The sequence below is a fragment of the Ranitomeya imitator genome, chromosome 2, assembly GCF_032444005.1.
Source record: "Ranitomeya imitator isolate aRanImi1 chromosome 2, aRanImi1.pri, whole genome shotgun sequence".
Taxonomy (NCBI): domain Eukaryota; kingdom Metazoa; phylum Chordata; class Amphibia; order Anura; family Dendrobatidae; genus Ranitomeya; species Ranitomeya imitator.
This window is the reverse complement of record NC_091283.1, coordinates 75,883,681-76,027,859: the sequence shown is the minus strand read 5'-3', so window position 1 is coordinate 76,027,859 and position 144,179 is coordinate 75,883,681. Positions and strand designations below refer to the sequence as shown.

The window sequence follows — 144,179 nt, the reverse complement described above, 5'->3', positions numbered from 1 at the left end:
TAAGCTTGAAGTCTGAGTCTTCACAGGTCTTCCTCTTCTATTTATCCAAAATTTTTATTGATCCCAAACCATTTTGGAGTAGGTACGATGTTTTGATTACCTCTTATTGCATTTTATTGCAATGTTGCAGCGGCCCTAAAAACGTAATTCTGACGTTTTGATTTTTTTCTCATTACACCGTTTATATTTTGACTAGATGGTGGCCCGATTCTAACGCATCGAGTATTCTAGAATATGTATGTATGTATATAGCAGCCACATAGTATATAGCACAGGCCATGTAGTATATAGGAGTACTACATGGCCTGTGGTATATACCATGTGGCTGCTATATACATACATACATATTGTAGAATACCCGATGCGTTAATATAGGCCACACAGTAAATAACACAGCCCACGGATTATATAACACAGCCCACACAGCATATAGCAGCCACGCAGTATATAGCAACCACGCAGTATATAACACAGCCCACGTAGTATGTAACACTGGCCACGTAATATATAACACAGCCCATGTAATATATAGCAGAGCCCACATAGTATCTAACAGTGGCCACGTAGTATATAGCACACAGTATAGAACACAGCCACGCAGTATATAACACTGGCCGTGTAATATATAGCACAGCCCACACAGTATAGAAAACAGCCCACATAGTATCTAACACTGGCCAGTTAGTATATAGCAGCCACGCGGTATCTAACACAGCCCACGTAGTATTTAGCAGTGTGGGCACCATATCCTTGTTAAAAAAAATAATTAAAACAAAAAATAGTTATATACTCACCCGGCGGGATCCAGCGAACCTCTGGCGATGAGCGCGGTTGCCGCCATCTTGTGTTCCCAGGATGCATTGCGAAATTACCTAGATCACTTAGCGGTCTCGCGAGACCGCAAAGTCTTCTGGGTAATTTCGCAATGCATCTCTGGGACCAGAAGCTGGCAGGAGCGCATTGTCGGACTACGGAAGGTGAGAATAGCAGGTTTTTTGGTTTTTTTATTATTTTTAACATTAGATCTTTTTAATATTGATGCTACATAGGCAACATCAATAGTAAAAACTTGGTCACACAGGGTTAATAGCGGCGGTAACGGAGTAAGTTACCCGCGGCATAACGTGGTCCGTTACCGCTGGCATTAACCCTGTGTGAGCGGTGACTGGAGGGGAGTATGGAGTGGGGCTGACTGCGGGGAGTATGGAGCGGGCACTGACTGCGGGGAGTATGGAGCGGGCACTGACTGCGGGGAGTATGGAGCGGGCACTGACTGCGGGGAGTATGGAGCGGGCACTGACTGCGGGGAGTATGGAGCAGGCGCCTGGCACTGACTGTGGGGAGTATGGAGCGGGCACTGACTGCGGGGGAGTAGGGAGGGACTAATCGGACTGTGTCCGTTGCTGATTGGTCGCTGCAGCCATGACAGGCAGCTGGCGAGACCAATCAGCGGGCACTGACTGAGGGGAGTATGGAGCGGGCACTGACTGCGGGGGGTATTGTTGTGAATTCCGCTCTTGGGCTCCCTCCGGTGGTTGTAAGTGGCACTTTTGTGAGTTCTGCTCTTGGGCTCCCTCTTGTGGTTTCATGTGGTATGGCTGCTCCTTGGATTTAGCTGTCAGCAGCTGCTTCTACTGATTGTCTTTTCTGCTCGGCTATTTATGCCTGGCTCTTTCCTTCAGCCAGTGCCACTTGTAAATGGTTCCTGGTTGGATTCACATTTCTTTGGATTTCCCTGTTATCCTGACCAGTTCAGCAAAGCTAAGTTCTTGCTTGCTCTTTTCTGTCCACAGATTGTGGACTTATCCGTTCTGTGCTTTCTATGTTTGTCCAGCTTATCAGTATGAATTATCTCTGTGTTGCTGGAAGCTCTGGGAAGCAGATTTACCCTCCACACCTTTAGTCAGGTGTGGAGATTTTTGTAATCTCTGCGTGGATTTTTGTAGTGTTTTATACTGACCGCACAGTATTCCATCCTGTCCTATCTATCTAGCTAGACTGGCCTCCTGTGCTCATCCTGGTTTCATTCTGTGTATGTCTTTTCCCTCTCCACTCACAGTCATTATTTGTGGGGGGCTAATCTATCCTTTGGGGATTTTCTCTGAGGCAAGATAGTTTTCCTGCTTCTATCTTTAGGGGTAGTTAGCTCTTAGGCTGTGACGAGATGCCTAGGGAGAGTTAGGAGCATTCCACGGCTACTTCTAGTGTTGTGTTGAGCTTAGGGACTGCGGTCAGTACAGATACCACTTCCTTCAGAGCTCGTTCCATGTTGCTCCTAAACCACCAGATCATAACAGTACAAGTGGCCTGAATGAATTAAATGCATCTCAAAAAGAAGGAAAAAATTCTGAGCCATTTTTTTTTCTGTGCTCTCTTTTTGTCTTTTTTTTTTCCTCTTGACCTTTGGGTGGTGCAGGATTTGTGCTCTGGCATGGATGTTCAGGGTTTGTTTTCTCGTGTGGATCAACTTGCTGCAAGAGTACAGAGTATCCAAGATTATGTTGTCCAGACTGCGGCTTTGGAGCCTAAAATTCCTACTCCTGATTTGTTTTTTGGAGACAGATCCAAGTTTTTGAACTTTAAAAATAACTGCAAATTGTTTTTTGCTTTGAAACCCCGTTCTTCTGGCGATCCCATTCAGCAAGTAAAAATCATCATATCCTTGCTGCGTGGTGACCCTCAGGACTGGGCATTCTCCCTTGAATCAGGGGATCCGGCATTGCTGAATGTAGACGCATTTTTTCAAGCGCTCGGATTATTGTATGATGAACCTAACTCTGTGGATCATGCAGAAAAAACCCTGTTGGCCTTGTGTCAAGGTCAGGAAGCGGCAGAATTATACTGCCAGAAATTTAGGAAATGGTCTGTGCTTACTAAATGGTATGAGGATGCTCTGGCTGCTATTTTCAGAAAGGGTCTTTCTGAAGCCATTAAAGATGTTATGGTGGGCTTGCCTACGCGTACTGGTTTGACGAAGTCTATGTCTCTAGCCATTCAGATTGACCGGCGTTTGCGCGAGCGCAAAGCTGTGCACCATATGGCAGTGTCCTCTGAGCAGAGTCCTGAATCTATGCAATGTGATAGGATTTTGACTAAAACAGGACGGCAGGAATTCAGATGTCAGAATAGGCTGTGTTTTTACTGTGGTGATTCTGCTCATGTTATTTCTGATTGCCCTAAACGTACTAGGAGGGTCGCTAGGTCTGTTACCATTAGTACTGTACAGCCTAAATTTCTTTTATCTGTGACCCTGATTTGCTCACTGTCGTCCTTTTCTGTCATGGCATTTGTGGATTCAAGCGCTGCCCTGAACCTAATGGACTTAGAATTCGCCAAGCGCTGTGGTTTTTCCTTGCAGCCTTTACAGAGCCCTATTCCTTTGAGGGGCATTGATGCTACTCCATTGGCCAAGGATAAACCTCAGTACTGGACGCAGATGACCATGTCCATGGCTCCTGCACATCAGGAAAATTGCCGTTTTCTGGTGTTGCATAACCTGCATGATGTTGTTGTACTGGGTTTTCCATGGTTACAGGAACATAATCCGGTGCTGGATTGGAAAACTATGTCTGTGACTAGTTGGGGTTGTCAAGGGGTACATAGTGACGTTCCTTTGATGTCAATTTCCTCTTCCCCCTCTTCTGAGGTTCCTGAGTTTTTGTCGGATTTCCAGGATGTATTTGATGAGCCCAAGTCCAGTTCCGTTCCTCCACATAGGGACTGTGATTGTGCTATTAACTTGATTCCAGGTTGTAAGTTCCCTAAAGGCCGACTTTTCAATCTGTCTGTGCCAGAGCATGCCGCCATGCGGAGCTATGTTAAGGAATCTTTGGAGAAAGGGCATATTCGGCCGTCTTCGTCACCATTGGGAGCGGGTTTCTTTTTTGTTGCTAAGAAGGATGGCTCCTTGAGACCCTGTATAGATTATCGTCTTCTTAATAAGATCACGGTCAAATTCCAATACCCCTTGCCTTTGCTTACTGATTTGTTTGCTCAGATTAAGGGGGCTAGTTGGTTTACTAAGATTGACCTCCGAGGGGCATATAATCTTGTTCGTATTAAACAGGGTGACGAATGGAAAACTGCATTTAATACGCCCGAAGGCCATTTTGAATACCTTGTGATGCCATTTGGGCTCTCTAATGCTCCATCTGTGTTCCAGTCCTTCATGCATGATATTTTCCGCAATTATCTTGATAAATTCATGGTTGTATATTTGGATGATATTTTGATTTTTTCCAATGATTGGGAGTCTCATGTGAAGCAGGTCAGGATGGTGTTCCAGATCCTTCGTTATAATGCTTTGTTTGTGAAGGGGTCTAAGTGCCTATTCGCAGTTCAGAAGGTCTCTTTTTTGGATTTTATTTTTTCTCCCTCGTCTATAGAAATGGATCCTGTTAAGGTCCAAGCTATTCATGACTGGATTCAACCCACATCTGTGAAGAGCCTTCAAAAATTTTTGTGCTTTGCTAATTTCTATCGCCGTTTCATTGCCAACTTTTCCAGTGTGGTTAAGCCCCTTACTGATTTGACGAAGAAAGGCGCTGATGTGACGAATTGGTCCTCTGCGGCTGTTGAGGCCTTTCAGGAGCTTAAACGCCGATTTACTTCTGCCCCTGTGTTGCGTCAGCCGGATGTTTCTCTTCCTTTTCAGGTGGAGGTCGACGCTTCTGAGATTGGGGCAGGGGCCGTTTTGTCTCAGAGGGAATCTGATGGTTCTTTGATGAAACCATGTGCTTTTTTTTCCAGAAAGTTTTCGCCTGTGGAACGCAATTATGATGTCGGCAATCGGGAGTTGTTGGCTATGAAGTGGGCGTTTGAGGAGTGGCGACATTGGCTTGAGGGAGCTAAGCACCGCGTTGTGGTCCTGACTGATCATAAGAATCTGATTTACCTCGAGTCGGCCAAGCGGCTGAATCCTAGACAGGCTCGATGGTCCCTGTTTTTCTTCCGTTTTGATTTTGTGGTCTCGTATCTTCCGGGATCTAAGAATGTTAAGGCTGATGCCCTCTCTAGGAGTTTTTAGCCTGATTCTCCTGGAGTCCTTGAGCCGGTTGGCATTCTTAAGGAAGGGGTGATTCTTTCTGCCATCTCCCCTGATTTGCGGCGGGTGCTTCAGGAATTTCAGGCTGATAGGCCTGACCGCTGTCCTGTGGGGAAGCTGTTTGTTCCTGATGGATGGACAAGTAAGGTGATTTCTGAGGTTCATTGTTCAGTGTTGGCTGGTCATCCTGGGATTTTTGGTACCAGAGATTTGGTTGCTCGGTCCTTTTGGTGGCCTTCCTTGTCGCGCGATGTCCGTGCTTTTGTGCAGTCCTGTAGGAGTTGCGCCCGAGCCAAGCCTTGCTGTTCCCGCGCTAGTGGGTTGCTTTTGCCTTTGCCGGTCCCTGAGAGGCCCTGGACGCATATTTCCATGGATTTTATTTCGGATCTTCCTGTTTCCCAGAAGATGTCTGTTATCTGGGTTGTTTGTGACCGGTTCTCTAAAATGGTCCATCTGGTACCTTTGCCTAAGTTGCCTTCCTCCTCAGATCTGGTTCCATTGTTTTTTCAGCATGTGGTTCGTTTGCATGGCATTCCGGAGAATATTGTGTCTGACAGAGGTTCTCAGTTTGTCTCTAGGTTTTGGCGGGCCTTTTGTGCTAGGATGGGCATTGATTTGTCTTTTTCTTCGGCGTTTCATCCTCAGACTAATGGCCAAACTGAGCGAACTAATCAGACCTTGGAGACCTATTTGAGATGCTTTGTGTCTGCTGATCAGGATGATTGGGTGTCTTTCTTGCCGTTGGCCGAGTTTGCCCTTAATGATCGGGCTAGTTCGGCTAATTTGGTTTCACCTTTTTTTTGTAATTTTGGTTTTCATCCTCGTTTTTCTTCTGGGCAGGTTGAGCCTTCTGATTGTCCTGGTGTTGATTCTGTGGTGGACAGGCTGCAGCAGATTTGGACTCATGTGGTGGACAATTTGACGTTGTCTCAGGAAAGAGCTCAACGTTTTGCTAACCGCCGTCGGTGTGTTGGCCCCTGGCTTCATGTGGGGGATTTGGTTTGGTTGTCTTCTCGTCATGTTCCTATGAAGGTTTCTTCCCCTAAGTTTAAGCCTCGGTTTATTGGTCCTTATAAAATTTCTGAAATTATTAATCCGGTGTCTTTTCGTTTGGCTCTTCCAGCCTCTTTTGCCATTCATAATGTTTTCCATAGATCTTTGTTGCGGAGATATGTGGTGCCCGTTGTTCCCTCGGTTGACCCTCCCGCCCCGGTGTTGGTTGAGGGAGAGTTGGAATATGAGGTTGAGAAGATTTTGGATTCTCGTTTTTCAAGGCGGAGGCTTCAGTATCTTGTCAAGTGGAAGGGTTATGGCCAGGAGAATAATTCTTGGGTTGTTGCCTCCGATGTCCATGCCACCGATTTGGTTCGTGCTTTTCACTTGGCTCGTCCTGATTGGCCTGGGGGCTCTGGTGAGGGTTCAGTGACCCCTCCTCAAGGGGGGGGGGGGGGTACTGTTGTGAATTCCGCTCTTGGGCTCCCTCCGGTGGTTGTAATTGGCACTTTTGTGAGTTCTGCTGTGGTTTCAAGTGGTATGGCTGCTCCTTGGATTTAGCTGTCAGCAGCTGCTTCTACTGATTGTCTTTTCTGCTCGGCTATTTATGCCTGGCTCTTTCCTTCAGCCAGTGCCACTTGTAAATGGTTCCTGGTTGGATTCACATCTCTTTGGATTTCCCTGTTATCCTGACCAGTTCAGCAAAGCTAAGTTCTTGCTTGCTCTTTTCTGTCCACAGATTGTGGACTTATCCGTTCTGTGCTTTCTATGTTTGTCCAGCTTATCAGTATGAATTATCTCTGTGTTGCTGGAAGCTCTGGGAAGCAGATTTACCCTCCACACCTTTAGTCAGGTGTGGAGATTTTTGTAATCTCTGCGTGAGTTTTTGTAGTGTTTTATACTGACCGCACAGTATTCCATCCTGTCCTATCTATCTAGCTAGACTGGCCTCCTGTGCTCATCCTGGTTTCATTCTGTGTATGTCTTTTTCCTCTCCACTCACAGTCATTATTTGTGGGGGGCTAATCTATCCTTTGGGGATTTTCTCTAAGGCAAGATAGTTTTCCTGCTTCTATCTTTAGGGGTAGTTAGCTCTTAGGCTGTGACAAGATGCCTAGGGAGAGTTAGGAGCATTCCACGGCTACTTCTAGTGTTGTGTTGAGCTTAGGGACTGCGGTCAGTACAGATACCACTTCCTTCAGAGCTCGTTCCATGTTGCTCCTAAACCACCAGATCATAACAGGATATGGAGCGGGCACTGACTGCGGGGAGTATGGAGCGGGCACTGACTGTGGGGAGTATGGGGCGGGCACTGACTGCAGGGAGTATGGAGCGGGCGCCTGGCACTGACTACAGGGAGTATGGAGCGGGCACTGACTGCGGGGGAGTAGGGAGGGACTAATCGGACTGTGGCCGTCGCTGATTGGTCGCGGCAGCCATGACAGGCAGCTGGCGAGACCAATCAGCGACTTGGATTCCATGACAGACATGGGCCGTGACCAATGAATATCTGTGACAGAAGGACAGACAGACAGAAAGACGGAAGTGACCCTTAGACAATTATATAGTAGATAGATCGGACATTTCTGAACTTGGCGATACCAAATATGTAGATTTTTTTATTGATTTTTTTAATGAGGCAAAGGGGGATGATTTGAACTTTTGCGTTTTGTTTTGTTTTTTTCCCTCTCCACATTCCATACACGGTTGGTCTTTCTATCATAATACATGTTCTATTGACCACATGGTCTTTATATCTATTTAGACTCTGGTATAATTTTTTACTGGTACTGAGTAGCTTAGTGTGTATTGTTTTGATCTCTACAAAATGGAGGATATGCATGATGGGTATATGGGCACAGGACTATGGTACGGAAGATATGTGTAGTGGGTATATGGGCACGGGACTATGGGATGGAGAATATGCATGATGGGTATATGGGCATGGGACTATGGATTGGAGGATATGTATGATGGGTATATGGGCTCGGGACTATGGGATGGAGGATGTGTTATGGGTATGGGCACTGGACTGTGGGATGGAGGATGTGTGATGGGTATGTGGTCACTGGACTATGGGATTGAGGATAATCATTATAATTTGTTATAACTAACCACAGTTAGTTCCTATGCCCAGGCAACGCCGGGATCTTCAGCTAGTAGAATATAATACAGCCCCCCCGTAGAATATAATGTAGGCCCCCATAGAATATAATACATCCCCCATAGAATATAATACAGCCCCCCATAGAATATAATGTAGACCCCATAGAATATAATGCAGCTCCCCGTAGAATATAATACAGCCCTCCATAGAATATAATACAGCCCCCACATAGAATATAATGTAGGCCCCATAGAATTTAATACAGCCCCCCATAGAAAATAATACAGCCTCCATAGAATATAATGTAGGTCCCCATAGAATCTAATACAGCCCCCATAGAATATAATGTAGACCCCTATAGAATCTAATACAGCCCCCCATAGAATATAATGTAGGCCCCCATAGAATGTAATACAGCCTTCACATAGAATATAATACAGCACCCCCATAGAATATAATACAGCACCCCCATAGAACATAATGTAGCCGACACCCTCCCCACCTCCCCTCACTCATTCATATATTTAACAAAAAAACCACACACACACACAATACTCACCTCCTCTCCTCTTGCCCCTGCGCTGCTCCAGGCTCGTCTCCAGTCTCAGCAGCTGCAGTCTGCCCGGCACACAGCAGGTACTCGATGAAGTGACATCATCACGCACCCGCAGTGTCAGAGGCAGAGGGGAATGATGGGACAGGGAGCGTCAGCTAACGCTCTCTCCTCCATCATTGCATTGAAATGTAGCGGCATCATAGACGTCAGTGTGGTTGAATGCATCGGTGCTGGAGTGGGGGAAGTCGGCAATGGCGGGGGGAGTCGGCGCTGGTGGCAGGCGACTGGCTGGGACCCCTGGGGGAGCGGGGGCGATAAGCAGCAGCCTGATCTCCCTTCCAGTAACGCCGGCCCTGTGCACATATGAACAGAGCCCAACTGGTATAATAATATAAAGGAGTCAGCAGGTGGCAGTTTCTCTTACTATATATATATGCTATATAATTGTCTAAGGGTCACTTCCGTCTGTCTGTCTGTCCCGGAAATCCCGCGTCGCTGATTGACCAATCAGCGAGGGGCACAGTCTGGCAGTAAAATGGCTGCTCTTTCCTCCCCGCAGTCAGTGCCCGATCCATACTCCCCTCCAGTCAGCGCTCACACAGGGTTAATGGCAGCATTAACGGACCGCGTTATGCCGCGGTGTTACGCACTCCGTTAACGCTGCTATTAACCCTGTGTGACCAACTTTTTACTATTGATGCGGCATAGGCAGCATCAATAGTAAAAAGTTGGTCACACAGGGTTAATAGCAGCGTTAACGGAGTGCGTAACACCGCGGCATAACGCGGTCCGTTAATGCTGCCATTAACCCTGTGTGAGCGCTGACTGGAGGGGAGTATGGATCGGGCACTGACTGCGGGGAGGAAGGAGCAGCCATTTTGCCTAGGGAGCGTCAGGAGCGCTCCACGGCTATTTCTAGTGTGTGTGATAGGATTAGGGATTGCGGTCAGCAGAGCTTCCACATCCCAGAGCTTGTCCTGTGTGAGATTTAACTATCAGGTCATTCCGGGTGCTCCTAACCACCAGGTCATAACAGTACAGCTGGCCTCAAGAATTAATGCATCTCAATAGAGGGATAAGAGAAGTTCTGAGACAATTTTTTTTTCTTTGCACTGTGTTTTCTCTTTCTTTTCCCCTAAACCTTTGGGTGGTTCAGGACACAGGTGTAGATATGGACATTCAAGGTCTGTCCTCTTGTGTGGATCATCTCACTGCAAGGGTACAAAACATTCAAGATTTTGTGGTTCAGAATCCGACGTTAGAGCCTAGAATTCCTACACCTGATTTATTTTCTGGGAATAGATCTAAGTTTCTGAATTTCAAAAATAATTGTAAACTGTTTCTAGCTTTGAAACCCCGCTCCTCTGGTGACCCCGCTCAACAAGTAAAAATCATTATTTCTTTGTTGCGGGGTGACCCTCAAGACTGGGCATTTTCCCTTGCGCCAGGAGATCCTGCATTGCGTGATGTTGATGCGTTTTTTCTGGCGCTTGGATTGCTTTATGATGAACCAAATTCAGTGGATCAGGCAGAGAAAATCTTGCTGGCATTGTGTCAGGGTCAGGATGAAGCGGAGGTGTACTGTCAGAAGTTTAGAAAGTGGTCTGTGCTTACTCAGTGGAATGAATGTGCCCTGGCGGCAATTTTCAGAAAGGGTCTTTCTGAAGCCCTTAAGGATGTCATGGTGGGACCGCGTTATGCCGCGGTGTTACGCACTCCGTTAACGCTGCTATTAACCCTGTGTGACCAACTTTTTACTATTGATGCTGCCTATGGGTTTATGTTTTGGGTCATTGTCCATCTGTAGTATGAAACGACGACCAATCAGTTTGGCTGCATTTGGCTGGACCTGAGCACACAATATGTCTCTGAATACTTCAGAATTCACTCGGCTGCTTCTGTCCTGTGTCACATCATCAATAAACACTAGTGACCCAGTGCCACTGGCAGCCATGCATGCCCAAGCCATCACACTATCTCCGACGTGTTTTACAGATGATGTGTTGTGCTTTGGATCATGAGCTGTACCACGCCTTCTCCATACTTTTCTCTTTCCATCATTCTTGTAGAGGTTGATCTTGGTTTCATCTGTCCAAAGAATGTTCTTCCAGAACTGTGCTGGCTTTTTTAGATGTTTTTTTTTGCAAAGTCCAGTCTAGCCTTTTTATTCTTGATTCTTATGAGTGGCTTGCACCGTGCAGTGAACCCTCTGTATTTACCTTCATGCAGTCTTTTCTTTATGGTAGATTTGGATATTGATACGCCTACCTCCTGGAGAGTGTTGTTCACTTGGTTATCTGTTGTGAAGGGGTTTCTCTTCACCTTGGAGATTATTCTGCGATCATCCATCACTGCTGTCTTCCGTGGGCGCCCAGGTCTTTTTGCATAGATGAGTTCACCAGTGCTTTCTTTCTTTCTCAGGATGTACCAAACTGTAGATTTTGCCACTCCTAATATTGTAGCAATTTCTCAGATGGGTTTTTTCTGTTTTCGCAGCTTAAGGATGGCTTGTCTCACCTGCATGGAGAGCTCCTTTGACCGCATGTTTACTTCACAGCAAAACCTTCCAAATGCAAGCACCACACCTCAAATCAACTCCAGGCCTTTTGTCTGCTTAATTGAGAATGACATAGCGAAGGGATTACCCACACCTGTCCATGAAATAGCCTTGGAGTCAATTGTCCAATTACTTTTGGTCCCTTTAAAAACAGGGTGGCACATGTTAAGAAACCGAAACTCCTAAATCCTTCATCCAATTGTAATGTGGATACCCTCAAATGAAAGCTGAAAGTCTGAACTTCAACTGCATCTGAATTGTTTTGTTTAAAATTCATTGTGGTAATGTCTATAACCAAAATTAGAAAAATGTTGTCCCTGTCCAAATATATATGGACCTAACTGTACTACGTGGACTGTGCAATATACTACGTGGCTGTGCAATATACTACGTGGCTGTGCAATATACTACGTGGGCTGTACTATATACTACGTGGGCTGTGCTATGTACTACGTGGCTGTGCTATTTACTACGTGGGCTGTTATATACTACGTGGCTGGCCGCGAACAATCAGCGACAGGCGCAGTCACTGTGGGCGCTAGCACTACGAATAGCTGCTCTGGCCTTTAATGGTCTCATCTTCTATTGTAAGACATTTAGGACAACATTTCACTGTATGAGAGCATCTCCAGGCATGTGGCATCCAGCACATGGAAAAATGGCATCCGGAGCCTCGTCTGCTCGCAAATCAAGAGCTTTAGTAGCGTGTAGCACACACACTGAATCATATTAAATATTAAAGTGGAACAAAAGGAGACAAAATACTGTGCGTCAGTGATATAAAGATGATACATCACTTTTAGACTCAGAAGTCACATTAAGTATAAATGGTTTCTTATAAGACTAGGGTCACACCAGGGTACAGTCTCTCCTCCAAGAGAATCGGGCTGATTATGCAAATGACGCTCTGATCAGAGAGTGAGTGATTTGATTTTTTCGGATGAGGATAAGATGTAAAACAAAATCACCATCGTCTCCCTTCTGTCAGTCTGTAGAAATGGTGGTGATGTGAAATGTGCAGTGCAGGAAGCAGTGGTGCTGATGCAGAAGGTGCAGTGCAGGAAGCAGGTGTGTGTTGTAGACGGTGCAGTGCAGGAAGCAGGTGTGTGATGTAGATGGTGCAGTGCAGGAACCAGGTGTGTGATGTATACAGTGCAGTTCAGGAAGCAGTTGTGTGATGTAGAAGGGGGTACAGTGGTGTGATGTAGATGGTAGTGATGGCCAGTCCGTCTCTTTTTGGCTCAAAAAACGTCTCTTCTTGCACATAGTGCCACTTTTCTCACTTTTATCACTCCAGTTCCTTAACTATAAAGCTTGGGCCTCATTATACAGCTTGTAGGGGTTTCACTCACTCAGGTGCGATGGCTGACACTTAGGAGGCAGGTTCCAACAAAAGTTCAAAGGTTTATTGCTCCAAAAACCAGTTAGCATAAACAGAAAACAAATAGCCTTTAGCTCAGGCAAAGGAAAAAACAAGTGTCCATTCCTTCAGGCTCAGTCCTGGAGCCTTAACACACTCTGGAGGCTGGCACCTCCTCACATATCCACTGTGTAAAGCATTAGGCTTTCTTTTATATGTCTAACCACACCCAGAACCCATCACATGACCAGACATGTGGTTGTGACATCACCACAGGTCCTGAAACACATATAGGTAGCTATGGTTACATCACAGCGGCAAGCCATCTATGTGACACATATCTCCCGTCGATTAGACACCCTTTAGCCATGCTACATACCTCCCCCCTCTGCCTAAAGCCGTGGGGCTTGGCACTTTCCCCCACTAGACAAGGGATTCTTGACAGGGCATCAGCATTACCGTGCAGCTTTCCGGCCCTATGTTCCACATGGAAACAGAAGTCCTGCAGGGCTAAGAACCAACGGGTGACCCTAGCATTTCTACTCTTCGTTTCCCTCATCCACCTAAGTGGGGCATGGTCGGATATCAGTCTAAATTTACGTCCCAGCAGATAGTACTGTAATGTGTCCACCGCTGTTGTGAATTCTGTTTTCGAACTCCCTCCTGTGGTCATGAATGGTACTTCGGCGAGTTCTGTCCATGGACTCCCTCTGGTGGCTGTGAGTGGAGCTGCTGCTTCTGAGGTTCCTTCCACAGGTACATAGTTTATTCTTTGGCTGGCTGTTCTATTTAACTCCACTCAGATCGTTACTCCATGCCAGCTGTCAATGTTCTTGTACTGGTTCAGTTCGCTCCTGGATCTTTCTGGTGACCTGTCTACTCCAGCAGAAGCTAAGTCCCTGCTAGTTAATTATTTGTTCATTGTTTCCTTGTCCAGTTGGCTATCATGATTTTGTCTTGCTAGCTGGAAGCTCTGGGATGCAAAGTGGCACCTCCGCACCGTGAGTCGGTGCGGAGGTCTTTTTGCACACTCTGCGTGGTCTTTTGTAGTTTTTTGTGCTGACCGCAAAGATACCTTTCCTATCCTCAGTCTGTTTAGTAAGTCTGGCCTCCCTTTGCTGAAACCTGTTTCATCTCTGTGTTTGTGACTTTCATCTTAACTCACAGTCAATATATGTGGGGGGCTGCCTTTTCCTTTGGGGAATTTCTCTGAGGCAAGATAGGCTTTATTTTCTATCTTTAGGGCTAGTTAGCTCTTAGGCTGTGAAGAGGCGTCTAGGTCGTGTTAGGTACGCTCCACGGCTATTTCTAGTTGTGTGATAAGATTAGGGGTTGCGGTCAGCAGAGCTCCCACTTCCCAGAGCTTGTCCTGTGTGAGTTTAACCATCAGGTCGTTCCGGGTGCTCCTAACCACCAGGTCCATAACAGTACAGCTGGCCCACAGTGTTAATGCATCTCAATAGAGGGATAAGAGAAGTTCTGAGACCATTTTTTTTTCTCTGCAGTGTTTTTTGTCTTTCTTTTCCCCTTAACCTCTGGGTGGTTCAGGACACAGGTGTAGATATGGACATTCAGGGTCTGTCCTCTTGTGTGGATCATCTCACGGCAAGGGTACAAAACATTCAAGATTTTGTGGTTCAGAATCCGATGTTAGAGCCTAGAATTCCAATTCCTGATTTGTTTTCTGGGGATAGATCTAAATTCCTGAATTTCAAAAATAATTGTAAACTGTTTCTAGCTTTGAAACCCCGCTCCTCTGGTGACCCCGTTCAACAAGTAAAAATCATTATTTCTTTGTTGCATGGTGACCCTCAAGACTGGGCATTTTCCCTTGCGCCAGGAGATCCTGCATTGCGTGATGTTAATGCGTTTTTTCTGGCGCTTGGATTGCTTTATGATGAACTAAATTCAGTGGATCAGGCAGAGAAAATCTTGCTGGCTTTGTGTCAGGGTCAGGATGAAGCAGAGGTGTACTGTCAGAAGTTTAGAAAGTGGTCTGTGCTTACTCAGTGGAATGAGTGTGCCCTGGCGGCAATTTTCAGAAAGGGTGTTTCTGAAGCCCTTAAGGATGTCATGGTGAGATTTCCCACGCCTGCTGGTCTGAATGAGTCTATGTCCTTGGCCATTCAGATCGATCGGCGCTTGCGTGAGCGCAAAGCTGTGCACCATTTGGCGTTATTCTCTGAGTATAGGCCTGAGCCTATGCAATGTGATAGGACTTTGACCAGAGCGGAACGACAAGAACACAGACGTCGGAATGGGCTGTGTTTTTACTGTGGTGATTCCACTCATGCTATCTCCGATTGTCCTAAGCGCACTAAGCGGTTCGCTAGGTCTGCCACCATTGGTACGGTACAGTCTAAATTTCTTTTGTCCATTACTCTTATTTGCTCTCTGTCGTCCTATTCTGTTATGGCATTTGTGGATTCAGGTGCTGCCCTGAATTTGATGGACTTGGAGTTTGCCAGGCGCTGTGGTTTTTTCTTGGAGCCCTTGCAGTATCCTATTCCATTGAGAGGAATTGATGCTATGCCTTTGGCCAAGAATAAGCCTCAATACTGGACTCAATTGACCATGTGCATGGCTCCTGCACATCAGGAGGATATTCGCTTTTTGGTGTTGCATAATCTGCATGATGTGGTCGTTTTGGGGTTGCCATGGCTACAGGTCCATAATCCAGTATTGGATTGGAAATCTATGTCTGTGTCCGGCTGGGGTTGTCAGGGGGTACATGGTGATGTTCCATTGCTGTCAATTTCGCCTTCCACTCCTTCTGAAGTCCCTGAGTTTTTGTCAGATTACCGGGATGTATTTGAAGAGCCCAAATCCGGTGCCTTACCTCCTCATAGGGATTGTGATTGTGCTATTAATTTGATTCCTGGTAGTAAGTTTCCTAAGGGCTGACTGTTTAATTTATCTGTGCCAGAGCACGCCGCTATGCGGAGTTATATAAAGGAATCCTTGGAGAAAGGTCATATTTGCCCGTCGTCATCACCGTTGGGAGCAGGGTTCTTGTATTGATTACCACCTTCTTAATAAGATCACAGTCACATTTCAGTACCCTTTGCCGCTGCTGTCTGATTTGTTTGCTCGGATTAAGGGGGCTAGTTGGTTCACCAAGATAGATCTTCGAGGGGCGTATAATCTTGTGCGAATTAAACAGGGCGATGAATGGAAAACAGCATTTAATACGCCCGAGGGCCATTTTGAGTACCTGGTTATGCCATTCGGGCTTTCTAATGCTCCATCTGTGTTTCAGTCCTTTATGCATGACATCTTCCGAGAGTACCTGGATAGATTCATGATTGTATATTTGGATGATATTTCGGTCTTTTCGGATGATTGGGAGTCTCATGTGAAGCAGGTCAGAATGGTGTTCCAGGTCCTTCGTGCGAATTCCTTGTTTGTGAAGGGGTCGAAATGTCTCTTCGGGGTTCAGAAGGTTTCATTTTTGGGTTTCATTTTTTCCCCTTCTACTATCGAGATGGACCCTGTTAAAGTTCAGGCCATTTATGATTGGACTCAGCCGACATCTGTGAAGAGCCTGCAGAAGTTCCTGGGCTTTGCTAATTTTTACCATCGCTTCATCGCTAATTTTTTTAGTGTTGCTAAACCATTGAGTGATTTGACCAAGAAAGGTGCTGATGTGGTCAATTGGTCCTCGGCGGCTGTAGAGGCTTTTCAGGAGTTGAAGCATCATTTTTCTTCTGCCCCTGTGTTGTGCCAGCCAGATGTTTCGCTCCCGTTTCAGGTCGAGGTTGATGCTTCTGAGATTGGAGCAGGGGCTGTTTTGTCGCAAAGAAGTTCTGATGGCTCGGTGATGAAACCATGTGCCTTCTTTTCTAGAAAATTCTCGCCTGCTGAGCGCAATTATGATGTTGGCAATCGAGAGTTGTTGGCCATGAAGTGGGCATTCGAGGAGTGGCGACATTGGCTTGAAGGAGCCAAACATCGCGTGGTGGTCTTGACGGATCACAAGAATTTGACTTATCTCGAGTCTGCCAAACGGTTGAATCCTAGACAGGCTCGATGGTCGCGGTTTTTCTCCCGTTTTGATTTTGTGGTTTCGTACCTTCCGGGCTCTAAGAATGAGAAGGCTGATGCCCTGTCAAGGAGTTTTGTGCCTGACTCTCCGGGTGTTCCTGAGCCGGTGGGTATTCTCAAAGAGGGGGTAATTTTGTCTGCCATCTCCCCTGATTTGCGGCGCGTGCTGGAGGAGTTTCAGGCTGATAGGCCTGACCGTTGTCCAGCGGAGAAACTGTTTGTCCCTGATAGATGGACTAGTAGAGTTATCTCTGAGGTTCATTGTTCAGTGTTGGCGGGTCATCCTGGAATCTTTGGTACCAGAGATTTGGTGGCTAGATCCTTTTGGTGGCCTTCTTTGTCACGGGATGTGCGTTCTTTTTTGCAGTCCTGTGGGACTTGTGCTCGGGCTAAGCCCTGCTGTTCTCGTGCCAGTGGGTTGCTTTTGCCCTTGCCGGTCCCGAAGAGGCCCTGGACGCATATTTCCATGGATTTTATTTCAGATCTCCCTGTCTCTCAAAGCATGTCGGTCATTTGGGTGGTTTGTGATCGCTTCTCTAAGATGGTCCATTTGGTACCCTTGTCTAAATTGCCTTCATCCTCTGATTTGGTGCCATTGTTTTCCCAGCATGTGGTTCGTTTGCATGGCATTCCGGAGAACATCGTCTCGGACAGAGGTTCTCAGTTTGTTTTGAGGTTTTGGCGGTCCTTTTGTGCTAAGATGGGCATTGATTTGTCTTTTTCTACGGCTTTCCATCCTCAGACAAATGGCCAAACCGAACAAACTAATCAGACTTTGGAGACATATCTGAGATGCTTTGTTTCTGCTGATCAGGATGATTGGGTGTCCTTCTTGCCTTTGGCTGAGTTCGCCCTTAATAATCGGGCCAGCTCGGCTACTTTGGTTTCGCCTTTTTTCTGTAATTCTGGTTTCCATCCTCGTTTCTCTTCAGGGCAGGTTGAGCCTTCGGACTGTCCTGGTGTGGATACGGTGGTGGACAGGTTGCAGTAGATTTGGACTCATGTGGTGGACAATTTGACATTGTCCCAGGAGAAGGCTCAACGTTTCGCTAACCGCCGGCGCTGTGTTGGTCCCCGACTTCGTGTTGGGGATTTGGTTTGGTTGTCATCTCGTCATGTTCCTATGAAGGTTTCCTCTCCTAAGTTTAAGCCTTGTTTCATTGGTCCATATAAGATTTCTGAAGCTCTTAATCCTGTGTCATTTCGTTTGGACCTTCCAGCTTCTTTTGCCATCCATAATGTGTTCCATAGGTCGTTATTGCGGAGATACGTGGCGCCTATGGTTCCCTCCGTTGATCCTCCTGCCCCGGTGTTGGTCGAGGGGGAGTTGGAGTATGTGGTGGAGAAGATTTTGGATTCTCGTATTTCGAGACGGAAACTCCAGTACCTGGTCAAGTGGAAGGGTTATGGTCAGGAAGATAATTCCTGGGTTTTTGCCTCTGATGTTCATGCTGCCGATCTAGTTCGTGCCTTTCATTTGGCTCGTCCTGATCGGTCTGGGGGCTCTGGTGAGGGTTCGGTGACCCCTCCTCAAGGGGGGGGGGTACTGTTGTGAATTCTGTTTTCGAACTCCCTCCTGTGGTCATGAATGGTACTTCGGCGAGTTCTGTCCATGGACTCCCTCTGGTGGCTGTGAGTGGAGCTGCTGCTTCTGAGGTTCCTTCCACAGGTGACGTAGTTTTTTCTTTGGCTGGCTGTTCTATTTAACTCCTCAGATCGTTACTCCATGCCAGCTGTCAATGTTCTTGTACTGGTTCAGTTCGCTCCTGGATCTTTCTGGTGACCTGTCTACTCCAGCAGAAGCTAAGTCCCTGCTAGTTAATTATTTGTTCATTGTTTCCTTGTCCAGTTGGCTATCATGATTTTGTCTTGCTAGCTGGAAGCTCTGGGATGCAGAGTGGCACCTCCACACCGTGAGTCGGTGCGGAGGTCTTTTTGCACACTCTGCGTGGTCTTTTGTAGTTTTTTGTGCTGACCGCAAAGATACCTTTCCTATCCTCAGTCTGTTTAGTAAGTCTGGCCTCCCTTTGCTGAAACCTGTTTCATCTCTGTGTTTGTGACTTTCATCTTAACTCACAGTCAATATATGTGGGGGGCTGCCTTTTCCTTTGGGGAATTTCTCTGAGGCAAGGTAGGCTTTATTTTCTATCTTTAGGGCTAGTTAGCTTTTAGGCTGTGAAGAGGCGTCTAGGTCGTGTTAGGTACGCTCCACGGCTATTTCTAGTTGTGTGATAGGATTAGGGGTTGCTGTTATGAACTGGTGATTTAGAACCACAATGGACCTGGTGGTTAAGAGCACTGAAAATGACCTGATAGTTACTAATAACATAGGACAAGCTCTGAGACGTGGGAACTCTGCTGACCGCAATCCCTAATCCTATCACACCACACTAGAGGTAGCCGTGGAGCGCTCCTGACCAGACCTAGGCGCCTCGGGCGCAGCCTGAGAAACTAGCTAGCCTTGAAGATAGAAAAATAAGCCTACCTTGCCTCAGAGAAATTCCCCAAAGGAAAAGGCAGCCCCCCACATATAATGACTGTGAGTAAAGATGAAAATACAAACACAGAGATGAAATAGATTTTAGCAAAGTGAGGCACGACTTACTGAATAGACCGAGGATAGGAAAGATAGCTTTGCGGTCAGCACAAAAACCTACAAACAACCACGCACAGGGCGCAAAAAGACCCTCCGCACCGACTAACGGTACGGAGGTGCTCCCTCTGCGTCCCAGAGCTTCCAGCAAGCAAGAAAACCAATATAGCAAGCTGGACAGAAAAAATAGCAAAACAACAGTAACACAGCTTATGCAGAGAAGACAGGCCACAAGAACGATCCAGGAGAGAGCAAGACCAATACTGGAACATTGACTGGAGGCCAGGAACAAAGAACTAGGTGGAGTTAAATAGAGCAGCACCTAACGACTTAACCTCGTCACCTGAGGAAGGAAACTCAGAAGCCGCAGCCCCACTCACATCCACCAAAGGAAGCTCATGGACAGAACCAGCCGAAGTTCCACTCATGACCACAGGAGGGAGCTTGACCACAGAATTCACAACAGGTTGCGGTCAGCAGAGCTCCCACTTCCCAGAGCTTGTCCTGTGTGAGTTTAACCATCAGGTCGTTCCGGGTGCTCCTAACCACCAGGTCCATAACACACCGCCCACTTTATGGCCAAGCACTCCTTCTCTACGACTGAGTAGTTCTTTTCAGATGAGGACAGCTTTCTACTCAGATAGAGAACAGGATGCTCCTCCCCGTGTAGTTCTTGGGAAAGGACTGCTCCTACCCCAACATCTGAGGCATCTGTCTGAAGAATAAACTCTTTCTTGAAGTTTGGGACCATCAGAATGGGTTGCTTACATAGAGCCTCTTTCATCTCTTGGAAGGCTAACTGTTTCTTCGGACCATTTAATCATTACTGATTTTGTCCCTTTTAGCAGATCAGTCAGAGGCGCAGCCATCGTGGCGAAGTTTGGGATGAACCTCCTGTAATATCCCACGATTCCCAGGAAGGCTTTAACTTGCTTTTTGGAAACTGGTTTTGGCCATGTTTGAATTGCCTCGACTTTACTGATTTGGGGTATTATTTCTCCATGACCCACTATATATCCAAGGTACTTAGCTTCGTTACCCAAGGCACACTTCTTCAGGTTTATTGTAAACCTCGCCTCTCTTATAGCATCAAACACCGCTTGGACCTTTTCCAGATGACTCTCCCAGTCCGGGCTAAAGATGACGATATCATCCAGGTACGCAGCAGCGTATGCCTTGTGGGGTGCAAGGATTCTATCCATAGCCCTTTGGAAGGTGGCCGGAGCTCCCTGTAGGCCAATGTTGTGAATTCTGTGGCCAAGCTCCCTCCTGTGGTCGTGAGTGGTACTTCGGCTGGTTCTGTCTATGAGCTTTCCTTGGTGGATGAGAGTGGTACTGCGGCTTCTGAGTTTCCTTCCTCAGGTGATGAGGTTAAGTCGTTAGGTGCTGCTCTATTTAACTCCACCTGGTGCTTTGATCCTGGCCTCCAGTCAATGTTCTAGTATTGGTCTTGCTTCCTCCTGGATCGTTCCTGTGGCCTGTCTATCCTACATAAGCTAAGTTCTGCTTGTGTTACTTTTGTTTGCTATATTTTCTGTCCAGCTTGCTATATTGGTTTTTCTTGCTTGCTGGAAGCTCTGAGACGCAGAGGGAGCACCTCCGTACCGTTTGTCGGTGCGGAGGGTCTTTTTGCCCCTCTGCGTGGTTGTTTGTAGGTTTTTGTGTTGACCGCAAAGCTATCTTTCCTATCCTCGGTCTATTCAGTAAGTCGGGCCTCACTTTGCTAAATCTATTTCATCTCTGTGTTTGTATTTTCATCTTTGCTCACAGTCATTATATGTGGGGGGCTGCATTTTCCTTTGGGGAATTTCTCTGAGGCAAGGTAGGCTTATTTTTCTATCTTCAGGGCTAGTTAGTTTCTCAGGCTGTGCCGAGTTGCATAGGGAGCGTTAGGCGCAATCCACGGCTACCTCTAGTGTGGTGTGATAGGATTAGGGATTGCGGTCAGCAGAGTTCCCACGTCTCAGAGCTCGTCCTATGTTTTTGGTAATTGTCAGGTCACTTTGTGTGCTCTGAACTTCAAGGTCCATTGTGGTTCTGAATTACCTGTTCATAACAGTACTGGAGGCCCAAAGTACTAATGCTTCTCAATAGAGGGAAAAGAGAAGTTCTGAGACCATTTTTTTTTTTCTTTGCACTGTGTTCTGTCTTTCTTTTCCCCTTTACATCAGGGTGGTTCAGAACACAGGTGTGGACATGGACATTCAGGGTCTGTCCTCTTTGATGGATAATCTCACTATAAGTGTACAGAACATTCAAGATTTAGTGGTTCAGAATCCTATGTTAGAACCTAAAATTCCTATTCCTGAGTTATTTTCTGGAGATAGAGCTAAGTTTTTGAATTTTAAAAATAATTGTAAACTATTTCTGGCTTTGAAACCCCGCTCCTCTGGTGACCCAGTTCAACAAGTTAAGATCATTATTTCTTTATTACGTGGCGACCCTCAAGACTGGGCATTTTCACTTGCGCCAGGAGATCCTGCATTATGTAATATTGATGCGTTTTTTCTGGCGCTCGGATTGCTGTATGACGAACCTAATTCAGTGGATCAGGCAGAGAAAAATTTGCTGGTTCTGTGTCAGGGTCAGGATGAGATAGAGATTTATTGTCAGAAGTTTAGAAAGTGGTCCGTGCTCACTCAATGGAATGAATGTGCGCTCGCAGCTATTTTCAGAAAGGGTCTCTCTGAAGCCCTTAAGGATGTCATGGTGGGATTTCCTATGCCTGCTGGTCTGAATGAGTCTATGTCTTTGGCCATTCAGATCGGTCGACGCTTGCGTGAGCGTAAATCTGTGCACCATTTGGCGGTATTATCTGAGCATAAACCTGAGCCTATGCAGTGCGATAGGACTTTGACCAGAGCTGAAAGGCAAGAACACAGACGTCAGAATGGGCTGTGTTTCTACTGTGGTGATTCCACTCATGCTATCTCCGATTGTCCTAAGCGCACTAAGCGGTTCGCTAGGTCTGCCACCATTGGTTCGGTACAGTCGAAATTTCTTTTGTCCGTTACTTTGATCTGCTCTTTGTCTTCCTATTCTGTCATGGCATTTCTGGATTCAGGCGCTGCCCTGAATTTGATGGACTTGGAGTATGCTAGGCGCTGTGGCTTTGTCTTGGAGCCCTTGCAGTGTCCTATTCCATTGAGAGGAATTGATGCTACGCCTTTGGCCAGGAATAAGCCTCAGTATTGGACCCAGCTGACCATGTGCATGGCTCCTGCGCACCAGGAGGATATTCGCTTTCTGGTGTTGCATAATCTGCATGATGTGGTCGTGTTGGGGTTGCCATGGCTACAAGTCCATAACCCAGTATTAGATTGGAAATCAATGTCTGTGTCCAGCTGGGGTTGTCAGGGGGTACATGGTGATGTTCCATTTCTGTCTATCTCATCATCCACCCCTTCTGAGGTCCCAGAGTTCTTGTCTTATTACCGGGATGTATTCGATGAGCCCAAGTCCAATGCCCTACCTCCGCATAGGAATTGTGATTGTGCTATCGATTTGATTCCTGGTAGTAAGTTTCCTAAGGGTCGACTGTTTAATTTATCTGTACCTGAGCACGCTGCTATGCGGAGTTACGTGAAGGAGTCTTTGGAGAAGGGTCATATTCGCCCGTCATCGTCGCCATTGGGAGCGGGGTTCTTTTTTGTGGCCAAGAAGGATGGTTCGCTGAGACCTTGTATTGACTACCGCCTTCTAAATAAAATTACGGTCAAATTTCAGTACCCCTTGCCGCTGCTGTCTGATTTGTTTGCTCGGATTAAGGGGGCTAGTTGGTTCACCAAGATAGATCTTCGTGGTGCGTATAATCTTGTGCGTATTAAACGGGGCGATAAATGGAAAACAGCATTTAATACGCCCGAAGGCCATTTTGAGTACCTGATTATGCCATTTGGGCTTTCTAATGCTCCATCAGTGTTTCAGTCCTTTATGCATGACATCTTCCGAGAGTACCTGGATAAATTCCTGATTGTATACTTGGATGATATTTTGGTCTTCTCAGATGATTGGGAGTCTCATGTGAAGCAGGTCAGAATGGTGTTCCAGGTCCTGCGTGCTAATTCTTTGTTTGTGAAGGGGTCAAAGTGTCTCTTTGGTGTTCAGAAGGTTTCATTTTTGGGGTTCATTTTTTCTCCTTCTACTATCGAGATGGACCCTGTTAAAGTTCAGGCCATTTATGATTGGACTCAGCCAACATCTCTGAAGAGTCTGCAGAAGTTCCTGGGCTTTGCTAATTTTTATCGTCGCTTCATCAATAATTTTTCTAGTATTGCTAAACCTTTGACTGATTTAACAAAGAAGGGTGCTGATGTGGTCAATTGGTCTTCTGCTGCTGTGGAAGCTTTTCAGGAGTTGAAGCGTCGTTTTTCTTCTGCCCCTGTGTTGTGCCAACCAGATGTTTCGCTTCCGTTCCAGGTCGAGGTTGATGCTTCTGAAATTGGAGCAGGGGCTGTTTTGTCGCAGAGAAGTTCTGATTGCTCGGTGATGAAACCATGCGCCTTCTTTTCCAGGAAATTTTCGCCTGCTGAGCGAAATTATGATGTTGGCAATCGAGAGTTGCTAGCCATGAAGTGGGCATTCGAGGAGTGGCGTCATTGGCTTGAAGGAGCTAAGCATCGCGTGGTGGTCTTGACTGATCACAAGAACTTGACTTATCTCGAGTCTGCCAAACGGTTGAATCCTAGACAGGCTCGTTGGTCGCTGTTTTTCTCCCGTTTTGACTTTGTGGTTTCGTACCTTCCGGGCTCTAAAAATGTGAAGGCGGATGCCCTGTCTAGGAGTTTTGTGCCCGATTCTCCGGGTTTGCCTGAGCCGGCGGGTATTCTCAAAGAGGGAGTAATTTTGTCTGCCATCTCCCCTGATTTGCGGCGGGTGCTGCAAAAATTTCAGGCTAATAGACCTGACCGTTGCCCAGCGGAGAAACTGTTTGTCCCTGATAGGTGGACGAATAAAGTTATCTCTGAGGTTCATTGTTCGGTGTTGGCTGGTCATCCTGGAATCTTTGGTACCAGAGATTTGGTGGCTAGATCCTTTTGGTGGCCGTCTCTGTCGCGGGATGTGCGTTCTTTTGTGCAGTCCTGTGGCTAAGCCCTGCTGTTCTCGTGCCAGTGGGTTGCTTTTGCCCTTGCAGGTCCCGAAGAGGCCTTGGACACATATCTCTATGGATTTTATTTCGGATCTCCCCGTCTCTCAAAGAATGTCGGTCATTTGGGTGGTTTGTGATCGCTTCTCTAAGATGGTCCATTTGGTGCTCTTGTCTAAATTGCCTTCCTCCTCTGATTTGGTGCCATTGTTTTTCCAGCATGTGGTTCGTTTACATGGCATTCCAGAGAACATCGTTTCTGACAGAGGTTCCCAGTTTGTTTCGAGGTTTTGGCGAGCCTTTTGTGCTAGGATGGGCATTGATTTGTCTTTTTCCTCGGCTTTCCATCCTCAGACAAATGGCCAAACCGAACGAACCAATCAGACCTTGGAAACATATCCGAGATGTTTTGTTTCTGCTGATCAGGATGATTGGGTGTCCTTTTTGCCTTTGGCTGAGTTCGCCCTTAATAATCGGGCCAGCTCGGCTACTTTGGTTTCGCCGTTTTTCTGCAATTCTGGGTTCCACCCTCGTTTCTCTTCAGGGCAGGTTGAGTCTTCGGACTGTCCTGGTGTGGATACTGTGGTGGATAGGTTGCAGCAGATTTGGACTCATGTAGTGGACAATTTGACTTTGTCCCAGGAGAAGGCTCAACGTTTCGCTAACCGCAGGCGCTGTTTGGGTCCCCGACTTCGTGTTGGGGATTTGGTTTGGTTGTCATCTCGTTATATTCCTATGAAGGTTTCCTCTCCTAAATTTAAGCCTCGTTTCATTCGTCCATATAGGATTTCTGAGGTTCTTAATCCTGTGTCTTTTCGTTTGACTCTTCCAGCTTCTTTTTCCATCCATAACGTGTTCCATAGGTCATTGTTGCGGAGATACGTGGCACCTGTGGTTCCATCTATTGATCCTCCTGCTCCGGTTTTGGTTGAAGGGGAATTGGAGTATATAGTGGAGAAGATTTTGGATTCTCATGTTTCGAGACGGAAACTCCAGTATCTGGTTAAGTGGAAAGGTTATGGTCAGGAAGATAATTCCTGGGTCTTTGCCTCTGATGTCCATGCTGCCGATCTGGTTTGTGCCTTTCATGTGGCTCATCCTGGTCGGCCTGGGGGCTCTGGTGAGGGTTCGGGGACCCCTCCTCAAGGGGGGGGGGTACTGTTGTGAATTATGTGGCCAAGCTCCCTCCTGTGGTCGTGAGTGGTACTTCGGCTGGTTCTGTCTATGAGCTTTCCTTGGTGGATGAGAGTGGTACTGCGGCTTCTGAGTTTCCTTCCTCAGGTGATGAGGTTAAGTCGTTAGGTGCTGCTCTATTTAACTCCACCTGGTGCTTTGATCCTGGCCTCTAGTCAATGTTCTAGTATTGGTCTTGCTTCCTCCTGGATCGTTCCTGTGGCCTGTCTATCCTACATAAGCTAAGTTCTGCTTGTGTTACTTTTGTTTGCTATATTTTCTGTCCAGCTTGCTATATTGGTTTTTCTTGCTTGCTGGAAGCTCTGAGACGCAGAGGGAGCACCTCCGTACCGTTTGTCGGTGCGGAGGGTCTTTTTGCCCCTCTGCGTGGTTGTTTGTAGGTTTTTGTGTTGACCGCAAAGCTATCTTTCCTATCGTCGGTCTATTCAGTAAGTCGGGCCTCACTTTGCTAAATCTATTTCATCTCTGTGTTTGTATTTTCATCTTTGCTCACAGTCATTATATGTGGGGGGCTGCCTTTTCCTTTGGGGAATTTCTCTGAGGCAAGGTAAGCTTATTTTTCTATCTTCAGGGCTAGTTAGTTTCTCAGGCTGTGTCGAGTTGCATAGGGAGCGTTAGGCGCAATCCACGGCTACCTCTAGTGTGGTGTGATAGGATTAGGGATTGCGGTCAGCAGAGTTCCCACGTCTCAGAGCTCGTCCTATGTTTTTGGTAATTGTCAGGTCACTTTGTGTGCTCTGAACTTCAAGGTCCATTGTGGTTCTGAATTACCTGTTCATAACAGGCCAAATGGCATCCGGACATACTGGAAGCATCCATCTGGTGTAGAAAACGCCGTCTTCTCCTTGGCTTCCTGTGCCATGGGGATCTGCCAATACCCCTTCGTCAAATCCAAAGTGGTTATGTACCTGGCGGGCCCAAGCCTTTCGATGAGCTCATCAACGCGGGGCATGGGATTTGCGTCGAACTTGGAGACCTCATTCAACTTCCTATAGTCGTTGCAAAATCTCCACTCCCCATCAGGTTTTGGGACCAGGACAATTGGGCTCGACCAACCGCTCTTGGATTCCTCAGTGACTCCAAGCTTCAACATACGCTCCACTTCCTTGGAGACTACTTCTCGACGGGCCTCAGGAATTCTATAGGGCTTCACGTTCACGCGCACATGTGGCTCTGTCAGGACCTCATGCTCTATGACCTTCGTGTACCCAGGCAACTCAGAAAACAGGTCCCTGTTTTTCAGGAGTAACTCCCGGCATTGCTGTTTCTGGGTCTTCGATAGCGTCTCCGCTATAGTAACCACTCCAACCTCACCTTCTGGGTTGCTTAACAACGATGGAGTTACTGTCGGCTCTCTATCTTGCCACGGCTTGATGAGGTTGACATGGTATACTTGGAATGGTTTCAGTCTTCCTGGTTGGTGAATTTTATAATTTACTTCACCAAGTTTCTCGACAACCTCATACGGCCCTTGCCATTTGGCCAAGAACTTGCTTTCCACTGTCGGAACTAACACAAGAACTCGGTCTCCCGGATTGAACTGCCTCACTCTTGCAGACCGGTTGTAGATTCTGGCCTGAGCTTCTTGTGCCTGGAGGAGGTGTTCTTTCACGATAGGCATCACCTTTGCAATCCTCTGCTGCATCAGGGCCACATGCTCAATGACGCTTCTATGGGGCGTGACTTCGGCTTCCCAGGTTTCCTTGGCTATATCCAGGAGTCATCGTGGATGTCGGCCATATAGAAGCTCAAATGGTGAGAACCCTGTGGAGGCCTGTGGAACTTCACGAATGGAAAACATCAGATAGGGTAAGAGACAATCCAAGTCTCTACCGTCTTTCTCTATGGCTTTTCTCAGCATGCTCTTCAGTGTCTTGTTAAATCTCTCAACAAGGCCATCTGACTGGGGATGGTACACCGAGGTCCTCAACTGGGAGATTTTCAGGGCTTTGCATAATTCCCTCATCACCTTGCTCATGAAAGGTGTCCCCTGGTCAGTCAGGATCTCCTTCGGCAGACCTGTCCGGGAAAAGACATGGACCAACTCGCAAGCTATACTCTTTGAGGAAGAATTTCTCAAGGGAATTGCCTCAGGATAGCGTGTGGCATAGTCCAGGATGACTAATATATACTGATGGCCCCGGGCTGATTTATCTAAAGGACCGACCAAGTCCATGGCAATTCTCTCGAATGGCACCTCAATAATGGGCAGTGGCACAAGGGGGTTCCGGAAATGAGGAGTGGGAGCAGTTAGCAGACATGTAGGGCAGGACCTGCAATAGTTCACTATTTCCCGGTGACACCCAGGCCAATAGAACCTCTGCACAACCCATTCCTGCGTTTTTTCCACCCCTAGGTGTCCATCCAAGATGTGTGAATGGGCCATGTCCAACACCTTCCGTCTATATGGACCCGGCACTACCAACTGCTCTACCAACTCCTCCCTTATTTTCGTGACCCGGTACAACAACTCCCCACTCATTAGAAAATGGGGAAATCTTGTGTCCGCCCCCGGCTCCTGTACCACCCCGTCAATAACTGTGACATTATTAAAGGCTTCCCTCAGAGTGGGGTACCTATGTTGGGCAGTCCCAAAATTTTCACTGGTCACCTCTAACTCCAGAATGTCAGATGCAGGGGACACTTCCTCCTCATCCCCAACCAGAACACAAAAAGGAAACCTGTCTGACTCTGGGTGTGGCGACACCCTTCCAGGGTTCATTGGTTCCCTACTCTTGCTAGGGAGCTCAGAACCTTTTTCCCACAAATCCCAAAACAAACAGAAATCCCGGCCCATAATTATAGGGTGCAACAAGTCCTGCACGACGCCGACTATGTGGGACTCAGTGCCACATGCCGTTTCAATGTCCACCCTGGCCATAGGGTAGTCCTTTGCATCACCATGTATGCACCGCACTCCGACCTTCTTTCCCAGGAGCAGGTGGAGAGGAAAAGTGGCCCTCACCAGGGTCACTAGGCTCCCCGAGTCTAACAGTGCCGTTACTGCTCGACCGTTCACCTTTACGGGACACGCTTGAGGTCCCTCGTTGGGCGGAGAGTTCACACCGCAGGCTGGATATGCATAGTATGAACAACGGCGTCCCATGCTGCAGTCCATCTGCTCAGCGGTCTGGGAACAACGGGCAGCTATATGTCCTGGCCCGTGGCACCTCCAACAAATAACATCACCCGTAGGGACCTTGGGCACCACCTCCCCCACCCTTTGTGACATTGGACGCGCCACCCCTTTTTGGGACTCAGCTCCCTTCTGGGACCCCCAGTACGGCATGGGTTGCCTCCCGGAGGAGCCTTCCAACCCTTGGTATCTCTCAACCAGTCCGATCAGCTCGTCGGCATTCTGGGGATCACCCTGGGCAACCCAAGTCTGTATGGACCTCGGGAGGGAATGCACAAACCAATCCATCATCACCCGTTCCACCATCTGTGCAGGTGTACATGACTCTGGCTGCAGCCATTTCTGGACCAGGTGCAACAGATCAAACATTTGAGAGCGAGGCGGTTTGTCCCGGTGATAGGCCCAGCAGTGAACTCGCTGTGCCCTGACAGTCAGTGTCACCCCCAAACGTGCGAGAATCTCGACTTTCAATTTGTGATACTCTTTGCCATCCTGCAAGGTCAAATCATAGTACGCCTTCTGGGGTTCTCCCGTCAGGTATGGCGCCAGTACCTCTGCCCACTGCTCTGGCGGGAGTTTTTCCCTCTGAGCGACCCTCTCAAACACCGTCAGGAAGGCCTCAACATCATCCCCGGGGGTCATTTTCTGCAATGCGCGTCTTACCGTCTTCCGGACGTGGGTGTCATCAGCCAGACCTGGAGTTGGGGCGCTCGTCTTGCCCTGGATGGCGGTTGCCAGAAGCTGCATCTGCTGCCGTTGCTCCTGCTGGTTCTGTTGCACCTGCTGCATCAACAGCTTGTTGGTCTCTTGCTGGTTCTGTTGCAACTGCTGCATAAACAGCCTGTTGGTCTCTTGCTGCTGTGACTGCGACTGGATCAAGTGTTTCAGTAGATCCTCCATTTTCCCCGGCAATGCTTGCTGGCTTACAACAGACTTGACCTAGGACATTCAATAAAAGACTTATGTCTCCGCTTGGAACGCTGCCCGCACGTCTACCACCAATTGTAGGGGTTTCACTCACTCAGGTGCGATGGCTGACACTTAGGAGGCAGGTTCCAACAAAAGTTCAAAGGTTTATTGCTCCAAAAACCAGTTAGCATAAACAGAAAACAAATAGCCTTTAGCTCAGGCAAAGGAAAAAACAAGTGTCCATTCCTTCAGGCTCAGTCCTGGAGCCTTAACACACTCTGGAGGCTGGCACCTCCTCACATATCCACTGTGTTAAGCATTAGGCTTTCTTTTATATGTCTAACCACACCCAGAACCCATCACATGACCAGACATGTGGTTGTGACATCTCCACAGGTCCTGAAACACATATAGGTAGCTATGGTTACATCACAGCGGCAAGCCATCTATGTGACACATATCTCCCGTCGATTAGACACCCTTTAGCCACGCTACAAGCTGTACAGGTGTCTAGTGAATGCTTTTTAGCCATTTTCTCAGATTGTAAGCTATTGGGAACCTCTGCACAACCTCAATAGAACCTCAATAGAACCTCTGCACAACCCGTTCCTGCGTTTTTTCCACCCCTAGGTGTCCATCTAAGATGTGTGAATGGGCCATGTCCAACACCTTCCGTCTATATGGACCCGGCACTACCAACTGCTCTACCAACTCCTCCCTTATTTTCGTGACCCGGTACAACAACTCCCCACTCATTAGAAAATGGGGAAATCTTGTGTCCGCCCCCGGCTCCTGTACCACCCCGTCAATAACTGTGACATTATTAAAGGCTTCCCTCAGAGTGGGGTACCTATGTTGGGCAGTCCCAAAATTTTCACTGGTCACCTCTAACTCCAGAATGTCAGATGCAGGGGACACTTCCTCCTCATCCCCAACCAGAACACAAAAAGGAAACCTGTCTGACTCGGGTGTGGCGACACCCTTCCAGGGTTCATTGGTTCCCTACTCTTGCTAGGGAGCTCAGAACCTTTTCCCCACAAATCCCAAAACAAACAGAAATCCCGGCCCATAATTATAGGGTGCAACAAGTCCTGCACGACGCCGACTATGTGGGACTCAGTGCCACATGCCGTTTCAATGTCCACCTTGGCCATAGGGTAGTCCTTTGCATCACCATGTATGCACCGCACTCCGACCTTCTTTCCCAGGAGCAGGTGGAGAGGAAAAGTGGCCCTCACCAGGGTCACTAGGCTCCCCGAGTCTAACAGTGCCGTTACTGCTCGACCGTTCACCTTTACGGGACACGCTTGAGGTCCCTCGTTGGGCGGGGAGTTCACACCGCAGGCTGGATATGCATAGTATGAACAACGGCGTCCCATGCTGCAGTCCATCTGCTCAGCGGTCTGGGAACAACGGGCAGCTAGGCCCTTGTGGCACCCCAGGAGTTCGGGTACCACAGTAGTGCTGCCTTCCTCTCGGGGAGGGTAGTGCTATGCCTGGAAACAAGAGGGATCTCTTTGGCAGGTAAATCACACCCACACACAACACCTTCTGAATCCAGGCCAATAGGGGGAGCTCAAAACCCTGTTTTAGGGCTGCTTTCCTGAATAAAGATCCTGGTTTGGAGGAGGAGTCAGACAGTTGGTCCTGAGAGAGCAGTGAGTGCAGTGTATTCTGGACCAGACATTGACAGGAAAGGAGTGCGGGGAAGAGATTTCAGGGCTCAAGGAGGCTGAAAGTGGGCCTCCGAGGAGCCAAAGCGCAGAGACCAGCCACCAGGAGCCCGAGGCTAGAGTGGAACTGTAGGACACCTAGCAGAACCGGAGGGCACTGAACTACACGTATACAGCCCAAATTAAGCCTGTGGTACAGCAGCAGCCTGGAGTCACCATGCAGAGACCCCAGAAGGAACGGCTCAAGCTGCCTACAATACAGGTACCTGTCCCAGGACAGGGGAAAGAACCAGGACCTTGTTAGGACATTATAAACAGCAAGAGACTATAGCAAGCGCACAGTGGAAGGTTCCCAACCTGCCGGTACCCTGGACTGTGGCCTGCCAACTACAGTAAACCAGGTAAAGACTTTACAACTTGTGTCCATTACTAATTGACCGGCAAACACCATCATTACCATACACTCTAGGACCCCGCTTCACCTGTTGGAAGTGTCACCGTCATTGCTGCAAAAACATCCACCAGAGGACCTCTTTAAAGCAGTCCCCCTATTGACCAAACACCACAGGTGGCGTCACGACAGACATATTCACAATTCTCCTTTAAAGACCGTTCCCTTTTACAGTGAGTCCCAGGGCCACGGACCAGGTCGCAGCCACCGTGACATCCCCTTTAATAGCGAGCGGACCTGGTGCCGAGTACCCCACACTCGTGGGCAACTCACCCTCACTCCTAGTCTCTATTGCTGACTGTGCTGTGCACATGCTGCGGAAAAAAGGGTGGGGAATCGCAGCGATTTATTTTCCGCAACATGTCAATTCTTTTTGCGGATCTGCAGCGCTTCTGCACCCATTGACTTCCATTGTGTCAGGCCAATCTGTATCAAAACCGCAGATGTAAAAAAGATCTGCAGATTTACTGCGGATGAAACGCTGCATATCGGGAGGAGGAAGAGTGTGTGGGCGGAGACTGTGTGTGATTGGAGATGTGCGTGTCTGTGTACGGGTGTTTGTGTGTCTGCGGGGCTGTGCGGGGTTCTGTGGTACTGTGCGGGGCTGTGCCGGGGTCTGTGGGATTGTGCGGGGGTCTGTGCCGGGGTCTGCGGGGCTGTGTGTGTTTGCGTGCGGGTCTGGGTTTAGGCAGGCATCATCCGATGGGACTACTAGTCCCACCCAGCTATGCCTGCTACATTGACAGCTAGCTGGGTGATGGGACAGTATAGTCCCATCATCCGGCTGCTCTGTTCAAGGGTAAAAAAACAAAAACAAAACACATACACACATATAGACATACACTACAAACAACATACAATACAAACTCACCACACAGCTTATCCCCGAAGCCCTCGATCACCTGGAAAAAATATAAAAATAATAAACCAACAATATACTCCCTGATCCGCAGTAATCCATGAAATGAACGAGTGTCCTGCGACGATCTCCTGTGGAGAGCTGTCACATCGGCAAATGTGACCGCTCTCCAGAGGCTCTGGTGATACAATGACGGAAGGTATCCTGCCGCACTGTATCCCTCCGCTGCTGTGAGTACCATATAGTTCATACTGTCACATGCGGCACAGCTGCATGGGAAAATTCTCACGCAGCAGTGCCATAAAGTGAGAGCAATGAATTAATTGAACCCTCAGTGATAACACTGCAGGAGCCATTGTCTCCTATCAGTGTGTTACTGGAGGCCTTTAGAGCAGTGACATCACCCGATGTCACTGTTCTATAGAGGAGATTGTTGTGGGACACTCGTTATTAATTGGACTGCGTCGGAGAAGGAGTATACGGTTGGTTTATTTTTTATAGGTGATCGATGGTGGTTGTAAGTATGGTGAAATATTAAAATACTTTTTTTCTGGCTGTCTATTTTTAACTCTTTCACTACTATAGGATCAGTAATGGATAGGTGTCTTATTGATGCCTCTCCATTACTAACCAGGCTTAATATCACCTTAAAATAGCAAGGTGACATTAAACCCTTATTATCCCATATGCCACCGCTACAGGGCAGTGGGAAGAGAGAGGCTAAGTGTGGAATTGGCGCATCCTACAGATGCACCATTTCTGGGGCGGCTGCGGACTGGTATTTGTAGCTGGGGGGGAGCAATATCCATGGTCTCTCTCTAGGTTATGAATATCAGCCCGCAGCTGTCTGCATAGCCTTCCTGGCTATACATTATAGGGGGACCCTACGTCATTTTTTTTGAGGGGGTCCCCCTATTTTAATAGCCAGTAAAGGCTAAATATACAGCTGCGGGCTGATATTAATAGCCTGGGAAGCTTCATGGGTATTAACCCGTTCCCAGGCTATAAACATCGACCCCCAGTTGCTGGCTTTCCCACTCTGGACTTGAATCAAACTGACCCTAAGAGATAGGGAGAGAAAAAAGGGGAACAAACGCCGCGCACGGTCTAAATGTACTAAAAACTGTTGCTAAATTGCACGCTATAATAGTTGCACTCACCAGAAACCGGCGAATTGAGGCATAAACAGGATCCCACAGGAATCTCGAGGAGGCGGACTGCAGCTCGACCAGCTGGGCTCACAGGACGCTTCAGACAACCGTGGTGAAAGCAATCGATAGACAGAAAAATACCCAGATAGTTGTCGGCGCTTCCGTCACAAGATTCTCGTGGTAACACTCTGGACTTGAAAATTGCGCGGAAACCCATGCCATTTTTTTTCAAATTAAACAAATATTGTGTTTAAGGCCGGGGTCACACTTGCGAGAAACTTGCACGAGTCTGGCACCTCAATACCCGCACTGCCGCCGGCATTTGGGACCGGGGTGTGCAGCTGCATGTATTTCTATACCTACCTATATCTATTTCTATTCCCGACCTAACGCAGAGAGAGTGTGTGTATATATGTGTCTTTATTTAACTCTTTATGTACCATTTTATTAGGTTTATTACTAAACATCGGGCTTGGTATTATCTATCTATCTATCTATCTATAGATCTAGCTATCTATCTTTCCGTGTGTGTAAACATTATTTTTTTTTTTCATTAATCTTTATTTAGCTTTCAAAACGCACGGATTTTTAGCTACGTTTTCTGGCAAGAGATGCAGATTCTGTTCGGAAAAATTCGCATGCAAAACCCCAACGTGTGCACATACCCTGACTTAAGGGGTTAAAAGCTTGGCCTTGTCAGTTAGAGGCCGTGTGTAAGTCAGGGCTGCTGGCTTCTCATACTATTTTACATACTAGATGGTAGCCTGATTCCAACGCATCGGGTATTCTAGAATATGTATGTACAGTTATATGAAAAAGTTTGGGCACCCCTATTAATCTTAAGCTTAATGTTTTATAAAAATTGTTTTTTTTGCAACAGCTATTTCAGTTTCATATATCTAATAACTGTTGGACACAGTAATGTTTCTGCCTTGAAATGAGGTTTATTGTACTAACAGAAAATGTGCAATCTGCATTCAAACAAAATTTGACAGGTGCATAAGTATGGGCACCCTTATTTTCTTGTTTTAAATACTCCTACCTACTTTCTACTGACTTACTAAAGCACTTTTTTTGGTTTTCTAACCTCATTGAGCTTTGAACTTCATAGCCAGGTGTATGCAATCATAAGAAAAGCTACTTAACCCCTTTCTGCCATTGGACGTACTATTCCGTCCATGTGGGGTGGGCCCTACTTCCCAAGGACGGAATAGTACGTCCAGCGCGATCGGCCGCGCTCACGGGGGGAGCGCGGCCGATCGCGGCCGGGTGTCAGCTGCTTATCGCAGCTGACATCCGGCACTATGTGCCAGGAGCGGTCACGGACCGTCCCCGGCACATTAACCCCCGACACACCGCGATCAAACATGATCACGATGTGCCAGCGGTGCAGGGAAGCATCGCGCAGGGAGGGGGCTCCCTGCGGGCTTCCCTGAGACCCTCGCAGCAACGCGATGTGATCACGTTGCTGCGAGGGTCTCCTACCTTCCTCCCTGCAGCAAGGCCTGGATCCAATATGGCCGCGGCATCCGGGTCCTGCAGGGAGGGAGGTGACTTACCAAGTGCCTGCTCAGTGCAGTACTTGGTAACGCTGCAGTGCTCTTTGACAAATCGGTGATCTGACAGAGTGCTGTGCAAACTGTCAGATCACCTATCTGTATTGTCCCCCCCTGGGACAAAGTAAAAAAGTAAAAAAAAAAAATTTCCAAGTGTGTAAAAAAAAAAAAAAAAAAATCCTAAATAATGAAAAAAATATATATATATTATTCCCATAAATACATTTCTTTATCTAAATAAAAAAAAAAAAAAACAATAAAAGTACACATATTTAGTATCACCGCGTCCGTAACGACCCGACCTATAAAGCTGTCCCACTAGTTAACCCCTTCAGTAAACACCGTAAGAAAAAAAAAAAAACGAGGCAAAAAACAACGCTTTATTATCATACCGCCGAAGAAAAAGTGGAATAACACGCGATCATAAAGACGGATATAAATAACCATGGTACCGCTGAAAGCGTCATCTTGTCCCGCAAAAAACGAGCTGCCATACAGCAACATCAGCAAAAAAATAAAAAAGTTATAGTCCTCAGAATAAAGCGATGCAAAAATAATTATTTTTTCTATAAAATAGTTTTTATCGTATAAAAGCGCCAAAACATAAAAAAATGATATAAATGAGGTGTCACTGTAATCGTACTGACCCGAAGAATAAAACTGCTTTATCAATTTTACCAAACGCGGAACGGTATAAACGCCTCCCCCAAAAGAAATTCATGAATAGCTGGTTTTTGGCATTCTGCCTCACAAAAATCGGAATAAAAAGCGATCAAAAAATGTCACGTGCCCGAAAATGTTACCAATAAAAACGTCAACTCGTCCCGCAATAAACAAGACCTCACATGACTCTGTGGACTCAAATATGGAAAAATTATAGCTCTCAAAATGTGGTAACGCAAAAAATATTTTTTGCAATAAAAAGCGTCTTTCAGTGTGTGACGGCTGCCAATCATAAAAATCCGCTAAAAAACCCGCTATAAAAGTAAATCAAACCCCCCTTCATCACCCCCTTAGTTAGGGAAAAATAAAAAAAATTTATTTATTTCCATTTTCCCATTAGGGTTAGGGCTAGGGTTAGGGCTAGGGTTAGGGTTGGGGCTAGGGTTAGGGTTAAGGCTACAGTTAGGGTTAAGGCTACAGTTAGGGTTTGGATTACATTTGCGGTTGGGAATAGGGTTTGGATTAGGATTAGGGGTGTGTCTGGGTTAGAGGTGTGGTTAGGGTTACCGTTGGGATTAGGGTTAGGGGTGTGGTTAGGGCTATGGTTGGGATTAGGGTTAGGGGTGTGTTTGGATTAGGGTTTCAGTTAGAATTGGAGGTTTCCACTGTTTAGGCACATGAGGGGCTCTCCAAACGCGACATGGCGTCCGATCTCAATTCCAGCCAATTCTGCGTTGAAAAAGTAAAACAGTGCTCCTTCCCTTCCGAGCTCTCCTGTGTGCCCAAACAGGAGTTTACCCCAACATATGGGGTATCAGCGTACTCCGGACAAATTGGACAACAACTTTTGGGGTCCAATTTCTCCTGTTACCCTTGGGAAAATACAAAACTGGGGGCTAAAAAATAATTTTTGTGGGAAAAAAAGATTTTTTATTTTCACGGCTCTGCATTATAAACTGTAGTGAAACACTTGGGGGCTCAAAGTTCTCACAACACATCTAGATAAGTTCGTGGGGGGTCTAGTTTCCAATATGGGGTCACTTGTGGGGGGTTTCTACTGTTTCGCTATATTAGGGGCTCTGCAAACGCAATGTGACACCTGCAGACCATTCCATCTAAGTCTGCATTCCAAATGGCGCTCCTACCCTTCCGAGCCCTCCCATGCGCCCAAACGGTGGTTCCCCCCCACATATGGGGTATCAACGCACTCAGGACAAATTGGACAACAACTTTTGGGGTCCAATTTCTCCTTTTACCTTCGAAAAAATACAAAACTGGGGGCTAAAAAATAATTTTTAGGGGAAAATTTTTTTTTTATTTTCACGGCTCTGCGTTATAAACTGTAGTGAAATACTTGGGGGCTCAAAGTTCTCACAACACATCTAGATAAGTTCCTTAGGGGGTCTACTTTCCAAAATGGTGTCACTTGTGGGGGGTTTCAATGTTTAGGCACATCAGTGGCTCTCCAAACGCAACATGGCGTCCCATCTCAATTCCAGTCAATTTTGCATTGAAAGGTCAAACGGCGCTCCTTCCCTTCCGAGCTCTCCCATGCGCCCAAACAGTGGTTTACCCCCACATATGGGGTATCAGAGTACTCAGGACAAACTGTGCAACAACTTTTGTGGTCCAATTTCTTCTCTTACCATTGGGAAAATAAAAAATTGGGGGCGAAAAGATCATTTTTTTTTCACAAAAATTATTTTTTATTTTTACGGTTCTGCATTATAAACTTCTGTGAAGCACTTGGTGGGTTAAAGTGCTCACCACACCTCTAGATAAGTTCCTTAGGGGGTCTACTTTCCAAAATGTTGTCACATGTGGGGGGTTTCAATGTTTAGGCACATCAGTGGCTCTCCAAACGCAACATGGCGTCCCATCTCAATTCCAGTCAATTTTGCATTGAAAAGTCAAATGGCGCTCCTTCCCTTCCGAGCTCTGCAATGCGCCCAAACTGTGGTTAAGCCCCACATATGGGGTATCGGCGTACTCAGGACAAATTGTACAACAACGTTTGGGGTCCATTTTCTCCTCTAACCCTTGGTAAAATAAAACAAATTGGAGCTGAAGTAAATTTTTTGTGAAAAAAAGTTAAATGTTCATTTTTATTTAAACATTCCAAAAATTCCTGTGAAACACCTGAAGGGTTAATAAACTTCTTGAATGTGGTTTTGAGAACCTTGAGGGGTGCAGTTTTTAGAATGGTGTCACACTTGCGTATTTTCTATCATATAGACCCCTCAAAATGACTTCAAATGAGATGTGGTCCCTAAAATAAAATGGTGTTGTAAAAATGAGAAATTGCTGGTCAACTTTTAACCCTTATAACTCCCTAACAAAAAAAAATTTAGGTTCCAAAATTGTGCTGATGTAAAGTAGACATGTGGGAAATGTTACTTATTAAGTATTTTGTGTGACAAGTCTCTGTGATTTAATTGCATAAAAAATTCAAAGTTGGAAAATTGCGAAATTTTCAAAATTTTCGCCAAATTTCCGTTTTCACAAATAAACGCAGATAATATCAAAGAAATTTTACCACTATCATGAAGTACAATATGTCATGAGAAAACAATGTCAGAATCACCGGGATCCGTTGAAGCGTTCCAGAGTTATAACCTCATAAAGGGACAGTGGTCAGAATTGTAAAAATTGGCCCGGTCCATAACGTGCAAACCACCCTTGGGGGTAAAGGGGTTAAAGTGGCCACTTGCAAGTTGTTCTCCTGTTTGAATCTCCTCTGAAGAGTGGCATCATGGGCTCCTCAAAACAACTGTCTAATGATCTGAAAACAAAGATTATTCAACATTGTTGTTCAGGGGAAGGATACAAAAAGCTGTCTCAGAGATTGAGAGACTGAAATAGCTGTTGCAAAAAAAAACAATTTTTATAAAACATTAAGCTTAAGATTAATAGGGGTGCCCAAACTTTTTCATATAACTGTAGTTTATTTATGAAGATTTTAGAATAATACATTGAATACACAGGATTCGGCCAACCGCGACCAATTAGCGAAGCATGGTTCAAATCCCATGCGAATTCGCGGCCGGACTGCGCCTGTCGCTGATTGTTCGCGGCCGGCCACGTAGTATATAACAGCCCACGTAGTAAATAGCACAGCCACGTAGTACATAGCACAGCCACGTTGTATATAGCACAGCCACGGAGTATATAGCACAGCCCATGGAGTATATAGCACAGCCACGTAGTATATAACACAGCCCACGGAGTATATAGCACAGCCCACGGAGTGTATAACAGCCCATGTAGTGTATAACACAGCCACGTAGTATATAGCACAGCCCACGTAGTATATAGCACAGCCACGTAGTTTATAACAGCCCACGTAGCACATACCACAGCTCATGTAGTATATAACAGCCCACGCACGCAGTATATGCAGTGTATAACACAGCCCACACAGTGTATACCACAGCCCACGTAGTGTATAACACAGCCCACGTAGTATATAACAGCCCACAAAGTGTATAACACAGCCCACGTAGTATATAGCACAGCCCACGTAGGATATAGCACAGCCCACGTAGTATATAGCACACAAAGAATTAAAATAAAAAATAGTGATATATTCACCTTCCGTCGGCCCATCGGATCCAGAACAGGCCTTTCCCACTCCTTGTAACGCCCCGGTGTCTGCTCCATGCAATGAGATCTCGCGAGATGATGACGTAGCGATCTAATGTTATTTTTAACATTAGATCTTTTTACTATTGATGCTGCATAGGCAGCATCAATAGTAAAAAGTTGGTCACACAGGGTTAATAGCAGCGTTAATGGAGTGCGTTACACCGCGGCATGACGCGGTCCGTTAACGCTGCCATTAACCCTGTGTGAGCGCTGACTGGAGGGGAGTATGGAGCGGGCACTGACTGCGGGGAGGAAGGAGCGGCCATTTTGCCGCCAGACTGTGCCCGTCGCTGATTGGTCACGGTCTGGCGGGATTTCCGGGACAGACGGACAGACAGACAGACGGACGGATCTGTGCACAGTAGTGTTGAGCATTCCGATACCGCAAGTATCGGGTATCGGCCGATACTAGCGGTATCGGAATTCCGATACCGAGATCCGATACTTTTGTGATATCGGGTATCGGTATCGGATCAATAGGGATGTGTAAAATAAAGAATTAAAATAAAAAATATTGATATGCTCACCTCTCCGGCGGCCCCTGGACATCATGCTGCTAACCGGGAGGCTTCTTTGTTTAAAATGCGCGCCTTTAGGACCTGGGAATGACGTCCCGGGTTCTGATTGGTCACCCATTTCACAACTAATCACACCCATATCCAAGTCCCAACCACACCCATTCAGCACTGCTGATCACACTGTTTCATATACAATAATTAAAACCAAAAAAAATATGGTCACGCAGTGCTCCACATACTGTATAATGGCACTACATGATGCTCCATACTGTATAATGGCCCTACATGATGCTCAATACTGTATAACGGCCACACATGATGCTCCATACTGTATAACGGCCACACATGATGCTCCATACTGTATAATGACCTCACATGATGCTCAATACTGTATAATGACCACACATGATGCTCCATACTGTATAATGGCTACGCAGTGCTCCACATACTGTATAATGGCCCTACATGATGCTCCATACTGTATAATGACCTCACATGATGCTCAATACTGTATAATGACCACACATGATGCTCAATACTGTATAATGACCGCACATGATGCTCCATACTGTATAATGACCACACATGATGCTCAATACTGTATAATGACCACACATGATGCTCAATACTGTATAATGACCGCACATGATGCTCCATACTGTATAATGGCCATACATGATGCTCCATCTAATATATAATTGCCTAGAATACTACTTCCTGCAATTTGTGCCAACTTCCGTGGCTTTGTCCGGAGCTAATGTCCGGAGCTAATGTCCGGAGCTAATGTCCGGAGATAAGTGACGTTAACAGTGTCCAGTGTCTGATTGGTTGCCGCCTGCTGCGAGCGACCAATCAGAAACGTGCCGTACTGTGACACACTCCGCCCGCCATTTTGGTGTGATTTTTGAATTTTTACCTCACAGCAAGTTTCTACTGCGTGGAGGCGGGCCCAGTGACGTTGCTCTTCAAGCTCCTGCCGAATTTCGTCAAAAAAATGATAATACCATTTACCAAAACTATATATATTTAGTTGTGAAGTGGTTCAGTGACATTTTCACACCAATTTTGAACTTTTGTTTGGTGTTTTCTCCATATACTGCCTATTATTTTTGTTCTTTCTTATTATTTATTAATTGTATTATTCTTACATTTGAATAAATAAAGTATATATGGATTCTAGACTCCCGATTCTTTAGAATCGGGCTGCCATCTAGTACTTTATAATGGCCCCACATGATGCTCAATACTGTATAATGGCCGCACATGATGCTCCATACTGTATAATGACCGCACATGATGCTCAATACTGTATAATAACCACACATGATGCTCCCTACTGTATAATGGCCGCACATGATGCTCAATACTGTATAAGACCGCACATGATGCTCCATACTTTATAATGACCGCACATGATGCTCAATACTGTATAATGACCCCACATGATGCTCCATACTGTATAATGACCCCACATGATGCTCCATACTGTATAATGACCCCACATGATGCTCCATACTGTATAATGACCCCACATGATGCTCCATACTGTATAATGACCCCACATGATGCTCCATACTGTATAATGGCCATGGCTCATATCCCCCTCCCCTCCTCCTGTATGCATGGCTCATAATTCCCCCCCCCCTCCCTATGCATGGCTGATGGCTCATAATTCCCCCCCCCCTCCCCCCCTATGCATGGCTGATGGCTCATAATTCCCCCCCCCCTCCCTCCCTATGCATGGCTGATGGCTCATAATTCCCCCCCCCCCTCCCTCCCTATGCATGGCTGATGGCGCTCATAATTCCCCCCCCTCCCTATGCATGGCTGATGGCGCTCATAATTCCCCCCCCTCCCTATGCATGGCTGATGGCGCTCATAATTCCCCCCCCTCCCTATGCATGGCTGATGGCGCTCATAATTCCCCCCCCCTCCCTATGCATGGCTGATGGCGCTCATAATTCCCCCCCCCTCCCTATGCATGGCTGATGGCGCTCCCCCCCCCCCCTATGCATGGCTGATGGCGCTCATAATTCCCCCCCCATGCATGGCTGATGGCTCATAATTCCCCCTCCCCTACCTATGCATGGCTGATGGCGCTCATAATTCCCCCCCCATGCATGGCTGATGGCTCATAATTCCCCCTCCCCTACCTATGCATGGCTCATCTCTCCACCCCCTCCCCGCTCCTTCTCCCGGGCCATCTTGCATGGCGCGGGTGGCTTACCATCCTCCCCCCATCCCTCGTCCCTCATACTCACCTGTCAGCTGCCTGTCTGTCCCACACGCCGCGCTGACATCCCTCCGGCTCCGGCTCTGTCCCGCGGCGCCGCAGCGCCTTCTTCCTGAGTGAGCGGTCATGTGGTACCGCTAATTAAGGTCATGAATATGCGCATATTCATGACCTTAATTAGCGGTGCCACGTGACCGCTCACTCAGGACGCGCTACAGACGCTGAGACCAGGCATCGCTGGAGCAGGTGAGTATCGTCTTCAGGGAGGGTGGGGGGACTCTGAGGCGGGGCCGTCGGGCGCGGTTTTGACCCAGGCCGGGACTTATTAAAAAAAAAAAAAAAAACACACCTTGCTCAGGTGCCGCCCCCCGCAATGTCGCCGCCCTAGGCACGTGCCCTCGCATGCCTAGTGGCAAATACGGCCCTGGGTGTGATGTAGACTGTGCAGGAAGCAGGTGTGTGATGTAGAGAAGGTGCAGTGGTGTGATGTAGACGGTGCAGTGCAGGAAGCAGGTGTGTGATGTAGAGAAGGTGCAGTGGTGTGATGTAGACTGTGCAGGGAGCAGGTGTGTGGTGTAGAGAAGGTGCAGTGGTGTGATGTAGGCAGTGCAGGAAGCAGGTGTGTGATGTAGAGAAGGTGCAGTGGTGTGATGTAGACGGTGCAGTGCAGGAAGCAGGTGTGTGATGTAGAGAAGGTGCAGTGGTGTGATGTAGATGGTGCAGTGCAGGAGTGTGGTGTAGAGAAGGTGCAGTGGTGTGATGTAGACTGTGCAGGAAGCAGGTGTGTGATGTAGAGAAGGTGCAGTGGTGTGATGTAGATGGTGCAGGAAGCAGGTGTGTGATGTAGAGAAGGTGCAGTGGTGTGATGTAGACTGTGCAGGAAGCAGGTGTGTGATGTAGAGAAGGTGCAGTGGTGTGATGTAGATGGTGCAGGAAGCAGGTGTGTGGTGTAGAGAAGGTGCAGTGGTGTGATGTAGATGGTGCAGTGCAGGTGTGTGGTGTAGAGAAGGTGCAGTGGTGTGATGTAGATGGTGCAGTGCAGGAGTGTGGTGTAGAGAAGGTGCAGTGGTGTGATATAAACTGTGCAGGGAGCAGGTGTGTGATGTAGAGAAGGTGCAGTGGTGTGATGTAGATGGTGCAGGAAGCAGGTGTGTGGTGTAGAGAAGGTGCAGTGGTGTGATATAAACTGTGCAGGGAGCAGGTGTGTGATGTAGAGAAGGTGCAGTGGTGTGATGTAGATGGTGCAGGAAGCAGGTGTGTGATGTAGAGAAGGTGCAGTGGTGTGATGTAGATGGTGCAGTGCAGGAGTGTGGTGTAGAGAAGGTGCAGTGGTGTGATGTAGACTGTGCAGGAAGCAGGTGTGTGATGTAGAGAAGGTGCAGTGGTGTGATGTAGATGGTGCAGGAAGCAGGTGTGGTGTAGAGAAGGTGCAGTGGTGTGATGTAGACTGTGCAGGAAGCAGGTGTGTGATGTAGAGAAGGTGCAGTGGTGTGATGTAGATGGTGCAGGAAGCAGGTGTGGTGTAGAGAAGGTGCAGTGGTGTGATATAAACTGTGCAGGGAGCAGGTGTGTGGTGTAGAGAAGGTGCAGTGGTGTGATGTAGACAGTGCAGGAAGCAGGTGTGTGGTGTGTTGTGAATTCCGTTCTGGAGCTCCCTCCTGTGGTTGCTAATGGTATTTTTGTGAGTTCTGCCCTTGGGCTCCCTCTGGTGGTTTCGAGTGGAACTGCTGCTCCTTTAGGTAGCTGTAGCAGCTGCCTTCACTAATCGCCTTGCCTGGGTTATTTAAACCTGCTCTGGGCTTTAGTCCATGCCTGCTGTCAATGTTCTTGGTTGGATTTAGTTCTCTCCTTGGAATTTTCATATGGCCAGTCCTTGTCTGCAATAGATAAGTTTTTGCTAGTTTTTGTTTGTCCATTTATTTTGACTCTATTGCTTTGCAAATATGTCTCTTTTTGTCCAGCTTGTCACTATGTCTTATTCAGGCTAGCTGGAAGCTCTGGGAAAGCAGATTTGCCCCTCCACACCGTGAGTCGGTGTGGAGTTCATTTTTGTAAACTCTGCGTGGATTTTGTAGTTTTTTATACTGACCGCACAGTATCCTTTTCTCTCTGTCTATCTAGTTTAGTATTGGCCTCCTTTGCTGAATTCTGATTTCATTTCTGAGTCCGTCATTTCCCTCTCCATTCACAGTCAATATTTGTGGGGGGCTGTCTTTCCTTTTGGGGGTTTTCTCTGAGGCAAGATAGCTTTCTATTTCCTTCTTTAGGGGTAGTTATTTCTTAGGCTGTGAAGAGGTGTCTAGGGAGAGTCAGGAACATCCCACGGCTATTTCTAGTGTTGTTGTTAGGCTTAGGGACTGCGGTCAGTAGAGATACCACCTTCTCAGAGCTCGCTCCATGTTGCATTTTAGCCACCAGGTCATATCAGTGTGGCCTCTTAACCACCAGGTCATAACAGTACAGCAGGCCAGAAATGAATTAAATGCATCTCAAAAGAAGGAAAAGAAAGTTCTGAACCATTTTTTTTTCTGTGCTCTGTTCTGTCTTTTTTTTCCTCTTGATATCTGGGTGGTGCTGGATTTATGCTCTGGCATGGAGGTTCAGAGTTTGTTTTCTCGTGTGGATCAACTTGCTGCAAGAGTCCAGAGTATCCAAGATTATATTATCCAGACTCCGGCTCTAGAGCCTAGAATTCCTACTCCTGATTTGTTTTTTTGGGGACAGATCCAAGTTTTTGAACTTTAAAAATAGCTGCAAATTGTTTTTTGCTTTGAAACCCCATTCTTCTGGTGATCCCGTTCAGCAAGTTAAAATCATCATATCCTTACTGCGTGGTGATCCTCAAGACTGGGCTTTTGCTCTTGAAACAGGGGATCCGGCATTGTTGAGTGTGGATGCATTTTTTCAAGCGCTCGGATTGTTGTATGACGAACCTAACTCAGTAGAGCATGCTGAGAAAACACTGTTGGCCCTGTGTCAGGGTCACGAAGCGGCAGAGTTATACTGCCAGAAATTTAGAAAATGGTCTGTGCTCACTAAGTGGAATGAAAAGGCTCTGGCTGCTATTTTCAGAAAGGGTCTTTCTGAAACCCTTAAAGATGTTATGGTGGGCTTTCCTACGCCTACCGGTTTGAGCGAATCTATGTCTCTAGCCATTCAGATTGATCGGCACTTGCGTGAGCGCAAGGTGGTGCACCATATGGCAGTGTCCTCTGAGCAAAGTCCTGACTCTATGCAATGTGATAGGATTTTGACTAGAGCAGAAAGACAGAATTTCAGACGTCAGAATGGCCTGTGTTTTTACTGTGGTGATTCTGCTCATGCTATTTCTGATTGCCCTAAGCGTACTAGGAGGGTTCCTGGGTCTGTTACCATTAGTACTGTACAGCCTAAATTTCTCTTGTCTGTTACCCTGATTTGCTCATTGTCGTCCTTCTCTGTTATGGCATTTGTGGATTCTGGCGCTGCCCTGAACTTAATGGACTTAGAATTTGCCAAGCGCTGTGGTTTTTCCTTGGAGCCTTTGCAGAGTCCTATTCCATTAAGGGGGATTGATGCTACGCCATTGGCCAAGAATAAACCTCAGTACTGGACACAGTTAACCATGTGCATGGCTCCAGCACATCAGGAAAATATTCGTTTTTTGGTGTTGCATAATTTGCATGATGTTGTTGTGCTGGGTTTTCCATGGTTACAGGTACATAACCCAGTGCTGGATTGGAGATCTATGTCTGTAACTGGTTGGGGTTGTCAGGGGATACATAGTGATATTCCTTTGATGTCCATTTCCTCGTCCCCTTCTTCTGAAGTTCCTGAGTTTTTGTCGGATTTCCAGGATGTATTTGATGAGCCCAAGTCCAGTTCTCTGCCTCCTCATAGGGACTGCGATTGTGCATTAATTTGATTCCTGGCTCTAAGTTCCCTAAGGGCCGACTTTTCAATCTGTCTGTGCCAGAGCATGCCGCTATGCGGAGTTATGTAAAGGAGTCCTTGGAGAAGGGGCATATTCGCCCGTCTTCGTCACCGTTGGGAGCGGGATTTTTGTTTTGTTGCCAAGAAGGATGGCTCCTTGAGACCCTGTATAGATTATCGCCTTCTCAATAAGATCACTGTCAAATTCCAGTACCCTTTACCTTTACTTTCTGATTTGTTTGCTCGGATTAAGGGTGCCAGTTGGTTTACTAAAATCGACCTTCGAGGGGCGTATAATCTCGTGCGTATTAAACAAGGTGATGAATGGAAAACAGCATTTAATACGCCCGAAGGCCATTTTGAATATCTTGTGATGCCATTCGGGCTCTCTAATGCTCAATCGGTATTTCATTCCTTTATGCATGATATCTTCCGGAATTATCTGGATAAATTCATGATTGTGTATTTGGATGATATTTTGGTTTTCTTCGATGATTGGGAGTCTCATGTAAAGCAGGTTAGGATGGTATTTCAGGTCCTTCGTGCTAATGCGTTGTTTGTGAAGTGGTCTAAGTGCCTCTTTGGAGTTCAGAAGGTTTCTTTTTTGGGTTTCATTTTTTCCCCCTCGGCTATTGAAATGGACCCTGTTAAAGTCCAGGCCATTCATGATTGGACTCAACCTACATCTGTAAAGAGCCTTCAGAAATTTTTGGGCTTTGCCAATTTTTATCGCCGCTTTATTGCTAATTTTTCTAGTGTGGTGAAGCCTCTGACTGATTTGACGAGGAAGGGCGCTGATGTGGTGAATTGGTCCTCTGCGGCTGTTGAGGCCTTTTAGGAGCTTAAACGTCGTTTTACTTCTGCACCTGTGTTGCGTCAGCCAGATGTTTCTCTCCCTTTTCAGGTTGAGGTTGATGCTTCTGAGATTGGGGCAGGGGCCGTTTTGTCTCAGAGAAATTCTGATGGCTCTTTGATGAAACCATGTGCTTTCTTCTCCAGAAAGTTTTCGCCTGCTGAGCGTAATTATGATGTCGGCAATCGGGAGTTGTTGGCTATGAAGTGGGCATTTGAGGAGTGGCGACATTGGCTTGAGGGAGCCAAGCATCGCGTGGTGGTCTTGACTGATCACAAGAATCTGATTTACCTCGAGTCTGCTAAACGGTTGAATCCTAGACAGGCTCGGTGGTCTCTGTTTTTCTCACGTTTTGATTTTGTGGTCTCGTATATTCCGGGTTCTAAGAATGTGAAGGCTGATGCCCTTTCTAGGAGTTTTTTGCCTGATTCTCCGGGAGTTCTTGAGCCGCCTGGGATCCTCAAGGAGGGGGTGATTCTTTCTGCCATCTCCCCTGATTTGCGGCGGGTACTTCAGGAGTTTCAGGCTGATAAACCTGACCGCTATCCTGTGGAGAAATTGTTTGTTCCTGATAGATGGACTAGTAGGGTAATTTCTGAGGTTCATTGTTCGGTGTTGGCTGGTCACCCTGGGATTTTCGTTACCAGAGATTTGGTTCCTAGGTCCTTTTGGTGGCCTTCCTTGTCGCGGGATGTGCGTTCGTTTGTGCAGTCCTGTGGGATCTGTGCTCGGGCTAAGCCTTGCTGTTCCCGTGCCAGCGGGTTGCTTTTGCCTTTGCCTATTCCTGAGAGGCCCTGGACGCATATTTCCATGGATTTTATTTCTGATCTTCCTGTCTCTCAGAAGATGTCTGTTATCTGGGTGGTTTGTGACCGGTTTTCTAAGATGGTCCATTTGGTGCCGTTGCCTAAGTTGCCTTCCTCCTCTGATTTGGTTCCATTATTTTTTCAGCATGTGGTTCGTTTGCATGGTATTCCGGAGAATATTGTGTCTGATAGAGGTTCCCAGTTCGTTTCTAGGTTTTGGCGGTCCTTTTGTGCTAGAATGGGCATTGATTTGTCTTTTTCTTCAGCATACCATCCTCAGACAAATGGCCAAACGGAGCGAACTAATCAGACCTTGGAGACCTATTTGAGATGCTTCGTGTCTGCTGATCAGGATGATTGGGTGACCTTTTTGCCGTTGGCCGAGTTTGCCCTTAATAATCGGGCTAGTTCTGCTACCTTGGTTTCGCCTTTCTTTTGTAACTTTGGTTTTCATCCTCGTTTTTCTTCAGGGCAGCTTGAGCCTTCTGACTGTCCTGGTGTGGATTCCGTGGTGGACAGGTTGCAGCAAATTTGGACTCATGTGGTGGACAATTTGACATTGTCTCAGGAAAAGGCTCAGCGTTTTGCTAACCGTCGTCGGTGTGTTGGTCCCCGGCTTCGTGTTGGTGATTTGGTCTGGTTGTCTTCTCGTCATGTTCCTATGAAGGTTTCTTCCCCTAAGTTCAAGCCTCGCTTTATTGGGCCTTATAAGATTTCTGAAATTATCAATCCAGTGTCTTTTCGTTTGGCCCTTACAGCTTCCTTTTCCATTCATAATGTGTTCCATAGATCCTTGTTGCGGAGATATGTGGTACCTATGGTTCCCTCCGTTGATCCTCCTGCTCCGGTGTTGGTTGAGGGGGAATTGGAATATGTGGTGGAGAAGATTTTGGATTCTCGTTTTTCGAGGCGGAAGCTTCAGTATCTGGTCAAGTGGAAGGGTTATGGCCAGGAGGATAATTCTTGGGTTGTTGCCTCCAATATTCATGCTGCCGATTTGGTTCGTGCTTTCCATTTGGCTCGTCCTGATCGGCCTGGGAGCTCTGGTGAGGGTTCGGTGACCCCTCCTCAAGGGGGGAAGGGGGGAAGGGGGGGGGTACTGTTGTGAATTCCGTTCTGGAGCTCCCTCCTGTGGTTGCTAATGGTATTTTTGTGAGTTCTGCCCTTGGGCTCCCTCTGGTGGTTTCGAGTGGAACTACTGCTCCTTTAGGTAGCTGTAGCAGCTGCCTTCACTAATCACCTTGCCTGGGTTTGTTATTTAAACCTGCTCTGGGCTTTAGTCCATGCCTGCTGTCAATGTTCTTGGTTGGATCTCTCCTTGGAATTTTCATATGGCCAGTCCTTGTCTGCAATAGATAAGTTTTTGCTAGTTTTTGTTTGTCCATTTATTTTGACTCTATTGCTTTGCAAATATGTCTCTTTTTGTCCAGCTTGTCACTATGTCTTATTCAGGCTAGCTGGAAGCTCTGGGAAAGCAGATTTGCCCCTCCACACCGTGAGTCGGTGTGGAGTTCATTTTTGTAAACTCTGCGTGGATTTTGTAGTTTTTAATACTGACCGCACAGTATCCTTTGCTCTCTGTCTATCTAGTTTAGTATTGGCCTCCTTTGCTGAATTCTGATTTCATTTCTGAGTCCGTCATTTCCCTCTCCATTCACAGTCAATATTTGTGGGGGGCTGTCTTTCCTTTTGGGGGTTTTCTCTGAGGCAAGATAGCTTTCTATTTCCTTCTTTAGGGGTAGTTATTTCTTAGGCTGTGAAGAGGTGTCTAGGGAGAGTCAGGAACATCCCACGGCTATTTCTAGTGTTGTTGTTAGGCTTAGGGACTGCGGTCAGTAGAGATACCACCTTCTCAGAGCTCGCTCCATGTTACGTTTTAGCCACCAGGTCATATCAGTGTGGCCTCTTAACCACCAGGTCATAACAGTGGTGTAGAGAAGGTGCAGTGGTGTGATGTAGACTGCGCAGGAAGCTGGTGTGTGGTGTAGAGAAGGTGCAGTGGTGTGATGTAGACAGTGCAGGAAGCAGGTGTGTGGTGTAGAGAAGGTGCAGTGGTGTGATGTAGACAGTGCAGGAAGCAGGTGTGTGGTGTAGAGAAGGTGCAGTGGTGTGATGTAGACGGTGCAGTGCAGGAAGCAGGTGTGTGATGTAGAGAAGATGCAGTGGTGTGATGTAGACAGTGCAGGAAGCAGGTGTGTGGTGTAGAGAAGGTGCAGTGGTGTGATGTAGACAGTGCAGGAAGCAGGTGTGTGGTGTAGAGAAGGTGCAATGGTGTGATGTAGATGGTGCAGGAAGCAGGTGTGTGGTGTAGAGAAGGTGCAGTGGTGTGATGTAGATGGTGCAGTGCAGGAAGCAGGTGTGTGATGTAGAGAAGGTGCAGTGGTGTTATGGAGCCAGTGCAGGAAGCAGGTGTGTGGTGTAGAGAAGGTGCAGTGGTGTGATGGAGACAGTGCAGTGCAGGAAGCAGGTGTGTGATGTAGAGAAGGTGCAGTGGTGTGATGGAGACAGTGTAGGAAGCAGGTGTGTGATGTAGAGAAGGTGTAGTGGTGTGATGGAGACAGTGTAGGAAGCAGGTGTGTGGTGTAGAGAAGGAGCAGTGTTGTGATGGAGACAGTGCAGGAAGCAGGTGTGTGGTGTAGAGAAGGTGCAGTGGTGTGATATAGACTGTGCAGGAAGCAGGTGTGATGTAGAGAAGGTGCAGTGGTGTGATGTAGACTGTGCAGGAAGCAGGTGTGTGGTGTAGAGAAGGTGCAGTGATATGATGTAGACAGTGCAGTGCAGGAAGCAGGTGTGTGGTGTAGAGAAGGTGCAATGGTGTGATGTAGATGGTGCAGGAAGCAGGTGTGTGGTGTAGAGAAGGTGCAGTGGTGTGATGTAGATGGTGCAGTGCAGGAAGCAGGTGTGCGGTGTAGAGAAGGTGCAGTGATGTGATGTAGACAATGCAGGAAGCAGGTGTGCGGTGTAGAGAAGGTGCAGTGATGTGATGTAGACGGTGCAGGAAGCAGGTGTGATGTAGAGAAGGTGCAGTGCAGGAAGTAGGTGTGTGGTGTAGAGAAGGTGCAGTGGTGTGATGGAGACAGTGCAGGAAGCAGGTGTGTGATGTAGAGAAGGTGCAGTGGTGTGATATAGACTGTGCAGGAAGCAGGTGTGATGTAGAGAAGGTGCAGTGGTGTGATGTAGACTGTGCAGGAAGCAGGTGTGTGGTGTAGAGAAGGTGCAGTGATATGATGTAGACAGTGCAGTGCAGGAAGCAGGTGTGTGGTGTAGAGAAGGTGCAATGGTGTGATGTAGATGGTGCAGGAAGCAGGTGTGTGGTGTAGAGAAGGTGCAGTGGTGTGATGTAGATGGTGCAGTGCAGGAAGCAGGTGTGCGGTGTAGAGAAGGTGCAGTGATGTGATGTAGACAATGCAGGAAGCAGGTGTGCGGTGTAGAGAAGGTGCAGTGATGTGATGTAGACGGTGCAGGAAGCAGGTGTGATGTAGAGAAGGTGCAGTGCAGGAAGTAGGTGTGTGGTGTAGAGAAGGTGCAGTGGTGTGATGGAGACAGTGCAGGAAGCAGGTGTGTGATGTAGAGAAGGTGCAGTGGTGTGATATAGACTGTGCAGGAAGCAGGTGTGATGTAGAGAAGGTGCAGTGGTGTGATGTAGACTGTGCAGGAAGCAGGTGTGTGGTGTAGAGAAGGTGCAGTGATATGATGTAGACAGTGCAGTGCAGGAAGCAGGTGTGTGGTGTAGAGAAAGTGCAGTGGTGTGATGTAGACGGTGCAGGAAGCAGGTGTGCGGTGTAGAGAAGGTGCAGTGATGTGATATAGACAGTGCAGTGCAGGAAGCAGGTGTGCGGTGTAGAGAAGGTGCAGTGATGTGATGTAGACAATGCAGGAAGCAGGTGTGCGGTGTAGAGAAGGTGCAGTGATGTGATGTAGACGGTGCAGGAAGCAGGTGTGATGTAGAGAAGGTGCAGTGCAGGAAGTAGGTGTGTGGTGTAGAGAAGGTGCAGTGGTGTGATGGAGACAGTGCAGGAAGCAGGTGTGTGGTGTAGAGAAGGTGCAGTGGTGTGATGTAGATGTTGCACTGGTGTGATGGAGACAGTGCAGGAAGCAGTGGTGAGGATGATAGCTGGTGATGACGTAGAAGGTGCAGTGAGCACTGGTGAGCTGTGTGACGTCACGCCATGCGGCGGCTGCTCCCAGCCCCGGGGTGCGCTGCTGAGCCGAGAGCCGCACGCTCAGTGGCAGAGGCGGCAGCAGCCTCTCAGTATCCGCAGCAGGAGCGCTGACGTCACGGCTGTGCTCCGGGGCGGCACTGCCACTGCGGCCAGAGGCTGCTGACAAAGGGACGGAGAACAGCGGGACCCGGAGAGGAGGTAAAGAGAGAGGGGAACCGGGAGGAGGAGGGGGCGGGAAGTCACCAGGGGAGGGCGGAGGAAATACGTGACATCCGCACACACTGCCTCATCTGACCCCAATACACCGACCGTGTAAACAGTGTGAGACGGAGCCGGAGCGCGGTGTCCTCCGCCCGCTGTGTGTGTATGTGCCGTCCGCTGCACAGTGCGGTAATGGCAGCCGCAGCATTGTGTGCAGCATTGTGTGAGCAGGGGAAACGTGAGAACCGGGGTATTCACATAAACAGCGGTGCCGAACATAGCAGCGAGACGGGGGCGACACCGTGTACAGAGAGCAGCCACCGTGTACAGAGAGCAGCCACCGTGTACAGAGAGCAGCCACCGTGTACAGACAGCAGCCACCGTGTACAGACAGCAGCCACCGTGTACAGAGAGCAGCCACCGTGTATAGAGAGTAGCCACCGTGTACAGACAGCAGCCACCGTGTATAGAGCAGCCACCGTGTATAGAGAGCAGCCACCCTGTACAGACAGAAGACACCGTGTACAGACAGAAGACACCGCATACAGACAGCAGCCACCGTGTACAGAGAGCAGCCACCGTGTACAGACAGCAGCCACCGTGTATAGAGCAGCCACCGTGTATAGAGAGCAGCCACCCTGTACAGACAGAAGACACCGTGTACAGACAGAAGACACCGCATACAGACAGCGGTCACCGTGTACAGAGAGCAGCCACCGTGTACAGACAGTGTCATTCTATATAGACAGTAACCGTGTGCAGACTGCAGCCACCGTGTGCAGACAGCAGGGATAATACCGGGGAGTGATGGTGGACATAGTGTCACAATAGTATAATATAATTATAATATGAATAATAACAATACTGTATAGTGATAATAATGTAATCATAGTAATAATACCATATTGGGATAGTGATAATGGAAAAATATATAGTGACACTAGATGGTGGCCCGATTCTAACGCATCGGGTATTCTAGAATATGCATGTCCACGTAGTATACTGCCCAGTCACGTAATATATTGCCTATATTGCACAGCGACGGAGTATACAGCACAGAGCCACGTAGTATAGAGACTTAAAAAAAAAAAAAACAACATATACTCACCTTCCGAAGGGCTGTTGAAGTCCTGCTATACTCACCATCCGCCGCCTTTCCCGGTACTCGCCACGCTCCCCGGACTGCTCCATTGCAAGCGGCAGCTTCCGGTGCCAGGGCTGGTGTGAGCAGGACCTATGATGACGTCGCGGTCACATGACCGTGACGTCATGGCAGGTCCTTGTCGCACACCAGCCCTGGGACCGGAAGCTGCCGCTTGCAATGGAGCGGTCCGAGGAGCGGGAAAGGCGACGGATGGTGAGTATAGCAGGTTTTTTTTTTTTTTTTTATTTATTGGCAGCATCAATAGTAAATAGTTGGGGACACACAGGGTTAATAGCAGCGGTAACGGAGTGCGTTACACCGCGGGCCGTTACCGCTGCCATTAACCCTGTGTGAGCGATGAGTGGAGGGGATCATGGAGCGGCGCCGGGCAGTGAGTGCAGGGGAGTAGGGGAGGGACTAATCGGACTGGGGCCGTCGCTGATTGGTCGCGGCAGCCATGACAGGCAGCTGCTGAGACCAATCAGCGAATGAATAACCGTGACAGGACAGGCAGACAGACGGAAGTGACCCTTAGACAATTATGTATATAGATAATAATAGTATTATAATACCATATAGTAATAGTGATGTAATGTAATCATAATAATACCATATGATAGTAATAATAGTAATAATTCCATAATATTAATACCATATAGTAATAGTGATAACCATGCAATAATAGTTACAGTAATATAATAGTTAATAATAATAAAATAATAATACAATTTAGGTGTAATAGTAATACTGAAATAATGATATAATAATATAAATGTAATAGTAATGATTCTAATATTAATGTAATAATAAATAACAATAATCCATATTATAGTGATAATACAGTAATAATAAGAGTGTAATATTAGCAATAAAAATAATGCCATAATGTTAATAGTGGTAATATACAATTAATAATATTAATCAAATATAATACTAAAAAAAATCATTACCGTATATAATATTATACTATATAATATATACTATATAATATAATAATATTAAAAATCTCATAGTAATATTATTATAATTACCACACAAACAGTAATTGTAGTAATAATGGTAACAATAATGGTAATATAGTAAGAGTGATAAAATGTGTCAGCAGGACGGGCTCTAGTCACCAGTGTTACACCCAGTCTAACCAGTAAGAAGCTGAGCACTTGTGGAAAATAAAGGATAGGGCTTTACTAGAGAAAAAAATTCTGCAGGGTGAAGGCAGCAAGAAGAATTTTCCATGGGAATGTCCCGACATTACTGCTAATACTGGGCTATGGGTTGGCCATGGTGTGGCTTGTCTGCTCTGGTTCCTCCATGTCGGTGTCACATGCTGGAGAGCCGATAGGGGTAGAAATGATCACAAGACACTTCCATTTCCCCCGCGATGAATGATTCCGCACTGGCGAGGGCTGAGCCCAGGAGCCTCCTGTACACAGAGCACAGCCTCAGATTTGCACAGGACACACTGTTACCCAAATAGCTTCTTAGTTATTGTGTTACATAAGTTCCCGCAGGGGTGTAACTATAGTGGGTGCTGGGGTTGTAATTGCACCCAAGTCCTGGACCCTAGCGGGGCCCAAAAGGCTAAGGGGCTCATGTGAGAAAGACCAATACTATCAAAGACCTGTGATAGTTGGGGGCCCTGTTGGAGATTTAGCATTCTGGTCTACAAGCTTTAGGTTACATCTCATGCTGCTCAAGTGCCCCTGGCTAAGTATCCAGAATATAATGGGACAGGTTAATGCAATTGCCCTCAGAATTTAGTAAAGAATGTACAAATGACATAGCTAGGTCGACCAAAATGGAAGCAGCTCTCTGCTCTAAGGTGGCCGTTCTCCTTCAATAGTTGTCAGCCATACGCTCATTTGGCCAACAGATAGTCATCCCAACCTCCCCACGCACATGTACGCTCCGCGCTGCCAAGTGTGCATGTGTTCCCAATGTAGAGAGGGCGGTAAGCCACTGACCTCTGGCTGCTGCTTCTATCCCTTGAGAACACATGAACCTTTTTTTTCTCGGACATCTCTGGAACAAACATCAGCTGAACATCTAATACATGTCAGATGGCTGCCAGTCCCACCTACATAAGCGTTCGGCCAACATTAATTACAATGTGTCATGCCCGATCTGAGATTCACTGCATGGAAATATGCGCAATTGTACGAGGATTCACTCCATTGTAACCTTTTGCAAGTGCTGTCTACAGGATTAGGTGGGCCCTTAGTGAAGACTCCTCTTCACTATTGTCTTTTCCTCCTCGCCTTCCAAGACCTAAAGTTTTTTCATTTTTGGTTGATAGACCCATATCTGTTCTTGTTTTTTTAATTTACTTTTATGTGGTAGAAGCTGTAGCTTTTTAGTTTTTCTTATTTTATGTTCCATGAGATCTCTTTTTAATCATTTTTTTAGGTTCAGCAACAGTAATTTTGCCATTTAAATTTTTATTTAATCTTGGAGTTCAAAATGTGGGATAAATATTATATTTTATCAGTTTATACAGTAACATATGTAGTGATACATAATATGTTATTTTTTAATTTTATTTACCTTTTGGTAAATGATGGGAAAGTTTGTATTTTCTATAAAATAAATAAATAAATAAACATGGAGCTTATGGAGAACAACATTGGAAGTCAACTCAAGACAATTGCACAAGTGACCATCAAATGCGGCATATACCAAGGTGATGCACTGTCCCCATTGCTGTTCTGCGTAGGCTTGAACCTCCTCACTCAGATGATTACAGAGTCTGGCCATGGATATAAGTTCAAGAGTGGAAGCACCATCAGCCACCTCCTCTACATGGATGACATCAAGCTGTATGCGAAAAACAAACGAGACATCAACTCACTGATGCACCTGACATGGATCTACAGTGAAGACATCGGGATGTCTGTCCTTCGGACTGGAGAAGTGCGGCCTGTTGGTAATAAAGATAGGCAAGGTAGTCAAGACTGATGGAGTGGAATTACTAGCAGGGCACATAATAATAATAATAATAATAATAATAATTTTATTTATATAGCGCCAACATATTCCGCAGCGCTTTACAAATTATAGAGGGGACTTGTACAGACAATAGACATTACAGCATAACAGAAATCACAGTTCAAAACAGATACCAGGAGGAGTGAGGGCCCTGCTCGCAAGCTTACAAACTATGGGGAAAAGGGGAGACACGAGAGGTGGATGGTAACAATTGCTTTAGTTATTCGGACCAGCTATAGTGTAAGGCTCAGGTGTTCATGTAAAGCTGCATGAACCAGTTAACTGCCTAAGTATGTAGCAGTACAGACACAGAGGGCTAATACTGCATAAAGTGTATGAGAACATGATGCGAGGAACCTTTTTTTTTTTTTTTTTTATTATAAATAGGCCACACAGGGATCGTTAGGTTAATGCATTGAGGCGGTAGGCCAGTCTGAACAAATGAGTTTTTAGGGCACGCTTAAAACTGTGGGGATTGGGGATTAATCGTATTAACCTAGGTAGTGCATTCCAAAGAATCGGCGCAGCACGTGTAAAGTCTTGGAGACGGGAGTGGGAGGTTCTGATTATTGAGGATGCTAACCTGAGGTCATTAGCGGAGCGGAGGGCACGGGTAGGGTGGTAGACTGATACCAGGGAGGAGATGTAGGGTGGTGCTGAGCCATGGAGTGCTTTGTGGATGAGGGTAGTAGTTTTGTACTGGATTCTGGAGTGGATGGGTAGCCAGTGTAATGACTGGCACAGGGTAGAGGCATCGGTGTAACGGTTGGTGAGGAATATGACATAGCAGATGTACAGACATGCTACAAGTACATCTGCATCTCACAGGGATACGGTAACCATGATGAGGAGGCAAGGAAAGCAGCCACATCCAAATACCATCAAAGGGTAAGACCGGTCCAGAAGAGCCAGCTCAATGGGAAGAATAAAACCTATGCCCACAATACATATGCCCTGCCAGTTATCAGATACCGTGCTGGCCAAAAGAAGAGATGGAAGCTGCAGATGTGAAGACACGAAAGCTCCTCACAATGCATGGAGGTCTCCACCCCAAGTCTAGCACCCAAAGGTTGTATGCCAATAGAAAGGAGGATGGTCGACGCTTGATAAGCATCTAAGCCACCATCACGGATGAAACAAGGATTATCCAGGAATACATCAGGAAAATGGCACCAAAAGATGAGCTGCTGAGAGAAAGCCTAAGGCAGCAACAACAACAGATCTGGTAGGAAGAACAGGAATATGAAGCATCATGGCAAGACAAGCCGCTGCATAGGATGTACCATCGGCAGGTAATGCAAGTGGCTGACATGCAGAAATCCTACCAATGGCTGGAGAAAGCAGGACTCCCGAGACAGCACAGATGCACTAATCATAGCTGCACAAGAGCAAGCACCAAGTACCAGATCCATAGAAGCAGGAATCTACCACACAAGACAAGACCCATGGTGCAGACTATGCAAAGAAACCTCAGAAACCGTCCAACACATAGTGGCAGGATGCATAATGCAAGCAGGAACAGTGTATAACGAATGCCACAACCAAGTAGAAAGGACAACAAAGACCACCCCCAATGAGGGTGAGAAGGAAGTTTATATATGTTAGGTGTCGAGTTCCCGCCGCTGCACAAGGGGAATCTCGAACCATGTCCTCTGCGGTCTCCCATTCCTCCCCGGCCGTAGAGGAGCCTGTTCAGCAGAGACATCGGTCCCAGCGTATTGCTCAAGCTGATGCTGTGCCTCTGGTTACTGCTGCTGTTCCAGGTCCGGCTATTATAACCAGCATTAGTCAGCGGCGAGCAGACGTTCCAGGGACTAAGTCCTGCTTTTTCCCTACTGAGCATGCCCGTGGGACGACCTCTCATTGGAGGTCGGAGGTCACACGCTCAGGTCCTGAAGCGGCCCTGATTGGACCACTGGGAGGGTCTTGGAAGGCCACAACTATAAAAGGTTCACATGACCGCTCGGCCATGCGCTATAAACTGAATTCGTGCGTGTGTGGATGTGATTTTGATATCTGGTGAAAGCTCCTAATCTTTCCCCTCCCTAGGGTTCTTGTATGTGGTTTGGGTGTTGGAGCGGACTAGCGTCAGTTTGTGCCATCCTGCACAAGGCATGATCATACTGCATCAATTCAGCAGTGTGCGCCAGTGCGGCGCTATGCGCATCTAGAGCGCTTTCCGGTCCCTAGCTAGGGCGGTTAGTGGCGTCCGTCAGAGCGGCGCTGTGTGCACTCAGTGTGCTAAATCTTTATTAATTAGTTTCTCCCTGGCACCGCAGTTGCAGCGCCAATCGATAGTGGGTCTAGAAGGACTCTAACCCCGTGTCCTTGGGGCAGAGTCCTGTGACCAAACACTAGCATAAACTCTGCGGTATTGCGGCCCTGTGAAGCAACAGGGTTTGTCTCCGTATATACTGGGTGAAGTTAACCCATGAGTGTTCTCTTTATACCGCCATATACTGTCCACCATTACCGAGCAGCAGGTGTCATCTCTGCACGGTGGACCCCGGGCGGCGAATGCACCTTATATCTTCCATTATATTGGCGCGTTCCGCCAGCCCTAACAATATATAAATATTACCAGATGTCTGTATATATATTTTAATACTTTTTCCTGGGCCTTCTGGAGAGCTTGAACTAGAGATCTCTTGACCATTTGTGCGATGCACTGCGATACTGTAATATTGCAGTATATTCTACAACTATCTCCTGTGGAGCCCATTCACAGAATGGTCTTCCTAGATGTACAAACATGGCGGACAGGGGGGAATTCAGTGGACCATTGGCTACAAGGACAATGCACCACCCAATTGGGGGAAGCAGATCAGGATCAGAAGGGACATTTTCCCCCTAATGCCAACCTGAAAGGGTATGTGCACATGTAGTTTTGAGCTCTGCGGATTTTTCCGCAGCGAATTTGAGAAAGGCACTGCGTTTTACCTACAGTTTTACTGCGGATTTACCGCTGATTTTGTGTGGATTCCACCTGCAGTTCTACACCTGCAGATTCCTATTATAGAGCAGGTGTAAACCGCTGCGGAATCCACACAAAGAATTGACATGCTGCAGAATGTAACCCGCAGCGTTTTCCATATGTTTACATTGTACTGTAAACGCATGGAAAGCTGCTGCGGACCCGCAGCTGCAGATCTGCTGTGGATCCGCAGCAAAATCCGCAACGTGTGCACACAGCCTTAAATGATAGCAGCATCTAAGAGGTTAAACTGCTGCCATCTAAGATAGCTCCAGTCGCAGCAGTTAGACTTGGGTGCCAGCTGTATAATACAGCCGGCACCTGCACACTGTGAAGCAGGCCCAGCTCCTGAGCCCGTCCCATACATACAGTGCATAATGTGAATGTTGTAAATTGAAGCCCAGGCAGAGTGGGCCACATATTGCATTACATCTCATGGGCTATGTCCGTGATTTTGAGCGTGCAGCATTCACCTTTAATAGCCTGGAAGCCAGTATGAAGAGACTCACAAGCCTTTTCCCCATAGATACTGTACATAGTCTCCGACATTGTTATTATAGACAGGAAGCATCCTCTCAGTGATAAATGTAAGGCAGGGTGAGTGCAGGAAATGTCTAATGTTATCATTTTATCTAGATAGGTTTTCTCTAGGGCTGTATGCTGCCTACGTGCAGATTAAACATTTCACATTTGTCTGGGGAAGAAGCAATTTTTTATGCAACATCGGAAATCAAGCTACATGATTTTTCCCAACAAAACCCATCATCAGAATACAGGCTGCTCTTTTATGGCAGTCTGTATTCTGCTGATGGTGCATAAGCTATAAAAACCATGCCATTGCACCTTTCGTTTTTACTCCTCCTGGTCTAATTTGGTCCCAGTGGGACACTGTACTGTCCTGACTTTCTGGGGATAACCTAAGCCAGGACCCCTTTTTCCACGCTACCTCATCCTGCGACTACTTTATGGCGATATTTGGAGCCCACGGTATGATTTGTTTCCGTTTTTATTGGCTCGTCTCTATAGTCCATAATCTCCTTCCATTCTTCAGATCAGGTCTCTGGATCAGATTTCTGGCCCGATGCCCAATTTTTGTATTAATAATGTTCTTTCCGTATATTACTTCTTGGTTATCTTTAATTAAATACATAATTTTCATAGACGAGGTGAATATGATATAGGACACTCATTTGGAAAGGAACAGTTAATACATAATAATTAGTCTGCAATTTTTTTTTCATGAAGTTTCATGAACAAACGCATTAAGTGTTCATATACTTTGTATTAGTGGTCCTATGCTAATATTGTGTCTGGCATCTCGGGACATCCAGTGCATCCACCATGAAGAGACAGTACATACTTGTCCTAGGTGGGCTGATGGTGGAGGCAGTGACAGACTGTAGGGGCAAGATTAGTGTAGGACATACAGTGGGGAAAATAAGTATTTGATACACTGACGATTTTGCATGTTTTCCCAGCTACAAAGAACAGAATAGAGAGGTCTGTCATTTTTTATCATAGGTACACTTCACTTGTGAGAGACAGAATCTTACCAACAATCCAGAAAATCGCATTGTATGATTTTTACATAATTAATTTGCATTATATTGCATAAAATAAGTATTTGATACAATATAAAAAATAGAACTTAATATTTGGTACAGAAACCTTTGTATTAATTACAGAGGTGATAAGTTTCCTGTACTTCTTGAGCATGTTTGCTAGGCTACTCCAGGGCCTTGAAATGCTTCTTACGGAGCCATTCCTTAGTTGCCCTGGCTGTGTGTTTCGGGTCATTATCATGCTCAGCCACGACCCATCTTCAATACTCTTACTGCAGAAAAGAGGTTCTTGGCCAAAATTTTGCAATATGTTACTCTTTCCTCCCTTCAGTGCAGTAATCCTGTCCCCTTTGTAGAAAAGCACCCACAAAGTATGATGATTCTCCCACCATGCTTCACAGTTGGGACAGTGTTCTTGGGTTTGTACTCATCCTTCTTCCACCAAACACGGTGAGTGGAGTTCTATTTTGGTCTCATCTGACCACACGACCTTCTCCCAAGCCTCCTCTGGATCATTCAGATGGTCATTGGAGAAATTCAAATGGGCCTGGACATGTGCTGGACTGAGCAAGGGACCTTGCGTGCCCTGCAGGATTTTAATCCACGATGGCATAGTGTGTTACTAACCGTTATGTTTGCGGCTGTGGTCCCAGCAATCTTCAGGTCATTGACCAGATCATCCCATTTAGTTCTGGGCTGATTCCTGATCTTTCTCAGAATCATCCTTACCCCACAAGGCTGTTTAACAAAAATTAAAGCTGCACTGTGATTTGTTGCTATGGGCAATAATGAACTTTATAACAGGTTCCCATGGTTTTGGAAAACACCATTCTGCTTAAAAAAATAAAAATTTTGGTACGTTTCCGCTGCTTCTCCCAGTGTCTTTGCTCTGATCTTATGTTGGCAGCTCTGCAGTCAGTGCGCTAAGCAGCATTGCCTGAGAAGATGGGGCGAGCCGCGGAGCTCACTGATCGGCTGCAGCGCTTTCAACACTGCAGACAATATCAGGTGCCACTGTAAGACAGATATCTATACAGATACTAGATATCAAAATATGGGTATATATCAATTTGTATTCTGTAGCTAAGGCTATGCTCACATGTCCAGTGATCATCCATTAGGCAGCAATCTGCAGCATCAATCCTTTGACAAAAAAAGTTGTGCAGACGCAATTTTTTTGTCTGGTCATAAAAAAAGCGGAGTTCAGCTGGATCCGTTTTTTTCAAATTGAAGTTTATGGAAAAAATCCTTTAACTCCTTTCTGACATCAGACGTACTATCCCGTCGAGGTGACCTGGGCCCGTATGACCATTGACAGGGTAGTACATCATATGCCGTCATATGCGGTCAGCTGACATACAGCACTATGTACCAGGAGCTGTCACGGACTGCTCCTGGCACTTTAACCCCCGGAACACTGAGATTAAACAAGATCGCAGCGTTCCGGTGGCATAGGGACCCATGGCACAGGGAGGGAGCTCCCTGCGGGCTTCCCCGAGACACTCAGGACAACGCGATGTGATCGCGTTGTTCCGAGGGTCTCCTTCGGTCTTCTCCCTGCAGGCTCTGCAAAGTGTCAGATTAGCGATCTGACACTATATAGTGATGTCCCACCCTGGGACAATGTAATAAAAATATATATTACACTCTGAAAATATTTTTTTTTTAATCCTAAATAAAGAAAAAAAAAAAAAAAGTGTTCCAATAAATACATTTCTTTATGTAAATTAAAAAAGTAAAAGTACACATATTTAGTATCACCGCGTCCGTAATGACCCGACCTATAAAACTGTCCCACTAGTTAACCCCTTCAGTGAACACCATAAAAAAAGGGCAAAAACAATGCTTTATCATCATACCACTGAACAAAAAGTGGAATAACACGCAATCAAAAAGACAGATATAAATAAACATGGCACCGCTGAAAACGACATCTTGTCCCACAGGAAAGAAGGCGCCATACAGTGCCATCAGCAAAAGAATAAAAAAGTTATAGCCCTCAGAATAAAGCGATGCAAAAACAATATAATATATACATATATATATATATATAATATATATGTAGAAAATCGCCAAAACATAAAAAATTATATAAATGAGGTGTCGCTGTAATCGTACTGACCCGAAGAATAAAACTGCCTTATCAATTTTACCAAACGCCCACCGGTATAAACGCCCCCCCATCAAAAAAAAAAAAAATTCATGAAATGCTGCCTAACAAAAATCAGAATAAAAAGCGATCAAAAAAGGTCATGTGCCTGAAAATGGTACCAATAAAAAAGTCAACTCGTCCTGCAAAAAAACAAGACCTCACATGACTCTGTGGACCAAAATATTGAAAAATTATAGCTCTCAAAATGTGGAGACGCAAAAACTTTTTTGCAATAAAAAGTGTCTTTTAGTGTGTGACAGCTGCCAAACATAAAAACCCGCTATAAATAGTAAATCAAACCCCCCTTTATCACCGCCTTAGTTAGGGAAAAATAATAAAAAAAAATAAAAAAAAATGTATTTATTTATTTATTTAAAAAAAATATATTTATTAGGGTTGGAGTTATAATTGGGGGGTTTCCACTGTTTAGGCACATCAGGGGCTCTGCAAACGCAACATGACTTCTGATCTCAATTCCATCCAATTCTGCGTTGAAAAAGTAAAACAGTGCTCCTTCCCTTCTGAGCTCTGCCGTGCGCCCAAACGGTGGTTTCTCCCCCACATATGGGGTATCGGCGTACTCAGGACAAATTGCACGACAACTTTGGGATCCAATTTCCCCTGGTACCCTTGGGAAAATACAAAACTGGAGGCAAAAAAATAATTTTTGTGGAGAAAAAAAAGATTTTTTTATTTTCACGGCTCTGCGTTATAAACTTTAGTGAAACACTTGGGAGTTCAAAGTGCCCACCACACATCTAGATAAGTTCCTTAGGGGGTCTACTTTCCAAAATGGTGTCACTTGTGGGGGGTTTCCACTGTTTAGGCACATTCGGGGCTCTCCAAACGTGACATGGCGTCCTCTCTCAATTCCAGCCAATTGTGCATTGAAAAGTCAAATGGCGCTCATTCCCTTGTGAAATTTTCTAAATTTTTGCCAAATTTCCGTTTTTTTTTTTTCACTAATAAACGCAAGTAATAGCAAAGAAATTTTTCCACTATCATGAAGTACAATATGTCCCCAGAAAACAATGTCAGAATCACTGGGATCCGTTGAAGCGTTCCAGAGTTATAACCTCAAAGGAACAGTGGTCAGAATTGTAAAAATTGGCCCGGTCATTAAGGTGCAAACCACCCTTGGGGGTAAAGGGGTTAAGCCGATTTCTAAAAGGGACTTTAGAAGTTGTAATTAGGATGCTCCATATTAATGTTTCCAATGTCTTACAGTGCAAAGGTGCTGGAGACAACAAGAAATGTCCCATTGTATCACAACCATTAGGGGGTGAAGAAACTCCAAGTCTCTGGGTACTTTAAATGCAGGGTGGGAACATAGAATAATTAGCATGTCGTTATCCTTTGTAATCACATTGTAGGGAAAGATCAGGTAGGTGAATACAGTTCTTTGTTCACAAGTTGAGACATAGTGTTTCCAAATTGATGGGGGTAGTGGATAACTTGCCTCCCACATGGGGTATAAAGGATTGAGAGAGCCTGAAGGAAGGTTGGCATTAGGTCTCAGAGGAACGTCCAGGAGGCACCACGTCAAAGTTTCCTCTCTGGTAATTATGAAATGATGTCTGTAATACTGTAATCCTTTACTTTTTGGGATTTGGTTATCTGTTTTCCCAATTTTATACTTTACCTTTGGTTGGGATATACGGTATATAGTTTCTTTTATACTTTTTTATTGGTGTGCTTTCTTTGCTGACCGCCCCCTAGAATCTACTTAGGGATATTGTTGTTGTGTGGCGTTCTTATCTTTTATTTAATAATAATATTTCTTCATGTATTTATTGTTCGCTATCCTTGTCATTTGATATGGAGATTGTTTGCCATAATGGTATTTCTTTACACCAGGAGCAGCGGAGGGGACTCAGTGCTTGACACAGCGAGGATGATTAAAGTACAGTTTGTAATTTTTTTTTTTAAGACAAACTGCGGCTGGGGACGGGTTTTCTGGAACTGGAAAATTGCTTTAAAGGGTTTTTCGCTTTTAAAAATTGGTATACAAATGATAGAATGCTTGTAAAATAACAAAATCATTTAGATCTCGCTCTCCCTGAGTCCAGCGCCGCTGCTTCTGTCTTGTGTTTTTTGCTGCAGAGACGACATCACGTCAACAGTGTACATCACCGCTGCAGCCAGTCGCCGATCTCAACGGCTTTCCTTATCAGAGTTCAGCGATTGGCTGCAGCGGTGACTGTGGTGCTGCCAATTTCTTTTACAGGAATCTTTGAGTTGTGGAAATTGGTACAAATTTATATAGCATACATTTTTGCTAGAATAGGCCATCATTGAGTGATTGCTGGGGGTCTGACCTCTCAGTCCTCCTATGGTCCTGGAAATGGAGTGCCAGAATACTGCTCCAATATCAATATGCCATCACTTATTATTTTTGCATTTTATGCTAGTTACCCACATGCACACTTGGCTGAACTGAGAGAGCAATTGTATGAGGGATAGTGAGGGGGGGGGGGAAAATCGAGAGAAATAGCATCTGCTCCAATTAATTTTAATTTATTTTATTAATATTATGTATTTATTATTATTTTATAATGATATGTCATATTTGCGTGTAGCTGTGGGCCCCCAGAGTCAGTGTTATTAGTGGACCCCTGACGTCCCAGTCTGACACTGACCACATAGGTGAGTCTACATTGTAACGATTAAAACTGCGGTAGCGTTTATTGTCTTATGAACTATTATGGCCATCTTCATTCACAGCCACAACCCAGGGCTCATCCACTTCTGCGGTAATGTATCCCGTACACGCTCATGTTTATGTGATAAGTCATTTGCAATGATGCTTCAGACATTACACATCTCCAGGCAGCGGCTGACTCTGGAGGATAAGAATGTCACGTGTGAAGCATCCGCGCATACCTTGTGATAATGAATGTCATCATGGACAGTCACATTCCCTTGTATAGCATCTGTGTTATGGTTCACTCGCATAGTGTGATATCACCAAATGTAACAACAACCGATTCATAGGGGAACCAGAACCCAAAATGGGGGACGGTTCATCCATACAGATTGGATTAAACATTACTGTATAGAAGATTAACAGTCTGCTGGCATTACACATTAGATCAAAGTCGGTCAAGCCTGCCATGCTTGTGATTGGGCAACTTTCTATAGTGTATGGGACTAAAGAAGGATCCGGGAATGTTGGATCTGTTCCCACTGGAGTCATCCTACTGGTGGGATGGTCTGGCCAAGCTTATTTTTTTCTCCTCTCCTTACTATAGCAAAGCTCCAGTTTCATGGAGAGTTGTTAGTCAATCCAAACAACATATAGCTAATGTGAGTTAGGGTACCGTCACACAGTGGCACTTTGATCGCTAGGACGGCACGATCCGTGACGTTCCAGCGATATCCTTACGATCTCGCTGTGTCTGACACGCTACTGCGATCAGGGACCCCGCTGAGAATCGTACGTCGTAGCAGATCATTTGAAACTTTATTTTGTCGCTGGATCTCCCGCTGACATCGCTGAATCGGCGTGTGTGACGCCGATTCAGCGATGTCTTCACTGGTAACCATGGTAAACATCGGGTTACTAAGCGCAGGGCCGCGCTTAGTAACCCGATATTTACCCTGGTTACCAGTGTAAATGTAAAAAAAAAAAAAAACACTACATACTTACCTTCCCGGTGTCTGGTCATGTCCCTCGCCTTCAGCTTCCCGCACTGACTGGTGAGCGCCGGCCAGCCGTAAAGTACAGCGGTGACGTCACCGCTCTGCTTTCCGGCTGTCCGGCGCTCACTGTCAGTGCAGAGAAGCACAGCGACCAATGGGACGCAACAGGAATGTAAGTATGTAGTGTTTGTTTTTTTTTACGTTTACGCTGGTAACCAGGGTAAACATCGGGTTACTAAGCGCGGCCCTGCGCTTAGTAACCCGATGTTTACCCTGGTTACCAGGGGACTTCGGGATCGTTGGTCGCTGGAGAGCTGTCTGTGTGACAGCTCTCCAGCGACCACACAGCGACGCTGCAGCGATCGACATCGTTGTCGTATCGCTGCAGCGTCGTTTTAGTGTGACGGTACCCTTACATGCGGGGTTTCCAGGCTCCTGAGAAACTTCTGCAGTCACTCAGATTTCCAAATCATGACAGTGTGCGTGCGGTCAGGATTCCCCTCTATTTCCAGCGCGAGTGAGTGGTCTACAAGTGTACTAATTATATCCTTGCAATCATGGCAACTCCATTCTCATCCGCTTGTCTCAGTACTCTATTGAGAGGAGTGGATGAGAATCTAGTCAGGCATTGTTGACCACAAATATGCAAAACGCATGTAAATGCCCACTCACGCTGTAAATAGAGTGGAATCCTGACAGCCTGCACATTGCACACTGTCAGGGTGAGTGCAGAAATCTATCTTGAGCCCAGAAAACCCTTTTAATGTATTTTATTGCACTTAATATTTATAGAATTCTAATAATTGGTGTATATACAGTAAATATGAGAGATGTTGCTGGGCAGTTCTGGCAGCTTTCATGTTGCTTAAGGCAGGGCGACCTGTTTGGAAACCATGCAGAGTGCTGCTGACCTAACAGGCCATTCAGGTAAGGTCGCTGGCAACGTCTGTTATCTGGCTGCCGGCCTGCAGGGTAAATGTCATGGAATGTGAGATCTCTCACTCTTTACAAACTGCTTTTTGATCCCATTTACACCTTATTAATAAGAAGCTCGGCGGTGAGCGCCACACATTGAATGGGGCTGTGCAGTGCAGCACCGAACAGTGTCTGACCAGCACTGGAGCTAATGTCAGCTCATTGATGGTGGTACCGACTGTCGGACCCCAATTGACATGATACTGATGAAGATCTAATCCCAAGGGTAGGTCAAAAATATCTTGTGGCCGGACCAGCCTATCAGGAGGAAACCTGTCATGAGATTGATGCTGCGTGAACTATGGACAGCACGATTCATACAATGACTGCGTTATCGCAGCCATGTATATTCTACGCTGAAATGATACAGTATTTAACAAAAACCTATAGTCTGAAGATAACTAGTCCAAGACTCAGGTTGGCGGGTTCTGTCCTCCTCTGTCCTAGACTGACTGATGTCTGTATAGTCTGAGACCTGTTGGTCTTGGGGTGGGTCACAAGGAGAAGCCACCCAGGTCCAGTCATCGTACATACATCATTCCCTACTGGCTTTTTGAAGTATGTTCACTCCGGGTTTGTGCGGCCCAAATTTGCCAACATATTTCATTTATTATAAGATTTATCGGTGGTGATTGTTCATCTGTCAGCATTCGACGCTTGTCTGAGGCCAGATTCACACATAATATGGGCACAACCCTTGTCTAATGACACAAACTAGCCGCATCATACATGTGATTAGACCCGCGGTCAGGCCAGAACTTGTGGCTGTAATACAAAAGCAAAAGTGTACTTTTATTACATTGTGTAAAACTGGTGTTAGGCCTCATTCAGACTTCTGGCTTTCATGTACAGGTTTTAGCCATGTGTCATCACAAACAGAACACGTCTCATTTAGATCCAAATTGCAGATCAAAATCACCCATTCAAACCAATGGGTCGTATGAAGAAAAGACAATGCTCGGTTGCCATCTTTGTGACATTCCAGCGCTGTCCTTATTGACTGTTTAATGGGTCGGAGAACTTTGGAAAAAATTTTTTCTCTCTTTGATCACAAGAAAAATGGATGTCATACTGATGGTAAAAATGAACAAACGTGCCAAAAACAGATGAAAATCTGATGAAAAAATAGTCTGTTTATTAAAAAAAAGAAAGTCTGAATGAGGCCTAAGGGCTCTTTTACATGAAGAACAGTCCATGTATTTTCAGTATAAAGGATCCATTTTTGGTCAAGTTTTAGAATCCTTATTACATCTGTTTATCTCAAAATAAAAAAAATTTTCATCCTACCCATTAAACGGTAAAGTATGGACAACACACAGATGACATCCGTGTGCTCTTTGTCTTTTCTCAAAGGGCCATTGACTTGCATTGACAAATTTGACCTGCAGATCAAAGTAGGATGTTTTTTTTCTTTTTTTTGTTTGCACAAAATTGGTCCACAAAAAAAGTACATGTTAAAAGGCCCCATCATTGTAATGGAACCATAATCTATCCATATACACTGCTCAAAAAAATAAATGGAACACTTAAACAACAGAATATAACTCCAAGTAAATTAAACTTCTGTGAAATCAAACTGTCCACTTAGAACAGATAGAATTTTTTGGCAATTATCAAGACATACTCAATAATGGAGTGGTTCTGCAGGTGGGGACCACAGACCACATCTCAGTACCAATGCTTTCTGGCTGATAGTTTGATCACTTTTGAATGTTGGTTGTGCTTTCACACTCGTGGTAGCATGAGATAGACTCTACAACCCACACAAGTGGCTCAGGTAGTGCAGCTCATCTAGGATGGCACATCAATGTGAGCTGTGGCAAGAAGGTTTGCTGTGTCTGTCAGCGTAGTGTCCAGAGGCTGGAGGTGCTACCAGTAGACAGGCCAGTACCCAGGAGACATGGAGGGGGCCATAGAAGGGCAACAACCCAGCAGCAGGACTGCTATCTCAGCCTTTGTGCAAGGAGTAACAGGAGGAGCACTGCCAGAGCCCTGCAAAATAACCTCCAGCAGGCCACAAATGTGCATGTGTTTGCACAAACGGTTAGAAACTGACTCCATGAGGATGGTCTGAGTGCCCGACGTCCACAGATGGGGGTTGTGCTCACAGCCCAACACCGTGCAGGAAGATTGGCATTTGCCACAGATCACTAGGATTGGCAAATTCGCCACTGGCGCCCTGTGCTCTTCACAGATGAAAGCAGGTTCACACTGAGCACATGTGACAGACGTGACAGAGTCTGGAGACGCCGTGGAGAACGATCTGCTACCTGCAAAATCCTTCAGCATGACCGGTTTGGCAGTGGGTCAGTAATGGTGTGGGGTGGAATTTCTTTGGAGGGCCGCACAGCTCTCCATGTGCTTGCCAGAGGTAGCCTGACTGCCATTAGTGTTGTGAATTCTGTTGTCGGGCTCCCTCCTGTGGTCATGAATGGTACTTCGGCTGGTTCTGTCCATGGACTTCCTCTGGTGGGTGTTTCTGAGTTTCACAGGTGACGAGGTTAATTCGTTAGCTGCTGCTCTATTTAACTCCACTTAGATCTTTGCTCCATGCCACCTGTCAATGTTCCAGTATTGGTCTGTTCTCTCCTGGATCGTTCTGGTGACCTGTCTTCCCATCAGAAGCTAAGTTCCAGCTTGTATTTCTTTGGTTTGCTATTTTTCTGTCCAGCTTGCTTTTTAATTTGTTGTCTTGCTTGCTGGAAGCTCTGGGACGCAGAGGGAGCGCCTCCGCACCGTGAGTCGGTGCGGAGGGTCTTTTTGCGCCCTCTGTGTGGTCTTTTTGTAGGTTTTTGTGCTGACCGCAAAGTAACCTTTCCTATCCTCGGTCTGTTCAGTAAGTCGGGCCTCACTTTGCTAAATCTATTTCATCTCTGTGTTTGTATTTTCATCTTTACTCACAGTCATTATATGTGGGGGGCTGCCTTTTCCTTTGGGGAATTTCTCTGAGGCAAGGTAGGCTTTATTTTTCTATCTTCAGGGCTAGCTAGTTCCTTAGGCTGTGCCGAGTTGCATAGGGAGCGTTAGGCGCAATCCACGGCTATTTCTAGTGTGTTTGATAGGATTAGGGATTGCGGTCAGCAGAGTTCCCACGTCCCAGAGCTCGTCCTTATTATCAGTAACTATCAGGTCATTCCGTGTGCTCTTAACCACCAGGTCCATTATTGTCCTGACCACCAGGTCATAACACATTAGGTACCGAGATGAGATCCTCAGACCCCATGTGAGACCATATGCTGGTGTGTTTGGCCCTGGGTTGCTCCTAATGAATGACAATGACAGACCTTATGTGGCTGAAGTGTGTCAGCAGTTCCTGCAAGATGAAGGCATTGAAGCTATGGACTGGCTCGCCCGTTCCCCAGACCTGAATCCAATTGAACACATCTGGGACATCATGTCTCGCACCATCCACCAACGTCACGTTGCACCACAGACTGTCTAGGAGATGGCGGATGCTCTAGTCCAGGTCTGGGAGGAGATCCCTCAGGAGACCCTCCGCTGCCTCATCAGGAGCATGCCCAGGCGTTGTAGGGAGATCATACAGGCACATGGAGGCCACACACACTACTGAGCATCATTTCCTTGTTTTGAGGCATTTCCACTGAAGTTGGATCAGCCTGTAACTTCATTTTCCACTTTGATTTTGAGCATCATTCCAACTCTAGACCTCAGTGGGCTATTAGTTGTGATTTACGTTGATAACTTTTAGGTTTTGTTGTTCTCAACATATTCCACTATGTAATGAATAAAGATTTACAACTGGAATATTTGATTCAGTGATATCTAGGATGTGGGATTTTAGTGTTCCCTTTATTTTTTTGAGAAGTGTAGATATCAGATCACAAACCAATAACCTCAGCACTCAGGCTGCTTTCACACTGTGTCCTTTGGAGGTACATGTCGGCGAATTTGATGATGTTTATTGACAGCAGGTGCCACTGTATAGCCATACAATGACATCTATTGGCCAAAAGCACTCTTGTGCATAAAACGCTTTCCACGCACTATTCAGATTTTTCTTGGATGGTTCAGCGTGTAATATGATGGTTGAGTCCATGCAACTGAAAAACAGGGACCTGATGTATACCAGCCTGACAGAGGTGTGCTGTATGGCTTCTGTATGGTAAACCATTGATTTACAGGTGATTCTCACAAAATTGGAATATCATCGAAAAGTTACTTTACCGTATTTTTCGAATTATAAAATAATCCGGATTATAAGACGCACCCCAAATTTTGAGGAGAAAAATAGGATTTTTTTTTAATAAAATGGTGGTGCTTCTTATAATTCATGCGTCTTATTGCTTATCGGGGGTGGTGGCTGCGATGAAGCGGGGTCCCAGGGTCGATGCTGGAAGAGGCAAGAGTGGAGCGTTGCTGCAGGCTGGGATGAGGGAGTGTTCGGATGTGCGACGCACCACTGCGGGTGTCCAGTGCTGCGGGTGGTTTCTGGTGCTGCATTGGGTGTCTCCAGTGCTGCTGCAGGTGGTGTCCGATGGTGCGGCTGTGGCTCTGCCGACATTTTGTGAAAGCCCAGAGCCCCCGCATTTCCATGGTTTCCTATGCTTTGGACTCCGGGAAAATGGCTGCCGGGGGCAGCGCATGTGCAGATGGAGATCTTGGCACCAAGATCTCGGGAGATGAGATCTCAGTGGTATTTCAGTTCTTAAATACAAAAAGTGAAACTCGTATATTATATATAGTCATTACAAACAGAGTGATCTATTTCAAGTGTTTATTTCTGTTAATGTTGATGATTATGGCTTACAGCCAATGAAAACCCAAAGGTCATTATCTCAGTAAATTACAAAAATTAACAAAAAACACCTGCAAAGGCTCCCTATGAGTTTAAAAAGTCCCCTTAGTCTGTTTCAGTAGGCTCCACAATCATGGGGAAGACTGCTGACTTGACAGATGTCCAGAAGGCAGTCATTGACACACTCCACAAGGAGGCTAAGCCACACAAGGTCATTGCTAAAGAAGCTGGCTGTTCACAGAGTGCTGTATCCAAGCATATTAATGGAAAGTTGAGTTGAAGGAAAAAGTGTGGTAGAAAAAGGTGCACAAGCAACCAGGATAACCGCAGCCTTGAAAGGATTGTTAAGAAAATGCCATTCAAAAATTTGGGGGAGATTCACTAGGAGTGGACTGCTGCTGGAGTCATTGCTTCAAGAGCCACCACACACAGACATATTTAGACAATGGGCTACAAGTGTCGCATTCCTTGTGCCAAGCCACTCATGACCAATAGATAAAGGCCCCTTCACATTAAGCGACGCTGCAGCGATACCGACAACGATCCGGATCGCTGTAGCGTCGCTGTTTGGTCGCTGGAGAGCTGTCACACAGACAGCTCTCCAGCGACCAACGATGCCGTAACCAGGGTAAACATCGGGTAACTAAGCGCAGGGCCGCGCTTAGTAACCCGATGTTTACCCTGGTTAACATCTTAAAAGTAAAAAAAACAAACAGTACATACTTACCTAACGCTGTCTGTCCCCGGCGCTCTACTTCTCTGCACTCCTCCTGTACTGTCTGTGTGAGCACAGCGGCCGGAAAGCAGAGCGGTGACGTCACCGCTCTGCTTTCCGGCTGACCGACGCTCACAGCCAGTGCAGGAGGAGTGCAGAGCACAGCGCCGGGGACAGACAGCGGTAGGTAAGTATGTAGTGTTTGTTTTTTTACTTTTAGGATGGTAACCAGGGTAAACATCGGGTTACTAAGCGCGGCCCTGCGCTTAGTAACCCAATGTTTACCCTGGTTACCAGTGAAGACATCGCTGGATCGGTGTCACACACGCCGATCCAGTGACGAAATAAAGTTCTGGACTTTCTTCAGCGACCAACGATCTCCCAGCAGGGGTCTGATCGTTGGTCGCTGTCACACATAACGATTTCATTAACGATATCGTTGCTACGTCACAAAATGCAACGATATCGTTAACAATATCGTTATGTGTGAAGGTACCTTAAGGCCAGAAGTGTCTTACCTGGGCCAGGGAGAAAAAGAACTGTACTGTTTCTCAGTGGTCCAAGGTGCTGTTTTCAGAAGAAAGTAAACTTTGCATTTCATTTGGAAATCAAGGTCCTACAGTCTGGAGGAAGAGTGGAGAGGCCACAATCCAAGCTGCTGGAGGTCTAATGTGAAGTTTCCACAATCAGTGATGGTTTGGGGAGCCATGTCATCTGCTAGTGTAGGTCCACTGTGTTTTATCAAGACCAAAGTCAGCGCAGCAGTCTACCAGGAAATTTCAGAGCACTTCATGCTTCCCTCTGCCGACAAGCTTTTTGGAGATGGAAATTTCATTTTCCAGCAGGACTTGGCACCTGTCCATGCAGCCAAAATACTTATGATTTAGTTACTAACACAGTCAATGTATGTACAATATTTGTAATGTCACATGTATATAGCACAGATTTATCAGATCACATCAACAAGCTGCAACAATCTGCTCTGAAATTGACCTGCAGTGCGGATTATAAAACCGCCATATGTCAATTTATGCTTGTTTGTAAAACAGACGGCACATGGCTCAATTTGATGGAGCTATTCACACATCTGTTCTTTTAACAGATCCGTGCATCTGCTCCGTTAGCCTGCATTCACACATGGGAGTGTTACCAGCCGAGAAAAACTGTCCAATTTTTTTTCTAATGTATCACCTTAGTGACATCACAATTACATCATAGCTGCAGCCATTTTTTCTTTTCCATTTTTCACAGAAACAAGTAGAGTGCTGGACTTTTTTAATCCATTAAGTCTTAACAATGTACCAGTGAAAACGGATGGAGCTCTGAAATACAAAGTCGGTCTTCAGCGTGTCATCTGTCTTACATGAATTCCCATAGACTTTATTGGCATAAATTGCAAATCGGATGAGAATAGGACGTGTTCCGAGTCTCCCGGACTGAAGACATAGATTAATTTTTAAAACTGGTGTGTGTATTGCTCAACGAATCTCTATGGGTCAGTGTGCTCGCTAAGAAAAAACGGACAGCACTAGGACGTGTCACCTGTATGTGTGAGGTTTTTTTTTTACATCTATGGGCATGAAATAGAAAAATTTGACCTTATTATGCAAAATCGTGAAAAATGTTTCCCGGGTCTCCTACCGCCAAGGATGTAGGTAAACCACTGTAACATCCCTGCCGGCATCACTACATGGCTTCCCATCTCTCATCTTACTCACCACTCTGGGCCATGCTGTGAGTTCTGTCTTTTGCCGGCACCATGCTGTAGCCTCATGACCTTGCTTGCTGCATACTTCCTGGCTGTATGTTTAGGGCGGCGGACCCGACACTTCCTGATTCTTATAGAGACTGTGCACACTCCTAATATGTCCCCAGCCTATTGCTAAGAAGCATCAGGTACTTAAGGCATTTCCACCCACTGGGAGATGCCTGTGCAACAATCTTTCTCAGTCTGTATTCTGATACGGAGTTGCCAGGTCCTGTGCTGTTTTCCACCTCCCTGGGGGCTGCATACCCAGGCCCGTTTCCGTGCTCTTTGTGTCCTGTTTCTGTCACCCTGGGGGCTGTATACCCAGGCCTGAACCCTTTGTCCTGAACTTGTTCCCGTGTCTGTTCTTGTCTGCACTTTGTCCTATATCTGTTCCTGTTTGTATCCTTGTCTGTTGCCTTCCCTACTCAGTTGTGTGTATCCCTGTGTCCACTCTTTCTGCTCTGCTCCCATCTCGCCTCCTGCAGCTCTGCTCTGGTCCCGTCCCGCCTCCTGCGGCTCTGCTCTGGTCCCGTCCCGCCTCCTGCGGCTCTGCTCCCGTCCCGCCTTCTGCGGCTCTGCCCTGCTCTCCGTATCCTGCGGCTTTGCCCTACTCCGCACCTTGTGTGTCTTTGTTCCTCCAGTCTGAACTGGTTCCTAACAGTTCCTGTCCCTCCAGTGTGAACTGGTTCCTACCTGCTCCCTTATCCTACTCGTACCTGCCTGTGTTACTGCCCTAACCGTTACCATCCCGATTCCTCCAGTGTGTTCAGTGCCAGCCGTGCCCGCCAGAGTACCAGTCGTGCTCGTCCGTACATGCTCGCACCTGTCACTAGTGTTTTGTCCCTCAGTGGGATCAGCTGCTACATCCAGACAGTGCCCTGGTGTGGTACCTGGCAGCTACCTGCCGCTCAAACCCAGGGTCGGACTGGGGTGTCTGGGGCCCACCAGAGGAATGGACTCTAGGGGCCCACCCTACAGCTATATGCAAATATCTGTCATTATAGTGGAGCATCGGCTGTAAAACATCGGCGGCTGCTGCACATCTACTGTGTGCCCCAATAACTGGGATGTACAATTACGGTAGTTTACATTAATGGGGTTCTTGGTTAAAACAAGTTATCACTGATCCATGGGCTCCACAGGATAGGTGATCGCTTAGATCCGACCATTAGAAACTGCACCGATCGGAAGAATGGGGAAGTTTTATCCCTGACAGGACACTTATCACTATTTTAAAATGCAGCGGCAGGTGGGATGTCTGACCGCAGCTCCATTCATTCTCTTTCGGGCTTCCAGAAAAAAACAAGTGCAGCCACTGAGGGAATGAATGGATCAGTGATCTAGTCGGATATGCCACTCCAGTCTAATGGGGATAAAAAGTTCCACATTTTGCTGAATGGGTCCAAGCAGTCAGACCCCCACCAATCAATACGTTATCACTTGTCCTGTGGAGAGGTGATTACTTTTTTCCACAGGAAACCCCCTGTAAGTGTATCTCCGCCGCTGTGTACAAAGCATTAAAACTGTAATGGAAATAAAGAATCTTCTCCTAATTAATATCAGAGAGAACAAATTACCGCCATACACAACACAACCCACTATACCAAGACCAATATCATCACATACAGGAAGAAATACCACCACACCATGACCAGACCACATAGTGACCGAATAATACTACATACAAGGGACAAATACCGTCACACGATGACCAGATCACATATTACCACCACTTGGTGACCAAATAGCACATACAAGGGACAAATACCACAACACCATTTCCAGACCACATATTACCACCACATAGTGACTGAATACAATACTGATCAGTAATAAAAAAAAAAAAACTAAAACACAATACTGTCACCATAAGTGCCAGTATTCACATGAGATTTGTACTTAATATGCAGTGTCTGTGTAGAGGTAATACAGAGATCACTGGTGGTATTATACACAGGAGCTCTATATAATGTATAGGTAATACAGTGATCACTGGTGACATTGTACACAGGACCGCTGTAAATAGTATACCGTGTATAGTGTCAGTGTTTAGGTAACACTGACTCACCAGTGACGTCTCTAGGTGAAGTCTTTCATCCAGCACAGACCGCCATCATTTCTTCCAGCCAGGACTCGATTCTGCAGGAAATAACACAGTTATCTCGAGCTCCGCTTGCAGAACACATTACTTAATTTTTCACAACTTCTACATTACACCACATGAAGAAAAAAAGACGATATAGTGTCACTCTGCACAGTAACAGGACCGCCCCCCCATTTAAAACAGTATACTCAAAAAATAAAATAAATACATCACTGCAGTAATAATATCCCTTAATTAGCCCCTATGGTAATAATATTCCCCACCCTGGCCCCGTTTATCTCATTCCTGGCTCCAGCCATATGTTCTCGCATCCTGCCCTCATGAGTATCCATTCTACCCCATATGATCTCCCCATCCTGACCCATCAGTCTCCATCGTATCCATCCTGCTCCATGATCCAATCCTGCCCCATGTCTTTCATTCTGCCCCGTGTCTCCAATCATGCCCCGTATATACATTCTGCCCATGCCTCCAGTCCTGCCCCCAGTGTGTCCAGCAATCTGCCCCAGTGTGTCCAGCATATTACACCTAGTGTGTCCAGCATATTACCCCCAGTGTGTCTAGCATTGCCCCAGTATGTCCAGCATATTGCCCCAGTGTGTCCAGCTTTGCCCCCAGACAGTGTGTCCAGCAATCTGCCCCAGTATGTCCGGCAATCTGCCCCATTGTGTCCAGCAATCTGCCCCAGTGTGTCCAGCATATTACCCCCAGTGTGTCCAGCAATCTGCCCCAGTATGTCCAGCATTGCCCCCAGACAGTCTATCCAGCAATCTTCCCCAGTATGTCAAGCATATTGCCCCAGTGTGTCCAGCATTTCCCCAGTGTGTCCAGCAATCTGCCCCAGTATGTCCTGCATATTGCCCCAGTATGTCCAGCATATTGCCCCAGTATGTCCAGCATATTGCCCCAGTGTGTCCAGATTTGCCCCCAGACAGTGTGTTCAACAATCTTCCCCAGTATGTCCAGCATATTGCCCCAGTGTCCAGCAATCTGCCCCAGTATGTCCAGCATTGCCCCCAGACAGTGTGTCCAGCAATCTTCCCCAGTATGTCAAGCATATTGCCCCAGTGTGTCCAGCATTTCCCCCAGACAGTGTGTTCAACAATCTGCCCCAGTATGTCCAGCATATTGCCCCAGTGTCCAGCAATCTGCCCCAGTGTGTCCAGCATTTCCCCCAGACAGTGTGTCCAGCAATCTGCCCCAGTGTGTCCAGCAATCTGCCCCAGTACGTCCAGCACTGCCCCCAGCGTGTCCTGCAATCTGCCCCAGTGTCCAGCATTGCCCCAGTGTGTCCAGCAATCTGCCCCAGGGTCTGCAGCATTGCCCCAGTGTGTCCAGCAATCTGCCCCAGGGTCTCCAGCATTGCCCCCAGTGTGTCCAGCATTGCCCCCAGTGTGTCCAGCAATCTGCCCCAGTGTCCAGCATTGCCCCAGTGTGTCCAGCAATCTGCCCAAGGGTCTCCAGCATTGCCCCAGTGTGTCCAGCATTGCCCCCAGACAGACAGAATCAGACAAAGAAAAAAAAAAAGTAAAATCCTCACCTCTCCCATTCCCAGCGCAGGTCCGGTGCACTCAGCGTCTCTCCGGCTCTGCAACGCTCAGGAAAGAGAGGCTGAGTGCGCAGTGATGACGTCATCGCACCCTCTGCCCTGAGACGTTACAGAGTCAGAGGGCGCTGAAGACGCTGCAGCTGCCGCAGGAACCAGGAGAGGTGAGTATTAGAAGGGGGGTCCAATGCCAGCGCTGGCACCGGATGGGGGGCCCTGGTCGTGGCGGCGGTTGGCACCGCCCGAAAATTTAAAGGGCCCGTGTCTCTCTTTTTTTTTTCTTCCTCCTCCTCCTCTCTGGGTCGGGGCCCACCAGGCATTTCACCGGTATCCCGGTGGGCCAGTCCGACCCTGCTCAAACCTGACCTGCCGCACAAGCCTGACCTGCAGCACAAGCCTGACCTCACCACTAGAGGCTCCATTGAACACCAAGGTAGCTGCTTAGTCACGCCCCTCCAGGGTAGTCTGGTTTGTGGCACAGTGGGGGCGCGAGCGGTACAACCACCATGTCTTTCCGGTGGTCCTACCCAGGGGCTGACTGGCAAATTTTAGCCTGGGGGGCAAGCACACAGCAGTGGCCCATGAGTAGCGGCTCATCCTTAAAGGGGTTGTCGGATCTTATGCTACATGTCTACAGACACTATGTGTGAATCCTCATATCATGCGCTATGAAGATTCTCTGGTGCCGGCAACAGGTGGTCTTGTGACTGCAAGCATGCGATATATATATTCCCAGCCACATTTCGACTAGACTGTTTTGGGCCTTGTTCAATACAGTTGCATTAGGCCATGCAAGTCTGGTCGGCATGTGACCGCATGTATGCAAATCACAAACTTACAGCCACACACCCGTCAAATGACCACAGCACTGCCAGCAATGTGAGAAGCACAAGTCTGCAGTCCAAAGAATGACAGAGTGAATGCACCAATGGCACACACACACACACACACACGCACGCACAGCCCCACTGTATAATGACACACACACACACAGCCACACTGTATAATGACACACAGCCCCACTGTATAATGACACACACACAGCCACACTGTATAATGACACACACACACAGCCACACTGTATAATGACACACAGCCCCACTGTATAATGACACACACACACAGCTACACTGTATAATGACACACACACACAGCCACACTGTATAATGACACACAGCCCCACTGTATAATGACACACACACACAGCTACACTGTATAATGACACACAGCCCCACTGTATAATGACACACACACACAGCTACACTGTATAATGACACACAGCCCCACTGTATAATGACACACACAGCCCCACTGTATAATGACACACACATAGCCCCACTGTATGACACACACAGCCCCACTGTATAATGACACCCACAGCCCCACTGTATAATGACACCCACACAGCCCCACTGTATGACACACACAGCCCCACTGTATAATGACACCCACACACGCACAGCCCCACTGTATAATGTCACACACAGCCACACTGTATAATGACACACACATAGCCCCACTGTATGACACACACAGCCCCACTGTATAATGACACACACACACAGCTACACTGTATAATGACACACAGCCCCACTGTATAATGACACACACACACAGCTACACTGTATAATGACACACAGCCCCACTGTATAATGACACACACACAGCCACACTGTATAATGACACACACACACAGCCACACTGTATAATGACACACAGCCCCACTGTATAATGACACACACACACAGCTACACTGTATAATGACACACACACACAGCCACACTGTATAATGACACACAGCCCCACTGTATAATGACACACACACACAGCTACACTGTATAATGACACACAGCCCCACTGTATAATGACACACACACACAGCTACACTGTATAATGACACACAGCCCCACTGTATAATGACACACACAGCCCCACTGTATAATGACACACACATAGCCCCACTGTATAATGACACACACATAGCCCCACTGTATGACACACACAGCCCCACTGTATAATGACACCCACAGCCCCACTGTATAATGACACCCACACAGCCCCACTGTATGACACACACAGCCCCACTGTATAATGACACCCACACACGCACAGCCCCACTGTATAATGTCACACACAGCCACACTGTATAATGACACACACATAGCCCCACTGTATGACACACACAGCCCCACTGTATAATGACACACACACACAGCTACACTGTATAATGACACACAGCCCCACTGTATAATGACACACACACACAGCTACACTGTATAATGACACACAGCCCCACTGTATAATGACACACACACACAGCTACACTGTATAATGACACACAGCCCCACTGTATAATGACACACACACACAGCTACACTGTATAATGACACACAGCCCCACTGTATAATGACACACACACACAGCTACACTGTATAATGACACACAGCCCCACTGTATAATGACACACACAGCCCCACTGTATAATGACACACACATAGCCCCACTGTATGACACACACAGCCCCACTGTATAATGACACCCACAGCCCCACTGTATAATGACACCCACACAGCCCCACTGTATGACACACACAGCCCCACTGTATAATGACACCCACACACGCACAGCCCCACTGTATAATGTCACACACACAGCCCCACTGTATGACAGGCACATGCACAGCCTCACTGTATAATGACAGGCACACGCACAGCCCCACTGTATAATGACAGGCACACGCACAGCCCCACTGTATAATGACAGGCACACGCACAGCCCCACTGTATAATGACACACACACAGCCCCACTGTATGACACACACACGCACAGCCCCACTGTATTATGACACACACACGCACAGCCCCACTGTATAATGACACACACACGCACAGCCCCACTGTATAATGACACACACACACAACCACACTGTATAATGGCATACACACACAGCCCCACTGTATAATGGCATACACACACGCACAGCCCCACTGTATAATGACACACACGCACAACCCCACTGTATAATGACACACACACGCAGAGCCCCACTGTATAATGACACATGCACAGCCCCACTGTATGACAGGCACACGCACAGCCCCACTGTATAATGACAAACACACACCCACAGCCCCACTGTATAATGACACACACGCACAACCCCACTATATAATGACAGGCACACGCACAGCCCTACTGTATGACAAGCACAGCCCCACTCTATAATGACACACACACGCACAGCCCCACTGTATAATGACACACGCACAGCCCCACTGTATAATGACACACACACAGCCCCACTATATAATGACATACACACACACACATGTACAGCCCCACTGTATAATGACACACACACGCACAGCCCGACTGTATAATGACACACACACACACACACACACACACGCAACAGCACCACTCTATAATGACAGGCACACGCACGGCCCCACTGTATGACAGGCACACGCACGGCCCCACTGTATAATGACAGGCAAACGCACGGCCCCACTGTATAATGACACACATGCACAGCCCCACTGTATAATGACAAACACACACAGCCCCACTGTATAATGACAGGCACACGCACGGCCCCAATGTATAATGACAGGCACACGCACGGCCCCACTGTATAATGACACACACACACACAGCCCCCCTCTGTATAATGACAGGCACACGCACAGCCCCACTATATAATGACAGGCACACGCACGGCCCCACTGTATAATGACAGGCACATGCACGGCCCCACTGTATAATGACACACACACACCCATTGTATAATGACAGGCACACGCACGGCCCCACTATATAATGACAGGCACACGCACGGCCCCACTGTATAATGACACGCACACGCACGGCCCCACTGTATAATGACACACATGCAGCTCACAGATGCACGCAGCACACACACGCACGCAGCTCACACACACGCACGCAGCTCACACACACGCACGCAGCTCACACACACGCACGCACGCAGCTCACACACACGCACGCAGCTCACACACACACGCACGCAGCTCACACACACACATGCACGCAGCTCACACGCACACATGCACGCAGCTCACACACACACACACGCACGCAGCTCACACACACACGCATGCACGCAGCTCACACACACACGCACGCAGCTCACACACGCACGCACGCAGCTCACACACACACGCACGCACGCAGCTCACACACACACACACACACACACACTCTCCTCATACACACACACACACTCTCTCCTCATACACACACAGACACTCTCCTCTGTGGTGCAGGGGCGGCTGATGTCCATGTGCAGCTCTTCAGTTTCTCCTGCTCACAGCTCTGCACTGTCCCGGCACCTCCCCCATCTCTCCTTCTCTGCCGGGATAGCAGATAAGAGCAGGAGAAGCCGGAGCTCCGTGCACACACAGGCCGGTATGCCGGTATGCTGACCTTTCATCTTGGCTGCTGGCTCTCTCCCTCAGAGTGGCAGTGGCGCATAGGAGCTTGCTCATCACATACCCCTGCAGCTTGCATGTTAGGGCTGCTGGCGGGATGACACCATCGCGCACTACAGGTGCGCTATGTATTAGTCACTGCCAGTCCTCCAGCGGCCCTGTGCAGCTGCTTAGACACCGGCCCGGGGGGCATATGCATTTCTGCCACCTGGGCCAGCCCGCGCCTGGTCCTACCACAGGATTCTTACAGCGCCATAACCATTGGAGGATCTGGTGACGAGATCTTCACATTTCCATTAGCAAATGGTGCCCGCACTATCTGTATATTGTGAGGGGTTGACTCACTCCGCTGCTTCACAAGGTAGTCACAGGAACAGTTCTGGAAGCAGTCTACCTGCTGGTTTATTATAGACAGCATAAACCTTAGCAGGCTTTAGAAAAATGAACAGAGCCTTTCTGGCATAACGATAAAACAAAGATAGTCTATCAGAGTCATTGTCCTGCAGGCTTCACTGCAGGTAACACACAGCGACCTTAGCTCCTATGGGAGCCATGTGGGAGTTCCACCTCTCTCCCTAAACACCACCCAGACGGAACCACCCGGAATATATCACATGTACTGGTCACATGATCATGACCTCACTGCAGGTCCTCAAACAGCTGCAGGTCCTGCAGGGAAAAGGGGTTCGGTGAGCACGCTCCCTCTCGCACTGCGGGTGCTCGCATGAAACCGGTCCATTAAACTCTGTACATGGCCTCTCAGCACCTAGTGTGCTGGAAACACACAAACAAACTCTGGTTTCACATCACTGAATGCGGCATGCGCAGTGACACGTACCTCCCTTCCTCTACAAAGCCAGTGACTGTCACAATATACAGTATATAGGAAAAGATTTACATTGATCTTTAGTGTCCTACAACACGGCACTATCATTTATCGGTTGTCAACCAATTTTATTCGATGATAATACTTTAACATTTGAACAGCCATTTCAGGGGGATTATGGAGAAAGGAACATGGCACCATCTGCCGTCTTGTTGTTCTTTCTTCTGAGACAGGACCCTTTTGTTTTCGTGACTCAGGGCGGGCCCCATCTTGCAAGGTCTGCTCGTGAGCCTAAGATTTCACAGATGTCAGCAATGTCTGCGGCCAAGTCAGCTCAATGATTGGCTGGTCAGCCCGGAGTCAGGGTGACACTGCTGAGGCAGTGACATTGTAACCCCAGACCTGACAGACGGACCTGACAGACGGACCTGACAGACGGCCGCAGCGCCCTGTAAACATGGTCACATGACTAGCCACGTGGAGCGACACTGAGTCCGGAGGGGGAGGGCAGGGAACTGTTGTGCAAGTTATACAGGCTGGGAAAATACACCAGCAAATAGGAGGAAAAAAAAGAGAGCGCATGAGGCGAAAAACAAAGAGCGAAGGTTCAGTGAGCTCCAGACGGGACGCTGAAAACAGACCGTAATATCGGCTTCTCCTCATCCGTAATAAGTGGGAAATGTTCTGCCGTATCCGCCCGTGCGACGTACAGCTCACGGCGTTCACGTAACATGGCGGCGCCCGTAAGGTAACGTATGACACTTCCCTGTAGCTTATGTTAGCTTTTATGTGTTCGGGGTGGCATTGTTCTGGGTGATTGGGGTCTGTTTTTCTTGGGATTTCTGGTATTTTTCATGTATTCCGCAGCGATATTATTGCCATTTAACCCCTTAATGACTACCAATACGTCTTTTTACGGACCTGAGATATAAGAGAATAGCCTCCCCATACAGGCGACAGTCCAGCAGCTGTCGGCTGTACACTATGGCTGACAACTTGCTGCATCAGCCACGATCAGTGTTGGCACCGTCCATATCTGTTTAACCCATTAGATGCTGCTGTCAATAGTGACTACATATAAATGGTTAACAGAGGGTGGGGGCTTCCTCTTTAACCCCATCGGCACCTTGAGATCATGATTGCGTGGTCCTTATGGTTGCCATGGCAATTCACAGCCAAATAGCGGCCTTAGAGTCTGTCAGCTACAGTGGCCTGGTCAGAAGTTAGCGACACTTAGGTGGTAAAAATACACTTTTTCATTCCTGTCATGTCACTTTGCATTAATTCCTTAACATCACCTGAAGGGTTCATAAACTACATGACAACCATTTTCAATATGTCAGAGGGTGCTGTTTTTAAAATGGTATAACTTTTGGAGGTTTTCCAATTTCTAGGACCCCCAAAGTCACTTCAAACCTGGATAGGTCCCTAAAAAAATAAGTTTTGTAAATTTCCTTGAAAAAAAAAAAAGAAAGGAATAATTGCTGCTACATTTTTAAACCTCCTAAACCGCTAACAAAATAAAATAACATTTTACAAATGGTGCTGATGTAAAGCAGACATGAGGGAAATGTTATTTATTAATGTTCTGCTATGGTATGACTATCTGGAGTAAAGGGATAATCATTCAAAGTTTAAAAATAGCTCATTTTTCACATTTTTGTCAAATTTCTAATATATGTTTTATAAATAAGCACAAATAATATCGACCTAAATTTACCATTAACATAAAGTACAACATGTCACGAAAAAATCATTGGAATCTGTTGAAGCATTCCAAAGTTATTACCACAAAGGGACACTGGTCAGATTTTAAAAATGTGGCCCGGTCATTATGGGGTACCCCAGAAACCGGACAGATCCTATTTTAGGTCAGAGGGACCCACCAGAATTTACATGAATATACTAAGGGTTTAAGGACACAAGTCATCATAGTATGGTGCTATTAAAGGGGTTTTCATCTATCTATAGGCTAGGTCAGGGTGGGCCATTAATTTTACAGGGGGGCCACGTGAGAGACAGTGAATGTTGTGGAGAGCCGAACCAATAGGCTGAAGTTAATTCTGCTCAATATTAATATATTATTATTTTAGCTTCATTTATTAAAAGGTATATTGAGCAGAATCAAGTATGCCGACACCCCTATATACAGTATGAGCCCTCACACAACCCCCTATATACAGTATGAGCCCACACACAGCCCCCACATACACACTATGAACCCCCACACTGCACCTATATAAACTAGAAGTGCCCACACAACCCCCTATACACAGTATGAGCCCACACACAGCCCCTATATACAGTGTAAGCCCACACACAGCCCCCTATATATAGTATGGGCCACCACAAACAGGCCACTATATAGTGTATGAACCCACACACTGCACCTATATACACCAGAAGCACCCGCATAACCTCATATACAGTATGAGCCCTCACACAGCCCCCATATACAGTATGAACCCCACAAAGCCATTTTTATACAGTATGAGCCCCCATGTATCCCTTCCAAATACAGATTATATATATATATATATATATATATACACATACATACATACATACATACATATACTGTATATATACATACACATACCTCGCTCCCGTTCCCTCGGCGCCTGCTTCAGTTTTTGCGGTGTGCATTGATGCTCCAGAGCTGACACAATGTAGTGATGTAATTAAGTCTGCAGTCTGAGACACACGCTGAATGATGGTAGAAGGAGCCAGCAGGTCCCTTGTCCACCATTATATATACCACGATTTGCTGCGGCCCATGAGCCGGTATTGTCAGCCCTCTGGCTGTCTCGGTCTGTGGGCCGGACTGGAACAGCTAGAGGGCCAGGTGTGGACTAGGTTACAACTAAGGCTACTTTCACACTAGCGTCGGTACGGGGCCCGACGTACCGACGCATACTGTGCAAGCGCCGCACAACGGGGGCAGCGGATGCATTTTTCCAGCGCATCCGCTGCCCCATTGTGAGTTGCGGGGAGGAGGGGGCGGAGTTCCGGCCGCGCATGTGCGGTCGGAAATGGCGGACACAACGCAGCAAAAACGTTACATGTAACTTTTTTGCTGCCGACGGTCCGCCACAACACGACGCAACCGTCAATGCGTCGCTAATGTTAGTCTATGGGGAAAAAACGCATCCTGCAGACAACTTTGCAGGATGCATTTTTTCCCCTAAATGATGCATTGCGACGTATTCAAAACGACGCTAGTGTGAAAGTAGCCTTACTGATTGTGGGCAGTCTTACTGCTGGGATATACACCGGTCGGCATAATGGGGAATTTTTATCTCTGACGGGGATCTTGTACTCCCGTTACAAAATAGAATGGCAGGTCGGACACTCAGCCAGTACTCGCTCATAGACCCATAGGGAATGAATGGCGCGGTGGTCACACATGCCCACTACTTCTCCATTATAACTGGGATGAAAGATCCCTGATCTGCTGATTGGTGCATGTCCCAGTAGTCGGACCCCCAGCGATCAGCGAATGATAATTTTTTTTTCCACCGGACAACCCCGATAGTGGCCACACATAAAAATAACTGACAGTTGCATAATCACTTAGCAGATAGCGCCCTCTTTAACGCCCCATGAAGTTATAGGGACATTTAGGGTACTGTCACACATAACGATATCGTTAACGATATCGTTGCTTTTTGTGACGTAGCAACGATATCGTTAACTAAATCGTTATGTGTGACAGCGACCAACGATCAGGCCCCTGCTGGGAGATCGTTGGTCGCTGGGGAAAGTCCAGAACTTTATTTTGTCGCTGGATCTCCCGCTGACATCGCTGAATCGGCGTGTGTGACGCCGATTCAGCGATGTCGTCACTGGTAACCAGGGTAAACATCGGGTTACTAAGCGCAGGGCCGCGCTTAGTAACCCGATGTTTACCCTGGTTACCGTTGTAAATGTAAAAAAACAAACACTACATACTTACATTCCCGGTGTTTGGTCATGTCCCCCGCCGTCAGCTTCCCGCACTGACTGGTGAGCGCCGGCCAGCTGTAAAGCAGAGCACAGCGGTGACGTCACCACTGTACTTTACGGCCGGCGCTCAGTCAGTGCTGGAAGCTGAAGGCGAGGGACCTGACCAGACACCGGGAATGTAAGTACGGTATGTAGTGTTTGTTTTTTTACATTTACAACGGTAACCAGGGTAAACATCGGGTTACTAAGCGCGGCCCTGCGCTTAGTAACCCGATGTTTACCCTGGTTACCCGGGGACTTCAGGATCGTTGGTCGCTGGAGAGCTGTCTGTGTGACAGCTCTCCAGCGACCAAACAGCGACGCTGCAGCGATCGGTGTCGCTTAGTGTGACGGTACCTTAAGACTAAAGGGGTTCTTCAGGAAAAATAAATATATGTGAAATAACGGAACACTGCAGTAGACGTATCCTGATTTCCAAATACAAAGAGAACTATAGAGGGAGGCTTCATTTGCAACCAACTGGTTTCTGACCAGATAATGACATAAATAACAAAGATAACAAAGATAAAGGTCTACTGCCTGGTGGTCTCTGTTCTTGAGTAGGAATTGGTCAGTCTTTTATTCTCTATCTCTTCTATCGGCCCTGTGACCTTATTATCAGCCCGGCACTTGAAGCAACATCGGGCCACGACCTCCTCTACATCTCTGAATGGAGAATGCAGGTTTCCAACATAAATAAGAGCCCATTTAGACAAGCCGTACTTGGTCATAAAATAACCTCCAATCGACCACATGGAAGCCGTTTAATAGGCTGTTTAAACCGGTTGACCATACTTTCATGCATACAGAAAGATCATTAATATGATTAAAATGATTATTCTTTGCACACAGAACACTTATTGTATCGACAGCACAATGTGCTGGCCAGAGTAAATATTTTGAGGCCAGCTTCAAAATAATTTCACCTGCAGAACAAGCGTTTTATTAGTTTACAAGCCGATCATCATAAAATGAGCATTCCTAGGAAAGCTTGTTCTGAGTTATTTTCATATCTAAGTGTCCCCTATATATTCATAAACCTCTAAAATACCAGGGTAAAAGTGTTCAGCTTCTTCCTGACATGCATTTTCACGATAAACTATACCATAATGCACAGATCTCACCGGTTGTCTCATGAGTCATGACCAACTTTCATTTCGTTAGTCTTTCAACCATTATAAAGTGCATGACGGAGCGAGGAGTCTGCGTGATACTGTTGAATGAAGAGATGAGATTTTAGCGAAAAATGGTATTCAAGACGGCTTACAAAGTAATAGTCCTGCGTACAAATATGTTGGTTTTTTTAGGACACATTTAGGCTATGTGCACACGTAGAATGGTCCTCTGCGGATTTTTACGCAGCGGATTTGATAAATCCGCAGGGCAAAAACACTGTTTTTCCTGCGGATTTACCGCGGTTTTTGTGCAGATTCCACTGCGGTTTTACACCTGCGGTTTTCTATTATTGAACAGGTGTAAAACCGCTGCAGAATCAACACAAAGAATTGACATGCTGCGGAATGTAAACCGCTGCGTTTCCGCGCGTTTTTTTCCGCAGCATGGGCACAGCGTTCTCAGTTTCCCATAGGTTTACATTGTACTGTAAACTCATGGGAAACTGCTGCGGACCCGCAGCTGCGGATACACAGCAATTTCCGCAACGTGTGCACATAGCCTAAGAACTGTACATGTTCAGAATTAATTTGAGTATCTGGGGTAGTGCAATCGAGAGAACTAGTGCAGCAGGAGAAAAATCTATAAGATGGGAGTGGGAGGTTAAAATTATTAGATCTTAGATCTTTAGCAGAATGTAAAGCATCGGTAGAATGGTAGACTGAGGTGTAACTTGGAGAAGAGTGGTGGAGAACTTTGCAGAATTGTATTGTCCAGTGGATGGAGAACCAGTGCAGTGACTGGAACAGAGTGAAGGTATTGATGTAGGAGCTGGACAGAAAGACAACATTTTCTGCAGCCATAAAGGGATGTATTCCGATAATATTTTTGAGGTACAGGCGACATAAGCGTGCAAGTGATTTATTTTAAGGAATAAAGGAAAGATCTGGGTTGAACTTAAAAGGGGTATTCGCTTCTCGTACAATTATGCCATATCCCACTAATGGGTCTTATATCTGTCTTGGGAACAGAGCTCTGACGCAAACTCTGCTTTCAGTAAAGAGATGGTGAGATTTCCCATTTATTTACAAGGAGTGTATGATAGGACTCCATTCTTCAGATAGATGTTAGGTCCCTTCCATGGTTTCTCTAGTCTTTAGTTTCAGAATAGTCAAATATTGTTATGGAAGCAGCGGCAGGGCTGACATGTTGCGGCTACTAGTTGCATAGGTGATCTAAGGGCTCATCTCCACTTGTGTGAGAAAAAAACGGTCCGATTTACGGACCGAAAAAACTGATGTAACGTGTGCGATTGTCATGCGAGTGTCATGCGAGTGTAATGCGATTTTTAATCGCATCATCCGTTTTTACATCCATATGACATCCGTATGCAATCCGTTTTTTTTCTCTGCAAATATTTTTATACAGTCATTTACAGGACTATTTACAGTGTTCTGTGCCACAGAATGGTAAGGTATCCGTAAAAAACGGATGGAATACGGATGGTCCATATTCCATGCGTTTTTTTCCTCGCACCCATTGACTTGCATTGGCGAGTCTCGTCCGAGAATCTCAGCAATACGCAGCATGCTGCGATTTTTTTCTCAGCCGACACAGATTTTTCTCAGTCCGATTTCGGCTGGGGAAAAAAAAAAAAAAAAAAAAAAAAAAAAAAAAAAAATCGCAAATGGAGTGTCACCTATTGATTAACATTGGTCCGAGTGCAATCCGATTTTTTATCGGATTGCACTCGTCCGTTTTCCTCACAAGTGGAGATGAGCCCTAAAAGTAATGGCTAATTAAAGGATTACAGAATCCAAATTCCTCCACATGGATTGTGTAGGACGCCTAGCTACAGAAGAGATGCCATGTCTAGTTTTGGCTTGCATCAGAGATTTCAGTTCTTCCTCAGACACAACATGACTCGCCATAATACTGGAAATGTAATAGTATACTACCGGTAATTACCATACATTTTATTCTATTTTACAGCCTGAATCATGGAAAGGAACACGGTGTTATCCAAGGTAGGAACCTTTCCATCTCTTTCCTTTATTACATCTTTACTGCTTTAACCCCTTAGTGACCGCCAATACGCCTTTTAACTGACCTGAGATATAAGAGAATAGCCTCCCCATACAGGTGACAATCCAGTAGCTGTCGGCTGTACACTATAGCTGACAACTTGCTGCATTAGCCATGATCAGTGTTTGCACTGTCCAAATCTATTTAACCCCTTAGATGCTGCTGTCAATAGTGACTACATCATTATAAACGGTTAACAGAGTGTGGGGGCTTCCTCTTTATCCCAATTGGTGGTCTCAGATCATAATTGTGTGGTCCTGATGTTTGCCATGGCAATTCATGACCAAATAGCGGCCTTAGAGTCTGTCGTCTGTAGTAATCTGCTCAGAAGTTAGAGACATTTAGATGATAAAAATACACATTTTCATTTTTCTCATGCCACTTTGCATTAATTCCTGAAAATCACCCGAAGGGTTAACAAACGACCTGACTGCAGTTTTCAATATATCAGGGGGTGCTGTTTTTAAAATGGTATCAATTGTGGGGATTTCCCTATATATAGGACCCCCAAATTCACTTCAAACATGGATAGGTCCCTAAAAAAATACATTTTGTAAATTTCCTTGAAAAAAATTTAAACTGTTGCTACATTTTTAATCCTCCTAAAATGCTAACAAAATAAAATAACATTTTGCAAATGGTGCTGTTGTAAAGCCGACATGTGGGAAATGTTATTTATTAATGTTTTGCTGTGGTATGACTATCGGGATTAAAGAGATAATCATTCAAAGTTTGCAAATTACTAATTTTTTAACATTTTTTTCAAATTTCTGATATTTTTTATAAACATAAAGCATATCAACCTAAATTTACCATTATCATAAAGTATAATGTGTCACGAAAAAACAATCTCAAAATCAATGGGATTTGTTGAAGCATTCCAGAGTTATTACCACATAAAGTGACACTGGTCAGATTTCAAAAATTTGGCTCGGTCACTAAGGGGTTAAGACCACATTCAGACATCCGTTTTTCACATACATGTTCTGTGGGTGATTTTCCTTGGTAAATCACGTACCATGATAATATCTGGTACTATTAACACAAGACTACACAAAAAACTCTGGAAAAACTGCCTGCGGTCAAAAACATAGAAAAAGCACTCAGCGTTACCATAAAAACATGCCATCATTTCCTAAAGTGTCTTCCTCTGGAAAAACTCACGGCGTGAAGTTTATTGAGTGTGACATGAGATGGAAGTGTGCACAGCAATATCGCTTTGACATTGCTGTGCACTCTATTCAATTAATGGGCATTTTGCGGTGCTTTTTTGGTTGAATCCTCTTGAAAACGACACCTTGTGCACACATACAAGAAGTGTTTTTTTCTTGAAACATTTTCTTTGTCTTTTTGTCGTCTTTTTAGCTGTTTTGCCTGAAGCGGAAAAGGGAGTTAAAAAAGACTGAACATATGCACAACAAGTCATTGTGACATTGCAATGCATAGTTTCATTTTTTCTTTATGCATCTGTAGAGTTCTTTTTCATGCGGATTTCTGGCAGAAATTACGTTTCAGTTTCAGTGTGTAGACTGATGGTATGACTGAGGACAAATGGAGGAATAGCCGTCACTTTTTTTTTTTTTTTTTTTTTTAAAGCCTTCTGGCATATCTGAAGAATCACTCTTGAAAGCTTACTTGTGTCTTTTAAGCCAGAGAAGACTCTTGATCAAAGCCTAATTAAGAGCTAATGCATGCTGAATAGGCAGAGTAAGTGCTCAGAAGTGTTTATTCCTGAATACCAAGCTCTCATCTACAGAACAGATAGGAGACATTTTTCATGTTTTTTCACACTGACCCAAAATTGGATCACAACAACAAAATTGGTATAGAGGAAAGAATCAGATCATTTTCTTTTTATGCAGAAAAGACGCCGCGTTTAACAGCTCAAACAAAGTAGTAATTTCATGGAAACTTGTTTTTTTCTTCTTCTTCCCCATAGACTTTTATGGGGAGCGTCGAAACATGCATGTTAAAGTAGTATAGGTGTGAAATTGCAGTGTTTCTGCACTAAAAAAAAAAATAAAATAAAAAAGCTGCACTAAAATGCATTGCAAAAGGGAAAACCTAACAATGCAAAAAAACAGCAGAACGCTAGTACATATTTTGGAGTGTACATCTGTAGAAAAACAAAAACATATATACACATGGGGATAACTGAACTTTTGGCTTTGACAAATAAAACACAACTGCACTTTTTTTCTCCGGGTAATATTGGAAGCTTGATTAGTGTGGCAGGCGTTGCTGCTTCCTCATCAGGATCTGACTTCAGTATTAATACTAGTTTGGTAATAAAATATTTAGAATTGAGAGTCCTCAGTGGTACTAGTTTGGTTAAACTTTCAATCCAATTTCCAGCCACAGTACCCAAACCTCCAGCCGTTCCCCTGATCCAGCCTTCCATTACTACAGGGATCCTCGATGACCCGAGTAAGGGCTCGCTCACACAACCGTACAAACCGATAAAAAAAAAAAAAGGTATTGCACTCAGTGACTCAGACCAATGTAATTCAATGAGGCAGCGCTGATGGGTTTTCTTTTTCTCATATCGATCTGGGAGTCATAAAAAAAAAAAAAAAAAAAAATCACAGCATGAAATTGGATGAGACTCGGCCATTGAAGTCTATGGGTGTGAGAAAAAAATGGATGCCACAGTATAGCGTCCGATATTTACAAATACATTGCAATTCTGTAACATAGAAATCTGTAGATGGTCCTACCTCACACTAGAGTATAGCGCCCGGATCGGATGCTGTGTGCAAATGATCCCCGGCTCAAAGTCTGCTGCAAGCGTAATCCGAGTGTCATCTTACTGTGATCAGAGAGTCACCTGGCTGTGGTCCGCGCGTCACCTGGCTGTGGTCCGCGCGTCACCTGGCTGTGGTCCGCGCGTCACCTGGCTGTGGTCCGCGCGTCACCTGGCTGTGGTCCGCGCGTCACCTGGCTGTGGTCCGCGCGTCACCTGGCTGTGGTCCGCGCGTCACCTGGCTGTGGTCCGCGCGTCACCTGGCTGTGGTCCGCGCGTCACCTGGCTGTGGTCCGCGCGTCACCTGGCTGTGGTCCGCGCGTCACCTGGCTGTGGTCCGCGCGTCACCTGGCTGTGGTCCGCGCGTCACCTGGCTGTGGTCCTATTCTCTGGCATGCAAGAATAAGATCTCAGGTGTGGAGAAGATAAAAGTAATTTCTCCATCCTGTGAGTCGGCGTATATCAGACTGCACTAGGATGACGTCAGAGTGCAGTCCGATGTTTTGTACGCACCCATAGACTTGTGTGGGTGTGCATTGTTCGATATACGTTCCCAATCGCAGCATGCAGAGATTCTTTTTCTCATGCCGGCCGGGCATGAAAATAAATGCTAATCGGCACTGCGCCATAGTATAACAATGGCATGAGTGCTATCCGATTAAACAATCAGAGGAAAAGTATCATAGAAACAAGTCACCACTTCTGCATTTATCACCCACTCCTGGTTTTGGCTTACTGATACTGATGTAAAATACTGACCAAATACTGCTAGTGTGAATGTAGCCTAAGGATCAGTCTGCGCTTTGCAGTCATAATACAGATGCCAAATCTTTGCAGCATTCTGGCTGTCTGAAAGCGGTGACGCTCTGCTTTACGGCCGGCGCTGACACAGTCAGTGCAGGAAGCTGACGGCGAGGGACGTGACAGACACTGGAATGTAAGTATGTAGTGTTTTTTTTTTTTTTTTTACATTTACAATGGTAACCAAGGTAAACATCGGGTTACTAAGCGTGGCCCTGCGCTTAGTAACCCGATGTTTACCCTGGTTATCCGGGGACTTCGGCATCGTTGGTCGCTGGAGAGAGCTGTCTGTGTGACAGCTCTCCAGCGACCACACAACGACTTACCAACGATCACGGCCAGGTCGTATCGCTGGTCGTGATCGTTGGTAAATCGTTTAGTGTAACGGTACCTTTAGGTCTGGGCTTTGACTAGGTCACTCCAAAACATTTACACATTTCCCCTTAAACCACTCGTGTGCTGCTTTAGTAGTATGCTATGGGTCATTGTCTTGTTGGAAGTAGAGTCGGTGTCCATTTTGGTGGAGTCTGAGTATAATGGACTGAGTCCTAAAATATATAATAAATTAGGTGCAGTAGTACAATGCAGGATGTGCTGTAAATTTTTTCATAATTGGGAAAGTTATGAAATGTCCTACAAATGTCTGTTCTGTTCCTGATCTAAGGATCTTGGCTCTTAGTTGAGATGAATCTGTGCTGCACTTTATGTACAGGCTCAGTAGTGACCAGTGCTGTGGAGTCGTAGTTGAGATGAATCTGTGTTGCACTTTATGTACATGCTCAGTAGTGACCAGTGCTGTGGAGTCGGAGTCAAAATTAAGATTCGGAGTCAGGGAAATTGAGGAGTCGGCATCAGAGGTTTGGCATACAGACCCCACAGCCCAGGTTGGAAGGTGAACCTCCGCCCCAATCTAAAATCACTGACTAACTGAAATAGGTTTTGCTCAAGAATATTCCCGTATTTCGCACCATCCATCTTCTCCCTCAACTCAGACCATTTTTCCTGTCCCTGCTGCCAAAAAACATCCCCACAGCATGATGTTTCCACCACCATGTTTCACTGTGGGGATGGTGTTCTTGGAGTGATGAGCTGTGTTGGTTTGGCGCCAGTCATAGTGCTTACCTTGGTGGCCAAAAAGTAAAATTTCAACTTCATCATTCATTTTTTTTTCCCCAGAAAATTGTCATATAAAAGTAAAAAGTTTGAATAAGAGAAACTGTAGTTCTCTTCGGTGGGCATGAATTCATGTAATGGCCTGCAAGTCTTGAACCATACATTGCTGGGTGTTGGACCTGTATCTTACAAATAGATTTGTTTTGTCCCAGACAACCCCTTTAAGTGGCTGAACTGGATTTTTCCTCCATGTGTGGGGTTTTTAAGGCTGTGTTCCCACGATGAGCTTTGGTGAATCTTTCGATGCTACAGCATTTCTGCACCTATTATTTATTATGTTACTTGCGACTTTTCATGATTTTGTGTGCGTTTTCAACGTGTGTTTTTATCACGTTTTTGACTCTGCGTTTTTTTTTTCTTGTTGGTGTGTCATTACTTTGTTTTTGATACTGCCTGGTATTTGGCTTTAGCAAAACTTTATTGATATACTTATGTGCGGATTACATGCTTTTTTGATGCATTTGCGCCAAGTAAAATAAAAGCACAGTAGGAGATTTCAATAAATCCCATCCACTTTGCTGGAACTGTAAGGCTATGCTCGCACAATGAGCTTTTGGTACATTTTTCTTTTTTGTAAAATGACCTGTTATACTTACATGCAGATTTTCCCCATAAACTTACATTAGGTGTGGAAATTACGCAGGTAAAAAACTGCATATTTGTTGTGGAAATGCATCAAAAATGGATGTAATCCACACCTAAGTATATCAATACATTTTTGTCAAAGACAAATTACTAGAAAAGTATAAAAAAAAAATGAATTTATTTAAAGGCTGACACACCAATAAGATATAAAAATACTTATTAAAAAATAAGGCCTAAAAATGCAATGGAAAACCATAAGCAACCTAATGTAAATAATAAGAAAAAAAACCCCAGCAAAAGCTCATGGTGGGAAAGTGGCCTAAAGAGGCATTGTTTAATATACCGGTACACTATTACTGTATACTGGTGAAATATACCAGAAATGGTCCGCTATTTATTCTTTCATACCTACGTTCATTCAGATAAAATAACACATGGGAATAAATTCATTGTTCATTTTTGCAGCGCTTTTTCAGATGGATTCCAGGCGGAACGCTCCTGAATGAGACCCAGTGTGCACACTGCCTTGTATAGGAGTTCTATCTCTAGGATCCGCTCCTGATTCTGTCTTCTTAAGGTACCGTCACACTAGACGATATCGCTAGCGATCCGTGACGTTGCAGCGTCCTCGCTAGCGATATCGTCCAGTGTGACAGGCAGCAGCGATCAGGATCCTGCTGTGCTGTCGCTGGTCGGGGAAGAAAGTCCAGAACTTTGTTTCGTCGCTGGATCTCCCGCTGAATCGGCGTGTGTGACACCGATTCAGCGATGTCTTCACTGGTAACCGCAGGGCCGCGCTTAGTAACCCGATGTTTACCCTGGTTACCATCGTTAAAGTAAAAAAAAAAAAACAACCACTACATACTTACCTACCGCTGTCTGTCCCCGGCGCTCTGCTTCTCTGCTCTGGCTGTGAGCACAGCGGCCGGAAAGCAGAGCGGTGACGTCACCGCTGTGCTTTCCGGCTGCCCGGCGCTCACAGCCAGACCAGAGAAGCAGAGCGCCGGGGACAGACAGCGGTAGGTAAGTATGTAGTGGTTGTTTTTTTACTTTTAGGATGGTAACCAGAGTAAACATCGGGTTACTAAGCGCGGCCCTGCGCTTAGCTACCTGATGTTTACCCTGGTTACCGGGGACCTCGGGATCGTTGGTCGCTGGAGAGCTTTCTGTGTAACAGCTCTCCAACGACCAAACAGCGACGCTGCAGCGATCTGGATCGTTGTCGGTATTGCTGCAGCGTCGCTTAGTGTGACGGTACCTTAACACTGTCGGAAGATCCTGACCTGTGAATAAGGCCAGACACTTGGAATCTCAGACATGTGTTGTCAGACCTTGCTCTAATTTTACCTCTAGTTTTTATCGCCTACTCGGCTTTTTTCCCCCAGGTTTATATACACATCACAGTGGTGGTATTTTTTCTCAGCCTCACATAGCGGTGTCATGGTCACATTTTACGGTAAGAATTATGCCAGCTGGACTGTGTTATTGGGATCTAGTGTTAATTGACATTCTGGGTCTGACAGTATTAGGTATGTTGTCCAGGATTAGAAGGACACGTTTTCTTTCTTCCCATAAGGTAGGTACAGAAGTCCATATGGAAAATGTGCACTGGCTATAATGGGTCCATGTTTGGTCCGTGGTCGCATGGACTAATAATACACATGTCTGAACTGTGGTATAAGACCTCTCTACAGGTTGTGGGTGGTGCTGCACCTAAGCAGCACTCATGGAACGGACATGCAGTTCCACTTACAGCCTGTAGACACTGTGGCACTGTTTCACAGAGCACTACAAGGGCTTGCCTTATGCACACAACCTATGCCCATTTGATTTGACATGGAGTTTTGGAGGTGGAAAACTCCAGTAAGTTTTTCCAGACACTCTTCAGGGAGATGACTGTTCTTATTCACTGTAAATCTCCCAATTGAGAAAGCCCCACCAGTTCTCAATAGGGTTTCGGTCATGTGAGGAAGGGGCTCTGTCATTATTCTTTCACCTTTACACTTCTGTATAACATGGCTGACTGCTATGCCATGTTTTATCGGATGGCACTCTGCCCAATTTTATAATATAATAATATGGGGCAGTGCATCGACATGAGAAAACAGTCCACTGGCTCCAAAGTCAGACTGCACTCGGATATCATCTGAGTGCAGACCAACTTCTGTTCACAGTTACAATGGAGAAGATGGAGACATTAAGTTCTCTATCTTCTCCACAACTGTGATGGGATTCTCTTTTGCAAGAGAATCGGATCCCACTAGGATGACACTCGGCTCACACTGTGACTGACTGTAAGCTAAGTGTCACTAGCATAATGACATAGTGTGAGACTATACACTAGTGTGAGCGAGCCCTTAAGGTCTTTACTGGCGGTGTAGACTTCAGTGCTGCGATGGAGCATTTTCCTACATAAAAATCATGGTTTTCCTGAGAGATATAAACTTTTTCCTATACTAACTGCTCGGAGAAAGTGTCTTGTGAAAAGTGGCAGTAGGTTTAGCAGTTAATTTTGAGTCCATCTTCAAGATTCAGCTACCTCTATCCGCAGCCTACCTCCACCTTGCTGGTGTCTGAGTGGAAGTGGAGGAGCTGCCCGTTACTGAACCATCTGGTCAGTCAAGAGTCACTCTCCTTCCATCTGTCCATAAAACCTTTGAAAAATCAGTCTTCAGATATTTCTTGGCCCAGTCTTGCTGTTTTCTTGACGTGTCTTGCTCAGTGGTAGTAGGGTGTCCGCCTCCTTTACCTCGTCCATGTCTCTGAGCTTTGAACACCTTCTACTTCTGGAATCCAGGGAGGTTTCAGCTCTGGAATATGACAGCACTGGAGGATTATGGCTTCCTGGTCGCTTCTTTGATTCTTCTCAAATCTTTGGCATTTAATGTGCGGCTTCTGGTTTTCAACACTTTTTTTTGTAACCCTGTTGACTATTTGCAACTAAACTTTTGATGGTTCTGTGATCACGCCCCAATATCTTAGCAGTTTCAAGAGCACTGCATCCCTCTGTAAGACTTGTAACATATTTGACTTTTCAGAGTCAGGTAAATCTCTATTTTTTGGCCCATTTTTCCTCTGGACAATAGACTGCCTAATAATTCTGCCCACATCAAGGGCATTGTATCCTTAGGACGCACCCGCCTTCATTACACAAATACACGTCACCTGATCTGCTTCATCCAGTAAGCATTCACGTCTATACAGCGCGGAGTTGGAAACTCTGCACCCAACACTGTCTTTATTTTGCTGTCCATGGAAGTAATGTCCAGTTTTAAGAAGACTCTTCACCAAATGTTTCATGTTGAACTGGACACACAATGTAATAGTGGCTGCAGTGCACAATAAAATATTATTTAAAAAAAAAAAATTCAATATCGCCTTTTTGTTGCAGAGATGTTAACAGTATTTGGCACCTAATGACTTTTTTCTAAGTCCAAGTGGGTTCTAGACAATTTTCAATGGGGGTGTGTACTTCTGCCTCCTGTATGATGTTGACCAATCATAAGCAGGCAATACTCAAAAGGAGGAAAAAAATAACACGCCCTCACCATAGTTTGGACTTACAAAAAAACCCTCTTTAGATGCCAAATTACTTCGATTTAAAAAAAAATAATAATTACAAAAATGATGGTTCCACTCTGCGGCCAATATTACATCATGTGTCCAGTTCAATATGACAAATTTGGTGAAGGGCCCTCCTCAGGGCTCATACCCATCAGCGTTAATAAAATCGGTCTGATGTTCCTGTAGCATTTACTGGTTATTAAAATGGGGGAACCCAAAAATGATGTGGGGTCCGCTATAATTAATAACCAGCAAAGGCTAGGCAGACAGCCCTGGGCTGATATTAATAGTCTAGGAATGGGCCATGGATATTGGCCCCTCCCAGACTAAAAGCATCAGCTCAAGGCCGCCCCAGAAATGGCGCATCCATAAGATGCACCAATTCTGGCACTTAGCCTCTGCTCTTCCCACTTGACCTGGTGCGGTGGCAAGTGGCGTGATAGTATTGGAGTTGATGTCACCTTTGTATTGGCAGCTGACATCAAGCTCAGAGGTTAGTAATGGAGAGGCGTCTATAAGACACCCCCATTACTAGCCCCAAAGTCAGATTGTAAAAAAAACGCAGCCTGAATCCTTTATTTAAAATAAACATTCTCACTCCACCTTTTACTCATTTAAAAGGAACCTGTCACCCCGAAAATCGCGGGTGAGTTAAGCCCACCGGCATCAGGGGCTTATCTACAGCAGGGGTCCCCAACTCCAGTCCTCAAGGCCCACCAACATGTCATGTTTTCAGGATTTCCTTAGTCTTGCCCAGGTAATAATTGCATCACCTGTGCAATCCAAAGGAAATCCTGAAAACATGACCTGTTGGTGGGCCTTGAGGACTGGAGTTGGGGACCCCTGATCTACAGCATTCTGTAATGCTGTAGATAAGCCCCCGATGTAACCTGAAAGAGCAGAAAAAGACATTAGATTATACTCACCCAGGGGAGGTCCCGCTGCTGGTCCGGCCGGATGGGCGTCTCTGGTCCACTGCGGCGCCTCCCATCTTCATTCCAAGACGTCCTCTTCTGATCTTCAGCCACGGCTCCGGCGCAGGCGTACTTTGTCTGCCCGGTTGAGGGCAGAACAAAGTACTGCAGTGCGCAGGCGCCGGGCCTCTCTGACCTTTCCGGCGCCTGTGCACTGCAGTACTTTCCTCTGCCCTCAACAGGGCAGACAAAGTACACCTGCGCCGGAGCCGTGGCTGAAGATCAGAAGAGGACGTCTTGGAATGAAGATGGGAGGCGCCGCAGCGGACCAGAGACACCCATCCGACCTGACCAGCAGCGGGACCGCCCCTGGGTGAGTATAATCTAACGTCTTTTTCTCCTCTTTCAGATTTTCGGGGTGACAGGTTCCCTTTAATTACCCATTTAATTTAATGTTAATGTATTCAGCTAATAATTAACTTAAAGTCAAGTAAAAGTGGGTGAAAAATAGAGCTGGAGTGACAGAGGCTTCCGATCTACAAATAATTCTTCATCTTCATTTGCATATCAAGTCAAATGCTGATTTCTTAGGACAAACGAAAAGAGAAAGGGTAGACTAAAAATAGTATGCACAACCCAAAATATAGAGACAATCGGTAGTACTATAAAGCAAAACACCTTTATTAAACACCTCAAAAAACATGTTAAAAACATTTAAAAACAAATGTACAAATCCCTATACCCATCATATCCCATAATAAATGACAATCCCATAATACAATAGGAAAACAGTAATATCCTACCCTAGATGCACCTAGTCACATATGCTCTCCTGCAAAAATGTGCCTATACAGGCCGCAAAGGACTCGACCACAATATGTCAGTATCCACTGCTAATAACCAAAAAATGAAACATCCATGCAATACATAGTCCTGAGATTGGAATGTGATAGCATGCTATATAACAGCTGTGGATACAACCTGTCCTGCGTCAATTCTGGTATATGGAGATGCAGCAATGTCAAAGGGCACAGAGCACCACAAGGGTTAAATCCACATAGAGCCAGGGAACATAACAGCCCCAAAATGGCCCTGAGGTAGGAGAAGGATAAGGTGGGAGCGCACCCCACGCGTATCGCTGCCTCCGCAGCTTCGTCAGGGGAAGTGAAACTAAAGGTGCAACAGTGTGTGCTTAAATAATAAATCCAATAAGGTAAATTGCATACCGGTGTGGGAGAGAGAGAGAGAGAGGTAAAAGCCGGAAGACGCCGGCGACGCCATGACGACAGGAACACAATCATAATGAACGGCAATCCTAGAGCGTCCAAAAGGTCACATGCGCACGCGCAAACCGCGGTATTCCATAGGACCACGTTGCGCACGCGCCGTGCCAGCCGGCTAGATGGACACGTCATAGGACACAGGGCAAAGAGAAATGGAATAAAGCCCGAGGACCGGACTAAGCTAGCGAGGCCGGCTAGATGGACACATCATGGGACACAGAGCAGAGGGGGTGGGATAAGGACCAAAAAGCCAGAGAGGGGGGAAGGGAGGGGAAAAAAAAAAAAAAAAAAAAAACACAACAGGTAAAAAGAGGGCAGAGTGTGCATGTTGCAGCAAGACACAGAGGCACAAGATATCCACCCGCAGAATGCCGGGAGATATCACAATCATAGACATATACTAGTGATTAAAGGCAAAACCGCCAAAGGACACAAAAAAAGACAGGGCATATAAAGCCACCCAGAAAACCTGAAAGGGAGAAAGGAATATTATTATTGTTGGCAAGTGCACAGGTATAAGTGCACGTAAACACCTATACAGCAACCATATACAGTATATAACAATATCAGGCAAAAAACACACACATATATAAATATAAACAGACTGATGTCCCTTGAGTCCGTAAGTATATGTACGAGTATTCTCTCAATGCCGCTATGTAGACGTTTCCGGTCCCCAGCTTATAGTCCCATAGTCGATGAGGCCGACACCATCCAGATCTATACGAGAGAAAGCACTCTTCATCACAAGCCCCTTCCGACTTGCCAATCTCAAATGCGCATCCGAGCCCATGGTCCATAATAGGAGTTTGCCATAAAATCCGCATTGTAGCTGTGAGAGCAAAATCTCTTCTGCATAAGATGTCCTTCCATTTGCCATAATGGCATGCCGCACATCCACCCTCCAGGGTCCACTTCATTATCTAATGTGTCAAAGACCTCTGCATCCATGTTGGTCCCCACAGTAAGCTTGTAATATCCATATCCCAATTTCCAGGGATGATCATCACCCTTTTGGGTGCGTCCTCAGCCTTCCTGAATGGAGACAAATGCAAAATTAGATATGGGCACCAAATCTGAAGGGAACCAAATCAGACGTCCCAGAAACTAAAAATACCCCAATGAATCTACGCGCCAACTATCCTAGGAACCCCGTGAAGAGCAATTCCTCATTTAGGCCCATGGGTGCGACCGCCTGAAGATCGAAAATCCACCTGGACTCAGCACGCAAGAGATAGTTAGATATATTGCCACCCCTTTCGCCACAGGAAACCCTCTGTAACCCCACAACTTGCAAATCAATGGGCGAACCCCTATGTTTCAGCAAGAAATGCGCCGCCACAGGAGTCAAGATTTTACCTTTGCCTTGGTCCGTAGCCGCCAGGCGTATGGTTGATACGTGTTTTTGAAACCTCTTACGTAGTTCTTGGGATGTTTGCCCTACATAGATCATATTACAAGGGCAAATTAGCACATAAATAACATTTCTGCTCCTGCAGTTGATGTAAGCCTTTAACGCATGTCTGCTGGAGTTCGTGGGGTGTGTAAATATGTCCCGGGTGGGCGTCATAAAGGGGCAGACATTACATTCCCCACAGGGGAATGATCCCTTGAGGACAATACCCCTATTAAGTTTGACCGTGGGCCTAGAAAAATGGCTCCTGGTCAACAACTGCCTCAGATTCGGGGCTCTTCTAGATGTCAATAACGGCCTATTGCTGATGACTTGTGTGGTTTGCATATCTGTTTGCAAGATCGGCCAATGTCTGGTGAGGATGTGTCTTACCTGCCCCCAGCTGTCATTATAGTCCGTGATGAACCTCGTCTGCGATTCTCGGGAACGACCCACAGGAATCAAAAGTGAGGCCTGATCATGTTGTCTTGCTCGCTGGAAAGCCGTGGCAACCACTCGTTTGGGATAACTCCTCTGTCTGAAGCGGTCCGTCAGATCCCGAGCTTGCATCAGAAAATCTTGATCCCGAGTGCAATTACGTCTAATGCGTAAAAATTGTCCCGTCGGGACGCCCACCTTCGTGTGCCAAGGGTGAAAACTGTTGAACTCCAAAAGAGCGTTAGTAGCAGTGGGCTTCCGGAAAAGGTCCGTGACCAGCTTGTTCCCTTGTACGAAAATTCTCAGATCCAGAAAGCTAGTCGAACTGTTGGAAATAGAGTGGGTTAAAAAGATATTATGGGGGTTGGAATTGAGGCTGTGGATGAAATCAGTACAACCCTCCCTGCTGCCCGACCAAATAAAGAATAAGTCATCGATATAGCGATGCCAATTCCGGACATGATGTTGATATGCCAGGGATGGGTACACAAACACCTCCTCCCACCAACCTAAGAAGATGTTTGCGTAGGTTGGTGCACATTTCGCCCCCATTGCCACTCCAGCTGTCTGTAAATAAAATGTTCTATCAAACAAAAAATAGTTGTGATGAAGAACAAATTTCAGCAGATCCAACAGAAAAGAATCATGCCCCCGATCTGAGTGTGACAGTTTGTCTAGGCAAAAAGTAACCGCATGCAGGCCATCACTATGCTTGATGTTGGAGTACAAAGACTCCACATCACAAGTTACCAGGTAGAATTCTCCCGGCAGTTCTATCCGTCCACAGACCTCAATAAAATGGGCAGAATCCCTTATAAAGGAGGGCAAGGCCGTGACTATTGGCTGGAAGAAGAAGTCCAAATACTCACTTGCCCGCTCGCAGATACTCCCAATGCTAGAAACAATCGGCCTTCCTGGTGGTTTCTTCTCGTCTTTATGTATCTTCGGCAACATATAAAATGTTGCCGTGACCGGATGTTCCACCCATAAATATTTTTTCTCTTGGGGCGAGATAATGCCGAAACTTAGCGTCCTGCAGAGTAAAGAGTCAAATTTAGACGCAAACACTGCCGTGGGATCTGAAGGTAATTTTTGATAGCATCTGGGGTTAGTGAGCTGTCTATTGGCCTCCTCTAAATATGCTTCAATTGACCACAGCACCACATTGCCCCCCTTATCCGCCTCTTTAATCACAAATTCCTTGTTGCTTTGTAAGTCCCGCAAGGCCCGTTTTTCGGCAAGATTAAGGTTAGAGGATCTACCCACCTGTGTTGGCATTGCCAGAATGTCTCGTTTCACCAGCTCAAAGAATATCTTGATTGCGGGTACCAAGGAAAAGGAAGGCGTTTTAAGGGATCTATTTCTGCCAGGGAACTTTCTTCTGGTACACCCTGATTCGTTCTCCTCCAGTAGGGCTAGTAGATCTTGAAAGGCTTGGCGCTCATCCTCAGGTATTGATTGTAGAATATCCGGTTTTTTGTAGATAACCTGAAATGTGAGGTTCCTACAAAACAAATAGAGGTCCTTAACTAAAGTAAATTTGTCGGCCGTATGTGTGGGAGCAAAAGTTAAACCCCTCTTCAGGACGGCAAGTTCCACCGCAGTAAGTTCATATTTAGAAAGATTTATTACCTGGAGGGTGGATGTAGAGGCTCCAGAGGTCTGTTCCGTATCAGGGGGGGAGGAGGCTTGATTTATTTCCGTCTGGTTGAGTATTTGTGGGGGTAAGTCGGATTGTGGTCCCTGTGGCGCGTTATGCGTTTTCTTGTTCCCCCTCCGTCTCCTCCCACGCCTGGTCCGTGGTCTACCTCGCTTCCGGTGGAAGATAAAAAATCATCACTAGAGCTTTCTTCACCACGAGGTAGAGAGGTGGATATTGTAGTTGCTGTCACGGAACCATGGCCATAGGTTCTAGTACGGCGTGGGTTACCCCTGTGCGTCCATCTATACACTGCATTTTGCTCAAAATCAGTCCTGTCCCTAAGAAGTTTTTTACGCTTCCTGCTCGTCACCTCTACCTCATATTTGTCCAAGGTCTCTTTAAGTGTGGTCTTGAAGGTATGCACCTGTGTCCCTTCAAATGTGTTCAATTTGGTTTCCAATTCTTTAATGGAGGTCTTGGTCGCCGTAAACAGGTCTCTGTCATGCTCCAATAATAGGTTGATAAGTATATTTGAACAGCGTGTAAGACCCTGTTCCCAAATCTGTTTAAATGATCCTGAGGGTTCCCAAGCTGGAAATATGGAGACCCTCAAACCACGAGGTATCAAACCTAATTTCAAATACTCTTCTAGACTCCTCATGTTCCACCAGAGTCTAATCCCTGTCTTATGTGCCCTCATCAATTCTGAGCACACATTGGAAAAACCTGATTCTGACTCAACAGCAACCGATCCAGAAAGATCAAACACATTGGATGGTTTGGCTAGCCAGGCCGCCTCCCTAGCCTCCCAGTCCATCACCCTAAACCCGAGTATGCAAAAACCAATATGAAAAAAAAAAAAAAAAAAAAAAAAAAAAAAAATTATATATATAATAATAATATACAAAATTACGCAAAAATATGCGTGTGCTGCTCCCAAAGAACACCCCGGGACACGGGGCAACAACTAGCACAAGAGTAAAGATAGAAAGGGGCGCACCAATATATAATGTCACAATGCTGATTTCTTAGTAACGGAGGAACAGACCGGCCATGTAGAGGTATTGCGCGACTTGTCCTTTAAAGAGCAACATACACATATAAATAATGGGGGGCTTGACATTCTGCTGACAGATTCCCTTTAAAGAGTAGCTGTCATTTTATTTTTGATTTAATAAATCAATAGTACTAATGATAACAAGCAACTTTGTAATATGTCTTCTCAGAAAAAAAATAGCTTTTTTTCACCTCCTGGGTTGATTGTTCACTCTCGATTCACAGTAAAATTTGTATTCACTGAAGACAGGTTTTCCCATTACTGAGGTAGGAGATGGTAATTTGGTGCTCATAAGGTTCTATGGAGAGGTCAGAAGGGAGGAGAGCAGAGCTATAGACAGATCTTCTGCTGCAGGTTCTACTGAAATAATAGTTACAGTTCTGCATAGAACTTTATGGGCACCAACTGTAATCTCCTATCTAAGTTCACTGAATACAGATTTACCTGTGAATTAAGAATGTTGAGAATGAAAGCTCAGTCCAGGAGGAGAAAGAAGCAGAATTCTCTGCTAACATTTGACCTTTTATTTTTTATTTGCCATTGATTTATGAAAAAAAATAATAAAACGACGGTTACTCTCGAAGTGTATATGTCATGTGCTTTTTCCACAATCCGATATGCTTTTGTTGCTGTACTGGTTCCGCAGGCAGCAGAACTCCCCCCATGGGTACATTGTTTACATCTATCAGACTCATGCAGCAAGAACTTTGTGTTTCCACTTCGTCATACTGGTTATTTATTTTTCTGGTACATAGCTAGTCATTAACATTATCGAGAGGACGAGTCACAGCAGTTCTCCTGTGTTGCGCTTTATCAGGCTGTCACACAGGGTTGTGACCAGAGAGCCATATAATTTCAGGAACATGCAGTCACTAATTAAATCCACCCATTAAAGGGATTAGCATAGCCATAGAGAACTTGTAAGGAAATCTGCATCATCTTACTCATTATCTAAAACCTTCAGCAAGCTTGAAATATACTGTCTATGTAGAAAGCCATATTATTGATATGGAGCGTATATTTATAGTGTGCTCCGCAGCGTCCGAGAGACCGAGCAATGCACGCCAAGTAATCTACAGCTTTATTGTATCCTCTGGAGGTCATAAATCTAAAATGGACTTTGTTTATCTCTTTGTGCTAAAAGTGTCGTTGGCTGTGTATATAGATTTCACATCATTAAATATACATTATTGTATTTATTACAAGGAGATAAAACAAGTGTGGCGGTGTTATTATATAACTCCGATTACCATAGACTAATCATTTCGTGATGTGCTAAGCCTTAGCCAGATGTCTGACTCCCATTCTTTTAGCTTTGTGCATAAAGAAACAACTGGTTCTCCACAATGTTTGCTGATACCTGTGACGTATTGTCAGTGAATAGCAGCACAAAGCGTGCTCACAGTCACGTACAGTTGTGCTCAAAAGTTTACATACCCCGGCAGAATTTTTGCTTTCTTGGCCTTTTTTCCAGAGAATATGAATGGTAACACCAAAACATTTTCTCTACTCATGGTTAGTGGTTGGGTGAAGCCATTTATTATCAAACTACTGTGTTTTATCTTTTTAAATCATAGTGACAACGCAAAACATCCAAATGGCCCTGATCAAAAGTTCACTTACCCCATTTCTTAATACCATGTATTGCCCCCTCTAACATCTATGACAGCCTGAAGTCTTTTGTGGTAGTTGTGGATGAGGTTCTTTATTTTCTTAGATGGTAAAGCTGCCCACTCTTCTTGGCAAAAAGCCTCCAGTTCCTGTAAATTCCTGGGTCGTCTAGCATGAACTGCGCTCTGGAGATCTCCCCAGAGTGGCTCAATGATATTGAGGTCAGGAGACTGAGATGGCCACTCCAGAACCTTCACTTTGTTCTGCTGTAGCCAATGACAGGTCGACTTGGCCTTGTATTTTGGATCGTTGTCATGTTGGAACGTCCCATACGCTTCGACAAAAGTAACACATACTCACTTCTCGGACCGCCTGTGCTCATTCAGTGTCAGCTTTGCATAATGACCCTGTGAGCACTGTCCCCTTGTAAAGACCATAAAAGTTAGCACAAAATAAAAAGGCTCTGGAATGGTATGCCGGATTTAAAAAAAAAACTATACAAAAAAAAAAAAAAAAAAAACTGCAAGTGAATACTCAAAGGAGCAGTGGGAATAAAATAATGGTCCCTTTTCACCTGCTACTGGTCCTCTTTAATTTTTTAATTGTCCTAAATAAATAAAAAAAACACATACCTACCTTTTGTAATTCCTGGCGATCACTTTACATTGTTCTGGAATTGTGATGGAGGTAGATTGGCTGCAGCGGTTATGTAATATAACGTGACACAGCAACAACCCCCCACAGGAATTATAGCACTGGCACTGCATGAGCATAGCCGGTCCGGGACGTGAGTGCAGCAGAAAAAATGGTAGAAATTAGGTAATGAAGATTATTTAGAAAGTTGCTTCACTTTATATTTAGAAAGCTAGTGAACAAGTACAACAAAAAATGTATATGAAAGTGTATGTAACTTTTAATTACTAGCCATCGTAGTTGTAGAGTTTAGCTTCTAGAACTGTTCCCACCACGGAGAATTTTCTTTTGCAAGAATAGTTGGTTCCGCATCTAAATAGTGTAGCGCCATTCATATAAAATCCAATAATCCATAACCCTCCCATTAAAAATCCTTAGGGTAGAAAAAAAGTAAATATATATATATATATATATATACACACACACACAGCAGCACATGTATATGAATCTAGGCCATGTGAAAACACAGACAAATATTCGATATGAATCATACTGCTCAAAAATATTTTTTCATAAAACTTAGTTATAGATAAAATGAAGATTCTTGGCACATAAATTGGCCAATTCATGTGTGCCCATCAACCACGGCAAGGTGATCTCCCTCTGATGGGTCCTACTGAGTGGCATGTACAGTAGAGTAGGACCCATCAGAGGGAGATCACCTTGCCGTGGTTGATGGGCACACATGAATTGGCCAATTTATACGCTAAGAATCTTCATTTTATCTATAACTAAGTTTTATGAAAAATTTTTTTTGAAAATATATATATATATATATTTTTGAGTAGTATGATTCATATCGAATATTTGTCTGTGTTTTCACATGGCCTAGATTCATATACATGTGCTGCTGTGTTTCATTATATCTATATGATACAGCTTGCATGTGTTCACATTGGGAGTGCTGGTTGAGAGATATTATATATATATATATATATATATATAAAATACACACATACACCACTGGATGGTTGCCCAATTCTAACGCATCGGGTATTCTAGAATATGTATGTCCACGTAGTATATTGCCCAGCCACGTAGTATATTGACCAGTCACATAGTATACAGCACAGAGCCACATAGTATATTGCACAGCCCATGTAGCATATTGCCCAGCTATGTAGTGTATTGCCCAGCCACGTATGACGCAGGTTAAAAAAAAATAAAAAATAAACATACTCGCCTTCCGCAGGCGCGTTGTAGCACTGTCGCCTGTGTGGGGTGGAGGCGGCATCTTCCGGTCTCAGGGTGTGCTGACGTCGCGGTCACGTGACAGTGTCGCGGTCACGTGACCGTGACGTCACGACAGGTCCTTGTCGTGCAGGACCTGTCATGACGTCGCGGTCACGTGATCGTGACGTCACGGCAGGTCCTTTCTGCGCAGGCGCACAGGACTTGTGATGACGTCGCGGTCCCATGACCGTGACGTCATGGCAGGTCCTTCTGCCAGACCATCCGTGCGACCGGAACGTGCCGGTTGCATCGCGAGGAGCGGGAAAGGCGGCGTAGGTGAGTATATAATCATATAAATCACTCCGCTACTATTAACCCTGTGTGTCCCCAACTTTTTACTATTGCTGCTGCCTATGCAGCATCAAGAGTAAAAACATGTAATGTTAAAAATAATAAAAAAACAAAAAACCTGCTATAGTCACCCTCCGTAGTCCGACGATGCGCTCGCGGCCTGCCGCCATCTACCGTTCCCGGCAATGCATTGCGAAATTACCCAGAAGACTTAGCGGTCTCACGAGACCGCTAAGTCATCTGGGTAATTTCGCAATGCATCCTGGGAACGGAAGATGGCAGCCGCGCGTGCATCGACAGCGCCACCACTTCGCTGGAATGGATCCCGGCGGGTGAGTAACTATTTTTTATTTTAATTATTTTTTTTTAACAGGGATATGGTGCCCACACTGCTATATTCTATGTGGGCTGTGTAATATACCGCGTGGCTGCTATATACTACCTGGCCAGTGTTAGATGCTATGTGGGCAGTGTTATATACTGCGTGGGCTGTGCTATATATTACGTGGCCAGTGTTATATATTACGTGGCCAGTGTCATATACTGCGTGGGCTGTGTAATATACTGCGTGGTTGCTATATACGACCTGGCCAGTGTTCTGTACTGCATGGTCTGTGTTATATATTACATGTCCAGTGTTATATACTGCGTGGCCTCTGTTATATACTACGTCGCCTGTGTTATATACTGCGTGGCTGCTATATACTGTGTGGCCTGTGTTATACAGTACGTGGGCTGTATTAACGCCTCGGGTATTCTACAATATGTATGTATGTTTGTATATAGCAGCCACATAGTATACAGTCATGGCCAAAAGTATTGACACCCCTGCAATTCTGTCAGATTCTTCCTGAAAATGATTGCAAACACAAATTATTTGGTATTATTATCTTCATTTAATTTGTCTTAAATGAAAAAACACAAAAAGAATTGTCCTAAAGCCAAATTGGATATAATTCCACACCAAACATAAAAAAGGGGGTGGACAAAAGTATTGGCACTGTTCGAAAAATCATGTGATGCTTCTCTAATTTGTGTAATTAGCAGCACCTGTAACTTACCTGTGGCACCTAACAGGTGTTGGCAATAACTAAATCACACTTGCAGCCAGTTGACATGGATTAAAGTTGACTCAACCTCTGTCCTGTATCCTTGTGTGTACCACATTGAGCATGGAGAAAAGAAAGAAGACCAAAGAACTGTCTGAAGACTTGAGAAACCAAATTGTGAGGAAGCATGAGCAATCTCAAGGCTACAAGTCCATCTCCAAAGACCTGAATGTTCCTGTGTCTACTGTGCGCAGTGTCATCAAGAAGTGTAAAGCCCAAGGCACTGTGGCTAACCTCCTTAGATGTGGACGGAAAAGAAAAATGGACAAGAGATTTCAACGCAAGATTGTGCGGATGTTGGATAAAGAACCTCGACTAACATCCAAACAAGTGCAAGCTGCCCTGCAGTCTGTGGGTACAACAGTGTCAACCCGTACTATCCGTCGGCATCTGAATGAAAAGGGACTGTGTGGTAGGAGACCCAGGAAGACCCCACTTCTTACCCCGAGACATAAAAAAGCCTGGCTGGAGTTTGCCAAAACTTACCTGGAAAAGCCTAAAACGTTTTGGAAGAATGTTCTCTGGTCAGATGAGACCAAAGTAGAGCTTTTTGGGCAAAGGCATCAACATAGAGTTTACAGGAGAAAAAAAGAGGCATTCAAGGAAAAGAACACGGTCCCTACAGTCAAACATGGCGGAGGTTCCCTGATGTTTAGGGGTTGCTTTGCTGCCTCTGGCACTGGACTGCTTGACCGTGTGCATGGCATTATGAAGTCTGAAGACTACCAACAAATTTTGCAGCATAATGTAGGGCACAGTGTGAGAAAGCTGGGTCTCCCTCAGAGGTCATAGGTCTTCCAGCAGGACAATGACCCAAAACACACTTCAAAAAGCACTAGAAAATGGTTTGAGAGAAAGCACTGGAGACTTCTAAGGTGGCCAGCAATGAGTCCAGACCTGAATCCCATAGAACACCTGTGGAGAGATCTAAAAATGGCAGTTTGGAGAAGGCACCCTTCAAATATCAGGGACCTGGAGCAGTTTGCCAAAGAAGAATGGTCTAAAATTCCAGCAGAGCGTTGTAAAAGAAACTCATTGATGGTTACCGGAAGCGGTTGGTCGCAGTTATTTTGGCTAAAGGTTGTGCAACCAAGTATTAGGCTGAGGGTGCCAATATTTTTGTCTGGCCCATTTTTGGAGTTGTGTGTGAAATGATCAATGTTTTGCTTCATTCTCTTTTGTGTTTTTTCATTTAGGACCAATTAAATGAAGATAATAATACCAAAGAATGTGTTTGCAATCATTTTCAGGAAGAAAATGAGGATTATCTGACAGAATTGCAGGGGTGTCAATACTTTTGGCCATGACTGTATAGCACAGGCCACGTAGTATTTGTCTGCTATATACTACGTGGCCTGTGCTATATACTATGTGGCTGCTATATACACATACATACATATTCTAAAATTCCTGATGCATTAGAATCGGGCCACCATCTAGTGAGATATATAGAGATATATATATATATATATATATATATTTTTTTTTTTTTTTTTGTACATAAAATTAAAAAAATATGCTAACTTAAAAATGTGATTTGAACAAGAAGTCAATTACTGATCCCCAGTTACTATTTAATTTGCCCTCGGTAAAGCACTATGGAGAAATGCAAGGGAGGAAGATGGTAGATAAGACATAAGAAAAGCACAGTAATGAGCACAGTAAGGACGTGCACTGGAGAACTTAGGTAGATGGGTTCATCAGGAAACAGTACTGGAGTACTAGAGGAAAACACTTACTGTTTTTTTTTTCCCTAAATCATAATTTATCCGCAGTCCATAGCATAGGGCAGTGATGGCAAACCTTTTAGAGACAGAGTGCCCAAACTGCAACCAAAAACCCACTTATCGCAAAGTGCCAACATGGCAATTTATTGAATACTGAGGTTTTAGTTTAGAAAAAAACAACACATGCAGAGAGCAGGCAGGGGCAGCAGAGCACAGCCACAGACAGGAGCAGTGGTATCAGACTGCAGATATAAAGGAATATGCTTCCTATCCTGGCGTATGCACCCCATCCTTGTATATGCTCCCCTAATCCATGCATATGCCACCATCCTGGTGTATGCTCAGCCATCCTTATATATGCACTTCATCCTGGTATTTATGCTCCCCCATACTGGTATATGCCCTTCATCCTGGTATTTATGCTCCCTATCCTGGTGTATGCTCCCCCATCCTGGTGTATGCTGCCCCATCCTGGTATATGCACTTCATCCTGGTATTTATGCGCCCATCCTGGTGTATGCTCCCCCATCCTTATATATGCCCTTCATCCTGGTATTTATGCTCCCCCATTCTGGTATTTATGCTCCCCCATCCTTATATATGCCCTTCATCTTAGTATTTATGCTCTCCCATCCTGGTGTATGCTCCCCCATCCTTGTATATGCCCTTCATCCTGGTATTTATGCACCCTTCCTGGTACATGCTCCCCCATCCTGGTATTTATGCACCCTTCCTGGTACATGCTCCCCCATCCTGGTATTTATGCACCCTTCCTGGTACATGCTCCCCCATCCTGGTATTTATGCACCCTTCCTGGTACATGCTCCCCCGTCCTGGTATTTATGCACCCTTCCTGGTACATGCTCCCCCGTCCTGGTGTATGCTCCCCCATCCTTGTATATGACCTTCATCCTGGTATTTATGCACCCATCCTGGAATTTATCAAACGGTGTAGTTTGGTAAATGGGGTCACTTTTGAGGGTTTCTCCTGTTGTGGCACCTCAGGGGCTCTCCCAGTTGGTTGGGGCACCAGCAAACCATAACAGTCAAATCCGCACTATAGTATGGCGCTCCTTCCCTTCTGAGCTTTGCACTGTGCCTGAAAAGTATTTCCCGATTACATGTAGGGTATTGGTGCACTCAGGAGAATATTTTATAACAAACTAACATATTAGCCCTTTGAAAAATTAAAAACTTGGGGCTAAAACAACATTTTATTGGTAAAAATATAAATATTCTTTCTTCACCGTCCAATAGTGTTAAATTCTGTGGGGCACATGTGGTGTCAATATGATCACTGCACCCTTAGAGGAATTCATTGGGGAGTGTAGTTTGTAAAATGAGGTCACATATGGTGAGTTTCTGTTGTTCTGGCACCTCAGAGGCTCCAGCAAAAGACAGTGTATGAGCAGTCAGAGAGGTAGGAGGAGAACTAGGAGGCCGATGGGAGAGAGCATAGTGAGGAGAGCTGGGGATCCACAGTGATGAATGCTACAGAGAGATCCAGGATCAGAATCAGCACAGTAGTGACAATAACATTTAACTGTTAGATCATTAGAGACTTTAGCAAGAGCAAGTATTGGGTTTATGCCGTTAAAATGAAGGAGGGAAAGATACCAGATGACAGAGCAAAATTAAATTTTTTAGTTAGGTGAGTGGTGACAGCCTGGGATAGGGACTGAAGATGTGCGGGAATAGGGTCACTGGTACAGGTAGTAGGGGGAGAAGATGTGAGACGCCTGGAAACCACTTCTTGTTTGAGCTGGATGAAGTGCAAGGGGGAAGAGAATGTATGATATTAGGGGTTTGAGAGAAAAATTCCTGTAATTTATCCCCCATCAAGAAGATGGTGGATAATATACAAATTGCCCTCATGTTACTGCCCGCTGTTGTAGTTACTGCCACAACATTTGCTGCAGTACAAAACTATATTACTTAGGAACTTCTTGCGTCCATTATCACTAATACAAGCCAACTCATTATATTCTCTGCACATCCATTCCTGTCTACAATGCTCTAAGCTCCAACACTATTTTTTTGTTTTTATGTCCAAAACTTCTGTACTCTCTTAGTATGTCTGTGGAGACTTCAGTGCTCTGTTTTTCTGCTACAGGTCTCCAAAAAACAAAATAATTAAAGAAGGACATTCACCAGGACAACAGTGGGCAGTTTTTGCTCTCATTGTATTCTCACTGCCCCTATAAGTATTCCTTTTTTATTGTTTTAATCCACCATTCAGTCCCAGAGATGTGGGGGCTTTTTTTTTTTTTTATTTTGAGCTCATTTTTACAGTCTTTACTAAGGGGGCGTGACTCAGTATTATCCGTGGGCGTGTCTTTAGGCTGCTTTGCATAATTACTCAAGCAATGCACCCTTGGTAAAGACTATGAAAATTTGCCCAAATGAAAAAAGGCTTACAAATGTGGATTTATAAAAAAAACAACAAAAAAAGCGGATTTCTCAGGGGAGCAGCGGGAATAAAATAAGAGCAAAAATTGGAGATTGACTTGGTTTGATGAATGATCCTCTTTAACTGATACAATTCTGCCACCACTAGGGGGAGCTTATGAGCTTGCTGAATATTCATGGGCCTAAATAATAACATGGTATGGAATAAACTCCCCCTAGTGGTGGCAGAATTGTATTATTTAGCTATCGCTGTGAAGGGAAATTCATGAAAAATATAATTCCTACTATCATCATATTTCCTTTAAAGGGGTTTATTGCTCTTTTCTTTAACTTTGAAAAATTCAAAAGCAATAACATCTGTTGCTATATACTGTAGTTCCCACTGTCCTACCCAATGTCACCTATGGGACATTGTTCACATTAAAGGGAATGCGTCATCGGAAAACGACTTCTTGTTTAAATCAGATTGCGGTATACATATACTTAAATTTATGTTAAATAAATTTTTTTAAAATCTGCTATTTTGCTGGTTTTGTACTAATCACTAGACCATGTACTATTCTGATACTTCCTGTTCTGTACAGAAGACCTTTCAGCAGTCTCATTACCCTCACAGGCAGGATCATAGTGACAGATATCACCTCTATGTAGTGCGGATAGATTATTAGAAGTCCTAGTGTCCAGTGTGAAAAGGAAGATTATTATTTTTTTATGGTGAATTTAATAGATTGCTTAGTAACACTTATCTGAACATCAATAAGCAGCAGAATAGAAACCGAGGTCTGTTCTATTGGAGCGGAGTCGATCATCTGGCGGCTCCCTGACATTAGACGCTGTAGCAGTCCTATGTACTAATTCTGCGCTGAGCATATTGGGTCCGTCTGTTGTGAGCTGCGGTATTAACGCTCCTCTTCCTCCTGCAGATCTGACGGCATGCACTAGAGGTCTTCCAAGCACCAGAAAAACAAGACTTGAAAGTCCTGGAGACAAAAGGAGCAGTGGAGGAAATACAGATCCTGTGCCAATGCAGCAACACAGACGGCAGCCAGAGTTAGTGGAAGGAAACCTTCCCGTGTTTGTCTTTCCAACTGAGCTAATATTTTACGCCGATGATCAGACAACTCACAAGCAGGTGTTAACTTTGTATAACCCCTATGAATTTGCCTTAAAATTTAAAGGTAAGTTACATTACAGTTGTGAATTTTTTTGTTTTTAATTTTCAGGCAATTTTGTGTAATGTGACCCGCTTAAGAGAAAATAAAAAAAAAAAACTGACAATCACCAGGTATTGAGATAAAGCATAGTTTTTGCTTCAGAGTAAACGATTTTACACACTGATTTTCTGTATATTCAAAAAAAAAAAAAAAAAAAAAAACACAGAAAAAAAATGCAGCCATACTTACCAATACCTGGTCACAATACTATTGCACTGCAGGGACCCAATGATAAATGGTGGAGACAGCTCAAGTGCAGAATTCTGATAGCATGCTGTGACCGGCTATTGGCCAGTATGGCCGCTTTCTTTCTGTAGTGCTTTTTTTTTTATTTGATGACCAGATAAACACAGAATGTTGGTGCAGTCACATGGCCTCGCGCGAGGATGGCATCACAATCCTCGGACTGGTCATCGGCTGTACTGACCTAAACATGATAGCTGCATAGAAATACATGGTGTCACGCTCAGGTAAGAAGAGCCGCCGGCCAGTCCAGGCATTGTGAGTAATACGGTCATGTGACTGCACCCTAAAAGGGTTAATTGGAAAAAAAGATATTATGAAAATCAGATAAGGGTTGGCTGAACATTGGGCACAGAATCAGGATACCGGAAACCCTGGGAAAGAGAGAGGCTGGTTTTAGCAGGCCGAGATTTTCACAATTCATCTTGGGTCATCTGCTTCAATGTCTGCTTCAAATACACTTAGATAACTTTCCACGATGATTTTGTGTTTTTCGACGCTGCATTTTTTTTTGCTGAGCAAAACACACTGCATCTTACATTTCCTGCAAAGTGGATGGGATTTATAGAAATTTCATGGCCACTGTGCTTTTTTTTTTGTTGTTCTTTAAGCATCGTAAACCAAACTGTGGTTCAATTGTGAAATCCGCAACATGTCAATTTCTCTTGCGGGTACGCGGAGTTTTCTGTGTGAAGTTTCCCCATAGATTTGCATTAGATGCAGAAAATCCGCAGGTAAAAAAAACCATGTGTAATCTGCACATGACTGCACCAATAAAGTTTTTCTGAAAGCTTACTATCAGGAGGCATCAAAAACAAAACGGCTTTATTTAGAACATTACATACCAAGATGAGTCAAAAACACAATAAAAACTATAAAAATAAAAAAAAAAAAACGCTCAAAAACAACACCGGTAATCTAGTTTCCAGATTAGGTGCAGAAAATCTGCAACATCAAAAGCTCATCAAGGCCAAAAAAAAAAAAAGCACAGGGGGCAGGAGATCTCTAAGAATCCCATCCACTTTTCATTTTAAAATGTTTTGAAAAATCTAAAAAAAAAAAAAAAAAAATATATATAAAGTTGAATTGCACCCCCACCCCCTTACTGACCTGAAGAATAACTTTGCCAAGACATTTTTACCGTTTGCTGAATGATTTAAAAGCAAAACGCAATGGCAGAATATTTTTTTTTTTTATTTCAATGGATTTTTTTATTTATTCCTTAAAATTCGGTATTTGACATGGTAAAATTAATGGTTTCATGCAAAACAATAGCTTGGTCCGCAGTAAAACAAGTCCTGTGTGAAGAGAGGCAAAAATTTAAATAAAAAGCTACGATTCTTAAAAAGGGGAGGAAAAAAGCTAAGGAGCAAAACTGAAAATTGGGCTTGGCCTCAAAGGGTTAAAGTGTACAATAAAAGCAAACTATAATGAAGTTATAATGGGGATGAAGTGCGTGCACTGCTGCTGTATGCGATCTGGTTTGGCAGGACATCACAGTTTACTTAGGAAGGGAGTATTTTCTGTACTTGTCAGAATATTATTACTTTGCTTTGTGATTTTCCGTGAATACTTGTGTCACAAGGTTCATATGAAAATGTTCTGCCACGGAATAATTGGCGGAGGGCGAACGCAGTGTGACGGGATCTTGCTGGTTTGTCTTTGTCTATTTTCAGTGCTGTGTCACCTCGATGTAATTTGTCGCATGAGTTTATACATTTGGAAAAACCACCGTAAAATGCACACCAAGGAAGCAAGGGGAAAATCCGAGCACATTGCAGTCCAAACAATACTTCATACAGTGGTGTCCTCTGGGCTATTGGAAACTTAGGCTAGGTTCACATTGCGTTAGTGCAATCCGTTTATAGCATACGCTAACGGAATGCGCTAACGCAGTGTACAAAAAGGGATTGCGTTTAGCGATCCCGCTAGCGCAGATGCCCGATCTGCGCTAGCGAGAAACGGACCTCGAACGCTGCAAGCGTCCGTCAGAAAATAACGGGACATCGCTAATGCATGCCAAAAATGGCATACGTTAGGGATGCATTAGATACATTGCGGTCAATGGGTGCGCTAACGGATCCGTTACATAGCGTTAATTGCGCCATGTAACGGATTCCGCCAGCGGACACCCACTAACCCAATGTGAACCCAGCCTAAGGCAGTCAAGTGTTTGTGTTTTCTTAAAGGGGTTTATAAAAAAAAAGTTATTGATGCACTGTATACACCTATGGCTTAAAGAAGCCCTGGTCCCATCAAAGTTTATATCCTCTTAACATATTGCAGTCATCATATTATATAGCTTAACGGGAAAATAAAAGAAAACATATAGCACAGCCCATGTGGCTGGGAGGATCCTCCCGCACTGGGTAAACGGCAAGGTTCAGCTTTCATGCACATACTTACTTCTCTGGAGCTTGAGTCTCCAGGCACACCCAACACTGAATGATTCAGAAGACTGACTATTTACCTCCTAATCCACATCACGGGGTGGAGATATGGTGAACAGCCTCCCACCCACTCCTCAGCTGTTCAATAAACCTAGCCCTTAATATGGCCGATTAACCCCTCTCAGCACTTAGGCTATATTCACACTTAGCGGTTTTTACCGCGGAACCGCCGCGATTTTAATGCTGCGGGTCCGCAGCAGTTTCCATAGCATTTACAGTAACATGTAAACCCTATGGAAACCGCAAACCGCTGTGCACATGCTGCGGGAAAAACCGTGCGGGAACGCAGCGGTTTACAACCCGCAGCATGTCACTCCTTTGTGCAGAATCGCTGCGATTCTGCACCCATAGGAATACATTGAACCGCTTACTTCCCGCATGGGGCTGTGCCCACGTTGCGGGAAGTAAGCGGATAATGTGCGGGTGGTACCCGGGGTGGAGGAGAGGAGACTCTCCTCCAGGCCCTGGGAACCATATTTGGGGTTAAAAAATAAAAAATTTGGTTATACTCACCCTCTGATGTCCGGAGCTCCTGGGCGCTGCACGCGGCTGTCCGGTCAGAGTTGCTGTGCGACCAGGACCTGCGGTGACGTCGCGGTCACATGACCGTGACGTCACGAAGGGTCCTTCTCGCACAGCATCTCTGGAACCGGACCGCCGGGTGCAGCGCCGAGGGATCGGGACGTCAGAGGGTGAGTATAACCAATTTTTATTATTTTTAACATTACTATTGATGCTGCATATTGCTGCATATGCAGCATCAATAGTATAGGCTGAAACCCGCAGCGGAAAACGCGGAACAAACCGCGATAAATCTGCAGGGAGAACCGCAGTTGTTTTGCCCTGCAGATTTATCAAATCCGCTGCGGGAAAACCCGCAGAGGGACGCCGCAAGGTGTGAACATAGCCTTATTGTATTGGAGCATTTCCCTAGGTTCATATCACTGAAGCTACCATCCTCAGTGATACATATCTCCCCTCCAGTACTTTGCCAGTGAATTTGTCACATATGCCATATAATATGATGATTGCATTATATTCAGAAGATAAGAATTTTGATGGGAGGAGGAGGAGAAGTTGAGCGTCATTAAAAATGTTGCACTTCTTGCCTTCTCTGGTCCTTGTGTTGCACCGTCTATCACTGTCTGCAGCAGGAGATAACTGACTCCGTCAGTCAGGCGCGGCGATCGTCTGATCGGGAGTTTGTAACTTTTATCTGTCTTTTTTGGAGCTCTTCTTAGCTGATTTTTTATTTCAGTCCGCAGGAAAACAAGCCAAATAATAATTTGTATAAGCCAAATGGTGAAAAATTCTTATTGAAACCCAATTAACATTGAGTTAAGTTAAAAAAAAAAATTGTCCTCAAAGCTGTTCCCCGTGAGAGTCGCAGAAACCCCCATATACATCATTGCCATTTGCTAATTCACACCAAGAGATTCTATATGTGAAAAAAAGAGTCTCAAACCTAGATACTTAATGAAATAATACTATATAGTTTTATTGATACAAAACATTAAAACATGGTACAGAAAGATGCTAGATTGAACCAATAGAGGGACTGTATGTCCTGGGAAAACCCACAAACTAAACCACAGAATGTACTATAGCCACATACGTAGTTGTGATGAAATAATGAGACATGCATACCATGAATAAGCATACTTGAAAAAGGGCATTATTATAAATGCATTATTATGGCTGCCAAAAAAGCAGTGCACTTAGACATGCATACACAAACAATGCCCCAAAGATGTGTCAAACAATCCTACACTAATACAAGTAGGTACATGAACATGTGTCCCTACTGAAATAATACCGGCTAGTACATACCAATAGGTGGATAGGTGAGGATACCCGGACGTCCCTCTGCCCCGACGCACGTTTCGCTCTGTTTCTACGGGAGGCGTAAGAACTGATAATTGCATATTGATTGGGTTTAGTGACCTTCCACCGAAATGTAACATTTCAATACTAATAGCTAATAACTGGTCAGTAATGATGAGTGAATGTGATCGTTAAGGTGTTATCTGAGCATGCTCTTGTACTAGCAAAGTGACTTAGGCGTCCTGGAATTATATGTGCAAGTCATCACGACTTCATATCTTGCGGCTGTTAGGTGATCCCCGCATGTGTTGCGGCTGTCGAACAGCCATGAGACATGCAGCCACGGGGACTCGAACATATTTTTTCAGCATGCATAACTCACTTTGTTAGTACCGGAGCATGCTCAGATTACACCTTATCCGATCACATTCACTCATCATTACTGGTCAGCCGTCACAGGTCGCATATACACTGTAATACTGCGTGCTTCATCCATGGACCGGCTAGTGAGTTAATTTTAGAACTTTTCCTTTATCTGAAATAATAAAAAAAACACTTCTCAATATCCAAAATAGAAAAACTATAAATTATTTAATATACCAGTAATTAAGTTTCTGATTCATCATCCGCTGTATAATGTGTCATATATGTGGATGATGTCACTGTGGGATGGCAAGTGTCTGCACTAAAAGTCCAATGTACCTTAAGAATTCACTGCAAATTTTGCCACAGATTTCCCCTTGCAATACAATGGGATGACATCTGTCATGGATAAAACATGCTGGAGTCCATCAGGATCTGCAAAGTAAAAGATTAAAGGGAATGTGTCAGTAGGATCAACCTTCCTAAACTCTCTATATTGGCATGTGGGTCATAGGAAGCTGAAGAAAACGATACCGTAGTATCTGCGATCCAATGTAAATGAGCTGTTCAGATCTATGGGCTGGACATAGATCTCCCTGAGAATCTGCTCTAGGGCTTATTATAAATGATAGGGGGCGTTACCAGTGTGAGACATGTAATGGCTGACAGTCTGCTCTCCTTAGCTACAGTACATGTCTCACACTGGTAATGCTCCCTTTTATTTATAATAAGCCCTAGAGGCAGATTGTCAGGGAGATCTATGTCCGGCCCATAGATCTTAACAGCTCATTTGCATATTAAGAAAATTGTGGATTTCACTGGAATAAGACATCAGATCACAGATATGAAGGTATCCTATTATTCAGCTTCCTATGCCCTACGTGCCCATATAGATGGCTTATGAGGTTTGATCCTACTGACAGATTCCCTTTAATAATAATAATTATAATAATAATAATAATAAAATGCAGTTCTGCACTCACCAACACTGTCTTTCTTTCTCTACAGTCCTGTGCACAACCCCTAACAAGTACATTGTTGTTGATGCTGCTGGTGCGGTGAAACCTCAGTGCTGCGTTGATATGTGAGTATTTTATATCCAGGTGGATTCTTCTTAACGCTGCCCTTATTAATTCAGCCTGACAAATGGAAGAAACAGATGAGCAGAACAGGGACCTGTGATATATACAGTAAATAGCAGCACATCCACAGCCCTATGTTCCCCTGCCCATGATTTGGGGACTGCCTGCTGCCTTGCAGATGAACCTGGCCAGCCTCGGGGGCATCTTTTCACCTTGGGGCTCATTCAGACACGCATACGAATTGATCCTATTTTGGACCGCGATGCACAGACTGGCCGCAGGTCTCCAGACAGCTTTATGTATTCTTCTGAGGCTGTGGCGCTTGGGTTGGGAGAGCTGCGGTCAGTCCGTGCAGTAGTGGTCCGTGCAGTAGTGGTCCGTGCAGTAGTGGTCCGTGCATTAGTGGTCCGTGCAGTAGTGGTCCGTGCAGTAGTGGTCCGTGCAGTAGTGGTCCGTGCAGTAGTGGTCCGTGCATTAGTGGTCCGTGCAGTAGTGGTCCGTGCAGTAGTGGTCCGTGCAGTAGTGGTCCGTGCAGTAGTGGTCCGTGCAGTAGTGGTCCGTGCATTAGTGGTCCGTACATTAGTGGTCCATGCATTACTGGTCCTTACATTAATGGTCCGTACACTAGTGGTCCATGCAGTAGTGGTCCGTGCGTTAGGGGTCCATACATTAGTGGTCCGTACATTAGTGGTTCATGCATTAGAGGTCTGTACATTAGTGGTCCATGCAGTAGTGGTCCGTGCGTTAGGGGTCCATACATTAGTGGTCCGTACATTAGTGGTTCATGCATTAGAGGTCTGTACATTAGTGGTCCATGCAGTAGTGGTCCGTGCATTAGTGGTCGTTGCATTAGTGGTCCGTGCATTAGTGGTGCGTACATTAGTGGTTCATGCATTAGTGGTCCGTGCATTAGAGGTCTGTACATTAGTGGTCCATGCATTAGTGGTCCGTACATTAGTGGTCCATGCATTACTGGTCCTTACATTAATGGTCCGTACACTAGTGGTCCATGCAGTAGTGGTCCGTGCGTTAGGGGTCCATACATTAGTGGTCCGTACATTAGTGGTTCATGCATTAGAGGTCTGTACATTAGTGGTCCATGCAGTAGTGGTCCGTGCGTTAGGGGTCCATACATTAGTGGTCCGTACATTAGTGGTTCATGCATTAGAGGTCTGTACATTAGTGGTCCATGCAGTAGTGGTCCGTGCATTAGTGGTCCGTGCATTAGTGGTGCGTACATTAGTGGTTCATGCATTAGTGGTCCGTGCATTAGAGGTCTGTACATTAGTGGTCCATCCAGTAGTGGTCCGTGCATTAGTGGTCCGTGCATTAGTGGTGCGTACATTAGTGGTTCATGCATTAGTGGTCCGTGCATTAGTGGTCCGTGCATTAGTGGTCCGTACATTAGTGGTTCATGCGTTAGGGGTCCGTGCGTTAGTGGTCCGTACATTAGTGGTTCGTGCGTTAGAGGTCCGTGCGTTAGTGGTCCGTGGACCGATGTGCACGGACGTCTGCCTGAGCTCCTGACCAACTTATCTTATCGAGTCCTGATATCCTACATCTCCGCCCGCATTAGAATCTAGATTTTTTTTGCTAATCACGAACGTTAATTGTGTTTCTTCTTCCCTCCTGCAGTGTTATTCGACACAAAGATGTCCGAGCCAGTCACTTTGGTGTCATTGACAAATTCCGCCTTCAAGTATCCGAACAAAGCCAGAGAAAAGCATTGGGACGCAAAGAGGTAATCGCAACACTTCTTCCATCCACTAAAGAGCAACAGCACAAAGAGGAGGAAGAGAAGAGGATCAAAGAACACTTAGCGGAAAGTGTCTTCTTCGAGCAGACGCCATGCCAAGCGGGTGAGTGGGATTCTAGGAATGTGCAGACGTCGGAGGCAAATCACCAGTTTCTTATCCATTATCTACAGGTCTATGGAACGATGCTTTAAAACATTTCTAATCGATATAAAAATTAGCATAGTAACGCCTAACGTTCAGGCCAGCGGCGCCATCATGATGGCAAATTTGTATTTTAAGAACAGGGAGGGAGTGAGTTTTTCTTTATTTTTGTACTTCTTCTTCCAGATGTCAGACATTCTTCCTCAGGACCGAGTCTACTGATGGTCTTCCTTGGCATGGTTTGCATTGCCGCACTGATGATGCCCACTCTGGGTGAAATGGAGTCTGTGGTGCCGCTCTACCTCCACTTAAGTGTGAATCAAAAGTTAGTGGCTGCCTATGTTTTAGGTAAGAGTAACCTGCTGGACACGTGAAACGAGGCCCCGTATTATTCCCATTGGAGCCATTTAGTAAGACATTAGACATTATTGGCAAAACACAACATCTGAGATATAGTGCCACTTACTCCAGCCACTGCGATTGGATCCAGGGTAAGACGTATGGACGCCTTTGTGTGTCTGTATGTTAGAGGTGACACTGCCCAGCCTTGTGAATGTCGGACTTGACCTTATCATGCAGGGTCAGTGTAGACCACCATAGTTGTGGCCTTGGAGCAGCTGAGAAATCACTAAAGATTCTTTTATTGGATAGCACTCGTACCAGTGTTATTCTATGGGGCAGTGCAGATATGCAGCTTTTTTCTCATGCTGAACCGGCATGAGAAAAAAAAATTGCAGCATGCTGCCAGTGGCTGTGAAATCATTCAAGCCTATTGGTGAGTGGAAATCATCAGACTGCACTCAGAGGACATCCGAGTGCAGTCTGATTTCCGCAGACACACAATGAAGAAGATGGAGAAATCTTGTTCTCCATCTTCTCCACACCTGTGCTACAGTTCTCTCGTGTGAGAGAATCATATCACAGTCAGAGTGTCATTTACATAATCAATCACACCAGAGAATATACGCTGGTGTGACGTGACCCCGGCCTAAGCAGAACGTCAGCGCAGGAGACAGGAGGCCGATCACTGCCAGCATCAGTACTCCAAATCAGGACGTTATTATTATTATTATTATTATTATTTATTATTATAGCGCCATTTATTCCATGGCGCTTTACATGTGAGGAGGGGTATACATAATAAAACAAGTACAATACAATACAATACAATACAATACAACGTTCTTATATCACTACAGCTGAAGGCAGACAAATACACTGGGGAAAAGCATGCAGGTTTGTTTTATACAGGAATGAAGACAAATTCCCTAATAAAGAGATTTGCCAAAGTTATGACTTTTCTCAGGATCCTTCTGGGGTTGAGCAGACTTGTAATGTGCACTGATACGAGCTGTGAGCGGGCAGACATTTAATAATTAATCCCTCCTTTATCTTGTGTGGTTAGTATATGTATGTGGGATTATCTGAGCTGCCAAACACCTTGTCCGTTTCATTTTCTCCCCTAACATTATGGGATGCGTGTATCTGGAAACTCGATGCCTCTTCAGATCACTACAAAATCTTTCCTAACACCTCAGTAAGAAGCCATAGTGCTAACAGTGTAACAATCACACCCCTCCCTGTAGTTCTGTAATTCTAGAATTGTGGTTTATTTTTGCAACAGAATTAAAGGATATAGCCACCTTTTGTTTTGTTTTTTTAAAACTTAAATGCATTTATTTTGGGCTAAAAATAATTTATTTGGTTTCATTAAGAATTTTGTACCACTTGACTTGTACAGGCTGTTTCCCTGCAAAATGAGTTAACTAAGAATCCTTCAGTGAGCTGATTCATTTAGAGAGCTCTTTTATCCGTCAGTATCTAATCACTTCTCAGCTTTTTTAGGGCCACATGAAAGTTTAGCTCACCGATAGAAGCCAGTTGTCATAAAACGGCACAGAGGAGTCCAGAAAAGGACAGATAAGACTTACAAAATGAGCGGAAAGACTCTCAGTTAATTAATTTTTGCAGCTTGCAATGTGCAGGGAAACAAAAAGCAGGTAAAAGCCAAACGGAGCAAAATTTTAATGAAGCCCAATTGCCAAAAATTCTTTTTAGACCAAAATACACGCGTTTACGTTATTCTCAATGGTGACCAACGCCTTTAAAAACGTTGGTGTAGCATGCTGCAGTACCTCCCAGTAGCCAGCAGGTGGCCACAGCAGCACTTCCCTATCACCTACCACACTTAACCCTTTGTGCAGACACCTCCTCATGGCTGACACTGTTGTACTCTGCGCTGCTGACTCCTGGATTGTCTCCGCTTTGTCTCTTCCAGGTCTTATCACAATGGTTGTTCTGAGAACATGAAGGTTTTAGTTCACCTAGAAAACGACAGCGTTTGTTCACTTCATCACGGGGACCGCGTTCAGCCGCTGCTCCCTCCATACAGACATAGCAATGGTTTTAAGGAAATATGGGCGAAACGTCAACTATTTTAACTGTTTATTACCGTCACTGAATGGCTGAAAACATATTACTGGTGAATGTGTTACAGAAAACCAAGATTCTTTGTGAAATGACGTCTGTGAAAAGAAATCTGAAGAAACTGCATTTTCTATGTATGCCTATACGATACTTTTATTGTACAATGGACGGTCATTTTCTACATTTTGTTTGTGTTTCATTTTTCAGGAATAATAAAAAATAATGAAAATAATGTAATTTAACCCATCCACCATGTGGCGTCCCATAATCCGTGTATTTAGTGATGTCTGTAGGGATTATTACTCCTGGTAATTTTATTTTAGAAAAATACACAACACGTGAAGTGTACCTGTACTCTCACAGACACAACCTGTCAAAAAGCGTGGACTTGCTGCATTCATCAACTTAAAACTGCTATCATGTCCAAAACCTGGCTACATTCTGTCATTTTTGCCATTCACTTGTTTTGAGCTGGTAGCTTTTCTTTGCAAGCATTCTGCCAGCACTTTCAGTGCTGGAACTTCCTTCCCCTTACTTCCTAGCACACATTGTGTCTGCTGTGAAAGCCTGTTATAATGGGATGACAAAAGAGCATGAATAGAGTCTAAGACCCCCACATTTCACCCCCAAACCCTGACAGCCGTCTCCGGCATCAGACAGCAGGTCAGGCAGAAGAGAGGCGCCCAGTGGCCAACAATTTGGAGCGAATTTTGTTTTGTTTTTGGGGGCGACAGGATAATTTTTAAATAAAGTGTTTTGCAGATTGTTTATTTATCACATTATCTATCAAATGAGATAAAGCTTTCTGAAAGTAACGTGAGCGCTCAGAGAAGATCACTCATCTATACAATTGAGTCCTTATTGCAGAGTTGAGACATTCTTAAAGGGATTGTCCCTTTTCGTAAAAGTTTTTCCTATAAGTAATGTTAGTAGTAAAAACAAAATATGTGCTTTACTTGCAGTGCAGAATCTCCCACTGAGTCTCTGCCTCTGCTCCCGCCCGGTGTCGGCTGTCGGCAGCTGTGCAGACTTTTTCTTCGTAAGGAGGACATCACATTCGCTCTATCCATCTTGGCTTTAACCCAGGGTCCTTCTTTTCCCTCAATCATCTCAAGAAAAATCACAGCAAAAATGTGGATTCAATATTCTTTTATTGTCCTAAAAAGGAACATACAGCAACGGTGCTTGTCATATGCAGTAATAGTAACTCACCACTGGAGGGCGATATACTCAATGCGAAGTTGGCAGGTATTCCAGTGTTGTAGCTATACACAAACTGCATATTTAGTTTCCCAGAGGAGCATTGCATGGCCTATAAGTCTCCTTACACTGGCATGTCATTCTCCACAAGGAGAGACGTTACTCCAAAGAACCAAAACTTCCATACTGGCCTCATATTTACAAGTGTCCTGGACTCTGACAGCATTGAACAGGTACGATGACTAAAGGAATCGTTCTGCCGTCACAATAATGAAAGCAACGCAATGGATCCATTTGTGCCCAGTGGCACATTACTGGCACATTTGTTTCAGAAGTCACATCTGATTTGTAGTCTAAAGCAATTTTACTTCCTTCTGCACAAACTCAATATATTAGTATGAATGTGATTTAGTCTTACTTTTAATTACCGTGTTTGACAGAGAAATAATGATTGACTGAAGTCATTTCAGAATCATTCATACTGGTGATATTGGGAAAAGTTTATTCCAGCTTTTAATCAAGCAATTAATAATGTTATAAATATCTTCAAATTATTTAGTGAGAGAAGACTCGTTAGAAATCTCAGATTTATTACAAATTGGAAGGGATGGAAGTCTTCGGCTTTATGCGCACGATGTCGCCTGCAAAAGCGCTACCTAAGAACTCGAATCAATATATACCTTCCGTATAAAAATGACTCGCGGTTCATACGCTCAGGCTTTTGATCGTCTTTTTTACCACCAGTTAAAAGATGTGGCTGTGAAAGACGCTCTCTGCTTTATAATAGAAGGTGATGGGAAGGCTCAAAAGACGTCTTTTTTTTGCATTTTGCTAGTGTTTTTCTTTGAAAGTCCCAAGTGGTTTCTTCATTGTTGAATCGTTTTGCTGTGTAAAAAAAAAAAAAAAAAAAAATGAAACGCAAAAAAAGCTGAATAATAGACACTACAAAATGGTTGACAGTCAAAAATGATGAGAAAGCACTTGGCAAACTACCAAATAAGCTAAAAAAAAAAAAGACACTTTAGGAGACAAAAAAAGACCTCTCTAAGGGTACCGTCACACAGTGGCACTTTTGTCGCTACGACGGTACGATTCGTGACGTTCCAGCGATATCCATACGATATCGCTGTGTCTGACACGCAGCAGCGATCAGGGACCCTGCTGAGAATCGTACGTCGTAGCAGATCGTTTGGAACATTCTTTCGTCGCTGGATCTCCCGCTGTCATCGCTAGATCGGTGTGTGTGACACAGATCTAGCGATGCGTTCGCTTGTAACCAGACAGCTCTCCAGCGACCAACGATGCCGAGGTCCCCGAGTAACCAGGGTAAACATCGGGTTACTAAGCGCAGGACCGCGCATAGTAACCCGATGTTTACCCTGGTTACCAGCGTAAATGTAATAAAAAAAAAAACAGTACATACTTACATTCCGGTGTCCGTCAGGTCCCTTGCCGTCTGCTTCCCGCACTCACTGACTGCCGGCCGTAAAGTGAAAGCAGAGCACAGCGGTGACGTCACCGCTGTTCTCTGCTTTCACTTTACGGCCGGCAGTCAGTGAGTGCGGGAAGCAGACGGCAAGGGACAGACACCGGAATGACAGTATGTAGTGTTTGTTTTTTTTTACGCTGGTAACCAGGGTAATCATCGGGTTACTAAGCGCGGTCCTGCGCTTAGTAACCCGATGTTTACCCTGGTTACTCGGGGACCTCGGTATCGTTGGTCGCTGGAGAGCTGTCTGTGTGACAGCTCCCCAGCGACCACACTACGACTTACCAACGATCACGGCCAGGTCGTATCGCTGGTCGTGATCGTTGGTAAATCGTATAGTGTGACGGTACCCTTAGGCTAGTTTCACACTAGCGTTTTGAGGCTCTGCGGAGACTTCCTCTGTGAAGCCCCGCCCTCAGCCGCACATCTGCCGCTAGCTCCACCTACTTCTGCATGCGGCCTGCGTACCTATCTTTAACATTAGGTACGTAGGTCATGCAGCTGTATGCGGATGCTTCCACATGCGTCATTTTGACGATGCGGAGAAAAAAAAAATTGCTACAAGCTGCGTTCTACGCTGGTCGCCGCATCGTCAAAACGACGCATGCGGAAGCATCCGCATGCAGCGGCACAACCTGCGTACCTAATGTTATAGATAGGTACGCAGACCGCATGCACGCTGCATGCAGAAGTGGGCGGAGCTAGCGACAGGGCGGGGCTTCACGGAGGAAGTCTGCAGCCGTCCGCAACGCTAATGTGAAACATAGTAACATAGTAACATAGTTAGTAAGGCCGAAAAAAGACATTTGTCCATCCAGTTCAGCCTATATTCCATCATAATAAATCCCCAGATCTACGTCCTTCTACAGAACCTAATAATTGTATGATACAATATTGTTCTGCTCCAGGAAGACATCCAGGCCTCTCTTGAACCCCTCGACTGAGTTCGCCATCACCACCTCCTCAGGCAAGCAATTCCAGATTCTCACTGCCCTAACAGTAAAGAATCCTCTTCTAAGTTGGTGGAAAAACCTTCTCTCCTCCAGACGCAAAGAATGCCCCCTTGTGCCCGTCACCTTCCTTGGTATAAACAGATCCTCAGCGAGATATTTGTATTGTCCCCTTATATACTTATACATGGTTATTAGATCGCCCCTCAGTCGTCTTTTTTCTAGACTAAATAATCCTAATTTCGCTAATCTATCTGGGTATTGTAGTTCTCCCATCCCCTTTATTAATTTTGTTGCCCTCCTTTGTACTCTCTCTAGTTCCATTATATCCTTCCTGAGCACCGGTGCCCAAAACTGGACACAGTACTCCATGTGCGGTCTAACTAGGGATTTGTACAGAGGCAGTATAATGCTCTCATCATGTGTATCCAGACCTCTTTTAATGCACCCCATGATCCTGTTTGCCTTGGCAGCTGCTGCCTGGCACTGGCTGCTCCAGGTAAGTTTATCATTAACTAGGATCCCCAAGTCCTTCTCCCTGTCAGATTTACCCAGTGGTTTCCCGTTCAGTGTGTAATGGTGATATTGATTCCCTCTTCCCATGTGTATAACCTTACATTTATCATTGTTAAACCTCATCTGCCACCTTTCAGCCCAAGTTTCCAACTTATCCAGATCCATCTGTAGCAGAATACTATCTTCTCTTGTATTAACTGCTTTACATAGTTTTGTATCATCTGCAAATATCGATATTTTACTGTGTAAACCTTCTACCAGATCATTAATGAATATGTTGAAGAGAACAGGTCCCAATACTGACCCCTGCGGTACCCCACTGGTCACAGCGACCCAGTTAGAGACTATACCATTTATAACCACCCTCTGCTTTCTATCACTAAGCCAGTTACTAACCCATTTACACACATTTTCCCCCAGACCAAGCATTCTCATTTTGTGTACCAACCTCTTGTGCGGCACGGTATCAAACGCTTTGGAAAAATCGAGATATACAGTGGGGCAAAAAAGTATTTAGTCAGTCAGCAATAGTGCAAGTTCCACCACTTAAAAAGATGAGAGGCGTCTGTAATTTACATCATAGGTAGACCTCAACTATGGGAGACAAACTGAGAAAAAAAAATCCAGAAAATCACATTGTCTGTTTTTTTAACATTTTATTTGCATATTATGGTGGAAAATAAGTATTTGGTCAGAAACAAACAATCAAGATTTCTGGCTCTCACAGACCTGTAACTTCTTCTTTAAGAGTCTCCTCTTTCCTCCACTCATTACCTGCAGTAATGGCACCTGTTTAAACTTGTTATCAGTATAAAAAGACACCTGTGCACACCCTCAAACAGTCTGACTCCAAACTTCACTATGGTGAAGACCAAAGAGCTGTCAAAGGACACCAGAAACAAAATTGTAGCCCTGCACCAGGCTGGGAAGACTGAATCTGCAATAGCCAACCAGCTTGGAGTGAAGAAATCAACAGAATTATAAAATTAGAAAATGGAAGACATACAAGACCACTGATAATCTCCCTCGATCTGGGGCTCCACGCAAAATCCCACCCCGTGGGGTCAGAATGATCACAAGAACGGTGAGCAAAAATCCCAGAACCACGTGGGGGGACCTAGTGAATGAACTGCAGAGAGCTGTGACCAATGTAACAAGGCCTACCATAAGTAACACACTACGCCACCATGGACTCAGATCCTGCAGTGCCTGACGTGTCCCACTGCTTAAGCCAGTATATGTCCGGGCCCGTCTGAAGTTTGCTAGAGAGCATTTGGATGATCCAGAGGAGTTTTGGGAGAATGTCCTATGGTCTGATGAAACCAAACTGGAACTGTTTGGTAGAAACACAACTTGTCATGTTTGGAGGAAAAAGAATACTGAGTTGCATCCATCAAACACCATACCTACTGTAAAGCATGGTGGTGGAAACATCATGCTTTGGGGCTGTTTCTCTGCGAAGGGGCCAGGACGACTGATCCGCGTACATGAAAGAATGAATGGGGCCATGCATCGTGAGATTTTGAGTGCAAACCTCCTTCCATCAGCAAGGGCATTGAAGATGAAACGTGGCTGAGTCTTTCAACATGACAATGATCCAAAGCACACCGCCAGGGCAACGAAGGAGTGGCTTCGTAAGAAGCATTTCAAGGTCCTGGAGTGGCCTAGCCAGTCTCCAGATCTCAACCCTATAGAAAACCTTTGGAGGGAGTTGAAAGTCCGTGTTGCCAAGCGAAAAGCCAAAAACATCACTGCTCTAGAGGAGATCTGCATGGAGGAATGGGCCAACATACCAACAACAGTGTGTGGCAACCTTGTGAAGACTTATAGAAAACGTTTGACCTCTGTCATTGCCAACAAAGGATATATTACAAAGTATTGAGATGAAATTTTGTTTCTGACCAAATACTTATTTTCCACCATAATATGCAAATAAAATGTTAAAAAAACAGACAATGTGATTTTCTGGATTTTTTTTTCTCAGTTTGTCTCCCATAGTTGAGGTCTACCTATGATGTAAATTACAGACGCCTCTCATCTTTTTAAGTGGTGGAACTTGCACTATTGCTGACTGACTAAATACTTTTTTGCCCCACTGTACCACGTCCAATGACTCACCGTGGTCCAGTCTATAGCTTACCTCTTCATAAAAACTGATTAGATTGGTTTGACAGGAGCGATTTCTCATAAACCCATGCTGATATGGAGTTAAACAGTTATTCTCATTGAGATAATCCAGAATAACATCCCTCAGAAACCCTTCAAATATTTTACCAACAATAGAGGTTAGACTTACTGGCCTATAATTTCCAGGTTCACTTTTAGAGCCCTTTTTGAATATTGGCACCACATTTGCTATGCGCCAGTCCTGCGGAACAGACCCTGTCGCTATAGAGTCACTAAAAATAAGAAATAATGGTTTATCTATTACATTACTTAGTTCTCTTAGTACTCGTGGGTGTATGCCATCCGGACCCGGAGATTTATCTATTTTAATCTTATTTAGCCGGTTTCGCACCTCTTCTTGGGTTAGATTGGTGACCCTTAATATAGGGTTTTCATTGTTTCTTGGGATTTCACCTAGCATTTCATTTTCCACCGTGAATACCGTGGAGAAGAAGGTGTTTAATATGTTAGCTTTTTCCTCGTCATCTACAACCATTCTTTCCTCACTATTTTTTAAGGGGCCTACATTTTCAGTTTTTATTCTTTTACTATTGATATAGTTGAAGAACAGTTTGGGATTAGTTTTACTCTCCTTAGCAATGTGCTTCTCTGTTTCCTTTTTGGCAGCTTTAATTAGTTTTTTAGATAAAGTATTTTTCTCCCTATAGTTTTTTAGAGCTTCAATGGTGCCATCCTGCTTTAGTAGTGCAAATGCTTTCTTTTTACTGTTAATTGCCTGTCTTACTTCTTTGTTTAGCCACATTGGGTTTTTCCTATTTCTAGTCCTTTTATTCCCACAAGGTATAAACCGCTTACACTGCCTATTTAGGATGTTCTTAAACATTTTCCATTTATTATCTGTATTCTCATTTCTGAGGATATTGTCCCAGTCTACCAGATTAAGGGCATCTCTAAGCTGTTCAAACTTTGCCTTCCTAAAGTTCAATGTTTTTGTGACTCCCTGACAAGTCCCCCTAGTGAAAGACAGGTGAAACTGCACAATATTGTGGTCGCTATTTCCTAAATGCCCAACCACCTGCAGATTTGTTATTCTGTCAGGTCTATTAGATAGTATTAGGTCTAAAAGTGCTGCTCCTCTGGTTGGATTCTGCACCAATTGTGAAAGATAATTTTTCTTGGTTATTAGCAGAAACCTGTTGCCTTTATGGGTTTCACAGGTTTCTGTTTCCCAGTTAATATCCGGGTAGTTAAAGTCCCCCATAACCAGGACCTCATTATGGGTTGCAGCTTCATCTATCTGCTTTAGAAGTAGACTTTCCATGCTTTCTGTTATATTTGGGGGTTTGTAACAGACCCCAATGAGAATTTTGTTACCATTTTTCCCTCCATGAATTTCAACCCATATGGACTCGACATCCTCATTCCCTTCGCTAATATCCTCCCTTAAAGTGGACTTTAGACAAGACTTTACATAGAGACAAACCCCTCCTCCTCTCCGATTTTTACGATCCTTTCTAAACAGACTGTAACCCTGTAAGTTAACTGCCCAGTCATAGCTTTCATCTAACCATGTCTCGGTTATTCCCACTATGTCAAAGTTACCTGTAGATATTTCTGCTTCTAGTTCTTCCATCTTGTTTGTCAGGCTTCTGGCGTTTGCGAGCATGCAGTTTAGAGGATTTTGTTTTGTTCCAATCTCCTCACTGTGGATTGTTTTAGAAATGTTCTTACCTCCCTTCTGAGTATGTTTTCCTGGGTCGTCTTTGTTCGAGTCTAATGTTTTTCTTCCCGTCCCCTCTTCTTCTAGTTTAACGCCCTCCTGATGAGTGTAGCGAGTCTTCTGGCGAATGTGTGTTTCCCAGGTTTGTTGAGGTGTAGTCCGTCTCTGGCGAGGAGTCCATCGTACAAGTAATTCACACCGTGGTCCAGGAATCCAAATCCTTGTTGTCTGCACCATCGTCTTAGCCAGTTGTTTGCATCAAGGATCCTGTTCCATCTCCTGGTGCCATGCCCGTCTACTGGAAGGATAGAAGAAAAAACTACCTGTGCATCCAGTTCCTTTACTTTCTTCCCCAACTCTTCAAAGTCCTTGCAGATTGTCGGTAGGTCCTTCCTTGCCGTGTCATTGGTGCCAACATGTATCAGAAGAAATGGGTGGACGTCCTTGGAGCTGAAGAGCTTTGGTATCCTATCGGTCACATCCTTGATCATCGCACCTGGAAGGCAGCATACTTCTCTTGCAGTTATGTCCGGTCTGCAGATGGCTGCTTCGGTGCCTCTCAGTAGTGAGTCTCCCACCACCACCACTCTTCGTTGCTTCTTGGCTGTACTTTTTGCTGTCACTTGTTGCTGTGTGCCCTTTTCTTTTTTGCTTGCTGGTATTGCTTCATTCTTAGGTGTGCCATCTTCATCCTCTACAAAGATTTGATATCGGTTCTTCAGTTGTGTGGTTGGTGATTTCTCCATGGTCTTCTTGCTTCTTTTGGTCACATGCTTCCACTCATCTGCTTTTGGAGGTTCTCTGACACTTTTTGCACCTTCTGTGACCAGTAGAGATGCTTCTGTTCTGTCTAGAAAGTCTTCATTCTCTTTGATGAGTTTCAAAGTTGCTATTCTTTCTTCCAGACCCCGCACCTTTTCTTCTAAAAGGGCCACTAGTCTACACTTCTGACAGGTGAAATTGGACAGGTGAAATTGGACAGGTGAAACCGACCTAATATAATAAAAAAACATCTTTCTCTTCAAAATCTTGGTGTTTGCCTGCCTGAAGTAGACATCATAGGCCTCATACAGATGGCTGTTTATGTGGCTAAATTTACATGACCAAAGAATGTATCGGATCAGTCATGTCCACAACTTGCAGATGCGACCGGCTTCCTGTGTAGCACCCTGTGCCCATCCATGGGTGCAGGAGTCGCCTACTATTTACATGCGCTCGTCTATAAATCAGACTGAATCATTTTACACACAGGCCTGAGGTTTGTGAGGACATGAGCTAACATCCGTGTAACCGCCGTCCTTGTGAGCTCCGGCGAAAATACATTTGTGTGAATGTTCCCTTTCTTGTACATGAAGAAGATGAACTGATTTTTCTTGGGTTCCGGATCAAATTTTCATCAGTGTTTTGGAGTACAAGGTCACATCTATGTCATCTTCTGGTCTTCCCTGAAGGGCTCATACACGTCCATTTTTTTTTTTGCTTGCTTTTCATGGATACCACGTGTACCCTTCATTTTCATTCATTTTTGCAGACCAAGCAAAATTGCGGAGACATGTACGATATTTATCTGAGTATGGGATCAAAATCAGCAACGCAAGTTAATCAGCGGGTGAAGAAATCTGACGGCACTCTGATCTCGGATAACATCAGAGCGCACTCCAGTTCTTCATGGACTGTTTGGAGAAGGTGGGGAAACTTTTTTTTTTGTTTCTCATCTGAGAAAAAATTCTTAAACCAAGTAAACTCTGATGAAAATCTGAATAAAATCACTGATGAGACTAGGATTTATCAAATCTGCTGCGGGAAAATCCACAGTAGACCAGAATATGTGTGCACATAGCCTTAGTGTTTCTGAAGCATTGATTGATGGAGTCGAATATTCAAGCTGCCCAGCAGGTCCTATCATGTAGTCAACCAGCTCTGCTCATTCCACTGCCGGATCTTGTTAATAAAGTGTTCGCTCACATGGCAGCATTTCATTAGTGCTCAGTCAGACAGGTTTTAGCAGAATGAGGGGGCAGGAGCGCACACTGGGGCCCATTAAAGCTGCACTAGCAATGGTGGCTTCCTTGGACTTGTCGCTGTGTCTGCGGCTCACTCCATATGTGGAATATTGTGTTATGTCTCACCTGCTGAGGTGGATTCTTTAACCCCCTGGTCCAGGAGAGAAGTTTCTAAGCAGCAGGGACAGAAGGTGCTGGTGCAGCAGAATGGAGGTGTTGGGCTCTAGAGGAGGCACCAAACCAGTGTGACAAAGCTGGGACAGCATAACATAATTGGAACAATATGTATGAGTTTTAGCAGCCAAGATTGAAATAATGAGCAGAAAAGCTGTAGCAGTGGAGTCTTGAGTAGCATAGAAATTCTTGCAGTAAGTAGTGGCATGACACCAAGTACCTGAATACTGAAATACACTCCCACCTCCTCAGCTGGGCTACTTAGGCCGATGGGGTTACCCTGGCCGGAGGAGATGTCAGAGGGTTGGTGATATTGAGGGAAATTCAGCAGATGCTCAAGACTGCAGGGTGCAGACCCAAATCCAGGACTGTCCGCTCTATCATAGAGATGAGCAGATCGATTCCTGGGTCTCTGGTCCAGCACCCAGGTCAGTGGCACCCGGTCAGCTGGATGGGAGGCTGCTAATCTCTAACCTTCCGATGTCCCTGGTTTGGCTTTTGGTTAGCCAGTACTGGCGCAATGTCATCTGTGCATCCTGCTCATCTCTAGTTGGGACCTGTGGATTTAATATTTGTTCATTCACAGTCAGAGCTGCCAAAACTTTCTAATTTATATATAGCTTCACTATACAACATCCGACTTTTTTGTGTCTGTAAAGCCGTGTTCACACGTTACAGAAATACTGTGGTTTTTGTTTACTGCAGGATCCCCACCAAACTACATAATAACACTCTTATCCCCCTTATTTGATGTGTTTCTGGTGCAGATGTGAAGCCGCGTTTTTAATGAGCCATTTTAACCCCTTAGCGACCCCCGATATGCCTTTTAACGACAGCAATTAAAGGGTATTTATGCCTCAGCACCGCTTTTTAACGGTTGAGAAATAAGTGTATAGTGCCCCCAGATTCGGAATTTCTCCGGGGTCTCAGCTACCATGGGTAGCTGAGACCCCGGAGAACATGATTTGGGTCGTTTTTACTGACTCCAGTGTTGTGATTGCCATTATTAACGGAATAACGGCAACTGCAAAAAAAAAAAAAAAAAAAAGGTGAGTATAGAAGCGGGTCAAAACCTCTAACGTGACGGGACAGTCCAGCTGAATCCGAGATGGTTGGCAGGTTTGCTGTCCCTGAGAAGGAATCCTTTTGCTACTTGACACTTGTTCGGTCTTAGAACTTGCTATCTGAGTATGGTCTCCATTCTTCACACACAGCACCCTTTTGGACCCATAGGTCCTTCTCTTTTTCAATATTTTCCTCACAAAGAGGAAACAGAATTTCTTGTCCCAACTTAACTCCTTCCACCATGTGCTGACTCCAATAGTTAACACATTGATGGTCTATCCTACGTGCTTGCCGCAGAACCAAGCCCACCCCTGACAGCCTCAGAGACAATTACCGTGTTTCCCCGAAAGTAAGACCCTGTCTTACATTAATTTTACCCCAAAAAGTCCCACCCTGTCTTACTTTCGGGGGAGGTCTTACATTAGCCGGAAAAAAAAATGACAATTTTCAAATTCAGTACAGTACTTAACGTTACACCGTTCAACTGGAAAGCAGACAACAAATCAAAGTACGGTAACAGTAACACACTACGGTACGGTACTGTACGGTAATTGCCGTATACCCTCTGCCTGCATACCATAACAGTGCCGTATCCCACTGCACACAGCCCCATACCCCATAACAGTGCCGTATCCCACTGCACACAGCCCCATACCCCATAACAGTGCCGTATCCCACTGCACACAGCCCCATACCCCATAACAGTGCCGTATCCCACTGCACACAGCCCCATACCCTATACAGTACATGTTTCCCTACTTGGTTTTTAAATGCTGGACGTTTTCCTCTGCGGTGCGGCTGTGGGTGCGGAAGGCCTGTGCTGCAGGGAACGCTGTGCCAATCAGCAGGGAAACAGCGGTGACGTGGGGCTGGGGCGGCCAATTACAGCCCGAGCTGCTGGGCCAATCAGCACTCGAGCTGATTGGCCAATCAGCGCTCGAGCCGGGGGCCGGCGGTGACGTGGGGAGCAGGGGCGGCCAATGAGCTGTTGAGCTGGGCGGATTGCGGGGTTAACACGGCGAGTTAACCCCATGAGCGCTGGACCCGCCCAGCTGCACCTGAGGACACCTCTGGAGCCTGGGGACCCAATGGGGACAGCGGCGGCCCAAAGGTAAGGGCCTTACATTTCACAGCGGCCCCTCCAACCCTGCCTTACATTCGGGGGAGGCCTTACATTGGAGGACCCCCCCGAAACCCCCACCCTGTCTTACTTTCGGGGGGGTCCTACTTTCGGGGAAACAGGGTATATATGTATGTCTAGAAATTATGGCTTACTCATCCCAGTGAATTCACTACACTGGTGGGTATGTGAAATAATTGTAAGACAACGTCAAACATTGGAAGGCTGACTCCACCTTAATACGCAAACATTACTAAGAGCCACATAAATAGTAGACAGTCAAAGCTTTAGATTGGTTTATGTACCAATGTATCGCTGCTCTACTGAAATATGAGATCATTACAGGTATAGGGTGACCTAAGGTAGATTCAGGCTCATGAAGACTTCAGTGATTCTCTCATACGTGAACATTGATCCGAATTTCATCAGTGATTCAGTGTTTCATCAGATTTTCATCTGTGTCATTTGAGCTTAGTATGAATTTCCTCAGATTGTCTTGGATGAGAAGCAAGAAAAAAATAGTTTCATGAGCATTTCCTATCTAGCAGTTCGTGAAAAAGAGACATCACTCGGATTATGTGGAGTTAAGTCACAGTTGTTTAATATCTCAAACCAGACTGGGTTTCTGCAACAAAGAGAAGCCAGAAAATCGTGGCGTCTGATTACTCCGGCGCTGAGAAGCACTTCTCCTTCTTTTTAATGGTGTTTATTCTTTTAGGGGTTAATCGGCCATGTTGGAAAACCCTGAGCTCTCAGCTCAGCTCAGTTAGCCACTCCCGTTCCCTTTATATTCTGGCTCTTGATTCAAACCCATGTCAGATCTAGCATTTGCTGCATGGCTTAGGAGGAGAGGAGTTTTTATGAGGAGTTCAGGAGAAGTTATCTGTGACTATTGCATGGTTGCTAAATGTGGTAATTCCCTTCCCTCCTCTACTTTGGATTTTCCCCACCCTCCACTCCCCGATGCATTCCTTTGTTATATGTGAGTGAATATTTTGTATGCCTGGTGTTTTCTGTTAACCCTCATTTGTGTTGCCTTGTTTCTCGGGTTGTTGTACTGCGGTGGATGGTAGCGCCCCTCTTCCCTGTGTGGGGGAAGAGAACAGATGGAGGGCTAACTCAGGAGATAAGGCAAGGGTGGGGGCCCCAGCATCTTCACCTTCAGAAGTATCCTGGGGAATAAGGCAATCTAGGGCGCCTCCTAGTGTCAGGAACAGAGGAGGTGTGTCGTGGCACTGATGCTACTATATAAAAAATCAGATGTGCGTGCATCCAAACGTGCCCCTCCAACGTTTCACAGTTAGATATGTACAGCAAGCTGAGATATATGAAGTTGTTTAGCAGTGCTTGTACGTTATGCACCAAAGCACAATAATAATTTTTATTTCTATGGCGCCAACATATTCCGCAGCACTTCACATTTCTGAGGGGACTTGTGCAGACAATGAAGACATTACAGAATAACACATATTTAACTCCGATAGCAGTGAGGTCCCGGCTCACAATCTATAAGGAAATTGGGGGGGGGGGAGCCACGAAAGGTAAATGGTAAAAAGTGCTTGTATTGTACGGTAAACCATAATATACTAAATAGGTTATTCATATAACGTTGCATGACCGATCACAAGTCAGTATCTGCACAGTACAGGGGTATATAGTGTGATGAGGGGGGTATAGTACAGGGTATATAGTGAGGTGAGGGGGTGCAGTGTACAGTACAGTGATATACAGTGAGGTGAGGGGGGTACAGTACAGGGTTATGCATTGAGGTGAGGGGGTACAGTACAGGAGTATATAGAGAGGCGAGAGCGAGCGATGTACAGGGATATATAGTGAGGTGAGGGGGTGCAGTGTACAGTACAGGGGTATACAGTGAGGGGGTACAGTGTATAGTACAGGGGTATATAGTGAGGTGAGGGTACAGTACATTATAGGGGTATATAGTGAGGTGAGTGGGGTACATTGTACAGTACAGGGATATACAGTGAGGTGAGGGCGGTACAGTACAGGGTTATGTAGTGAGGTGAGGGGGTGTAGAGTACAGTACAGAGGTATATAGTGAGGCGAGGGGGTACAGTGTACAGTACAGGGGTATATAGAGAGGTAAGGGGCGGAACAGTGTACAGTACAGGGGTATATAGTGAGGTGAGGGGGATGAAGTGTACAGTACAGGGGTATATAGTGAGGCGAGGGAGTACAGTGTACAGTACAAGGGTATATAGTAAGGTGAGGGGGTACAGTACAGGGGTAGTGAGGTGAGGGGGTACGGTGTACAGTACAGGGGTATATAGTGAGGTGAGGGGGTACAGTGTACAGTACAGGGGTATATAGTGAGGTGAGGGGTTACAGTGTACAGTACAGGTGTATATAGTGAGGAGAGGGGGTACAGTGTACAGTACAGGGGTATATAATGAGGTGAGGGGGTGAAGTGTACAATACAGGGGTATATAGTGAGTTGAGGGGTACAGTGTACAGTACAGGGGTATATAGTGAGGTGAGGGTGTACAGAGTACAGTACAGGGCTATATGGTGGGGTGAGGGGGTACAGTGTACAGTACAGGGGTATATAGTGAGATGAGGGGGCGCAGTGTACAGTACAGGGGTATATAGTGAGGTGAGGGGGTACAGTGTACAGTACAGGGGTATATAGTGAGGTGAGGGTGTACAGTGTACAGTACAGGGGTATATAGTGAGATGAGGGGGCGCAGTGTGCAGTACAGGGGTATATAGTGAGGTGAGGGGGTGCAGTGTACAGTGCAGTGAGGTGAGGGGGCGCAGTGTACAGTAAAGGGGTATATAGTGAGGTGAGGGGGTACAGTGTACAGTACAGGGGTATATAGTGAGATGAGGGGGCGCAGTGTACAGTACAGGGGTATATAGTGAGGTGAGGGGGTGCAGTGTACAGTACAGTGCAGTGAGGTGGCGCAATGTACAGTACAGGGGTATATAGTGAGGTGAGGGGGCGCAGTGTACAGTACAGGGGTATATAGTGAGGTGAGGGGGTGCAGTGTACAGTACAGGGGTATATAGTGAGGTGAGGGGGTGGAGTGAACAGTACAGGGGTATATAGTGAGGTGAGGGGTGCAGTGTACAGTACAGGGGTATATAGTGAGGTGAGGGGGTACAGTGTACAGTACAGGGGTATATAGTGAGGTGAGGGAGCCCAGTGTACAGTACAGGGGTATATAGTGAGGTGAGGGGGTGCAGTGTACAGTACAGGGGTATATAGTGAGGTGAGGGGGCGCAGTGTACATTACAGGGGTATATAGTGAGGTGAGGGGGTGCAGTGTACAGTACAGGGGTATATAGTGAGGTGAGGGGGGTGCAGTGTACAGTACAGGGGTATATAGTGAGGTGAGGGGGTGCAGTGTACAGTACAGGGGTATATAGTGAGGTGAGGGGGGTGCAGTGTACAGTACAGGGGTATATACTGAGGTGAGGGGGTGCAGTGTACAGTACAGGGGTATATAGTGAGGTGAGGGGGTGCAGTGTACAGTACAGGGGTATATAGTGAGGTGAGGGGTGCAGTGTACAGTACAGGGGTATATAGTGAGGTGAGTGCAGTGTACAGTACAGGGGTATATAGTGAGGTGAGGGGGGTACAGTGTACAGTACAGGGGTATATAGTGAGGTGAGGGGGGTACAGTACAGGGGTATATAGTGAGGTGAGTGCAGTGTACAGTACAGGGGTATATAGTGAGGTGAGGGGGTGCAGTGTACAGTACAGGGGTATATAGTGAGGTGAGGGGGGTACAGTGTACAGTACAGGGGTATATAGTGAGGTGAGGGGGGTACAGTGTACAGTACAGGGGTATATAGTGAGGTGAGGGGGGTACAGTACAGGGGTATATAGTGAGGTGAGGGGGGTACAGTACAGGGGTATATAGTGAGGTGAGGGGGTGCAGTGTACAGTACAGGTGTATATAGTGAGGTGAGGGGGTGCAGTGTACAGTACAGGGGTATATAGTGAGGTGAGGGGGGTACAGTGTACAGTACAGGGGTATATAGTGAGGTGAGGGGGGTACAGTGTACAGTACAGGGGTATATAGTGAGGTGAGGGGGGTACAGTACAGGGGTATATAGTGAGGTGAGGGGGGTACAGTACAGGGGTATATAGTGAGGTGAGGGGGTGCAGTGTACAGTACAGGGGTATATAGTGAGGGGGTGCAGTGTACAGGCCAGGGGTGTATAGTGAGGTGAGGGGGTACAGTACAGGGGTATATAGTGAGGTGAGGGGGTACAGTACAGGGGTATATAGTGAGGTGAGGGGGTACAGTACAGGGGTATATAGTGAGGGGGTGCAGTGTACAGTACAGGGGTATATAGTGAGGTGAGGGGGTGCAGTGTACAGTACAGGGGTATATAGTGAGGTGAGGGGGTACAGTACAGGGGTATATAGTGAGGTGAGGGGGTACAGTACAGGGGTATATAGTGAGGTGAGGGGGTACAGTACAGGGGTATATAGTGAGGTGAGGGGGTACAGTACAGGGGTATATAGTGAGGTGAGGGGGTACAGTACAGGGGTGTATAGTGAGGTGAGGGGGTACAGTACAGGGGTATATAGTGAGGTGAGGGGGTACAGTACAGGGGTATATAGTGAGGTGAGGGGGTACAGTACAG

The 144,179-nt window shown here is 45.6% G+C and overlaps 2 protein-coding genes across 6 annotated transcripts; one reads left to right on the top strand and one right to left on the bottom strand.

Moving 5' to 3' along the window:
• Nucleotides 1-52,075: 52,075 nt before the first annotated feature.
• MOSPD1 (motile sperm domain containing 1) lies at nucleotides 52,076-127,441 on the top strand. 3 transcript variants are annotated; one of them, XM_069746977.1, is made up of 7 exons: nucleotides 52,086-52,260; nucleotides 90,936-90,970; nucleotides 116,618-116,872; nucleotides 122,797-122,872; nucleotides 124,506-124,729; nucleotides 124,955-125,116; nucleotides 127,047-127,441. In XM_069746977.1, exons 3-7 carry the CDS (start codon nucleotides 116,719-116,721, stop codon nucleotides 127,076-127,078), a joined length of 648 nt encoding a protein of 215 aa, XP_069603078.1. In that variant the 5' UTR covers nucleotides 52,086-52,260; nucleotides 90,936-90,970; nucleotides 116,618-116,718; the 3' UTR covers nucleotides 127,079-127,441. The 3 variants fall into 3 exon arrangements, with proteins under 3 accessions (XP_069603079.1, XP_069603078.1, XP_069603077.1); XM_069746976.1 differs by lacking the exon at nucleotides 52,086-52,260 and adding an exon at nucleotides 84,245-84,594; XM_069746978.1 differs by lacking the exon at nucleotides 90,936-90,970 and having other exon boundaries at nucleotides 52,076-52,260.
• On the bottom strand, nucleotides 101,911-106,531 carry LOC138661948 (uncharacterized). Of its 3 annotated transcripts, XR_011317986.1 has the most exons (5): nucleotides 105,189-106,459; nucleotides 104,792-104,955; nucleotides 103,878-104,247; nucleotides 103,451-103,531; nucleotides 101,911-103,126 (listed from the first exon to the last, which is right to left on the bottom strand). XR_011317986.1 is itself a non-coding variant. In XM_069746974.1 (3 exons), exons 1-3 carry the CDS (start codon nucleotides 105,198-105,200, stop codon nucleotides 103,118-103,120), a joined length of 1,413 nt encoding a protein of 470 aa, XP_069603075.1. In that variant the 5' UTR covers nucleotides 105,201-106,529; the 3' UTR covers nucleotides 101,911-103,117. The 3 variants fall into 3 exon arrangements, 2 of the variants coding, with proteins under 2 accessions (XP_069603075.1, XP_069603074.1); XM_069746974.1 differs by having other exon boundaries at nucleotides 103,878-106,529; XM_069746973.1 differs by lacking the exon at nucleotides 101,911-103,126 and having other exon boundaries at nucleotides 103,134-103,531; nucleotides 103,878-105,426; nucleotides 105,555-106,531.
• Nucleotides 127,442-144,179: the final 16,738 nt, after the last annotated feature.

Coding starts and splice junctions, on each gene's coding strand:
- LOC138661948 (XM_069746973.1), bottom strand. CDS start 105,200: ATGCCAACACAGGTGGGTAGATCCTCTAACCTTAATCTTGCCGAAAAA. Junction 103,532..103,877: donor ATAATGACAGCTGGGGGCAG/GTAAGACACATC, acceptor TGATCTATGTAG/GGCAAACATCCCAAGAACTA.
- MOSPD1 (XM_069746976.1), top strand. Junction 90,971..116,617: donor GGAACACGGTGTTATCCAAG/GTAGGAACCTTT, acceptor TTCCTCCTGCAG/ATCTGACGGCATGCACTAGA. Junction 122,873..124,505: donor CCTCAGTGCTGCGTTGATAT/GTGAGTATTTTA, acceptor TCCCTCCTGCAG/TGTTATTCGACACAAAGATG.